The following is a 144,179-nucleotide window of genomic DNA, read 5'->3' as shown; positions in this document are numbered from 1 at the left end:
GCACGGCCAGCCGTGTGGGCAGGGCTGAGAGCCAGAATTCAAGGGCCTCTTTGCAAGTGGGGGTCAGTGGCAAATAATCTAGACCATGGATAATAGAAAGCCCAAGTGCATAGTCCAGGAGGAATTAGGTAAGCAGTTTCTGACTGTCCACCTGGAGTCCCTTGTTATGGTGCTGACCCCAGGGTCAGGCGTCTCCTCATGTGGCTTCTAGTGGCCCTTTGCTCGGAGTGTGCCCTTCATAAATGTGGGTGAGCTACATATAGGGTGTGCAGCAGGGGCAGCCCCTGTCCTTGCTGCTCTTCCTGCGGCCTCCTGACCACCAGGCAGCAGGGCAGCTCACCTGGAAGGCTCTTCCCATTGGAGAGCTCTTGGGCTGTGGAGGTGAATTTTGACCTGTGCCTCCCAGGAAAACTTTGAGAGCCAACGCCGGACCTTTGTCTCGAGTGATCCCCCTAAAGAGTGAGGGAGGTAGATTATTTATAGACGAACTCCTCAGTCATTTGTTGCTGGGCTGGAAGGACAAAGTAGACTCCAGTGTGGTGAGAGAAAGCCCACAGAGGAGGAATGCAGCCCTCGAGGTTGGACATCAGGCCTGCTTGCTCGGAGGTGGGAAGGACCGGGGGCCGTGGGGGTGAAGCTACATCGTCTGGGTCAATGGTAAAGTGGAAGGAGAGGTCTTACAGGATTTGCAAATGACCATCTCAGAGGAACAGGATCTCACCATTGGGGGGCATGTCTCTTGAAACTTTCTAGAACCTGGATCTTTGTAATTTCTCTGTTTTGGTCCAAGTAGATCCTTAATCTTTTCTTACATACCTTTGTGTGCTAATAGGATGTTCTCCATCTCAGTTTCGGTCGAGGAACCAAATTTTGGCAGACACAACAGATGCTGTATTTCAATGCTTCCGTAGATAAATTCCAAAGTACACGGTCAAGATTTGTTTAAGCCGGTCTGTAAGTGGTATGTTCCTCGCCCACAATAATAAGGAACTTGGACCCGGAAGTAAATCAACTATAGCCCTACGCCACTGTTAGTTCAGCTGATGTTTAAAATTATTACTCATAGCAAGGCTTTCCTGATGAAGGAAGCAGAGCACTGACTCACTGTCCAGTATAAGATCCTTCTCCAGATTTCCAGGACCCCTGTAAGTAGTGCTGAGTTAGGGCACTTAAACTTTGCTTCACACTGAGGATATAAAAGGATTGGAAAGGAGAAGGAATTTTTTGGAAAGGCGTTGGGATGCCTGTCCCTCACTTCAAGCACAGTTACACGTGCTCCTGTGGGACTACTGTGCAGCTAACTGAGGCAGCTGCTGAGAAATGAGGCTGTGAGGTAGGCTCGCTGCAGATGGACCAGCCCAAGGTGGTCCACAGGTGACTAACCCTCACCTTTGTTTCCAGAATTGATGAAGGCAGGGCTGAGCATCTTCCAAGGAGCAGCGAAGGCTCTGCAAGTGAGGGAGCTGGTCTGGGTCCACTTCATTCCTGCACAGGGGTGGCCTCCAAGGCTGATAAAACCTCAGCAGGAAACCCCTAGAGATGGCCCGCCACATTCCTGGGGCGCTGAGGGACGATCCAGCCACTCACCAAAACAAGAGACGTTGTCTGTTCACATCGAGGGAACAGCAGAGGAGAGAAGCTTCCAGAAGGATTCTCCAGAGAGTCCATCAAATCTCCCCATCTAAGAAAAGGTCTGCTTCAAACACTGGCCGGGCCAAAGTAGGAAAGAGCTTGCAACAGCGTTACTCAGGTAAGGCTTCCTGTTCCCTTCCCTTCTCCTTGGGCCAATGTTGGAGGACTCAGACATGCAGCCAGCCACTGCTGGTGTTGGAGGACTCAGACACGCAGCCAGCCGCTGCTGGTGGTGGTGGTGGGGGTGAGGGACAGTTGGAACAAGATTTGCCCGTAGCTGGTGAGGTGATAATTGTTGCAGGACAGTCATGGATTTATTGTATTATTCTTCTTTACTTGTGTATGCTTGGAAGTTTCCATATGCAAAATATTAAGAAATGAAAAGAAACAGCAGGTAGCAAGTGGGAAAAGAGGTGAGCGAGAAGAGAGAAGCTTTGTAACCACAGGAAACTCTAGCAGAGAAGGAGGATTAAGTGTTATTTTCGAATTAAGATTCAAGTGTTAATTATTATACGGAGCCAGACCTTCTAATTTCACAATCAGGACTGAGCTTTGTGACTTCAAATGGCTACAGGACTTTATAATAACCAGAAATGACCAGGAAAGTCCTGAGAATTAATCCTAGGGGCAGATGAAAAAACTAATCCCACTGAGCAAATTTAAAGGGCATTAGACAATTTTAGCTAAGGGAAAGCAGTCGCCCTTTTATGTAGGTTTTGATCTGGATTCAGACAAGAGTGTGGGTTCAAAACTCCGGAAACTGTGCAACCTTGGGTCTGGGTTTTGTCATCTGTACAATGTCTGCGATGATGTCTGCGATGATGTCTGCAGAAGGTCATTGTGCGGGAGACCACGCATGGGTGGTCTTTGTGTAACAAATTGTAGATGCTATTGTGAATCGAATCATGGTATCATGTGAATGTAATGATGACATGGGATGGAATCAGCTGTCAACAAATATTGATTGGGTACATGTTACATGTCAAGTCCTAGAAGGAGTTCAGAAGATACGGAGCACGGTCGACAGGATCCAGAGGGAGGAGGAGAGGGAGAGGAGGAGATTGAATGTTTGTGATTGTACCTCGTGAGATGTGCCTGTTTTATAAGCAGGTCACTTGCAGGGGACTTGAACGTATTCGGAGCCTGGGGCGTGTCTTCAGAGTGGTGTCCCACGTAGCAGCACAGGCTATGTGTGTGTTGGGGGGCAAGGGTCCTCAGCTTCTGGGAGCGTGAGGACGGCTGAGTCCTCGGGGGCTGTGAGGAGACACATCCCCTCTGGACCTAAGTAGAGAAGAGTCTGCATTTACCAGCCCCACTGGGTGGCCACAGCTCCACTCGGTCCAGCTGTGCGGGCCCTGGGACTTCCATCTGTTCTCAATTCCATCTGTAGAGTGGGAGAAAGGGAAGGGAGGAAAGCAGAGGGATCTCAGAGGTGGTCTTCACAGCCCATCACAGAGCGACAAAACTGAACTTAACTTTCTGATGTCTATGTCCTGGAAAGGTCTGCAGAACGCACTAGAGAGAAATCCCTATCCAGCCAACATCACTGTTAAGAAATGCTGATTATAGGCTCCAAGGAAATTCACATGAGGGCTAGGGAGTCCACGGTGTGGCAAAGGGTTTGCCATGAGGGAAGGGAGGGGTCCTGTGGCAAGTTTCACTCCGCGAACTCAGGTGTGCAAGGAAGCATGACTTTATTTCCTAAAGTAAGTTTCATTTAGAGCCTTTGCCCTGTTGGGCAACTGGAACCTTGATATCGCTCCTTCCTGGGGTTTCCTGACATCCACAATGGTGTCGAAATCCCAAGGGCTTCCCTGGGACCAATGCGTGGGAGTGGGTGCCCACCTGGTCCTTGCGTGGTTTGGCCTTAGAGGTCAGGTACTCCTGGTCACTGACCTTTTACCTGGTCTTGGCTTTCAGGGTCCTGCGCTCTGCTTTGCACCTGTGTGCCCCTTGCTGCATGGGGTCCTCTCGGGGGGCTGCCCACTCTGGGCCATAGTCAGTTCTTTCTGGGGTCTTTCCAGGTGCTGCCCCTGTTTCCCAGACGCTTCCTGCCTCAGGACCCACAGATCATGCACTTTTTCTCACTGTTCATCCTCTGCAGACTCGGTTTTCAGTCTGGATGTGGTCGCAAGAGGTTTGGGGAAAACCCTGCACCACTATCTTCCCTCCCTGCTTTAGAAATTAAGCTTTTGGAAATAAACTTCTGGAAGGCTCACAGGCTAGTTTGACTTTCTCTCCTGCTACAAAGAAGACTAGCTCTCCTAATAGAAATTTTGGTAAGTCCTTGGAGGCAGCCTTCTCAGAAGCCTTTCTCCTATTTGGAAAGGCCACAAATTAGGCCATTCTAGGCTGATTTGCAGCCTCTCCCCACCCTGACACACCTGTGCCAGCAGAAGGAAGGATGATTCTCAGATTGCGCTGACCTAAGGGAAGATCTTATGTCGGATTCCGCTGGAGTCTCTTTCCTTTGCATTCCATTAAAAGTGTGATTAGCAATGAAATAGTTCCATTAGACATTTTTATGTAATTTTTTTTATTACAAAAGTAATAGAAACACATTGTAGAGAATTTAAAAAGTGGGAAGGGAGAAGAATGAGGAAAGGAGGTAGGTAGAGGGAACAATGAAGACAACTAGATACAAATCATTCAAGAACACTTCGTGTGCTAGACTCCTAGGTGTTTGATGTGCCTACTTCTTTAATCATCACCACATCCCTATGGGGAGGGCTGCTATCAGCATTTTGCCATGGTAAGAACACTGGGGCACAGAGAAGTTAAGTAACTTTTTCAGGATCACACAGCTCCAGGCAGTCTGACTCACCATCAAGCAATACGGACTTCCAGAGTTCATATTCCCACATCAATCGGATTTAATTCTATTCTTCGTATCTATTTTTTAAATAATTTGCAGTTTTGATTTTGATTTCCTTTTTAACCTAGCCCAAGAGATTTTCGTAACTTTCAAGAACTCTGTTTTTTTTTTTTTAATTTTAATAATGATTTTTTATTATATTATGTTAGTCACCATACAGTACATCCCCGGTTTTCGATGCAAGGCTCGATGATTCATTAGTTGCGTATAACACCCAGTGCACCATGCAATATGTGCCCTCCTTACTACCCATCACCGGTCTATCCCATTCCCCCACCCCCCTCCCCTCTGTAGCCCTCAGTTTGTTTCTCATAGTCCATAGTCTCTCATGTTTCATTCTCCCTTCTGATTACCCCCCCTTTCTTTATCCCTTTCTTCCCCTACTGATCATTCTAGTTCTTATGTTCCATAGATGAGAGAAATCATATGATAGTTGTCTTTCTCTGCTTGACTTATTTCACTAAGCATTATCTCCTCCAGTGCCGTCCATGTTGTAGCAAATGTTGAGAACTCATTCTTTCTGATTGCTGAGTAATATTCCATTGTATATATGGACCACAACTTCTTAATCCAGTCATCTGTTGCAGGGCATCTCGGCTCCTTCCACGATTTAGCTATTGTGGACATTGCTGCTATGAACATTGGGGTGCATATGGCCCTTCTCTTCACTACGTCTGTATCTTTGGGGTAAACACCCAGTAGTGCAATGGCTGGATCATAGGGTAGCTCAATTTTTAACTTTTTAAGGGACCTCCACACGGTTTTCCAGAGTGGCTGTACCAACTTGCATTCCCACCAACAATGTAGGAGGGATCCCCTTTCTCCACATCCTCTCCAACAATTGTTGTTTCTTGCCTTGTCTATTTTTGCCATTCTAACTGGCGTAAGGTGGTATCTCAGTGTGGTTTTGATTTGAATTTCCTTGATGGCTAATGATTTTGAACATTTTTTCATGTGTCTGTTAGCCATTTGTATGTCTTCATTGGAAAAGTGTCTGTTCATATCTTCTGCCCATTTTTTGATTTGTTTATTTGTTTCTCGTGTATTGAGTTTGAGAAGTTCTTTGTAGATCTTGGATACCAGTCCTTTATCTGTAGTGTCATTTGCAAATATATTCTCCCATTCCGTGGGCTGCCTCTTAGTTTTTCTGACTGTTTCCTTGGATGTGCAGAAACTTTTAATCTTGATGAAGTCCCATAAATTCATTTTATCTTTTGTTTCTCTTGCCTTTGGGGATGTGTCATGAAAAAGGTTGCTTTGGCCGATGTCGTAGAGGTTGCTGCCTATGTTCTCCTCTAGAATTTTGATGGATTCCTGTCTCACATCGAGGTCTTTCATCCATTTGGAGTTTATTTTTGTGTATGGTGTGAGATAGTGGTCAAGTTTCATTCTTTTGCATGTAGCTGTCCAATTTTCCCAGCACCATTTATTGAAGAGACTGTCTTTTTCCCACCGGATGTTTTTTCCTGCTTTATCAAATATTAGTTGCCCAAAGAGCTGAGGGTCCATTTCTGGGCTCTCTATTCTGTTCCATTGGTCTATGTGTCTGTTTTTGTGCCAGTACCATGCTGTCTTTGTGATCACAGCTTTGTAGTACAGCTCGAAATCCGGCATTGTGATGCCCCCAGCTTTGTTTTTCCTTTTCAACAGTTCCTTGGAGATTCGGGGTCTTTTCTGGTTCCATACAAATTTAAGGACTATTTGTTCCAGTTCTTTGAAAAACGTTCTCGGTATTTTGATCGGGATAGCATTGAAAGTGTAGATTGCTCTGGGTAGCATGGACATTTTAACTATGTTAATTCTTCCGATCCATGAGCATGGAATATCTTTCCATCTTTTTATGTCTTCCTCAATGTCTTTTAAGAGTGATTTATAGTTTCTAGAATAAAGGTCCTTTACGTCTCTGGTTAAGTTAATTCCAAGGTAACGTATGGTTTTTGGTGCTATTGTAAATGGGATGGATTCCCTGATTTCTCTTTCTTCGTTCTCGTTATTCGTGTACAGAAATGCAACTGATTTCTGAGCATTGATTTTGTATCCCGCCACGTTACTGAATTGCTCTATAACTTCTAATAGTTTGGGAGTGGCTTCTTTTGGGTTTTCCATATAGAGTATCATGTCGTCTGCGAAGAGAGACATTTTGACTTCTTCTTTGCCGATTTGAATACCTTTGATCCCTTTTTGTTGTCTGATTGCTGTTGCAAGGACTTCTAGTACTATGTTGAATAATAGTGGCGAGAGTGGGCATCCTTGTCGTGTTCCTGATCTTAAGGGAAAGGCTTCCAGCTTTTCCCCATTGAGAATAATATTTGCAGTAGGCTTTTCATAGATGGCTTTTATGAGATTGAGAAATGTACCTTCTATTCCTACACTCTGAAGGGTTTTAATCAGGAAAGGATGCTGTATTTTGTCAAATGCTTTTTCGGCATCGATTGAGAGGATCATATGGTTCTTGAGTCTTTTCTTGTTGATATGATGTATCACGCTGATTGATTTGCGAATATTGAACCACGCTTGCATCCCAGGTATGAATCCCACTTGATCGTGGTGGATAATCCTTTTAATGAACTGTTGGATTCTATTAGCAAGTATCTTGTTGAGGATTTTGGCGTCCATATTCATTAGGGAAATCGGTCTGTAATTCTCCTTTTTGAGGGGGTCTTTGCCTGGTTTGGGGATCAAGGTAATATTGGCCTCATAGAATGAGTTTGGTAGCTTTCCTTCTGTTTCTATTTTTTGAAATAGCTTTAGGAGAATAGGTATTATTTCTTCTTTGAATGTTTGGTAGAATTCCCCAGGAAAACCGTCCGGGCCTGGAGTTTTGTTATTTGGAAAGTTGTTTATCACTGACTCAATTTCTTCATAATTAATTGGCCTGTTTAAGAAATCAATTTCTTCCTGTTTCAATCTTGGTAGTTTATAGGTTTCCAGGAAGGATTCCATCTCTTCCAGATTGCTTAGTTTATTGGCATATAGCTGTTGATAAAAATTTCTAATAATCCTTCCAATTTCAATGGTGTTCGTCGTGACCTCTCCTTTTTCATTCATAATTTTAATAATCTGGGTCTTTTCTCTTTTCTTTTGGATAAGTCTTGCCAGTGGTCTGTCAATTTTATTGATTCTCTCCAAGAACCAGCTTCTAGTCCTGTTGATCTGCTCTACTGTACTTCTGGTTTCTGCTTGATTGATTTCAGCTTTAATTTTGGTCAACTGCTTCCTTGTGCGTGGATTAGGCCTGTCCCTCTGTTGCTGTTCCAGCTTCTTGAGGTGAGAATATAAAAACTGCATTTTAGATGTTTCTATTCTTTTGAGTGAGGCTTGGATGGCTATGTATTTCCCCCTTAGGACTGCCTTTGCAGTATCCCATAGGTTTTGGACTGTTGTATTTTCATTCTCATTGGTCTCCATAAATTGTTTAATTTGATTTTTGATTTCCTGGTTTATCGAGTCATTCCTGAGCAGGATGGTTCTTAGTCTCCAAGTGTTTGAGTTTCTTCCAAATTTTTCCTTGTGGTTGAGTTCCAATTTCAGAGCGTTGTGGTCTGAGAATATGCAGGGGATAATTTCAATCTTTTGGTATCGGCTGAGACCTGTTTTGTGTCCCAGAACATGGTCTATTCTTGAAAATGTTCCATGGGCATTAGAATAGAATGAGTATTCTTTGGTTCTGGGGTGTAGTGTTCTATATATATCTAAGAGGTCCAACTTGTCGAGTATGGCATTCAAAGCCTTTGATTCTTTGCTTAGTTTTTGCCAGGGTGTTCTGTCTATTTCTGAGAGTGGAGTGTTGAGGTCCCCTACTATTAATGTATTTTTATCTATATGTCTCTTTATTCTGGTTAAGAGTTGGCTTGTGTATCTTGCTGCTCCCCTGTTGGGGGCATATATATTTATAATTGTCATATCCACTTGTTGAATACTTCCTTTAAGAATAATATAGTGCCCTTCTGCATCTCTAACTATAGTCTGTAGTTTAAAATCCAATTTATCTGATATGAGAATTGCTACCCCAGCTTTCTTTTGAGGTCCATTTGCGTGAAAGATGGTACTCCATCCCCTTACTCTCAGTCTGAATGCATCTTTGGGTTCGAAATGAGTCTCTTGTAGACAGCAAATGGATGGGTCATTTCTTTTTATCCAATCTGCAACCCTGTGGCGTTTGAAGCCAGAATTTAAACCATTAATGTTCAGGCTGAGTACTGAGAGATATGCTTTTAATTCTGCCATGTTGTCAGTAAAGTCTTTGTTTGTATTGGCTGTGACTTTCTGTTTTGTATCACTCTTGGGGCCTTTTTACTCTTATAGAACCCCCCGTAATACCTCCTGTAGGGCTGGTTTCGTGGTTACGAAATTGGCTAGTGACTGTCGATTCTGAAATGTCTTTATTTCTCCATCAATTCTGAATGACAGGCTTGCTGGATAAAGGATCCTTGGCTGCATGTTTTTCTCTGAAAGAGCTTTAAAAATGCTCCCCCAACCCTTTCTCTCATTCCAGGTCTGTGTAGACAGGTCTGACGTAATTCTGATGCTTTTGCCTTGGTACGTGAGAAATTTCTTTGCCCTGGCCGCTTTCAATACTGTATCCTTGGATCTCATATTTGCGAATTGTACTATGACGTGACGTGGTGTAGGTCTGTCATGGTTGAGCTTGGGAGGGGTCCTCTCTGCCTCTTGGACACGAATTTTTGTTTCCCTTGCTAGATTAGGGAAGTTTTCAGCTACAATTTGTTCAAATATCTCTTCTAGGCCTCTGTTTTTCTCCACCCCCTCGGGGATGCCGATGATTCTAACATTGGATCGTTTCGTTGAGTCAGTAATTTCCCGTAGCCAACATTCGTGGGCGTGGATTTTTTTAAGACCTTCTTCTATTTTTATTTTTTCCTCTATTAACTCATCCTCCAATTCACTAACCCTTCCTCCGCTTCCGTGACCCTGGCTGTCAGAGCCTCTAGTTTTGCCTGCATTTGGCTCATAGAATTTTTAATTTCTGTCAAATTCGCTCTCATTTCCGCCCTTAGGGATTCTATATTCTCAGTAATATTTTCCTGAATACTTTTCTCAAGTCTACTCATTATCTTGACCATTGTTACTCTGAATTCCATTTCTGATAATTTGGTTACATCCATATCCGTTACTTCTGTGGCAGAGGCCACTGACTCACTGTCTTTTCTTTGCTGGGGGGGGGCTTCTCCTTCTTGTCATTCTGATGAAGAGAGGTTGCGGGGTTTCCAGAGCCCAAAATTATTGACTGGGTCCCAGGCCGTGCCCCTTGTTTTATAGGGATCTTAGAGATGTGGGCTTCTTCTTTAAAGATTTTATTTATTTACTTATCTGAGAGAGGGAGACAGACAGTCAGCAAGAACGGAACAGAAGCAGGGGAGTGAGAGAGGAAGAAGCAGGCTCCCAGCGGAGGAGCCCGATGAGGGACTCCTTTCCGGAACGCCGGGATCACGCCCTAAGCCGGAGACAGGCGCTCAATGACTGCGCCACCCAGGTGCCTCCGGTTGTGGGCTTCTTGATTTTTCAGCCTGCCTTCTGTGTTCTGGGGGAGGGGCCTGCCGCGCCGATACTCAGGCAACCCTGTTTGGGTAGAGTCTCCGTGTCCCCTGCGAGGGAGGATGGGGATGGGCACTCTCTGGGCCGGTATTTCCAGGCTTTTGTTCTCTGGCGGCTTTCCCTGGCGGCCGGCTATGCCTCTTCTGAGGGTCAGAGCAGCAGAGGCTGCATTGTCGCAGAACAGAGGGATTGCGGCCCGTTCTCCACTGATGTTCTGGCCACTTTAACTCTGTTTCTGTTGGTGCTGCTCAACCCTGCAGCGTCCCGGGATGTGCGCCCCACACCCGGCGTCCCTGCCCTCACTTCCAGGGCCGGCGCGTCTCTGTCCTTTGTGTTTCTAATGCCGCCAGCCACCGGCCGCCCCGCGCGCTCCCGGGTCTCCCGGTCTCAGTCTATGCCCGGTGAGCACACCTCGATTCCGGAGTTTCGGGAGAAGCCTGGTGGCGCGCGCACCCGGTTCAGGGTCTCAGTCTGCTGTTTCGCGGGTGCCGACCGCGAGTCCGCCCGCTCCCCCGTGCAGGTGGCCTGCCAGCCGCCAGCCGCCCCGCGCGCGCTCCGGGAGTTCCCGGTCTCAGTCTGGATCCCCTGAGCACACCAGGATTCCGGTGTTCCGGGAGATGCCTGGTGGCGCGCGCGTTCACGGCTCACCGGTCTCAGTCCGCTCTCTCGCGGGTGCCCTCTGTGTGTCCGCCCGCTCCCCCGTGCAGGTGGCTGCCGCTTCCCGGCGCCCAAACGCGGTGGCTCCCTCCCCCTTCCGTTTATCTTCCGATATCCATGCACGGTTTACAGCTCCCCTCTTCGTACCTCAATACTCAGCGCTGGAGATGTTCATTTGTAGAGATCCAGATGCATCATCCTGCGTCTCAGGCTGATTCCGTGGTTATTTAGGCTGGTCTGGTACCTATCCAGCTCGACTCAGGGGACCGGCTGAAAAAGGGGTCCCCTACTCCTCCGCCATCTTAACTCCTCCTCCAAGAACTCTGTTTTTTTATGATGATATTTGAATTGTTTTTTTCTAATACAGTTGAGTCTAATACAGACTATAGTTTGTAGATTTTTTAATTTCACCAAGCTTTTCCTTTGGCTAAAGATGGAATCAGTATTTTAAAAGGTTCCTTGTATGTAAGACAGGAGTCTACCAAACAATCAATGTGGATATCTTTAACCAAATCTTCATCCTTTGTCACATTTTGCCAACCTGTCACATTTTAAAGGCATATTTATATTTTATTTTATTATTTATTTATTTATTTATTTATTTATTTATTTTTAAAGATTTTATTTATTTATTTATTCGACAGAGATAGAGACAGCCAGAGAGAGAGGGAACACAGCAGGGGGAGTGGGAGAGGAAGAAGCAGGCTCATAGCGGAAGAGCCTGATGTGGGGCTCGATCCCAGAACGCCGGGATCACGCCCTGAGCCGAAGGCAGACGCTTAACCGCTGTGCCACCCAGGTGCCCGGGCATATTTATATTTTAAATTCAAATTGTATTTGACTCAAGTTTTAGCATATTTATAGGAGATTTTGATTCAGATGCTATGTTATTTGCTATAGGCATATATGACTATTATAATTCCATCATGGATTACATCTTTTACCCTTACACCATCTACCCTGTGGGATGCTTTTGACTTGAAATTGAGATTTGTTTGACGCTGAGATTATTGCTGTTGCTTTTTGTTTGCTTGCATATTTTCATTTGTCAGTGTTCTTTCTGTCTCCCTGATGTTCAACATTCGCCACTCTCCTCTAGGTGTTTGTCATGAATAACACAAGATATGGTGTTGTTTTTAACACAACCTAATCGTCTGTGTGTTGATCTGGATTCTAGGTGATAGGTGGGTGATAGCTTTGATTTTATCCTTGGCATTTTTTTAGAAAAAGATTTTATTTATTTATTTATTTGAGAGAGAAAGAGAGAGCACACATGAGGTGAGGGAGGAGTGGGGGGAGGGGGAGGGAAGAGGAAAAATCTCAAGCAGAGTCTGAGCTGAGCGTGGAGGCTCGAGGTGGGGGGTCGATCTCATGACCCAAGATCATGACCTGAGCTGAAACGAACCAAGAGTTGGGTGCTCAACCAATTGAGCCACCCAGGTGGCCCCCCCGTCATTTTATTTAAAGCTTACCATTTATTTTATTTTACTCCTTCCTTTTTCTCTCTGTCTTTATTTCTGCGGACTCAACAGAATATATTTCTTATTCTCCTGTTCCCTTGTTTTAATCGGGAAGGTCTGATAGGCCCCTGTGCTCTCTACTCCTTTCTCTCTCTATTGTAAGGGAGACAGTAACCCTCTCTTCCCTCAGATGCTTTAATTTGCGACAACTCTCTTTCACCTTCTACTGTTTTGCTCCAACAACTGGGGTGATTTTAGCCATTTCAATAACTTAAAATTTTAGGTTGATGTAAAATTTCCCCCGAGCTGCATGTCTGCTTGTTTCAAGACCCCTCTTGGGAAAGCGGCTGCCCTGCAAGAGGACCCCAGCCCGCCTGGCTGTCCCGTGACTCTGAGGAGTAGGGAGAAACACAGGCCAGTTCTTACACTGCTGTCTTTAAATTTAAAGTATTAAAATTAATTTTCCTAAAATTAATATGACAGCGGAAGGAAACTGAAGGAAGAGCTGAATTTCAGATGAATGTTTCTTTATTACACGCTATTGCTCCCTTCCCAAAAGATCCTTTCAGAGTTCAGGAACAGTTTATAAAATATTAACAGGTGGGAGTTAGCTTTTAAAATTACATCTTTTAAATCGTAGACACTTTATCCTTGCTATACGGCACACTTTTTTCTGTCTCCATTTCCTTCATGTCTCAACTTTTGTTGGTTATAGTATTACTTGTCCTTGGTTTATGACATTTGCATTCTGGTTCTTAAATTATATAATAATTGAGTCTTAGTTCTATATTTAAATAGATTCCATAATTACTACTCATCTCTTAGCACAGCTTTTCATATCTGACTTTTTAAAAAATGTTTCATTATTTTTTTTTTGGAGACAGAGAGACAGACACAGAGAGCACCAGCAAGCACATGAGTGGGGGGAGGGGCAGATGGAGAGGGAGAGAGAGATTCTCAAGTAGATGTCCCCCCCGAGTGTGGAGCCCTCCACCGGGCTCAATGCCACGACCCTGAGCCAAAGTCAAGAGTTGGATGCTTCACTGACTGAGCCACCCAGGCGCCCTTTCATATCTGATTTTTAATTTTGATCATTTCTTGGGAATCAAATCCATTATCAAATAGTTTTTACAAAAAAGGGCTCAGAGTCATATATATTCAACACTTAACCATAATTCAAAGCAGTGATCATTGTTAAATACTATTTAATAATCATAAATAGAATAATAGAATAATGATAATAATACCTTTTATTCTATTGAGAATATTTTACTTATTCATCTACTATTTAATTGTTTTCTTTTTAAATTGATGTTTCTTTGTTCCTCACAGAATAAAATTATTACCTCTTTGTTTTTTCTAAAGATATATTTACAGAAGCAGTTCTTTTCTCATCTGCCTTTTTATTTTGGTTTCTTTCACTATGCAGAAATTTTAATTGTATGCAATTAAATCTGATGATCTATTCTTTGTGATTTCTTCTATTACTTCTAAATTTACATACTTGTTACTCAAGTTTATAGTCTATTTCTCCTATAATTGGAATTTAATATCTTAACAGGTAGCTCTGTAATTCATTTAAAAGTTCATTTAGTATATAGTTTAAGGAGAAACTCTAAATTAATTTTTTTCCAAATTCATAACCAACACAAATTTTGGCAAGTTCTTCCCTTCCTATATTTGTTGAATATTAAATTCTAATAACCACCCCCCACACATTTTCTCTCTCCCGACTTCTTTTCAGATGCCTATTTTCATATTTTTTTATTATTATTTTTTTATTTTCATATTTTGATCTCTTGTGATACAGGACTTACCCCAGCTGTGCCATTCACATGGATTGTCTCATTGAGATAATTCTCTCGATCAGCCTTTTCCAGATTGTGTTTCCGGTGTTTCAAAGAGGTCTCTGACATACAGTGCAAAAATCTGACCACATCACTTATTTCTCCAACTTAAATCTAATAGCAGATCAAAGGCTGCTTTCCATAATTAACCAAGAACACTGGAAGTAGTTCTGTCTAAAAGGTCTCTGTGTGGGGCCCCCAGTCTTATCTTCACAGCAAGGATGGGAGACCAATTAACCGCTCAATTATGCAAACTGATTTTCTCCCCTCCTCTCTGAACAAACTTCTCACCCCAGAGATCTTAAGCATCTGCAGGACAGGGTCACAAAAAGGTTTCTTACGCCAGTACCCTGGGACACTGAGTGTAAATTCTACACGTGTCATACCAATCTGGACAGTGTCTGTAGGACTAACACGTTGTTCTTACCTCTATTATGGTGTCTAATCATTTGTTCTGTTAATTTATCTTTTTATCAGTGTGAGTCTATCTTCCCTAACATAATGAGTTGCTGGAGGGCAGGAAGTATACCTTTAATTCTGTGTCTCTAGCGCAAAGCTCAGAAGCTCCCTTGTGGTTGAGCTTCATTGCTATTCATCAGTGAGTGATCACTAAGCCCTAAGCCCCACCCTTCTCCCCAGACGGACCTATAGACCAACCAGCCCACTGACCATCAATCAAATCGAGACAGTGACACTATTGGCAAAGGCAGTTCCCCCAATTTACTCAAATCGGTTGTGTTTGTACGCAGTTTGTTTTAGTTCTTGGATCCATATTCTGTGACAAATCCAGAGATGAATCAGACACGATTCCCTTCCTCAAGGAACTGAGAATTTCTGAGGCGAGATGACACATGAGCTTAAACGGAATTCAGAGGGAAACGGATTGGTGCCACACGAGCTGTGTATCAGGAGAGAGAGGACAGGGAGCGGAGAATAATTTTTTTCCCCATTAGCCTTTGGGGATAAGAAAGACCATAATTTTGGTCTTATTAAAGGCTGCCCCATGATTAATATATCCATCTAAGAAGCAATTAAGGAATTATTATCCAGGGAGATTGTGACAAAGGAATTAAGCCAAGCCAGCTCTGTTCAGGCTCTGGTTTGAGTATTGAAAATTAAGTCTGTTTAGAGTAAAGGCTCACATGTTGTCCTCAGCTTTTGCTCAGGTGCTGCGTGAGAACCACTGAGTGGATAAGTAATAAATTATCTGGAACTGCCTAGCAAATACAATCCACAGTGCTAAATGGAACGCATTATAATCATGGTGTGAAAATCAAAATAATAATAATTTAACATGTGGACTCCAAGGGGCAACAATCTGTTTTAGTCTGTTAAAGTACATGCATTTTGAGATATAAAACTATACTTTTCAGTGTTAGAGGAAGTGCTTAATTATTTCCAACTATTATTGAAATAGTGGAGAAATCATCTTGTCTCAGTGCTGGAATCATACTGTGTTCACAAGTGCATCTCATTCTAAACATTTTTAAAGGATTTTTTGCAAACCCAGTTTTTTTTTTTGAGGTGCTAAATGGAAAGGCTTACTACAATGCCTATAAAACAACTTTTAAAAATATATACAAGACATCAACTCTAAACCAGGCACTTCCATATCTATAATTCACAGAAGAGTAGAGTAGTAAGGAGCCCTCCTTTTACTTAGGAGAGATCAGTAGCCCAGAGAGGCCGATTTTCTTGCCAAGTAGGAATAGGGCCAGGAGCAAATTCTATGCTTTGTTACCTTCTGCCCTGGGCTTGTCTTTGGAAGATTTTTCCCCTTCTTCTTCCTCCTCCTCCTCCTCCTCCTCCTCCTCCTCCTCCTCCTCCTCCTCCTTCTTCTTCTAATGGAAGGAGTGGGATTTCTATGTCCTCATTTGAGAGGTGGGGACACTGAGGTGGCACAAAGCTGGGCTCCTCTCATGACACTGTCCTCTGCTCTAGGAGCAGAATGTCTGTACACCTTCAAAGAGGTTGCCTCCCCTCTTGGAACCACAGAGGGCTATCAGGAAGAGGCTGGATGTTTCTGTGGATCTAGTTAGGGAAGGTTCATCTCCAGAATCTATTTCAATCTAATAAATGTTGATTAAGCACTTACTGTATGCTAGGCACTGCTTGAGAAGCTGGAAACAGTGAATAAAACAAGAACTTTCTCCCAAAGAGCTTACAGTCTAGAATAGAGACAGGCCAGAAGGAATCCAGAGGAGAAGGTGATGGCAAGTCCCCGGCCTGGGGAGGTGTCCTCAGGAACGACAGTCTGGTTCCACATTCTGGATGGAAAGTTCCTTTGTTCTGCATTTCTGAATTTCCCCAGATCTCAGTGTACTGACGTTCTGCTCATTCCTTTAGCGCACTGGCTTCGAAATACTTGCTTGTCTACACTAGCCTTTTCTTACAGCCCTTTCCAGACATTTTCCACATGATTAATGGTACATTTAAAAACCTCCACTTTGGATAGGCTTGCGGTAGATGCCACACAACTGTAGCTGTCAACGGGTCATGCTGTGTGATAAATTAGCCAAACGGAGCTCGGGAAATGCTGTCACTTTCCTCCATTAATGCAAGAGCCGTGGGTGCGTCCCTGCGTTATCACCGCTCCGAATTACACCCGGGATCCACAACAGAGCTCTGTGTGCGGAGGAGTCTCCCGATGTGAGTCCCAGACACTTGAGGGCTGGCAGGTACCAGTGGAGCTCCTCACAGAAGACGGATTCTTCTCCACAGGGGTCGGCCGACAGTGGGACCCTAAATCACTTCTCGGTTACAGGTTTCTTTTTCCTTTCTGCCACTTGTTCACGCCACATGTGTCCAATTTTCTGGGGGGGGGGGTGCATGTGAATATGGTGGGGGAGACTGCCTTCATCATTTTGAGGGCAAGTCTGGAATCATCCCAAGGTGAGACATGGTGTCTGGAGGTCATCCAGAGGTCGCCATCTCTGTGTTGACATGGATATGACCCGTCCTGAGGAGGCTGTGGTTGTGGGTCAGGACAACCCCTCCCTGGGGCTTGCCTGGGCACTCTCTCTTTCTGCCTTTTTAACACGAATGCTCTGGGCTTTTATCCCATGCTGCTCATAGCCCTTTTCCAAAGAGGGGACAAGGCAAGTTTCTGCTTACTAAACTATAATCGCAGCCATTTTTCCTTGAGGTGCCTGGGACACCTCGGGCCGAGTCTGGTGGTTCATGTATTCTTTGGTCAAAGTCTCTTGGTTTGGTCCTGCGGATGGCCTCTCATGGTGTTTGGATGGTTTAATCTCCAGAAGGCCATCTTATTCTTGTATCTCCTGGTTCCAGGGCTTTTCATACCCTGAGAGGAAAAGCAGATTCCATTTTCTTTCCATTCGTGTGTGCTATGGTTAAGGAGGGCCATGGAGGGCATCCAAAGCCGGCCTTCAGTTCCTGCTCCCTCAGGCAGGGGGAAACCATGACACAGGTGCGGCCCACTGAGCAGTGTCCGTTCAGTGGGACTTCATTTAAGTCAGGCCCTTCCTATTTACACCCTCAGGGAGACCTCAGAACGGCTTCCTTTCTCCTTGGCCTGGCCCTGAATGCACACTCTCTCTGTCCACCAACTCATCCTGGCCACTGCTCCCTAGATTCTGGGGGTGCTCCCTTGTCTGCCTCATAGGGTGATGGGGAGATTCTCTCTGCCCCTTGTGGACAGGAAGATCAGTGGCCTGATTGACATGGAACTGAAAGCAGAACCTTCAGAGCAGAAACCAGGCTGACGTGACCGTCCCATCACTAGTACTCTATGAAATAGCAAAGAACTATCACATCTGCTCCTCGGCTAAAGCAGTCTGGCTTATGCTGGTTATTATTCCTTGGCCTCTCTTGAGTGGATTGCACATAAATGAGGTATGCGTGTAAAATGTGGAGAATTGCCGGTGTTTGGATGTGGCTGAGTGGAAAGACCGGTGCTTGTCACTAGAGGGACAGCCTCCGTGGGAGTGGGCCTCCTTCATGCGGTTCTGGATGGCCCCATTGGAGACACTGGAAGCAGAGCTCTTACTTCCTTCCCGCTGGAGGCCGCGTAGACAGGCTTCGACATACCCCGGGGGAATGGCGCTGGTGGGCACTTTCTAGGAGAACACATCTGCCATGGTTACAACTCTGGTCCAAGCCACCTCTGTTTCTAGGACTCCTGCATGGTCTCCCAAACTGATTTCTCTGCAGCTACTAGCTTTGCTTCTTTCTGTCCATTTCCACTCTGTAGTGGGTGTTCTGTCAATGAGACATGCCACTTAAAATCCCCCAGCTGTGGGGCGCCTGGGTGGTGCAGTCGTTAAACATCTGCCTTCGGCTCAGGGCGTGATCCCGGCGTTATAGGATCGAGCCCCACATCAGGCTCCTCCGCTGAAAGCCTGCTTCTTCCTCTCCCACTCCCCCTGCTTGTGCTCCCTCTCTCGCTGGCTGTCTCTATCTCTGTCAAATAAATAAATAAGATCTTAAAAAAAAAAAAAAATTCCCCAGCTGCACCCTTGCTTCAAATGACCCTCCACTAGTTCCTGAGTTCTTCCCTACCTCAGGCCCTTGGTACTTGCAGTTCCCTCTGGCTGGAGAGTTTGTCACATGTTTGGATCTGTTTCATTCTTCAGATTTACTTCAGTGTCCCCTCTTGAAATCAACCTGGCTTGACCCCTACCTGTAGCATCCCTTACCCCACCTGCCCTAGGTATTCTCTACAACATCATCTTCTCTGCGGTCATTAGAGAACTGATTATCTGAAATTATCTATGCTGTGATTGTGACTGTTGCTTTTTAGGAGACCATCACATCCACAAAAGAAGATCTCATCTTCCTGGCTCATAACTGTTCCTGCTTGTAATCTAATAGCCCCTCAAAATATACAGTGGAATGGATCTTTCTACAAATCTCTAGGTTTGTGGCTGTTTAGGTGAGGCTTCCAGAATCATCCCAAAGCCCCACACGGTCAGGAGTATGACAGTGGAAAGAGGCTCCTCAAAAATGTTATCTTTCAGCTAGGGTCATGATCGTAGGGTCCTGGGATTGAGCCCCAGTTGGGCTCCACACTCAGTGGGGAGTCTGCTTAAGATTTTCTCTCTCCCTCTCCCTTTGCCCCTCCCCATGCCACGCATGGGTGCTTTCTCTCTCTCTAAAATGAAAATAAATAAATCTTAAAAAAAAAAAATCTTCTCTCTGTATACTTGGGGGTTTAGTGATCTCGTACAGGCCAGGGTCTGTTTTCCCATCTCTAATAAGAACAGTTTGAAATGGACTGGGCCACCTCCTGTGATCTTTCCTGCTCTGAATTTTGATGTTTTCAGTGTGTGATCCTCTGTCTCTCAGAGATCTCATCTCCTTAGCTTCTAGAATGAGAATAATGGCACACAGATATTTATGGCATTCCTGCAGATGATGTGTATTATGAGACGGCTGTATTGACTAATCTTGCTTTTTTTTTTTGGTCTCGGAGGAAAAGTTTCTCTGATTTAGTTATGTCTGATTTAGAGAAGTTCAAATTTTTTTTGACGAGTAAGAGACTTGTGTGTGGAGTGTGTCAGCACTGCATTAAAGAATTGTGAGCTGTTTTCTCTTAGAATGTGTGGCAGGGTCCATCTGGTCACACAGGGAGTGGGAGCGGCCCTTCCCCTCCTCTGCTCTCACAGGCCCAAGCCTGTGGGGGCAGGAAGCTAATTATCACCTCTTAGGATGCTTGGAACCTTGTCTCAGTCTTGAAAGAACTGTCCTCATGCTGGTCCTCAGAAGGGAAGAGACCCACACAGACAATTATTTCCTTAGCTTCATGCCACTCTGTGAGCATATGTGCCAGACATACTTGAACTTTGATCACGAGAGTCATGCAGAATTCAATGTGAAGAGAAGTATTGGCTGAGGAGGCCCCAGAGGCCCCCCCCTTGGTGATTATAATGAATGTGGGTGTCCACCCTGTGCTGAGTCACTGTGGGCTCCAGGTGGGCTTCGGCAAAGGCCACCACATGGAGCCTCTCCCTACTGTTGTCAAGATCACAGTCTCCAGAGAAAAGGGGGTGTCGTGCAGGAACAACCCCCACTCTGCTATGGCTTCTCCCATCCCATGAGGCAATCAGCTGCAGCAAGGCTGAGAGGAGGTGGTTTGAAAGGTCTAACCTGCGCAATCTAAGTCCTGGGAAGACGTGAGGGGGGATGTTTGACAAGATGGAAGACGCAGAGCGCTTGTCAGGACAGCTCAAGTCCCTTTCTCACCTCACGTGGAAACTCACACCCTTACTGGGCTCTGTGCCAAGTGGTCCACATTCTCTGCCTCATTTTGTCCTCACAACATCATGTGAAGCAGGATTTTATTTTTAAATAGCTATGTTGTAGAAAAGGCTCTTTATAAAGGATAACTGTCTTGCCCAAAGTCACACAATCAGTCCCTAGAAGTGAGATGTATGTGTGTCAGAGAATTTATGGCTCTGTTTTAAGGCGTCCATACAGGATTTGAACCCTGGCTCCACAACCATTGCCCTTCCCTTCAGACATGTTGCCTGGGTGTAAGAGGCAGTGTGTCCTCAGGGGAAGCTTCAGTAGGGACATGGAGGATATGTCTTTAACATGGCTGCACCACTCAGTCCCTACAGCCCTTGGAAAGAAAATGCAGCGAGTAACAGCATGGCTTGGGGGGCAGCATTTCAGAATACAGGCCAGGGGCCCCACCTGTGCAGCTGTGGATGACCTGCTCCAGCTCTCCTGCCTCAGGCCTTCCTCTGTGAGAAGAGAGTAATCACAGCATCTCCTGGTCTATCTGTAGGGTTTAGTGCCCAGGAGATGTGCAAGCCTCACGGATTTTCCAACCTGCTCTTTGGATAGGAGGAAGGTCTCTGGGGTCACAGGGAGGCCCTGCTACTCAGTCCTTCCACCCACTGCTCTCAGACACACTCAGGGGACAGGCTAAACTTCTATACCCAACCCGAATCCCAGAAGCTGAACCAGACCCCCTCAGACTACATGGTCTTTTCCTTCCCTGACCATCTCCATAAATTGATTCTCTTATACTTTGTTCATTTGCCAAGTCCTCACATCCTGGAAAGGATAATAAACGCAGAATCATGATTTCCTTTTGAAGTCTTGGCTCCACTGTGTCCTAGGTGAGTAACCACGGGCATATCACGTAGCTTCTTGACCTCAGTTTTCTGCAAATCAGTGATCAGTCTACCTGTTTGAGGAATGTTATGGGGATTGAATGAGCTGACGTGAGAATGTGTTTTCTGATCTGATAAGCATAATACATGCTTGGTGTTTTAATATGATCATTTCTTCTGGAACTTAGCAAGCAGGTGCTTTGCCCACAGCAGGTGCTCCATAGATGTACACACTTTCGTCTTGATTTACACCAGACCCCAAATGAAGTGTGTGTCACAAGGAGATTGGAACTTTCATCTCCTGTCCTACTCAGAGACATATGTCACAGAAGCCCTTCCGAATGAATTGGCCACACTGTACTTTCTCTTTCCCTGCCAGGCTTGAAGACGGATCACAGGCTTTTGTAACTGACATAATCACAGCATTGATTAAGGAGAAATAACTGACTCCATCAATTTAATTAAAGAGCTAAGACTATGCACCCCATTCTCAGGCTCTCTGCATCAGGGCAAAGTCAGCATGGGAAGGATCCAGGCAGTCCTCTCACAGGAGATTCTGGAAGCTGAATAAATTTTTGTAGCAACTCACTTCATCCATCAGAGATTCAATTACATTAGTCTAAGAAATGCATGGAAACCGTTCTCCCCATGTCAGGCTTCTGCAAAAAGAGTGACCAGAGCAAACTCACAAGAGACAAATCTCGGTGTGTGGCATAGTTCTTGTAATTTTTAGTCTGCTCTATTTTTATTGTGATAAATGGATCTGTGTTTTAAACATCAGGCATTTATTAGGTTCCCACTGTGTGCTCTGTGCTATTTTAGAAGCTATGGGGACTATAGATCAGAAGAAGCTGTCCCTGCATTTATGACAGTATTTGGTGTGTGTTCTGAGAAGAGCATTCAGAGCACGACACTGGGTATATGTGAAGACCAGAAAGTGAGGCTGGAGGGAAGCCGTGGGCTGGGCTGGGCTGGGCTGGGCTCTGGAAGGGCCAACAGTACAGGCAGTCAGCGTGTGAGTTGTATTAATTTCACTTTTTCTAACTAGCTATGCAATGTCGGGCAAGTTGCTTCACCAATTTGAGGCTCAGGTTCTTACCTGTTAAATAGGCCTCATACAGAAGGAGAGAAGCCAGTGAGATCTAGAGAGGAAAGCTTTGAACTCGCTTGATCCAGTCAATGATGACAAGGCTCATTTGAAAGGGAGGTCAAGGGGAACTGCCTTGGAAGGTTTACTGATGAGCTATTTCCGTCTAAAAACTACCCCCAAACTTAGTGGTTTAAACAACCACCATTGAATGATAGCTCACAATTCCATGGGTTAACTGGGGCTCAGCTGGCTGATTCCTTTACTGTCTCTTTTGAGATTTCTCAAGCACTGGCAGTCAGATGGGGCTGGACCGTTCATGTTACTCCATGCAGCCTCTCTCTCTCTGTGCCATCTTGTCGTCTCTCCATAGGGCCATTCTCTCTATCCTGGATTTTCCCATGATCAGCTTTGGCGATCCACGAGGAGGAGTTGGAAGTGGTCAGGCTTTCTCAATGCCCGGCTTGCAAGTCTTAGGACGTGGTTTCCTTCTCAGTCTGGTGGTCAAAGCAGCTGTAGGCCCACCCCAGACTCCAGGTGAGGGGCCGAAGTTGCGTCTCTTGAAGGGACGGCAGAGATGTTTGCGGCCATCTTCTGCCTCCCAATCCGCCAGCTCCAGAGCCCTCCCCCAGCAGCCTCCTGGTGATGGCAGGTGCTGGTCACAGTTTCAGAAGCTCCACTGCTGACAGGGAGGCAGGTGGACCAGCCACAGAGCAGGGGCCTCTTCTCTGTGCACTTCTTTGGCGTGCAGACCTTCAAATTTGACTTTGTCAGGCAGCACGCGTTTTTCTGGGCTCTCAGGACTTTGTTCATACAAACAAGCTTCATGGGAGACTGATGTGTAGCTTAGACTATTGATGTGTTTATTTACAATGGCACATTTACTTTTCCCTCAACAAAGCATCTGGGAGGCTGAATTCTTCGTCAGAGAGTTTCAGCCCTGGGCTCAGGTGGAGGGATTCTTGAGGGCTGTCTTTTCCAACATAGGAAAACATTGGAGAACCATCTCAACCTAGGTTCTCCTGGACGCGGCTGACTTTTGGCTTTTGCACTCTTTTTTCCAAAGACCACATGGATTCTGCTTCTGATAGTACATCCCCCCTGCCCAGCTACATGCATACTATGGATAAAGGTAGAGACGATCATATTGAGGCAGATCTTGATCAGATTTGAACATCTTATCCTTTCTGCTTTGACTTGAGAGGATTCAGACATCTGATGGTGACCTACAGACTACTTCTCTCCTCCGCCCACTGTCAGCTTCATTAATTAACTCATTGCCAAGTTCAGGGAGTGAGTGTGAGCTGGGAGGGCTTCTTACACTTGACCTTGAAGGAGACAGCAATGCCAAGAAAATGCCATGGCCGAGGGTGCATGTGACAAGTGCTGCCATTTGACAAATCCACTGCCGGCATAGCAGGTGAGAAGGGCATGTTCATTTCAAGTGGTCAGACCTGGGAGAACGTTACTGAGGACCCTTATGGAGGAGATCGTTGGACAAAATAAAGAAGCCTGGCTTTTTGAGCATTATGGAAAAGTGCAAAGAAAGCAGGGAAATAGAATGATATGTGACATTTAGGGAATATGGTAGATTGGTATGAACTGTAAAGGGCCACATATATGCAGCTTGTGATGATTGGTGTGATTATTGATTATATTTTGAATTTCCCAACTAAGGTAGATGTTCTTTGAAGGTCAGGACCATATCTTATGCTAACGGCTTTTGGCACTGACTTATGAGATTAGATGGTGTAGTAAGCAGACTCATGACCCCTAGAGGATTCCACCTGATTCCTGGGACTGCAAATGTGATGGGTTACCATGCCTACAAATATGTTACGTTACAAGGAAAAAGAAAAATTGCCAATAGAATTAAGGTTACTAAATAGAGACTTTAAGATAGGAAGATTATCCTGGATCATCTGGGTGGATGAAGCAGAGGATGGTGAAGAAGTCAGAGATTTAAAGCACAAGAAGTCATGGTGGCCTCCCATATCAAGGAAACAGGGACCTCAGTTCTACAACCACAAGGAAACTGCCAATAACCTGAATGAGCCTAAAAGTGGGCTCTCCCTCAGAGCCTCCAGATCAGAGCCCAGGCTGGCTGACTGACCCTTGACTTCGGTTGTATGAGACCTTAGGCAGAGAGCGCAGTCATGCTGTGCTGGATGGATGTCTGACCTGCAGAAACCATGAGCTAGCAGACTCATGTTGTTTCAGCCACTAAGTTAGTTGTAAACTATTCTCTGCAGCTTTTAGGGAGGGGCAGATACCAGAGAGTGGCCACTCTCTTGATCTAGGAGGCAGTGGAGGCCAGAACATTCGAGGAGCTGGGCTAAATGCTGAGTCTCAGGTTGCTAAGCTGGTTGATCGAAGATCGTCAGGGAACGGCTTCTGTAGGAAGACTCCTGGCTACTTTCACAGCTCCCTTACCGCCTCGGGGTGTCTGAGCAGGAATTAGCACTCTGCAAGCTCATCTTGGCTTCCTTAGTCATCCTTCCTCCTCGCCCCTACCTCTTGGTCACTCTGCTGGCCTTTCTTCCCATGGAGTGCTTGAGGATGAAGTGGGGTTTGTCACTCATGCCTCCTTCAAGCCTTTCCCTGGAGACTGTTTTAACTCAGTTCTGGTCAGATTTGGGGGCTTAACACTGATACCTAAATGTAGTTTATTCAGTTCTGATAGGGAGGATTTGCAGACCCCAAGAGGAAGTTTGTTAACTCCACATTTTTCGTTTCTTACACAGGTATAGGATTTTATTTATTCCTTTCTTCCTTTTGTTAACATTGGGGAGTTTCTGTTGTTCTTTGCCTTTTACAAAATAATCACTCCTCCACGTGGTCAATGCGTTCCTTACGGCACGAAGCCAGCTCCTCCGGCAAATCTTTCTTGATTCCCTGCACTTTGCTTGTCACTTTCTCCTATTTTGCACCTCCCACATGTATAGTCCTTGTCAGACTGTATGGAGTTCTCTGCTGCGATGTCCTCTTCAGGACTGTAACTCCTTCTGTGTCAGTCACCCCAGCACCTGGGATAATGTTGTGGGTACCCAGGGGTTGCTCAGGAAGAGGAGGGGAAAGGGGCAGTGAAAGCTGGAGCAGTCTGCCGAATCACAGACAGATGGGACCTGCCAGATTGCAAAAAGCAGCTGGGTGTGAGGCATAAACACCAAGGCAATTAATTAAAAACATTTTTATTTGTCCTGATTAAAAAGAAGTTAAAGCTGTGAGAAGTTTCTGCTGAGGAATTAAGGAGGGAGATGAGTCTGGTGGAGGAATCATACGTGCTCAGGAAGGAGGAGAGCCCAAGGGAGCTGGGAGTTCTTGGCTAGAGTCTTAGAATGGCTACTAACTCGTGGTGACCTTGGACCTTGGGCTTTTCACCCAAAGCAACGAGGATTTGCATTTTTTTGAGTCCTTGGAGCCCTTCCAGCAAGTACCAAATGGGCTGGCTGAGCAGGTCTTGACAGTGGGCACAGTTAGTTTTTGCATCTATGCTGGATGGAGTCTCATTCAGGATCAAAGGAGGGGAGATGGGAATTGAAGGCCCCACTAATATTTTCAAGTTGCACAGTGAGTCACTCTTTTTATTTAAAAACATGCCCATTATGGGCTCCAAGTTTCTGTAAAGAGAACAAATGCACCTTCCATCAGTTATCTTCTCTCCCTGGAATCCCTGTCGCTGTGTTTGTTGACATGCCCAGTACCTGTACGGAAAGAATGGGCCATCTCGCTTGGTTTTGCTGTAGTCCCTAATGATGAGAAAACCAGCTAGCTGGAGCCAAGCAGAGCTCGCCTTTCACGGAGCTGGCAGCGAAGCAACCCAGGTTTATTTCTGCCTTCTTCCTGAAATTGCCCACTTCCATTCCTCCAGGCATAGAATTCGATCATGGGAGGGACTTCACCTGCCAGAGAACAAGTAGGATGTGTCCTTCGTTTTGCAGGTGGGGGAAAACTGAGGTCCTATGAGGGAAACGAAGCAGCCTGAGTCCAGAATAGCCAAGGTTTATTGCATGTGTCTTTCTGTATCAAAAGGGGATGCTTTCTCACAGTGACACCTCACTGGGCAAAGAAGCAGCTGAGGTTTCTGGACCATGCTGGGTGTGGTGGGTCTTAGACTGATGAAGGATATGGGAAGGTTTTTGCTTTGATATTGGGAAGAGAAACAGTGAGACCAGAGGTACATAATACCTGGTGCTGAAGGGCCCAAGCAGGTGGAGAAATATAGGAGACATTAAGGACATCACTCCAACAGGAGCTAGGAGGTCTTTGTGAGTTAAAGTGCTTTGTTTCAGAGCAGGCTGCCGATTAAGGAGATAAGTAACACCATGTAAGACCTGTACCCGGGAGCTCAGAACTGCTTTCCTCCTGGACATCAGGACTCCAAATTCCTTGGAAAGCTTTCCTCCTAGGCACAGGGCTGCTTCTTGTTAGGGTGGAGTAGTGGCAAGGTTTTAGGAATACAGCTTCTACCACTTAATAGCCATGTGACCTTGGCCAAATTTTCTCTAAGCCAAAGTTCCTTACTAGACTACTTGGAAAATTAACCTTTGCCTCATTGGTTTGTCATGATGATTAAATTATTTAACATGTAGAGGACTTCTACTTTATTTTTAAAAATTAATTAATTATTTTAAGATTATTTATTCATTTATTTGAGAGAGAGAGAGAGAGAGAGATAGTGTGAGTAAGGTGGGGAGGAGCAGAAGGGGAGGGGAGGAAGGAGGCAGAAAGAATTTCAGGCAGACTCTGCATTCAGTTTGGAGCCCAATGTGGGTCTTGATCTCATGACCCTGAGGTCATGACCTGAGCCGAAACCAAGAGTCAGACCCTCAACTGACTAGGTCACCCAGGTGCCCAGAGGACTTCTACTTTAAATGGCCCTAGGTAATCATCTCCCAGCTGCCATAAGAATGTTAATGGAATTATAGAAAAAAAGTTCCGAAAATAGAAACAATCAATCATCACAACAATTTGGGAGAAATTTCCCTAACTACAGTTCTGATGAAAGGTTGACCAGGTACCTATTTTCTCATGACCTCAATGCAAGTGACATATAACACTCTTTGATAATTTAGTATCTATTGGGCACTCCAAAATGGCCCCAGAATTCTCAGCTACTTTGGTGGCACAGGTTCTGCCCACTGTCCTCTCTGAAAGGGATGGTGCCAGTTGCTGGGGAATAAGTAGGAAGAACTGTGAATCTATAATTTTCATATACAACCTAGGGAAGGACTGGTATTGTGCATTGAATCCTGGAGGCTGTTCCAGAAAAACATGGACAAAAGGTGAGCTCTGGGAACAGGGAAAGCTGGAAGTAGGTAGCAGTTTACAGATTTTTATGAACTGCATTTGGTCAGAAAAGAATCCCCAACTTACTCTTACCTTTACTAGGAATTACATTCTTTGCCATAAGTCATACCTAAAATCAGAGCAATAGGAAATATATTAGATGCTAGAATTTGAAGCCAGGGAGGTGAATATCAGTCTTTTCTATAGCTTTAACTCTGAGAAGTAATTTTACTTGGCTCTGGCCCTTGCTGCCTGTGTTATTTTGGATAAAATATTCCACATCTTGGATTTCTCGTTTCTAAAATAGAGATTGGAATAACTATGCCATAGGGTTGTAAGGGAGATTAAATTAGTTTTCAATACATGGTGCTTGGTTCTTAGTTCATACTTCTTAGTATATACTAAGACCTCAATAAATATATTACTATCAATTATTATGCCTAATCTAGTGTCTGCATTGGAGAAGAGGCAGCCAAGCCAAGCCATCCATTTTATTAACAAATACTAGTCCTATACATCAAAGTAAAAAGCTTCTGCACCACAAAGGAAACAATCAACAAAAATAAAAGGCAACCTACTGAATGGAAGAAGATGTTTGAAAATGATATATCCAATAGGGGGTTAGTATTCAAAATAAATAAAGAAATTATACAAATCAATAACCCCAAAACAAATAATCCAATTAAAAATGGGCAGAAGACGTGAATAGACGTTTCTCCAAATGAGACATCCAAATGGCCAACAGACACATGAAAAGATGCTCAACATCACTCATCATCAGGGAAACGCAGATCAAAATTACAATGAGATATCACCTCACAGCTGTCAGAATGGCCAAAATCAACAACACAAGAAACAACAAGTGTTGGCGAGGTTGTGGAAAAAAAGGAACCCTCTTGCACTGTTGGTGGAAATGCAAACTGGTGTAACCACTCTGGAAAACAGTACAGAGGTTCCTCAAAAGTTAAAAATAGAATTATTCTATGGTCCAGTAATTGCACTACTAGGTATTTATCAGAGAATACAAAAACACGAATTCAAAGGGATACATGCACCCACCCCTATGTTTATAACAGCATTATTTACAATAGACAAGATGTGGAAGCTACCCAAAAGCCTATGGATAGATGAATGAATAAAGAAGGGGTGGTATATATACACAACAGAATATTATTCGGCTATAAAAAAAATGAAATCTTGTCATTTGCAATGACACGGATGGAGCTAGAGAGCATAACGCTAAGGGAAATAAGTCAGTCAGAGAAAGACAAATGACATATGATTTCACTCATATGTGGAATTTAAGAAACAACAAATGAACAAAGGAAAAGGGGAGAGAGAGAGAGAGAGAGAGAGAAAGAGAGAGAGAAGCCAAGAAACAGACTCTTAACTATAGTGAACAAACTGACAGTTACCAGAAGGGAGGTGGGTGGGGGGATGGGTGAAATAGGTGAAGGGGATTAAAAAGTGCACTTCTCATGATGAACACGGGGTGATGTGTGGAATTGTTGAGTCACTGTATTGTACCCACCTGAAATTAATATACGACTATGTTCAGGGGCACCTGGGTGGCTCAGTCGTTAAGCGTCTGGCTTCAGCTCAGGGCATGATCCTGGCATTCTGGGATCGAACCCCACATCAGGTTCCCCCGCTGGGAGCCTGCTTCTTCCTCTCCCACTCCCCTGCTTGTGTTCCCTCTCTCGCTGGCTCTCTCTCTCTCTCTGTCAAATAAATAAATAAATAAATCTTAAAAAAAAAAAAGACTGTATGTTCACTATACTGGAATTAAAATAAAAAAAAACCCCAAATACTAGCTTCTAGATAAAAAGAACCATGTTTAAGGATGAAATAGCAGAAAAACAAAACAAACAATAAACAGACTGAAGCCTTTTAAATATTCCTGAAGCACAAATTATTTATAACTAAGATATAGAAGAACGTCTACCTAACATCTGAATTTTAGAAAGCATAGCCTTCATGATATAAGAATAGGCAGAGAATAGGAGATAAGGGAATGAGATACAAAGTCAGCAGAGGAAATGGTAAGAAACCTAACTGAACTTGAAAAGATTCTCAGAAAAGTGAAACAAATTAGTGTGTGAATCCAATTGTTGGTATAACCACACAGAAAGGAACTATTCCAAGTGACATCAAAACAGAGGACTTTGACATCTCTAGAAAAATATTTTCTAAGGATGAAAAGAGTTGCAAAATATCTTCAATTGTATTCAGAAATCATACTGGTGGTGGTAGGGTTGATATAATTAAGCTGGGACTAGGTGTGTAACATGGAACAAATCAAATGAGCGATTATGTTGCTGACATTGAAAGCGGAGGTTTTTGGCATGGTTGAAGGGAGAGAAGGGTGTGAGATGGACGAGGTTAAGCGAAAATGCTGCAGCTCTGAATTTGAATCATCAACGTGAACTGTATTTTACCTTAAAACATTTTCCTATCTGTTGACTGAAAGGACCAGGAAGTGATGACTAACCCAGTAAACAGTGAGCATCTGTGGTGTTTGGATTATAATCTCTAGTACATTTATATGGAGAGGAACCAGAGTTTCTTGGAGAACTGGCTGATTCCAGCTCTGGGGAAGAAAAGGTTCAAAATGAGCCAAAAATAACTTGTTTTCGGCTAGATAGCAAAGAAGCTGTTAAATACTACTAGAGATGTGTCAGCGGGCTTAGGAGGCCACCTAAGTTTCTGCCAGCTAAAGATGGGACAAATTGGTCACCTGTAAGGGTAACATAATGGTGACAGACTAAAACACATCGACTAGATTTCAGTGCATGTGTTCATAATGATAATAAGAAAATAAAACTTACAAATAACTTTTGGGGGATGCTCAGGAATCATCTTATTGTTTTTAAATCTAGAAAATAAAGGGAAATGTCAAACATTTATCCTGTGTTACTTTCAGATTTCTCCTTCTGGATAATAAGGAGGAGTAGCTTCTCTGTATAGAAGAATTTCAGCTGATATGCAAAGAATGATAAAGTTAGATCATTTTGCAGTGTCTAAAGCATTAACGAATCCAGGCAATAATGCATATAAATGGTTGATAACATCACAACAAGAGAGACAATCAGACATTTATGTATGTCCTGATGGAAATAAACACCACCAGTTTTCAAATAGTCTTGCTTGTGTGTGTATGTGTGTGTGTACACAAAAGAATATGGAAAAATAAATATAGACTTCATGTTTTCCTGACACCACGGTCTTCTAGTACAAGCTTTCATTGTGCTTGTAGGCCCACTGGAAAGTGACCTATCTTCCTAGAACTTCATTCTAACTCTGATTCTAGATCTAAATACCATTTTCAGGAAGCACAGAGACCAAAGGAACATGTTAATGATAGCACAGGAATGCAATCAACAAAGTCCAAAGTTTAGGAAGCTCTACAGGACAAATCCTGGTTTCTACAGAAAAACAAAATGATGACAGCAAAAGTACATAAAAAGTTGAAGGAAAATTTAAAAAATAATGGAGGATAGCTACAGATTACAAGAGGTTTAAGGGCATTTAGGGAAATCTGAACACTGTAGATGTATTTATGCTAAGGAATTATGATTGTTTTAGATATGATGTGGCATTGTTGATAATTCTTCAAGAGAAGAGTCACTTTTTAGAGATACATAGTGAACCATTAATACTTACAGATGAAATAGTACCTCTACTTTTGTATAAATTTTAAACATTTCATAATAAAAAGATAATGAGAATGGAAGTGACGTCAAGGCAAATAAAAATGCAAAGCCAAATGAAAATCTGGTTGTAGACTATGGAGGACAGAAACGACTGAAACAATAGTGATCAATGTAAAGAAGACAATCTTGGATTGTTCTCCCATTGTATCTAAGTAAAGAGCTATCATGGTTTCTTGAAGACAGAAGGAGCTTAAGCTATGTTGTTCTCTCCTCCACAAGGTTTATTTTTCTGCTTCATCCTACACCAACCAGAGCTAGAGCACAGAGGAATTGTATGGGAAATACCCATGGTAATGATTTCCGAGGGATGGGAATCTGGTTCACACTCTTCACCCTTTTAGTACAACAAGACTAGAACTCTAGCTCCCAGCTGTCCTGGTGAAAAGTGAAGTTCTAGGAAAATAGGTCACTTTCCAGGGGATCTGCAAGCAAGATGATCTTGAGAGCTTGTACCAGAAGACTGTGACATCAGGAATATCATGAAGTCTGTATTTATTCATTCTTTCACAGTTTTCCTTCCATCCATTCATTGACACCTGAAATCTTTGGGATTTGAGAATATAATGGTATTTCCTGATGCATAAAATTTCATGGCTCCCTTTGCCTAAAAATAATGTGTCAAGTCACATATACAGCAGTCAAACCCTCCACCTTACAAATGCTATGATCTTGATTCCTCACCATGGATGCTCTTCATCTCTACTGCCCAGTCCTATCCATTTCTCAAGACTCAACTCAAATGTCTCCTCTTCCATGAAGACTTCCTTGCCTAATTTCATACTTCATGAATTCTCTTTCTTCTTCCTCTCTTTTGAACTTTTGCAAACGTGATTGGTATTTAAAAGATGATTCACATCTTTAGCCTTGTGTTTAAGTTGATGGCTCACCTTTCCTACTAGGTGTGGGCTTTTACATTATATTATTTTAGCATACCTCTAATAACCAGCATATAGATATATTAGATACAGATATAGATAGATTAAAAAAACCCCAAATATATAATTGTCTTTTTTTCTAGATGAATTTAATGCATTTATATTTAGTGTAATTATTGAACTGTTCACTCTTCTTTCTTTTCTTTTTTTTTTTTTAAGATTTTATTTATTTATTTGACAGAGAGAGAGACAGCCAGCGAGAGAGGGAACACAAGCAGGGGGAGTGGGAGAGGAAGAAGCAGCCTCCCAGTGGAGGAGCCTGATGTGGGGCTCGATCCCAGAACGCTGGGATCATGCCCTGAGCAAAGGCAGATGCTTAACGACTGAGCCACCCAGGCGCCCCAGTTCACTCTTATTTCTACATGTAATTTTTTCTTGGCTTATCATACTCTTTTTGGATTTCTTTTTATCTCCTTTTCTTCTGAATTGATACAATTTTCTTAATTCCCTTTTAGTTTCCCTTTTGTTTGGCAAGCCAATTAGATTTCCTATAATGGTTATTCTTAAATTTGAACATATATATTGCTTGTGTATTTATGTAACTTAGTATCTCTATTCTCTTTCAAACATATAAAAAGTAGAACAATGCATCAGCACACTTTATTACAAACTGTTCTTTGATTCTGCCTCTTTTGTTGCCATTATCTAATGCGTTGGTTCTATATTTTTGATACAAAAATCTTAGCTTTATTATGATATTTATGGACAATTTTTGGCCACTTTTTCTCTACTCTCTTGCTTTTTGCATCACAAACTTCCCTCTGCATTTATGTTTTCTTCTCTTGTTGAAATATATTTAGCAATTCTTTCAGTGACGGCCTGCAAGTGGCAAGTTTTCTGTCTTGTAAATCTGAAATGTACTTGTTTTGCTATAACTCACCAGCAAGAATTCGTAAGTATCTACTTCCAGGTGACAGTCATACCCTGTCAGCACTGAGCATTGCCGTCCTGTTGTCTTTTGGCATCTCTGTTGCTTAGGAGAATTTGAGGGTAATGGAGTCACTTGAGTTTTACATCATCACCGTAGCTTATTTACTTGTGGGTTTATTTCTATTCCTCCTGTTTGGCTTTTGGTCTAAAAGATTTCTGTCCTTTTTAATGCTAGAAAATTCTTGGCTATTATTTTTGTGTATATTGCTTCTCCTTTGTTCCCTCTGCTTTTTACTTGGAAACTCTTATTAGATGTATGTTGGAGCCTTTCAATTTTCTCCGGATCTCTTACTTTCTTCCTCATACTTTTTAATCTTCTACTTTCTCTCTGGGTAAAATCCTCAGAGAGCTTCCAGTGCACCAATGTCCAGTTTAATTTTCCGGTCCAACAGAACTCTGTCCAGTCTGGAGGGTATTGAACCTGTCCCTATCCATTTAAAAAATTTTGATAACTGTGTTTTTATTTCCCAGGACTTATAATTGGTTCTTTTTAAAATAGTAATCTCTTCTGCTTGGTTTTTTTTTTTTTTTTTTGAATGAAAAATGTTTACTTTTCAGTTGATTGCAAAAAACCCTCAAATGAAAACCTTGACCCAAAGCCTTCATCACGGACCCTGTGTCCTCTCTATAGCCTGACTTGGGAACATCCATACTACATTGTTACTGCCCTTCTGGTAGCCACAGGCAGGGTATGGGCACCGAAGTATAAGTCTATTAATCGTGCTAATGCTTTGGCAAAGGGGTACAAGGAGTTGCCCATGGCCACCAAAGCAATTCACACATTTTGATAACATGGTTTTTCTTTTACTCACCTTTATTTTAAGAAGTACGCTTGGACCACATAGATTAAAACTATGAAAACTCTAATCCATAAATCTAATTTTTCTGTTATTAAGTCTCATACTGCTGTGCATTAATTTTATCTATAGGTATCAAGTTTACTAGAAGCCAAATTATTTTGTTTAAATTCCTACTTTATCTGTCAATTAACTGAAAGATCATAAATACTTTTTAGCAAATAAAACACATCTCGTGATGTCAGATTTCTTAATGGCAAGAATGTTATTGAAAGTACAGCTACAAGATTAATAAAGGACTTTATCTATTTATGACTTTTAAAACTACCAGTTGTCTCCACACTTATTTTGTATTATTTTCAAATAATTTAGAAATAATTGAGATTGTTTGTGAAAGCCAAAGTTTTGGCGATAGTTTGAATCAGGTTTAAGTTCTGTAGCTCATCTGGACCTAAGCAGGTTGTTGTTGCCTGAAGTCCTTCTGTGAATTTATATTGAGGGCTGTATGGTCCCGGCATATTCTTCACTCATGGCACACCTGAATAAAGCCTGTATCTTCTACATTGCATGTTCTTTCTTTGCTTGGTACAGTTCGCTCTCTGGAAGTACAAAATCATCACAAACCTTCCTAGTTGCTGACTATGAGGAAAGGTAACTGCAGCAGACGCTATTGGAGCTCTGCCTAAATCCTTTGCGATGCCTTTTACCTTTTCTGTGACTCTCTCCCCATAGGCTCGGAGAGAGGCCAGTGCTTGGGAGTTTCTGCTAATGACCAAGGGATAGGCGACTGTGACATCTCAGCTCCCCTGCCTCAGGGCAGGAAAGCCTCTTAGCTGCAATTATATGGGAATATGCTGAGACAGGCACTCTGCCAGAAACTTCACCCTTGCCTTGTGGCTTCTTGTTTCCTATCTGGTTCCCCCACCTCCCTTATGGGGTCTCCTTGGAGGGAGTCCCGACCAAATCACTTTTGTATGATCCCCATCTCAGTGTGGGCTTTGGGGAGCCATGTCTAGATCCGTAACCCTCCCGAGTGCGAATCCGGTGATGTACATTTATCTTCGTATTTAGAACATCCATGTTGTAAGGAGAGGGGTGAATGCTTCCAGATTTTCTTGTCATGAAAAAAAAAGTCAATCAGATGAAATTTGGCTCCACTGGGCCGGCTGTGATTTTTTGAGATTGTCCTTTTGATTGCTAGGGAGCCATTCTGCGCAGGGCTGGGCACTGCATGGGGTGAGGGCTGCAGCATCCCTGGGGGGAGCTCAGCTTTATCCACGTGGTGGGCTGGGCAGGTGGTGTGTTTTCTATGGGGACTCTGAGCCACACAGAGAGCATCCTTTGCTTGGGTACTTTCTCTGGGTCCTTGTCTGGGGGGACCGATCTGTTGTGTTTCATAATTTTTTGGTTCTTTAAAAAGTGTTCTTGCATTACTTCCTCGAGGGTCTTAAACATACCAATTGTAAAGCCAATATGTGATTGTTCTCAGTTTTTGCATTTTGTTGGGAGTGAAGTCATCCTCTGACTGTTGATTTTGTTGGCCAGCCTTCTTAGCATTAGCTTTCCCCGGGGTGGTTGGGTTTCCTTTCCTTTGGGCGCATGCTGAGTGGGGGTTTTGTTTTCTCCCACTCTGCGCTCACTTCTTCCTGCCCGGCAGCTTTGTGCTTGTCCCCATCTGGCCAAATGGGACCGCAGATGCAGGCCTCGCATCCCATGTTGCTATCAGAGCTGTTGCACACCCAGGAGCTGGTCCTACGTGATTAGCTTTCTCCTGGCTCTCCTGGAACTGCTGATGCTGGTGCAAGCTGCCGTCCAAGGCAGCGCTCACAGTCTGTTCCTAACATTCTTTCATACAAGGATGTCGAACCGTGTTTTGTGTGGCAGGCTGGCTCTTTCCCTCTAGCACTCTTGGGATTGGGGTCTTCATTATTCCCTGTAGTTGAATTCCCAGGCTCTTGTAGTTTGGATCTGGAGTCACCAAGGTCATGGCCTCAGGGCCTTGCTGGCATTTAGGTTGTCTTTTGTTTTTGATTCACTGACAAACTTCTTTTCTCTTTGTCAGTGACTTTGTCTTCATTAAAAAAAAAAAAGCCAATGAAAAATATTAAATTCCCCTTTTTTTAGAGCAGAGAGGGTAGTTTAAAGAATGAACCCTTGACTGGAAATCCAGTTTTGAGTTTTTAAGAAGAGGATCTGCATTCTCTCCCTGTGGCTAAATGTACAGAGCTAGCATCGCGTCTTGTCGTAGCTCACGATAAGATACTTACGGAATAAATAATTCATCTTTGAATTATTGAGTGGTTGGGTGAGTGATTTTCAAACTTAATCTTCAGCACTGGAACTTTCTTCCCAAGTAAAGTCTTACATACAAGTCCCCAGTATACAAATATATAGAAGTGACATTTTTAACAATATGTGTTATTTTATGAAGTTCACATTTATGACATTTACTTATTCTAAAGTCAGTTATTGATATCAGAGCGGTTGCACACCCAGGAGCTGGTCCTGCATGGTCAGCTTTCTCTTGGTTCTCCTGTTCTTAGAAAAATGAACATTTAAAAATTCCCTACGGAGAACACCTGTTAGCTCACTTTCCAACTTCTTTTTCTTTGTTTTTTTCTTTCTCATTCTTTTTTACTTTCTTCTTTCCTTCCTCTTTTCTTTTCTGTTCCCTCTCTCCCCCTCCCTCCCTCTTCCTCTCTGTCTCTTTCTTTCCACTTTAGTTCCATTTGTTTTCCCATCATCCCCAAAACATGTCTACAAGTGGTAGGGTCTTTTAACCAGCCACTGTCTGAAAACCTCTAGGGTAGTGTGGTCACTTGTAACAGCAGTTGGTGCCTTGTTTTCTAGGTCACACAGTGTCAGAGGTAGAGCCAGACCTGGTTTTCTGTTCTCCTTCCCACATGGGAATCTTTTCTCTTACTATGGTGTCATTCCCAAAAGAGATTAAGCAGTACTGGGGAGGAGGAAGTTTCACCACCTCTCTCTGTCTCACACAGCCAGCCAAGCCACAGGCAGGTAAAACCTCAGGCCTATCTTTTCCATGCCTTTCTGTTCTCACTCTCCTCCAAGACTGTCTTGCTCTGTGTAAACACCAAGAAGGAGCTGGGACAAGATCCAACGGTTGATGTCCTCAGATGGTGGCCTGGCTGTGAGTGTCAGTGGAGGACCATTGCCGGGCATCCTTCAAGTGTAAAACAGACCTTGAACAGACTTTGTGGTTAATGACCATGACGGGTCATGATGACCATACTTTCTTAACGTTCCTTGCTGCTTTCTGACCAGAATTTGGATGCAAATGTCAGGGGGAAGGAGATGTGAAGCTCTCATTTCCACAGGCCTTTAGCTTGGGGGCAGCAGCCAAAGCCCCAGGGGTGTGCCCTTAAAGGTTTAATGACTGGCTCTCTGAAAACAAAAGGCCTGAGTAGTAGCATTTGTCGGTCTCTATGGTGTAAATTCTCCCACACAGCCAATTTCAGGCTACCAACAATTTAACACCTGGTTTGCCAAATTCCTGAAATTTGAACCATCAGTTTTCTCAAACTGGTGCAAACTGGCTCTGGCACACCACTGGCCTGGAGACACGTAGGCAAGGGGTGCCCGGACCATGTTCTCAGGGCTCTCATTGTATGCGGTGCTTCGGATCCATGTGTGAGCCTCCTGCTTCCCCAGACGCTGTTCCAGGATGCCCAGCTGGTCCCAGTATCTTCAACCTTTGTCCCCTGCTGCTCCTCTTCTTTTTAGTTAAGCTGATGTGACCTTCCTCTTTGGGTCAGTTGTGTTTACTTGAAGGTTCATGGTGGCAGGTGTCTAGATAAGAAGTCATCACGGTGGAAGCTTGAATCTGGTTCTGTTTGCAATTTGGAAAGAGGGAAATGACTCATTATGAAGGGAAGCCTTGTCTTTATTCAAGAACTATTTAGGAATGGTGTGAATAAATGAACTGACGCCTGCCTGCTTGGATTACCCATGATTATATCCTCTGGCTGAGTAACATGGTGGAAGGAAGAGGGAGGGGAAGCATTAATAATGTCTTGTCACTCTGTAAAGATGGCGTCCAAGCTCAGCAATGGAGAGAAAGTTTGACTAAATAGGTGAGTAACGCTGCCTTGGGAAAATGCTGCACGTCAGCAGTTTCTTTTCTGGTTTTTTAAATTTTATTTTTACAGAGAAAAACAGCCACAGAAATCCAGCTGTTTTGGTCATTGCACGATGGAGCCTCAAGTAGAGGCGATGACTCAAAAGGAGACAATTCAGGAAGGAAAGCAAATGATGGCTCAGATGTAATCAGGCAATAAGTCTTGAAATTCATTTAGCTTTTGCCAGCGCAGGTCGGATCAGGTAAGGTCTTTAAGCGAGGAAAGTGTATTTGGCTGTTGGCAATAATGACCAGAGAAAGCCCTGATGACACCTGCATTCCTAAATTTTTGTACTGACTTTAGAGCAGACGCACAGCATATATTTATTAAAATTTTGAAAGGATACAGGAGAGAGCTATAGTGTAAATTCTGAAAGATAACCATGGGCAAATCAGGTCATAACATTTCCTACATGGTCTCCACTTTGGAAATTAAGAAACACTCTGATGATTATTTTTATTATCTTTTGTCATTTCATTGTTCTCATTCACTGGCGGCAGATACTATCAGCGACATCATAAAGTACCGAGATCTCAGCGTTGTGAAGGAAAAGGGAGTGGGAGGGAAATGAAAAGAGAAATAAACGATTATTTATTGAGTAACTCCTACGTACCAGGAACTGCAGGAGGCCCTTTTACAAATTAAATTCGCGCATTTGTGAAGGAGATGTGGAACACTGTACTACCTATTCAAAATATTTATTGCTGCCCCCCAACACCCCCTCCCCCCGCCCGTCACTGCAAGGACCCTCCAGGACCTTTCCAAGGCAAGGGTCTTATTGATTGGTTCTCTCCTTGAAGTTAGGCTTGATCATATGACTTGCTTTGGCCAATGGAACTTGAGCGTAAATGATGTGTGCCTTCTCCTAGCTAAAGCTCTGCAAGTCATTGGTGTTTCTGCCCTCACTCTTTTCCATCTGCTCTGAGGATAGCAGGTCACGGATACAAGGGCTGTCCTTCAGCCTAGATCCCAGAATGAAGAAGAGCTGGGGAGCAGAGCCACAACTGGTCTGCAGCCAACATTAGCATGAGTGAGAAGCAAACCCTTGCTGCTGTAAGTCCCTGGGATTTGCAGGTTTGTTATGGTGACGAAACTTAGCAAAATGTTGACCGGTATAAAAAATTGGTACCAGAAAAGTGGTGCTGCATAACAGCAAAAGCAACAATAGAATCTAAAATATATGGCAATGCTAAACCCTTGGTAAACTGTTGCCTACAAAGGCTTGTGTTGGAGGAGGTCATCGAGAGGATGTGACCATTTGTTGACCCAGAAGCTGGATTCTAGCAGTCAGAGGCTCCTCACCCCCTCTCTGTCCTTGGAATGTCTGTTCTGCTCACAGTTCCCATGATGGGAGCCCTTTCAAGGACATGGTTGGAAAGAGTAAGGTCTTGTTGAGACCAACTGGATGATACATGTGAATGAACCCAGGTGAAGCCTCTATATAAACTTTAAGATTGTGACAGGCAGTGTAGACTTCTGTTCCTCTTCCAGTGGCCCAGGACGAGCCTTATAAGTAAGTTCCCTTGCTTCTTTAAACCTGCCATCTACCCATCTGGGGTGGCCTGCTTCTTTCTTCACTCTCTCTGTGTATGGGGGCCAGTTTGTGAACCAATAGCTTAGAAAGTAGATAATGAATCAAATGGACTCATGGCTTTAGGCAAAACTGGGAAAATAGAATGTGAGTTGGCTGCTTTGGAAATGTGCTGAAGCGATGAGGTTAGCTCAGAAAAAAATTGGCCAATCTGTGAGCAGAATTGAAAGGGAATATAGAGTGTAGAAATTCCAGCATGTTCGTGGTTGAAAAATGCGCTTAGTTTTCATTTATAAAGTTGAGACATTCTTCGGCATGTTTCAAAAAAGAGTTATGGGTGCCATTTACATGTGTTGCCCATCAGAGAAATAAATAGCTCTGTTTTTGAGAGAGTCTTATTGCCAAAAAAGATACCAGCATGGATTAAAGAGACTGAGACTGTTGAAGACTTAAAATGGCCTTAGGACACCTAATCTTCTATAGGAAGAAATAGTTCTTTAGTCCAGGAGAGGGGCATATTCTCCAAGGCCATCTTCCGAGGTGCAATTGGAAAGGGAAGATTTTCAAGATGGCATAGCTATGAAGAGCAATGGATTCCCAATCTTAGGTTAAAGGGCTTTTTAAACATCTGTCCCGTAGGACTTCAGAATTTTGTGGACCGGTAACTGATGTATGTCTACACTTTCCCTTTCCATATGGAAGTATTTGTTTTGGTTATCCTGTCCCTCTTGACCCATCGTATGCTGCGTGTATTTGAGTGTGTGTGTGTGTGTGGTAATGGTGGTGCAGGTGTCTCTAGTTCATAACCCTCCATATCAAGAGGAGCACATATAGACCAGGTGCAGAAACACCTCAAAAGACATTTTGGACTTTGGGTCTGAAGCCATTATTAGATAGACCTTTGGCAGAGATTTATCTGTAGGGTGTGGAAGAGTGTATTTTTCATGCAAAAGGGAGAAAAGTGAATATTTTTGATTAAGAGAGCAGATCATGAAAGATTATATACTTTGTTCATACTATTTGCTGTTCTCCTTTCAGACCATTGTATCGGAGCCCTCTCCTTGTACTCTTTTATTCATTTATGTTAGGCTTGGACACATGACTTGCATTGGCCAATGGAGCATGACTAGAGGTGGGGTGTGCTGCTTTGTAGCAGAAACTTTGAGAACCGTTGCTGTTTCCAGTACTGGGCTTTTCTCTATGTCAGATAGCAACACGTCCCTATTAGGAATCTGGAACCCAGAGGGAGGAAATGTGGAGCAACGCCATGGCCAGCCCACAGCTGAAATATACCAGGAGTAGTAAACCTTAATTGATGTAAGCCATGGAGATTTAGGGGTTGTTTATGACCACAATACGACCTAATGAAAACTGACAGACAAAGAAAATGAGACTCATATATGTGACAGTTTTAACTGCAAAGAGCAATGTGAGAAAGCACTGCCATAACTATACTCTTGCCAACCTTGGCATTCATTCCATTTGTTTTCGTATTTAACACCTTGATAGCCACACAGAGGATTTTATCCCAATAGTCTCCATTTCTATGACTATTAGAAAAGTCAAACAGTTTTTCACATATTTGCACTTCAATTTGGGGAACTTATTTTCTTCGTGGACCATCCATGTTGACTTCCCATTTTCTATTACTTTTCTTTTCCTTTGAATCATAAGATTTTTTTAGCTTATTAAAAACATCTTTTCTTTACCATAGACATTGTGAATAGCTTTTCCCAGTATGCGTCTAGATATTGCATATGATGACTTTCAGTATACAGAAGTTTCAACATTCATGTAGCCCCAATGCATGTGCCTGGTAGTGCCAGTAAATATTGTATGATGAATCAATGAATCAATAAATAGCTTATTTCTTTGCTTTTATGTATTAAAATGCCCCCTCAAGTTGACATGAGAAACTATTCACCTAAATTTTTCTCTCATGTTATTTCATATGTTTTGTTTCAATCTCTGGATTGAGTTCCAGCTCCACTTGCATGTTGGCATCAATAATAGTTGGGGAACTTTTAAAAAAAAAACTTTTTTTTTTTAAGATTTTATTTATGTGACAGAGAGACAGCCAGCGAGAGAGGGAACACAGCAGGGTTGTGGGAGAGGAAGAAGCAGGCTCCCAGCGGAGCAGCCCGATGTGGGACTCGATCCCCGAACGCCAGGATCACGCCCTGAGCCAAAGGCAGACGCTTAACGACTGCGCTACCCAGGCGCCCCCGTTGGGGAACTTTTTAAAAGCACAACGTTCATACTCTCTGAGGGTATGGCATGGGATTCTGTACTTTCACACAGCCTCCCTTTCCTTACCCAGGGTGTTTGGATGCAGTTAGTCTGCATTTTGGAGAAGGCTGTTACACACATTTTAGCTTTGATACAGTCCAGTTTACCTACTTTTTCTTTTGTTGCTTGTGCTTTTGGTGTATTAATCAAAGAAACTTCAGCCTAAACCAAGATTAGGAAGATTTACTTTTATTTTTTCTTCCAAAAGGTTCATAGTTTTATCTCTTACATTTAGGTCTATGGTCCCTTTTCAGTTGACTGGTGTGAGTTAAGGGTCCATTGTCATTCTGTGCATATTCAGTGATCCCAGTATCGTTTTTGGAAGATACCATCCACCCCCCCCCCAACCTTGAATTGTCTTGGCATGCTTGCCAAAAATCAGTTGCCTGTAAGTGTGAGGGTTTATTTCTAGATTCTCAGTTTTATTCCATTGATCTATACATCTACACATCTGCTAGTATCACACAGCTCGATTACTGTAGCTTGGGAGTAAACTGTATAATTGGAAAGTGTGGATTCTCTACCTTTGTTCTTTTCAAAGATTATTTTGGCTCTCCTGGGTCTGTATGAATTTCCTTATGAATTTTAGGATCAACCTTTCAGTTGCGGCAAAAATCACCTGGTAAACATCTTCTACCGCCCCCATCACAGTGTTCTCCTTTTCCCCTGGCCACAGGTGCGACCTGACATGTTTTTATTAACACGAATTGTTTCCAAAGTAGATGGTGAAGTTAGAATAGCTTTGAATTCCACAGTGTTATGGAAAACCTAAAGACTTAATCTCTCAGGATTCATTTCTCCCTCTACAACGAAGAGGTGGGAACAGATCAGTAAGGCCAAGTGCCTGTGTGTGAATTGACAGACTACTCAGAGCTTTACCATTTGTTCCTTTTTCCTCAATTCAGCAGTGACTGTTGGCTATGCTGCTTCCTTCTTTTTTATTTTTTTTTTCACTTTTCTTCTCCCTGCATGTATGCTGATGTCCCCCGGACTAGATCTTTTCTCAGGTTCCTTAGGCTTTTTGAGGACTGTGATTCGATGAAGAGGTCAGCATTCCGAGAAAACCCCCTTTCTCAAGAATTGAAAGTCGTTTCCAACGATAGGGTCTACTCAGTTCATTCTAGTGTTACATTGCTTGGAGGCCTGATGTGTTTGCGTCTATGGACATGGTCATTAACTAAGTCTGTGTCTTTGCCTCATGGACCTTAGTTACATCGTGCATCATGAGTAGAGCAAGTGTCAAGGGATAATATTTTATTTCCCTAGCAGTGCATGCTAGTTCGCATTATTGATACTAGGTTGTCTTTGAATCACCATAGCAGAGTCAAATGTCAATGGGATTTGCCAACTCTGAGAAGGGAAGGAAAACAGGCTTTAAGCGTATCTTTTTCGTCAGTTGGTGGGTGAAAGGGCTCTGTACCACGGAATCTGGCCTCTAACCACCCTGAAGAATTCCTCTACCTATGGACCTCTTGTCTAATTTTTACTTCTCCATCTGTGAGAGCACAGTAGTATTAGTGCCTGGTATCTAATAGAAGCTTAATAAATATTCATTAGATGAATAATGGATGATTCATTCTGTGATTGAATCTTGCACTATGCCAAGTATCATGCCATGCACATTTCACTTAATCCGCATTATAACCCCATAAATTCATAATCCATTGACTGATATTAATATTTGTCATCTGGACAACACTGCCACATTCCTTATATTCTTTGAATCTCATAATATCCTGAGACGGACACAGTTGGTGTTTTCCCTATTTTATAGATACAGGATGTAGAGACATGGAAGATGTTTAATGCTTTAAATCAGTCTTTCTCCAGTTTAAAAGTTGCACAAACCAGCTGAGATTCTTATTAAAATAGAGACTGGGGTTCAGCAGAAGATCCGGGTGGGCCTGAGAGTAGTAGTTCTAAGGAGCTGACAGGTGATGCTGTTGTTGCCGTTCTACAAATTATACTTTGAATGCCAAGGTTTAAATAGAATTTTTTCTTTGCTTTTGTGAAGATGGGGGATTAAAAAAATAAACAAGACAAAAAACATTATCTCCTCCCCTCCCAAAATAGAGCTAGGAACTAAGAGATCTAAAAGCAATGTATATTCATAAACAACGCTCAAACGAAACCCTAAAGATGAAGCTTGAAAAATGAGCCATTCTTTGAGACTACAGTATACTCGAGCATAGAGGATACTTCAGACTAACAAAGTTGGAGGATTCATTCTTTCGATTTCAACACTCACTACAAAGCTACTTTATTTATTTATTTATTTTTATTAACATATAATGTATTATTTCTTTCAGGGGTACAGGTCTGTGATTCATCAGTCTTACACAATTCACAGCACTCACCATAGCACATACCCTCCCCAATGTCCACCACCCAGCCACCCCATCCCCCCACCCCCCTCCACTCCAGCAACCCTTAGTTTGTTTCCTAAGATTAAGTCTCTTATGGTTTGCCTCCTTCTCTGATTTTGTCTTGTTTCATTTTTTCCTCTCTTCCCCTATGATCCTTTGCCTTGTTTCTCAAATTCCACATATCAATGAGATCGTGTGATAATTGTCCTTCTCTGATTGACTTATTTCACTTAGCATAATACCCTCTAGTTCCATCCATGTCATTGCAAATGGCAAGATTTCATTTTTTTTGATGGCTCCATACTATTCCATTGTATATATACCACATCTTCTTTATCCATTCATCTGTCGATGGACACCTAGGCTCTTTCTATAGTTTGGCTATTGTGGACATTGCTGCTATAAACATTGAGGTGCACATGCCCCTTCGGATAGCTCCATTTGTATCTTTGGGGTAAATACCCAGTAGTGCAATTGGTGTGTCCTAAGGTAGCTCTATTTTCAGCTGTTTGAGGAACCTCCATACTGTTTTCCAGAGTGGCTGCACCAGCTTGCATTCCCACCAACAGTGTGAGAGGGATCCCCTTTCTCCACATCCTCACCAACATCTGTCATTTCCTGACTTGTTAATTTTAACCATTCTGACCGGTGTGAGGTGATATCTCATTGTGGTTTTGATTTGTATTTCCCTGATGCCGAGTGATGTTGAGCCCTTCTTCATGTGTCTGTTGGCCATTTGGATGTCTTCTTTGGAGAAATGTCTGTTCATGTCTTCTGCCCATTTCTTGAGTGGATTATTTGTTCTTTGGGTGTTGAGTTTAATAAGTTCTTTATAGATTTTGGATACCAGCCCTTTATCTGATGTGCCATTTGCAAAAATCTTCTCCCATTCTGTTGGTTGTCTTTTGGTTTTATTGACTATTTCCTTTGCTGTGCAAAAGCTTTTTATCTTGATGAAGTCCCAATAGTTCATTTTTGCCTTTGTTTCCCTTGCCTTTGGAGACATGTCCAGGAAGAAGTTGCTGCGGCTTAGGTCGAAGAGGTTGCTGCCTGTGTTCTCCTCTAGGATTTTGATGGATTCCTGTCTCACATTTAGGTCTTTCATCCATTTTGAGTCTATTTTTGTGTGTGGTGTAAGAAAATGGTCCAGTTTCATTCTTCTACATGTGGCTGTCCAATTTTCCCAATGCCGTTTGTTGAAGAGACTGTCCTTTTTCCATTGGACATTTTTTCCTGCTTTGTTGGAGATTAGTTGACCATAGAGTTGAGGGTCCATTTCTGGGCTCTCTATTCTGTTCCATTGATCTATGAGTTTATTTTTGTGCCAGTACCATGCTGTTAATGATTACAGGCAAAGATAATTTTAAAATAAAAAACCAGGGGTGCCTGTGTGGCTCAGTCATTTAAACGTCTGCCTTTGTCTCAGGTCTTGATCCCGGGGTCCTGGGGTGGAGCTCGGGCTCCCTGCTCAGTGGGGAGCCTGCTTCTCCCTCTCCCTCTGCCTGCCCCTCTCCCCATTTGCTCTCTCTCTTTCTCTTGAATAAATAAAATCTTTAAAATAAATAAATAAATAAATAAATAAATAAATAAATAAATAAAATCTAAACCCAAAGCTACAAATAGGAGTGAGAAGACTCTTGTGATTGTCTCTAAAAAAGACTGGTTTTGACCTATATGATGCAGATTAACTCCATAACATGCCTAGATATTTCCTTATAAAAAAGGGACTTGAAAGTTGTATATAGTAAAGAGTAAAAATTGTTTGCTTATTACACGCGGAAACAGAAAACTAACATCACTCTTAGGAAATCTTGATCATCTTCATGGGTTGCTTAAGAAAGCAAGGTTGTCCCAAAGCATGAAGATAAAGGCTTGCTATTTATGGCTGTGCGATTGATCAGTTACTGGACCTTTCTATGTGGGACTCAACAGACATTCATCACTACTGCTACCTCTTAAAATCAGGATTCCTCATCTGCCTAGACCAGATAATTTCATATCTCTTCGTATACTAAAGAGCTCACTATTTTCCATGGCCTTCGTTCCTTGAAACATGTAGATGCTTTGGAAAGTTAAGAGCAGAAGGCAATGAGGAGATGTGGGCAGCCAATATCCCAGTCCTGGCCTAGTGGACTGCAGCAGAAAGCAGAACATTAAATGACAGCTATTGGACTACTGGATTTTGCCTATTGTGCAAAGATTTTTTATTTTTATTTTTATCTTATTTTTTTAGAGAAAGAGAGAGAGAGAGAAAGAGAGAGTGCAGGGGAGGCAGAGAGAGAATCCCAAGTAGGCACCACGCTTAACATGGAGACTGACGCAGGGCTTGATCCCACAACCCCGAGTTCACTACCTCAGCCAAAATCAAGGGTCAGACGCTTAACCAACTGAGCCACCCAGGAGCCCCTACTGTACAAAGATTTTTAAGTTAAAGGTCATTGTCTCCTTTTGTTCTCATAATAATTGCTGGAGATGTTTTGCAGCTAGTAGACCCCCTTGTTCCAGATCATGGGAATGTCTGTCCCTGAGTTAAGTCAAATGGGGCAAATCTTAAAGGTACCTGGGACTGAAAGATTTGGAAGAATTATTGGCTCAGAGAATTCAGAGTAAAGGGCATAATTAGATATCAAATTTGAATTTTTAGTTCAAGATGGCATATGAATCCCATGATTTTTCTCCTTGAACCCTGAATTCTATCGAATGACTAATAGAACACAGGAAACCATCAAAAGGTACTGCTTATTTGCCAGAATGTTGGCGGATTTTTACATGGTAAAGTGTAGCCAAGACCACACTGAGTAGAGTCTGATTAATTTGTGAGATGCTGCATCAAAAATAAAGTCTGCCTGAGAATTAATGGACGGGATTTCTGGTAGAAGCTTTCTAATGTTAATGAGAGGTGAGAGCAGAAGGGCTAGAGGTCCATGTTGTGTGTGGGGCGCTTGGAGGTAATTTTCAACCCTACTCGAAAATCCTAAGGCAAACTTGCACTGGCAGAGACCCCGAGGGCCTGGATTGGGTGCTCACTCTCTGTGATCTCAGCTGAGTTCTCTCGAATACTTGGCTCAGCTGGGGTTCTCTGTGAACCGGAGGCCACAGGAAGGGCTAAATTGTCAGGGAGGTCATTGTCCAAGTTAGAGAAGGACCACACTAATCTTTGAATTGCGGTGATATACAAGGAGAAGTAACCTGTCTGTACAAAGGGGAAGCCAAATGTCCTCTGCCTGCCTCTTTTGCATGCTAGCTCCCTTCCTCCCAGAGAAAAGCAGGCTTCCTATCTGACAAAGTACAATTACAACATTTGAGTATTCGGCTGGAGATGTCAGGGGGGCAGTTGACTGCGTGAATCTGGGCTGTAGAGAGATCTGGGCTGGAGTCAGCAGTGCATGGGTGGTAACTGAGAACATGCTGTGGACGAAGTCACTTGGGGAGGGATTGGATTCTGCAAAGAGAGGGCCTAGAATGGACCCCGGGGGAATTCTAGCATTGAGAGGGATCTCTCAGGCTGCACTGAAGGCAGAACTACAAAGCACTGTGAGGACAGGTTCCAGAGAGGAAGGAGGAGCATCAGGATTATGGAGTGTTTTGAATGTCCAAACCTGAGTTTGGAAAACTCAAGAAAAAGAGTGGTCATTTGTGTTAAATGCCACTGGAAAGTCAAATAAGAAGAATCTGAAAAATCTTAGTATTTCACAGCATCTAGGTCTAGGTGAAATAAAGAACTGGGTCATCTGAAGAGAGTGTGTGTGAAGAATGGTAGCAAGGAGTGGGGTGGATGGTTGTAGTATGTTCTCCAGAGAAACATAGCCAACAGTGTGTGTAGGCAGAGAGACAAAGAGAAACAGAGACACAGGGGGAAACAGAGAGAAATCCAAAATCTGTAGGGCATGCTGGCTGATCGGAGACCTAGGGAAGGGTGGATGTTGTACCTTGAATCTGAAGGCAGGCAGCTGGCAGAATTTCCTGTTCCTCTGAGGACTTCAGTCTTTTCCTTTAAGGCCTTCAACTGATTGGATGAGTCCCACCCACATTACAGAGGGTAATCTGTGTTACTCAAAGTCTACTGATTTAAATGCTACTCTCGGGGCACCTGGGTGGCACAGTTGGTTAAGTGTCTGACTCTTGGTTTTGGCTCAGGTCATGATCTCAGGCTTGTGAGATCAAGCCCCAGGTCAGGCTCTGCACTCAGTGTGGAGTCTGCCTGTGACTTTCCTTCTCCCCCTGTCCCGCCCCCTTACCCCCAATGGTCTCTCTCAAATAAATAAATAAATCCTTTAAATAAATAAGCAAATAAATGTTACTTTCATCTAAAGAATACCTTCCCAGTAGCATCCAAATGTGTCTGATGAAATATCTGGGTACTATGGCCCAGTCACGTTGACACCTAAAATCGGCCATAACAGTGGTGCAGTGTGGGGGAGGGTGGAGGTGTTCTGAAGTGTTCCTGAAAGAGACACTGCACCAGAGTGGTGTAGAGAGCCTGGAGTGCCACAGGCCCACCTAAAGGAGGCAATCATGAGTTTATAACAATTCCTCTTCGTCCAGGTGTCTGAGTTCTCTGGCAGCAATTAGCTGTGTGAGTGTAGGGCCAGAGAAAAAGGGCTGCCACCAAAATAAAAATCAAATTTTATGCTTCATGTGTGGGGAGGAATTCACCTTTTATTTTTATTTATCTATCTATCTATCTATCTATCTATCTATCTATCTATCTATCTATTTATTTAAGATTTATTTATTTATTTGACAGAGAGAGAGACACAGTGAGAGAAGGAACACAAGCAGGGGGAGCAGGAGAGGGAGGAGCAGGCTCCTCCCTGAGCAGGGAGCCCGATGCGGGGCTCGATCCCAGGACCCTGGGATCAGGCCCTGAGCTGAAGGCAGACGCTTAAGGACTGAGCTACCCAGGCGCCCCAGGAATTTACCTTTTAAAGAGTATCTTTTACAAGTCATTTTGTGTGTGTGTATATACTCACCTGAAAGTCTTTCTTTCTGCACTGATTACAATGTTCTTGCAACTTGTGTGTGCCTTGTTATGTTTGGTACTTTCCCCCTTTCTTAATTTTGTCTTCAGTGGCTTATCTAACTACTCCTTGCACATCTTAAAGCACATCAAACAGCTATTGCTATAAAGTCATAAGATAAAACTGAAAAGTCTAGAGTAAAACCCATATTTACCTAGTCCCAACTATTCTTCCCACCATCCCCAAATCTCTGCTTCTTTTTCCATGTTTACTTGTCACACTTTGGGGAGGCAGGCAAGGCAGGTTTTAAGGGTCACAATAGTTCCCAAGGTTAGCTTGTCCATAACTCATACAATTCAAATCTAGGGATCCTGGCCCTAAATCTTTCTATACCCCCCCAATGTCTTTAAGGTTTATTAACAAAATTAAACACTGCAGATTCGTTGATCTTGGGATTGAAAGGGACAGGAATAAAGGAGAAAGAAAGTGGATGCATTTTCCATTCTCTGATGAAATATTTGGAGCAGTTGAGTCCACAGGTCTCCTAAATCCCGTGGAGACACCAGGGCATAGGGGTTGTGAGGGCTCTCTCGGTGGTAGGGTTTGGACATAGCTCTAACTCTAGGTTCTGCAACCACCAAGTTACAAGGGAATTCGTAGGGAGGAAAGTTTTACGATTGTCTTTTTTCAGATAGAAAACAATAAAGGTTTTTAAAGGACAGTAAAGGTTGATACGGGCCAATTTTCTTTTCCTATTGAGTCTTGTGATATTTTGACAGAAGTAGGAAGGGGAAAAAAAAATATCGAAGGAAGACTATTGACATTCCCTTCTCTGTTTCTGTAAAATTCACCACTGGTCTGAATGCTGCAGTGTCTCAGTGACTGCTCACGCTTTGCTGGAACATTCCTTGAAGGAATCACAATCCAGGATGTCCACTTCATCTTGAAACAGAGTTTCCTACTCAAAGAAGAGAAGACATCATGAATGGCATAGAAACATCATGCTAAAGTTGCATATTTTTTTCATTTTGCAAATATCTTAAACCTCAGAAGAAATATGCATGATACACATACAGGCATACCGTTTTCTTTAGTATTTCTAAGTAAACCTCAATGTATTAGTGCCTACATTGTTTTCTAATTGATGAATTTATTATGCTTTTGACGGTGAAAATCTTAGTTGTGGCCTACTGGATACAGACCAAAATGTGAAAGCAACTGTTTTTCTATCTGAGTCTCCGCTTGCCCATTTGTCAAATGAAGATGACTCCATGTAAGGTCTTCGAGGACCAGGCCACACAGTAAAGCTGTAAAGTGTGGACTTGTTTTCAGGGAGGGCACCAGGCTCTTAGACTCGTCTTACGGTCTGAATGTGTGTTTGCCTCTGAAATTCACATGCTGAAAACTAACCCCTAAATGATGGTATTAGGCGGTGAGGCCTTTGGGGGTGGGGGTGGGGAGGTGATTAGGTCAGGTCACGAGAGTGGAACCCTCCTGAATGGCATTAGTGAACTCATAAAAAGCGCCTTCCACCCTACGAGGGATAGCCAGAAGAGGTCTCTCTAGGGGGTCGGTTCCCACCAGACATGATCTCGGACTTCCCAGCCTCCGGAACTGTGAGGCACAAATTCCTGTTGTTTCTAAGCCACCAGTCTGTGCTATTTTGGCAGAGAGTGCTGTCACCTGCTCCACAAAGGGGTTCTGGAGGAGTGCAGGATGATGAATGAGGTGGACACCGCACGCTGGTCGCGGAACCTAGCCTCTGTCCGGGGCAGCCATCCGCGGAGCCCAGTAAAGGAGGAAAAGGAGGAGGCTGGGCCTGCCCTCTGGATCCTCCCCCCCGCCCCACTTTGCACTTGGAAAATAGAAAGCTCATTTTCTGAATCTCTCAACGTCTTTTCTGAAACCTTTGGCTGCAATACGTTGTTGTTTGCATCCGAACGCTGTGCACTGCTGTTCTGTTGCATTCATTCCTCTACGAAAATAAGTTGTCTTTCACAATATTTACTTAAGTAAACATTCATCCGATTTAGCATTACAGCGTGGATACAACAAACTAAGCCTCGGGATAATTTCCAGGCGGGGGGCTGAGCTCCTTGTTGACGGAATGACGTCAGAAGCAGCATGCGCTGACCTTGCCCGTGGTCTTCTTAGATGTGAGGTCCCGTCCAGAGAGAGACACACCTGCCCGCCATCCCTGCGCCCCCTTCCTTCGCCCTCCGAGGTGCACCCTGCCGCACTGCACCGGAGAAGTGGACCCGTCAGCCCACACTGCACCCGAGTCTGTGCACGATGACCTCTACAAACATGCCTTCTCTTGGGAGCTCATTTTCAACCGCTCCAACCCTTAACATATCCAGCAGTGAGGCTTCAAGGTGTGTGACACGGAGCTAGAACTTTCTCCTAGTTTTGAATTCTGGAGCAGGTTCTCCAGGTTCTCGGAGGGTTTGGTCCTAGCATTTACCTTGAGGTGCAGAGGGAGCTGGAACATTATTTCTTTAAGAGTCTCACGGGCCTCTCGTGGGCTCATCTCTCCTTAGGGTTTTGTGATTATTTCCTTCCTTGCTCATCTCCCCCTGTGCACCGTGAGATCTCGCTCGGAGGCCCAGGCGTGTGCATATCTGACACTTGAGTATACGTTTATTAAAACACATACGGCACTTGTTTGCTGAAAATGACAAAAGCCACTTTTCATTTCATTCATTTTTCTCTTTTTTTTCCAGTTTCATTGATTTCTGCTGTTTATTATTTTCTTTCTTTTGCTTGCTGTGGGTTTATTTTTGCTTTTTTTTTTTTAGGTTCTTAAGGCGGGACTTTAGATTATTATTCTTTTTGTTTAAAGATTTATGTATTTATTTTAGAGAGAGAGAAAGCAAGAGCACGTGTGAGCGAGGAGAGAGGGGCAGAGGGAGGGAGAGAACCTCAACCAGACTCCCGGCAGAGCAGAGTGCAGAGCCTGAATCGGGGCTGGATCTCACGACCTGAGCTGAAATCAAGAGTCAGATGTCTAACCCACTGACCCACCCAGGTGCCCCAGGACTTTAGATTATTGATTTGAGACTTTCCTCTTTAAAAAAAAAATACATGCATTTCGAGCTGTGATTTTCCTTCCTAGTCCTGCTATGGCCATGTCACACAAATTTTTTTATGTCGTATTTTCACCTTCATTCCGTTCAACATATATATTTTCAAATTTGCCTTTGACCCATGGATTATTTAGAAGTGCATTGTTTAGTTTCCAAAGTATACAGCGATTTTCCTGTGTTCATTCAGGTACTGACTTGTGGCTTGATTCCACTGTGGTTGGAGAACACACTCGGTATGATTTCCATTCTTTTACATTGGCTTTTGGGTTGTCTTGGGGCCCAGGATATGGTCTATCTTGCTGTGCATTTTGTGGGCGCTTGAAAGTAGTGTGTATCCGTCTGTTGTGTGGTGGTGTGTAGTGTAAATGTTAATTGCATCTTGTGGGTTGATAGTGTTGTTGGGCTCTGGGTCCTTGCGATTTTCTGGCTGCATGTTCTACCAATTGATGTGAAAGGAGTGTTGATGTTTCCAAGCACAATTCTGGATTCGTCTGTTCTTTTTTTCCATCAGCTTTTCCTTCACATATTGCGTTGATGTTTGGTGACTGTGCATTAAAGATTGCTACATCTTCTTCATGTACTGACCCTGTCATCATTCTATAATGTTCCTCTTTTTCTCCGTTAATTTTCTTTGTTCTGAAGTTTCCCTTATCCAACATTAGTATAGCCATACCTGTTCTCCTTCGGTTAGTGTTTGCATAATATATCCCATCCTTTTACTTCCAACATGCCTGTATCATTAGATCTCAAGTGATTTTTTTTATATAGACAGCATAGAGTTGGTCATATTTTTAAATCCACTCTACCAATCACTAAATGGGATGTAGAAGGATAAATAATGACATGAAAATATTCAAAGTACACTGTTAAATTTAAAACAGTAAGCGAGAAACCATGTTTAGAATGATTCCATTGAAAATATTTGAAATGGTGCTCATAGGGGCACCTGGGTGGCTCAGTCAGTTAAGTGTCTAACTCTCGATTTTGGCTGAGGTCATGATCTCAGGGCCATGAGACCGAGCCCTGTGTGGGGCTGCATGCTGGGCATGGAGCCTGCTTAAGATTCTCTGTCTCCTTCTCCCTCTGCCCTTCCCAGCTGGTGCTCTCTCTCTCTCTCTCTCAATCTCAAAATAGAAAAAAATAGTGCATACAGATCTTACTTGACCCACAATGGGGTTATGTATGTCCTGATAAACCCAGTGTAACTTGAAAATATCATTAAGTCAGAATGCATTTATTTATTTTTTTTTAAAAGATTTTATTTATTTATTCGACAGAGATAGAGACAGCCAGAGAGAGAGGGAACACAGCAGGGGAGTGGGAGAGGAAGAAGCAGGCTCACAGCGGAGGAGCCTGATGTGGGACTCGATCCCACAACGCCAGGATCACGCCCTGAGCCGAAGGCAGACACCCAACCGCTGTGCCACCCAGGCGCCCCCAGAATGCATTTAATACATTTAACCTAGCAAACAGCACAGCTCAGCCTAGCCTACCTTCAATGTGCTCAGAAACATACGTTAGTCTACAGTTGGGCAAAATCATCTAATTAAAAGGCTATTGTATAACAAAGGGTTGAATATCTAGTAATTTATTGAATGCTGTATTGAAAGTGAGAAACAGAATGGCTGTGTGGGTACAGAACAGTTGTAAGGTTATTGGTTGTTTCCCCTTGAGCTCTCATGGCTATCAGGGAGCTGGGGCTCCCCTGTTCGCTCCTGCCCAGCAAAACAATAGAATCGTGCCATGTATTGCTAGCCCAGGAAAAGAGCATAACTGAAAATTCAAAGTATAATTTCTACTGAATGCATATTGCTTTCACACCAATCATACAATCAAAAAATTTTAAGTTCAGAGACTGCCTTTATTGGAATCTTAGCACCATTTGAATCTAGCTGTGTAACCTTTAGCCAATTATTGATGTATTTTACCTCAGTTTTCTTTTCTATGAGATGAGGATGGTGATAACATTTCCTTCATAAGGTTTTTGTAAGAAATTAGTGATTAATATTCATCAAGATTTTAGAATAGTTCTTGGCACAGATACAAAGTGATACAAAGAAGTTAATCATCACTACCATTACAACTATGATTGAAAGGTATACTGTAGGTCAAGATGTTGACAATAGTTACAATGACCTAGGTGTAAGATTTCAAGGTGTTAATTTCTTTTTGCACTTATTTTTATTTCTAATTTTTTTTAGAAATTTCTAAATATTTTTACAAAGGGTATAAGGAAAAGTTCTTAAAATAAAACGAACATGCATACATATGCCAATATTTGAGGAAAATACGGATAAACGTTATACAATTGTGCTTGTAGGCGTGTGTGCATACGTGTTGGAAAAATAAGGGAAAATCCAAGTCACTCATAAATCTTAAAGTTTGATTCACCAACCCTTACCCTCCCTCTCTAGCTCTTATTTTTTCAGATGAATGTCTGTGCATAATTATATGAATGAAAATGCAGAGTGGATGCATATTAATCTCGCTTTCTCACAACGTATTATTCATATATTTTAATGTTGTTAGAAAGTATACACACAATATTTTACATAATAAAATAGTAATTTATGAAGAAGATATCACATACACTACTCTTATAGACAGACTTCTATTATTATGCTAATCTTTGGATATTTCCAATTCAAACCACTATACTTACACCTTTTAACTCTTTCTGTATTCTGAATACACAGAAGGCAGATTATTGGCCTAACTCTAAGACTTAAAAAAAAGCTGTGACATGTGTTGCCGAATTTCTTCCCAGAAGTCTCTATCAATTTATACTCCTCCAGAAAAAGTTGGAGTGTCCCGAATGTTCCACGTCCTCTGAGAACCTTGGACATCTTTTTAGTTTTGTTAATTATTAGGTGACAACTGGTAACTTGTTATTCTTTACATTTCTATGGTTCTTATGGCGTTCCCAACCTGTTAGTTCACAGGTTGTATTTTCTCTTTTGTAAATCTCCTGCTGATGGCCATTTATCTTGATGTTTTTCTTATTGATCTGGATATTCGATAGAAACTATCTAATAAGGGCACTTACCCTTGTCACATTTCCTGGGAGCATTTTTTTCAGTCTGTTATTTGTCTTTATATTTTAGTTCCTTTTTATGTGCAGAAGTTAAAAATTTTTTTGGTAGTCAGATCCTTCAATATTTTCCTTTGTTTTTTCTTGTGTTACTGCTAGGTTTAGAAAATGATCTTTTTTAAAAAGCTTTGAAAAATATGTCACTCTGTTTTCTTCCACTTTTCTCATTGATTTTTTTTTCAAAGAAAATATTTAACTCTTTAATCTGCCTGAAATCTATCTTGATGAATTGAGAAGGGTGGAGAGCAAGCCTTTTGAATGAACAAAGAAGAATAAAAACTTAATGAGAATGTGATGTTAAATGAATGAGAAATGTCTTCCTTGGATACTGCCCAGATCTTCCTTGGAGTGCTATTTTTATTTCGTTCTAGATTCACGGGCCCGAGTTCAGAGGAAAATGCCTAGGACGACATAGGGAACGCAGTCTATGTATTATGAGAAGTGGTTTGAAGACACTAAAATCAAATGATGGTTGTTTAAAAATGAATGCTTGCCAACACGTTGTATAGTGTTTGAGAGCTGATGCTCTCAGGACACAGGGACCTGGATGCATGTCCCAGCTTTGTCCCTTATGGGATATATGCTTTAGAGATAGATGCAGATTCATGCTAAGCCTCAATTTCTTCATCTCTGAAATGGGAACAATAATAGACCTTCCTCACAGTGATGGGCATTATAAAAATTAAATGAGAAAATGCAGGTAGGCATTTCGTAAGATGCTTGGCTCAGAGAAGGCACTCAAGAGATGCTGGTTGTTGGTATCATGAATTTTGGTTTTTATTCTGTTTTGTACAAACCCAAAGAAAAGAATGAGGATGAAGAATGACAGATTTTAGCCTATGTGAGGCAGGATTTTATGAGATCCTGGGTGGTTTCAGGGGACAATGGCTCCTTTATCACGGCGCATTTTCAGGCAATGGCTGGGATAGGGCCGAGTTTTTTGGTGAGTAGCTAGATCATGTGATTTTTCTGTCTTCCAGGCTGCCATTCTCTGAGGCTGTCCTCACCCGGGGCCCAGCAGAGAAGTATAAGACTTGCTTCTTCCTGCCCCTGCATTTCCGTGGCATGTTAGCTCAGGGATATAAATGACATTGAGGCTTAGACCAGTCAGGGCAGAGTACTGAACACTAATTAGCTTGTCAACACTGCAGGTGTTTTTGAAGAGAGGAAAGTATGGTGCAACCTATATTTTGGGAGGGAGATGCAGAGTGGATTGCTTGGGAGACAGATTTGAGGCAGAGACACATAAAGGAGGTGGCTCTCCCATTGATGCCTGTGGGCAGTGGAGAAGACTGAGGGGAGAGGGCAGAGGTGGGGCCTCAGGTGAGGAACAAGACAGAATGAAGAGGAGAACTGACAGGATTTGATGACATTTGCCTGGGGGCGGGCGTGTGTGTGTGTGTGTGTGTGTGTGTGTGTAAGAAAGATAAACAAAGCCAGACAATAAAGTGGTGAAAACAGATTTGATTCCTTAACTGCTGACAGTAGAGAAAAGAACTGAGCACCATTCTGGTTTATAAGGACGTGACAGTGTTTTAGAAAAAAAATGAGGGAACAGTGAGGGGGAGTGAGCCGGGTTCAAGTAGAACCAGGGAAGTAAACAATCCCAAAACGCAGGTCAGGTCGCAGAGTGGGTCAGTGTAAGTGTGATTAGACCAGCTCGGTCTGCTAGGGAACTTACCTAAGTTAGGATTCTATCCTCCCACAGAGATGGGGACACAGAGGCCCCATCCTTCCTGATGATTGCATTTCAAAGGAATGACTTTCTAGTCCTTGAGAAAGACAGTCTTAGGTTGTAGGAGACACATACATATATATCTGAAAGGGGTTGAGGACAGATTTATAATTGTAAGCTTTTTTTTTTTTTTTAAGATAGGACAGTATCAGGGGTCAGGTGCTGGCTAGAACAAAATATGCATTTTTCTGGCAGCCTTGAACTGTTTCAGAGGGGGACTCAAAGGAAGTCTCAGCCACTACCAAGGGGATGTGGCCTTGGGCTGGAGGAAGGCCTGCTAGGCCTGTCAAGCCTCTTAGTGTGGCGGTTTGGAGGGGGTCGCTGTGTGGCAAGGGTTCTTGTGTGGTTCTCCACGTCAGGGTGTCAAGGAGCCCTCTGCCTCTGCACAGGGCATGGGGCAGTACAGATGGGTGCAGGGGTAGAATGCTGGGTGCTACTCCTGTTTTTGTGATTCCCGAGTGAGAAAAACATCTCTTCCCTCATGTTGTGATGATCAAAAAGGATAATATATGTGAGTGGACTTGGAAAACTGAAGTCATTAGTTTTGATACTGGAAATCATAATTGGAGAACTTGGACCCCTCTCGGGTTGTGAATTTCTGTAGCAGCGGAAATGGCCAGGGCCTGCGAGGGAGGGAATCCTAGGGGGAGACTGCTAGGCCCTCCTTAATAATTCTCTTTGTAAAGTGATTACTTTTTTGCATGACACTTGTTTCCTTCTTTTCTTTTCTTTTTTTCTTCTTTAAGACAGGCTTTCTCAGCTAAAGGCTCAAATCCACTGCCCACAGGGAAAATGCTTTAAACAGAATGCTCCCTGCGCTCAAAGTGTGACCAGCATTATTAGTTTTTTTTTTTTTTTTCCGTAGTTTTAAAGGCTTTCTCAGTATGGGTGTACTAAAACAGAAAGAGTTTGATATTTCTCACTACTTTTCTGTCCTGTATCCAGGAGGTATGTCACATGGAAAACATTCGGTCCTCGGGCAAAGGCTGTGACTCGATTTCTCCCTTTTTAGGACTGATGGAAACAGTCGAATGATGTACTAAGTTATGAACTTCAGATCTTAATTAATGTAAAACACTTTTGAATTTAGTTGAAAACACTAGTCGGAGTTCTGTTTTTGCTTTGTACTTAATCTGCTTTCCTCAGAAGGCCAGTGGCTGAAAGCTTTTTGAAAGGAATGCTGAGGAGTAATATCTTGAGCTTTGATAATGCCTTCATCTTTTCAAAGAGCTTTTCATGGTCTCATTTGATGTCCACGACAAACTGCAGAGCCTGGAGCAAGGGTGAGTGTGCCAAGTGCACAGATCACCACGCAGAGGCCCGGGAATGTGTGTGCCTATTAACTTGAATGCTGCAAAGTACCGCCACCCCAGTCAAAGGGAGCACTGCCTGTACGGACCACAGCATGGATGGGGCCTTGTCAATCTGGCGCAACTTCCTAGTTTGGCTGTACAGGTCCGGGGGAAGACTGGGGGAATCCTTGTTTGGGGTTAAAGTAAGGTTACTGTTCAACATGTTGTCTAATATCCCATATGGGGAAAAAAAACCCATTTTTTTCAAAGGGTTTAGAACTAGGCAGGAACGGTCTCTTCTGATGTTGGGATTTGTTTCCTTTACTCTTTGGAATAACTTTGTTGGGATGTATTCACCATATAATTGTGGTTTTCCGTATATTCACAGGTGTGGGAAACTATCACCACAGTTTAGTTTAGAATAAAGGAAACTCTGTAGTCCCTTATAACCCCATTTCCCCCTAAACCTAAACCACAGCTGATCTTTCTTTCTCTGTAGGCTTCCCTGTAGTGGATTTTCATGTGAGTGGGATCATGTGATATGCGGACTTTCGTGACTGGCTTCTTCGGCATCATGTTTTCGAGGTTTGTCGAAGTTGTTGCTTGCATAAGTATTTCCTTCCTACTTATGGCTGCGTAGTACGCCATCGTAGGCGTGTATCACGCCTTGTTTCTCCATTCATCAGTTGGTCATAGATATTTGGGTTGTTTCCACCTTTGGGCTATTATGAATAATATTGCTATACACTTTTAGGTTTAAGTTTTTGTGGGTACAGTCGTCCCCCCTTTGCTGCAATTTTGCTTTCTGTCGTTTTAGTCACCTGCGGTCAACCACGGTCAGGTAGCAGATTATCTTCCTCCTGCCATATTGTTAGAGGGTCAGTAATAGCCTAATACTTTGTCCCAATACTTAACACATTCACCTCCCTTCCTCTCGTCACACAGACATTTTATCGTCTCACGTTCATCAAGAGAAGAAGAGTGAGTGCAGTACAATAAGATATTTGGAGAGAGAGACCACATTCACATAACCGTTATTACAGTATGTTTAGAAATGGTTAAAATTGTTCTATTTCATCATTAGTTATTGTTACTCTCCTGCTGTGCCTAAGTTATACATTAAACTTTATCATAAGTATGTATGTGAATGAAAAATGTAGTATATATATTGTTTGGTACTTTCGCAGTGTCAGGTGTCCCCTGGCGGTCTTGGAATGTAGCTCCAGTGGGTAAGAGGGAACTACTGTACATCTATTCTCATTTCTATTAACTAAATTCCTACAGACGAAATTTCCGGGTCATATGATAACTCTATGTCTGAAGAACTGCTGGACTGTTTTCCAAAGTGGTTTCATTATTTTATGTTCCTGTTGGCAATATATGAGGGCTGCATTTCTCTATATCCTCAAATACTCATTATATGACATTTTGATTCTAGACATCCCAGAGGATGTAAAGTGGTATTTCATTGTGGTTTTGATTAATATTTTCTTGATGATTGATGATCGGGTGATGTGAACATCTTTTCATGTGCTTGTAGGCCATTTGTATATCTTCCTTGGAAAAATGTCTATTCTGATCCTTTGCTCATTCTTTAACTGGGTTATATGTCTTTACTATTGAGTTGTTAGACTTCTTTAAGTGTTCTAGATACAAGCACCTTACCAGATATGTGATTTACAACTATTTTCTCTTTTTCTGTGGGTTTTCATCTTCTTGATGGTGTCCTTGAAGCCTAACGCTTTTTAATTTTGATCAAGTATAGTTTATCTGCTTTCTTTCTTGCTTATGCTTTGGATGTTGTATGTGAGAACCCAATACCAAATCCAAGATCATGAAGATTTCCCGTGTTCTCTTCTAAGAGTTGTAACAGTTTTATCTCTTACATGTAGGTCTTCAATTCATTTTGAGTTAATTTTTGTATATTGTATGAACTTAGAGCTCCACCTCATTTTTTGTATGTGGATACCTTTTTTCCTACTATTATTTGTTGAAAAGATTATTCTTTCCCCATGCTTTTGGCATTCTTGTTGAAAATCAGTTGATTATAGATGTATGGGTTAATTTATTGCTTTCATTTATATGTCTGTCTTTATACCAATACCACAATATCTTGACTACCATTCTTTTTTTTTTTTAAGATTTTTATTTATTGGGGCGCCTGGGTGGCACAGCGGTTAAGCGTCTGCCTTCGGCTCAGGGCGTGATCCTGGCGTTCTGGGATCGAGCCCCACATCAGGCTCCTCCGCTAGGAGCCTGCTTCTTCCTCTCCCACTCCCCCTGCTTGTGTTCCCTCTCTCGCTGGCTGTCTCTATCTCTGTCGAATGAATAAATAAAATCTTAAAAAAAAAAAAAAGATTTTTATTTATTTATTTGACAGAGAGAGAGGCAGCAAGAGAGGGAACACAAGCAGAGGGAGTGGGAGAGGGAGAAGCAGGCTTCCTGCTGAGCAGGGAGCCTGATGCGGGGTTCGATCCCAGAACACTGGGATCATGACCTGAGCCGAAGGCAGACGCTTAACAACTGAGCCACCCAGGCACCTGACTACCATTCTTTTATACTAAGTTTTGAAATTAGGAAGTATGAATCTACCTATTCTTTTTTTTTTTTCCCCCAAGATTGTTTGGCTCTTCTGGGTTACTTCAATTCCATACATATTTTAGAATCAACCTGTCAATTTCTACAAAGAAGTGAGTTAGGATTCTAATACGGAGTGCATGGAATTTGTAGATCAATTTGGGGCTATTGCCACCTTAACAGTGTTAAATCTTCTGATGCATGAACATGTGATGTTTTTCCGTTTACTTAGATTTCTTTAATATCAACAATATTTTGTAGTCTTCAGAGTATAAATTTTGAACTTCTTTTGCTAAATTTATTCCCAAGTATTTTATTCTTTTTGATGCTATTGTGAATGGAATTGTTTCCTTCGTTTCATTTTCAGATTGTTAATTTGCAAATATTCAAAAACACAATTGATATTTCCATATTGATCTTGTATCCTGCAACCTTGCTAAACTTATTAGTTGTAATAGTTTTTTAGTGTGTTCCTTAGGATTTTCTTTCTTTCTCTCTCTCTCCTTTTTTAAGATTTTATTTATTTATTATTTTAGAGGGAGTTAGAGAGCACAAGCAGGGGAGGGGCAGAGGGAAAGGGAGAGAGAATCTCAAGCAGACTCTGCACTGAGTGCAAAGCCTGATGTGGGGCTTGATCTCATGACCTTGTGATCATGACCTGAGACAAAACCAAGAGTCAGAGTCCCAAATGACTAAGCCACCTAGCTGTCCCTTGTTAGGATTTTCTATTTAACCCATCCATTGATATCTTGTGAATAGAGGTTTACTTCTTCCTTTCCTTTTTTTTTTTTTTCGAGATTTTATTTGTCAGATATATATAGAAAGAGCACAAGCAGGGGAACGGCAGGCAGAGGGAGAAGCAGGCTCCCGCTGAACAGGGAGTCCGATGGGACTTGATCCCAGGACCCTGGGATCATGACATGAGCTGAAGGCAGGTGCTTAATTGACTAAGCCATCCAGGTGTCCCTATTTCTTTTTCTTGCCTACTTGACCTAGCCAGAACCTCCAGTATACTGTTGCATAGAAGTGATGAAAGCAGATATTCTTGTCTTATTTTCATTGTGTATAAGTGTTTCACTTATATTTGAAATCATTTAGCCATTTTCATCAGTTCCGGGATGGGGCAGGGGTGGAGTTTGAAGACTTTCATTGAAATGATCACCTTTATCTCTCTCCAGTTATGTTCTATAATTACTGTGTGTGTGTGTGTGTGTGAGAGAGAGAGAGAGAGAGAGATTGAGAGAGAGAGAGAAAGAGAGAGAGACAGAGGGAGAGAGGGGAGAGGAGAGACGGAAACTGGCTTTAATGTGTCCTTCATGTCCTTCGGTGCGTCATCATCTTACCAGGTCTGGCTTGCTTTTTGTTCTCTCTCGCTTTTATCACTTTATTTACAGCACTCTTTTAAAGAGATACTCTGTAAAAGAGGACAACGTTTCATCTTAGTTTCCCAGCAAGCTGTGAGCTGGTTATCATATACTTAGGCTTGATACTTAGAGGAAACGGAGTCTTTAGACACATTGTATGCTTCAGATTATTAAACAGAACGATCACATCATAATGACTTGTAATAGTTGGTTCTAATATATGTATTTAGCTTGTAGTTGAGTGTACTTAAAGGTGGTATTTGCCTTTTCAACCTTTTAAATACGTAAGTACAGCAAACATAATTTCCAGATGGGCCAGGAGAAGGTAGAAAAAGATTTTTCTGCATGAAATAGTCTTAAAATAAATTTTAGTCCATAGCTAAATGATAGATAGCTACTTTATTGATTACTCCAATTTACAGTCTGTCTTTACATTTAAAATCGTCTGACACGCTCATTATCCAAAAATGTAAGTCATATTCACTTTTAAGATGGTAACAGAAATTGACCTGGAATGTCTGTTTCTGACTGCCTTCTAGTCTCATCACTTTCTGTCTGGCTTCTGAATCTTGCCTCATGATCCCATTTGTGATTTCGAGGCTGCCTTTTGGACTTGGCATTTTTATATGATCCCACCAGATTTTGATTCTGGGCTTCTTTTCATGGTCCTTAGCTCAGACATATTTTTTTTCTGTTTTTGGATTATGATAAAGGTTCATTCCTCCAATAAATGTCTCAGTGTATCTACCTCGTTTTTATCTGGGAGGAAAGAGAGAACTGGATTCAGAGCATGCCTACAGAGCCAGACTAGGTAAGAAAATACCTATAGATATTGTACAGGATATCGCAGAAAAAATAAAGGGTTTTGGAATGGAAACAGTAGGAAGATAATAGGTGGACTAGGGTGTAACAGATAAATAAAATAAAACAGTTGGAAGTTGGGCAACAGGTAGAGAAGTCTCTTGCTATCAGGCAAGACATCAATATGTAGATAGTTCTACATTGTCAAGAAAGAGTTTTCCCATAGGTGTGGTTAATTATGACAAATAATCAGTTCTTAAGATAATTATGCTTTTTTTAAAAAAATGAGAAAGTCTTACAATTTTTTTATACATACATTAAGGGGTACAGTGGGATCTGATATCCTTCTTCAATTTCTTTTGCCTAAGAGACTGGTAACAATCCCTCAACTGCCAGTATGAGCAAGAGAACATTCACAAAATTGATTACATCATTAAGGGAAAAGGAAAATCAAATGATTATCTCAATTAGAGATCAAAATGTTATTTGAGCAAGTTTCATATCCATTTCTAAGAAAAATAACTTAAAAATTGGGAATAAAATTAGGTTTTAAATTATATTTTATCTATCTTAAAGGTGTGACAAATTGGCAGTAGGTATCAAAGCCTGAAAAATGTGCTTATCTTTTGCCTCAATAATTCTATTTCTAAGAATTGATCTAAGGAATAATTTAGAAATGTATGCAATATTTTTTCAAAGTTGTTATCTGTGATGCTAAAAATTGAGCACGACTTCCATATTCATCATTTATACCTTAGATCTTGACAGTATAGCCACAAAAAAATAATCACTGCTCAGCATTTGGAAGTCATGCTATAGAACAGGAATTGTCAAACTTTTTCTGTAAAGAGCCAGGTGCAGTAAATATTTTAGGCTTTGGGGGCTGTATGGTCTCTATTGCAATAATTTGGTTTTGCTTTTGTAGTGGGAAAGCAGCCATACATAATACATAAGTGAATGAGTATGGCTGTATTCCAATAAAACTTTAATTCTGGACCCTGATGTCTGAACTTCGTACAATGTACTTGTGTCGCAAAATAATACTCTTCTTTTCATATCCCCTCCCTCCCAACCATCTAAAAATGTAAAAACCATTCTTAGCTTGCAGGCTATACAAAAACATACAGCAGGCAGGATTTTATCCCTGCTGTAGAGGAATATTTTGTAATAGCAAGCAGATTTATCATTGATAAATGATAACAACAAGTTATGAAAAAGTATGTGAACTCTTTTTTTTTTTTATAATGATTTTTTATTATATTATGTTAGTCACCATACAGTACATCCCGGTTTTCGATGTAAGGCTCGATGATTCATTAGTTGTGTATAACACCCAGTGCACCATGCAATATGTGCCCTCCTTACTACCCATCACCGGCCTATCCCATTCCCCCACCCCCCTCCCCTCTGTAGCCCTCAGTTTGTTTCTCATAGTCCATAGTCTCTCATGTTTCATTCCCCCTTCTGATTACCCCCCCTTTCTTTATCCCTTTCTTCCCCTACCGATCATCCTAGTTCTTGTGTTCCATAGATGAGAGAAATCATATGATAGTTGTCTTTCTCTGCTTGACGTATTTCACTTAGCATTATCTCCTCCAGTGCCGTCCATGTTGTAGCAAATGTTGAGAACTCGTTCTTTCTGATTGCTGAGTAATATTCCATTGTATATATGGACCACAACTTCTTAATCCAGTCATCTGTTGAAGGGCATCTCGGCTCCTTCCACGATTTAGCTATTGTGGACATTGCTGCTATGAACATTGGGGTGCATATGGCCCTTCTCTTCACTACATCTGTATCTTTGGGGTAAACACCCAGTAGTGCAATGGCTGGATCATAGGGTAGCTCAATTAGTATGTGAACTCTTGTCCTCATTTTCTAAATAAAAATGAAGTGCTATGGTAAGGCCTGGGCTGGACAGGAGAGGAAGTCAGGACTTACCTCCGAGAGCAGTGCATATAAGCGAGCACCAGACATCGGCAAACTTGGCACAACCTGAGGCTTGAAAAAATACATACTTTTCTTCTTTCTTTTCTGGATTCCGTCACTGTCATAAGGAAATTCCCGGGCTAGCCTGCTAGAGGGATGTGAGACATGTAGGAGGGCCACGATGGCCTCGTCAAGCCTATCCTAGACCAGCTAGGCCCCAGCAACCCAGCAGCTAAATCCCAAGGCACCAGCGACCCTAAAGGAGATCATCAAGCCCAGCCCAGATTAGCAGAACTGCCCCCTGATGGATAGACTTGCGAGAACTAATAAGCCCATGTTGTTTTCAGCCATTAAGTTTTGGGACAGTTTGTTGCACATTAGTGCTAACTGAATTGGATAGTCTTTTTTTTTTTTTTTTAAAGATTTTATTTATTTATTCGACAGAGATAGAGACAGCCAGCGAGAGAGGGAACACAAGCAGGGGGAGTGGGAGAGGAAGAAGCAGGCTCATAGCGGAGGAGCCTGATGTGGGGCTCGATCCCATAACGCCGGGATCACGCCCTGAGCCGAAGGCAGACGCTTAACCGCTGTGCCACCCAGGCGCCCCTGAATTGGATAGTCCTGAGAGATGGTGCTGACATCTGAATGTGTAGATGATCCAACAGGACAGAGAGGGGCAGGGGGACCGAGGTGAGAGTTTGTGGTGTGGGTCCTGTGGAAACCAGCTCTGAGCAGAGGGTAGGACTCTGCGCCTCGGGTAAGGACAGTCCTGATCCAAGGCCACTATTTATTTGCTCCCTATGGCAATACCCACCTTGGTACTACTCTTTCAATTACCAGAAAATGACCTTGCTAGCCAAGAACAGGCTTTTCAGGAGATAAACTGTGCTTGTGTACAACTCTCCTTGCTGAGACAGAACCATGGAAGCTTCCCAAGCACTGTGGCTGCAGTGTTGGCTTCTGGGTGCTAATGTGGAATGGCCCCAAATCCCCCACATGCTCTTTTTACAGTTTCTTCTAGAGGAATTAGGAGCCCTTATGTATGGGCGTGTCCTTGGGTTTATCGCAAATACTTTAGAATTCCTAAAATGGATATGCACACATTAGGGCCACCTGTGATCCTTGGCTATTTTGATTTGGTCAGAAATAGTACCTTTTATTATTTTGTGACTAAAGGAAGGCCCCTGACAATGCTTTTCATACCTACACAATGAACTTGAAATTACTTTGGTGCGTATAAGCCTTGTTTCCTGCTTTTGGTGAAGTCTTGTCTTTCCAGGATCTACGGTGAAGTATGGGATTCTCACTGTTCGGTAGAAAGAACTTTCCACCCTTCACTTCTGCATAGCTCTTTACAAAACCTCTTCATGCGAATGACCCCATTTATTCTGATTACAATCCTAGGAGGTACGTATTATTATTCACACTTTAAATAAGAAGACAGTGAAGATAAGAGAGGAGAATAACTTATTTCAGGTTCAAGTTCATTAAGTGGCAGAAATGGCACACAAAACCCATGTCCTTTGATTTAAAGTCCAAATCCCTCTCCCTGACAGCACAGCTGTCTCCCTGAACACATCTTCTTAGGTGAGCTGTATATGGTTGATTTCACCAATTTTCTCCCTCCAAGGCAGAGTTGCTGGTTACTCTAGAGCATTACTTGCTGTTTCCAGGGATCCTAGCTACAGAGCAAGAGAGGAGATTGGTTGTCTATTAGGCAGTCATTCAAAACATCTGCAAAACTCATCTGCGTACTGTGGGAATGTGATTTAGATGAACCAATTTAGAATTATCCTCTAGAGGTCCTTTGCGGGATGAGCGCTAACTGAATTGTGGAGCTCTCCTAGACCCTTCTTACTTTTATTTCCTTCCAAGTTCCCTACTTCCTTTAATAGCATCATTATTCTTCTAGTCCCCTAGGACTTTTGGCCACATTTTACTTTTCCTCTCATTCTCATCGACAAATGTCGTCTAACAAAGGATGGCATCTAACTACATGCCAAGCCATGTGGGTGCCATCACTGTGACATCACTGATTTCTCTTCCCTTCCTTCCATTCCCCGAGGCTATGGCCTTGTCAAAGCCCTTGTGATCTTCTCCATAGACCACCGGGGAGCGATCACAGGGGATTCTGCGTCCTTCCCCTCCCCCCCCTCCCTCCTCTCCCATGCTTATTGTGCATTACCCCAGATTAACCTTTGGAGGCAGAGTTATGTCATTCCTTTGTTTATTGAAATCTGTGGATTACTGCTGTTTAGGTGCTTAGGAATAAAATACTGACTATAAGTAAGCTGTCTATATTTTTTTCCCTTTTAAATAGGTTGCTTTTAAAGCACTTTTAAGTTCTCAGCCAAATTGAGCAGAAGGTACAAAGAATTTTTTTTTTTAAAGATTTTGTTTATTTATTCGACAGAGATAGAAACAGCCAGCGGAGAAAGGGAACACAAGCGGGGGGAGTGGGAGAGGAAGAAGCAGGCTCATAGCGGAGGAGCCTGATGTGGGGCTCGATCCCATAATGCTGAGATCACGCCCTGAGCCGAAGGCAGAGGCTTAACCGCTGTGCCACCCAGGCGCCCCACAAAGAATTTCTATATACCCCTACCTGTTCACGCGCACAGCCACCCCGCTGTAACCACTGTACACCAGAAAGATGTATTTATTACAATCGCTCAACCTACGTTGATGCATCATTAGCACCCAAAGTCCATAGTTGACATTAACATTCACTCTTGATGTTTTTGATGGTTAATTTTATGTGTCAACTTGACTGGACTAAGAGATTCCCAGACAGCTGGTAAAACATTTCTGGGTCTGTCTGTGAGGCTGTCTCCAGAAAAGATTAGCATTCATATCAAGAGGCTGAGTAAAGAAAGATCTACCCTCATCAATGTGGGTGGGCATCTTCCAGTTCTCTGAGGGCCTGAATAGAAGAAAAAGCAAAGGAGGCTCAAATGCTCTTTTTCTCTCTTTTTTTTTTTTCTTAAAGATTTTATTTATTTATTCGACAGAGATAGAGACAGCCAGTGAGAGAGGGAACACAAGCAGGGGGAGTGGGAGAGGAAGAAGCAGGCTCCTAGCGGAGGAGCCTGATGTGGGGCTCGATCCCACAACGCCAGGATCACGCCCTGAGCCGAAGGCAGACGCTTAACCGCTGCACCACCCAGGCGCCCCTCCTTTTCTCTTCTTGAGCCGGATGCCTGTTCTCTCCTGCCTTTGCACATCGGAATTCCTGGTTCTCAGGTTTTTGGACTTGGATTTGGGCTAAGTTACATCACCAGCCTTTCTGCTTCTGCAGCTTGCAGACGGCCCATTGCGTCTAAATGAATCTACTGCAAAGGTTAGGTGTTCATACCATCCTTTATAATAGTCCCTGGGGAGATACACTCATACCAAAGACCCAGATACTCATCTCCCGGCCCAACTTCACTGTCTTCTCCTTCACGCGTCGCTTGATCCCTTACCTGGAATTGCGTCTCCCCATTGAACAAAAATTTGTGACTCTGAATCTTCATGTGTTGTTTCTACTAGTGTGTGTGTGTGGGGGGTGGGGGTGGGGGGCTCCTGAGTGTGGAATTTACATCTGGTGCAGCATTTATTCCCAGTGCCATTTAACCTGTCCTAACGTTTAATAGTAACACAGAATGGAGAAACTTATGGGAGCAAGCAGGAAACCTTGGAAATCGCTCCCTATCTTCTTTGCTGCTGGGAGTTTGACATTGTCTCTTTAAGATGCCAGAGCTTGAGTCTCAGACATAAGTGTTCCTTTGGCTCATCCCTTCGTCGAGTTAGTTGTTAGAGGGCATCTCTATTAGTCTCTTATATCATTCCTGGGCATAGTGACTGAGCTTACGTCTTGGTATTTAGATGACGAGCAATTTTGAATCTTCGAAAGGTTGATGGAAGCCTTCATTTTAGAAATCGGGGAGCGTTTACAACATACGGAGGTTGCCTTTGCTCCACAACCAACATAGAAGAGGGGAAGGGGGTTATATGATTGATATAAATCTGAAGGAAAAATTATCCTTGACACCTTGGGGTGTCTCCTTATGCTCTTCTGTGCAGTTAACTTGTTGAATTAACTTAGTGCTACCCCATATCAACTCTGTCCTATCCAGGTAACCTTAGGACATCCTGGCCACTGGATGTGAAGGTCCCAGGTCTGTAATAGTGACCGTATGAGGCCTTGCAAAACAGAATGTGTGGTACTTCCCTGGTCAAGGGATAGGAAGCTGCTTCGGTTCTGAGTAATGCACAGGGTTCTTCATTTTCAAATACTTTTTATTCTTCTTTAGGAATTTAGCTATTAAGTCCCCACTGGTTTAAATAGCTATGAAACATTGAACATTCATTTGCTTTTGAGCCCTAAGTGAATAGCCAAGAGGATCTATTCCTTTAGAAAATATATATTTATTCTGCCCATTGCGTCTAAATGAATCTACTGCAAAGCTGTGTTTACCCGCATCCATATGCAAATATTGACTTATGCATTACAACGATGTAAGCTTGGTAGGTTTTGGAAGAAAAACATAACAGAGATAAACATTTATAAGCAATTCAAATATTAAAAAGCTTAAACATTTCAAAAGGCATTCACATAGGAGTTTTTCTGGAATGTTGTTATGGTGCTGCAGTCATTTGCAAAATATAGTTACTGAACTACATAGCTTTTACGTATGAAAGTACGTGTTTATTTCTGACAGCAATAAAATCAATAGGTTAGGTGTTCATACCATCCTCTATAATAGTCCCTGGGGAGATACACTCAGCTCTGTATTCTCTTTTTAGGTGATACTATAGTGAAATGGGACAGTAAATTTCATAAACTCTCATAAGTGTTACTAAATATTCCTGGTAATTGTGGATAAGGATTGTTTTAAATGTTTATTCTGATACTTCGAGGTTTATAACTTTGCAGCAGAATATGTCATTTTAGGCTTCTCACATATGTTATTTGTTCATCTAACATGACTTTTATTAAAATGTCATCACACTTGGTTAGTATACATGTCACTCTTTTGAATTCTGATGGCTATTTTCTTCCTTCTTTTTCCCTCTTATAAGCAATTATATTAAAAAGCAGTTTTAACTTCCTCTGAGTTCTGAGGAATGCCAAAAAACTGGTAAACTCACACCTCAAGACAAATTTCAGAAATGCCAGAGAAATTCCTAAAGATCTGCTACTACCCCTGTCTCTACCCTCAGCCATTCTTGGGGCAAATTCTTCATAATGATGCTTCATGGTAAAATGTGCATTTCTATTATTAATTACTAACGACATAAGTCAAGAGTGAAAACCTAAACTTCATTCCAAACTCTTCTCATGTGACTTAAATGAAGAAACTACTGTTATGGAAAGAGATAAGAATGATATCCACAGAAGATTCTTTCAGCTTTCAATAGTAAAAACTCAGAGAGACTAGGATCCAGTGACCAAGAAATATGCTAATTCACAAAAACTTTATGGTTAATTAATTTATTTAATAATGTTTTTTGTGCACTTAGTTTTAAAAGTCACTGGCTACTTCCTGCTTAGGATATACTATTTTATGAGACTGAGAGGCAGCTCTCGAGGAAATTATGGTTTTCAAGTTGAGTTATGACATGTGCATGCATTTCAACAGAACACAACAATAAAATGTTACTGCTACAGAGAACTACAAACAAGAGCTGAAAGAATGCCAAGAAGGGAGGGATCATTTTTGATGAAGTGATCCAGACAGACATCATGGAGGAAGCAGGCTATAAAATGGTCTTCAAAGAATGACAGAAATCCAGTCTATGTGGGAATGGTGGCTTAGGAAGAGGAAGTGGTGGGGAACCTGGGTGGCTCAGTCAAATCAGCATCTGGCCTTTGGCTCAGGTCGTGATCCCAGGGGTGTGGGATCGAGCCCCTGGTAGCCCTCCCTGCTCAGGGGGGAGTCTGCTTCTCCCTCTGCCCTTCCCCTGACTTGTGCGCGTTCGCTCACTCTCTCATATAAACAAATAAAATCTTTTTTTAAAAAAAGGAAGTGGAAATGGCACAAGCGGAAGTGTGGAGAGGGTAAAGGAAAAGCATGCTTGGGGACTAGTCTGTGGTCCATACTGGCCTCCAGTGAAGAGTTCATGAAGGCAAATAATGGAAAATGAGACTTGAAATGGTCAATTGTGAAAGGTCTCTACTTTTTTTTTTTTCCTATGAGTTGTTTTATTAATTAATTTTATTCCATCAATATTTTATAAAGTTCTCAGTATATGCTTGATGCCATGCCAGGACAGATGGGGCAGTTGTGTTCAGGGCGTGTAAAGCAGAGCGAGGGAACCGGGGAGTTACCGGAACTGGATGTTGTGCTGGATGTGACCCGTCTCCTTACTGTTCCACTCTCACCACCTTGTTCCACTTTGTTTTAGGCTCTGACTTCTGGGGAATGAAGGAAAAGGTGCCCTTGCACCAGGCTCCTGGGTTCACCCAAAGGGAGAATGAGGGTGAGGTTGGGATATTTATTCTCCTGACTGTCTCCCTGCTGGGTCACTTTGACTTGGCCATGTCCCCCTAGTGAAGGCCATGGTTCCTCGTGGGGAGCTCTCTTTATTCAGCTATTTTTTGAGGCCTGGGAGCTCTTTCCTTCTCTTGTCCTCTCAGAAGTGGTGGAGGCAAATTATTATCATTAGTCCTGGGCTACTATACCCTCCCTTTATTTAGCTCTTCTCATTAGCCAGCTTGACTGTGCCGTGCTCTATCTGACGGGCCTCTGACTCAGAGACTTCCTGAGGCTGCTGGGACAAATTACCACAAATGTGGTGGCTTAAAACAACAGAAATTTGTTCTCTTACAGTCCTGGAGGCCAAAAGTTTGAAATCAGTGTCACTGGGCTGAAATCATGGTCTGGTAGGCTGTATTCCCTCTGGACACTCTAGTGGAGAATTTGTTTTTCCCTTTTCTGGGTTCCGTTTTCACACCCCCTTTCCTCTTCTGTCTGAAATTCCCTTCTGCTTTCCTCTCATAAGGACCCTTGTGATGGCATTTAGGACCCACTTAGATAATCCAGGACAATCTCCCCATCTCGAGATCCTTAATTTCATCACATCTGCAAAGACCCTCTTTGCTATAAGGTAAGATTTACAGGTTCTAGAGATTAGGGTCTGATATCTTTGAGGGGTCGTCATTCAGCCAACTTCAGAGAGCGAGGTGCAAGGTGCTAGGAAGCACAAAGCAGAGAAACCCCAAACAATCTAGGAGGTTCAGGGATGCTTTCCCAAGGAATAAGGAATATTACAACTGAAATTTGTAGGTAGAAGAAATTATCTAGGCAAAGGGGACCGTGGGTGGAGTTGGGTGGGGGACTGTATAAAGCAATGAGTAGTTGGAAAAGGGACAGAGTATGCATTACCCACTTGGCACATTTGAAGGCTTGACTGGTTAGTGTGTAGAGTCAGGTGGGTAGGAGAGGTTGACAGGAAGGTGGCTGGCAGGAGATAGGACCAGAAGATGAGAGATTTTATCAATGATGTTGGGGAGTTTGGATGTAGTCCAGTTGGCAAAGAGCATACATTGCATATTTTTTAATGAGGGAATGAAATGATAAAAGTGGGGCTTCAGAAAGATTAATTCAGTGTTAGAACACAGGGCAGATTGCAGCAGGGAGAGCCCAGGGGCAGGGAACCCAGTTGAGCAATGAGATGAAAATTTCACTGATGTTGGCCTCTTGGTAAATATCTGAGGGTATTAGACTCTGAGTAGAGTGTGCTCAGTGTCATCAATCGTCGATGAATATTTATTAACTTTGAACAGCATGTGAGATTGTGACTAGTTGAAGATGGAAGAAAGGCCTAGTATGTGGTCTGGGACCATTTGCAATTCAATTGCACTGAGCTCTCTTTTTCTCAAAATATTACTTCCTGTTTACTGTTTGGGAAATAATTGATCTACTTGTTATCTTGAGTGTTTTGCCAGATACCACATTACTGATTCTACAAAGAAAGGTTAGTTTCTGAAATTTAATCCTGGAGGTCGAAGTCCAGGATGAAAACATCTGTGGGTTCTAAGACACCATTTCCAAAGAAACCTTCAATGACATTAACTAGAAAACTGTTAACCAGAGCCTGTGATTTTGAGTCACACTGAAAAATACTGGAAGAAAACAAATGTAGTACAAGCACTCTGTGTAATTTTAGAAATGTAGTTTGGAATATGTGACAATTTCTTATGCACTATAGTAATGGATAAACACAAAAGAATGTTCAAGATAGGTTGATCTGGTGAATGTGAACAATTCACTCGTTTCTAAGTTACTTTTTACCTATTGAAATATACTCTTCTGCAATCAAACAAGTAGACCAGAAAATCTTGGTAATTTTAAGTTTGAAAAACCATGAGGGAAGATGTAATAATACTAAGATGTCCCAATTCTAACCCTTCCCCCAGTCAAGTCATACTGTCCAAACAGCTTTTTTCTTAAGGGGAACATTTTTCTATATTCAATAGTCTATTATTCATTCTTAATAATTTCTTAATTAGACAAGATGGATGTCTACCACAATGTAGTTAGCATGCAAGTTCAGCTCTTCCAAAGAGATAAGTTGATGAGTTTGCTGTATATGGATGGTATGAAACTGTATCCAATTTTTTGAAAATTAAAACATTATAAAATGATAATGGGAAAATAGCAAAAATCATGCCCAGAAATGTGCCCAAAGCCAGAGTTTAGAAGAAGAGTTGAACTGCGATATGAATATTCTCAGCCAAAACCCAAGGGAAGAGCAATGTGCATTACAGAGATGTCCACACTTGACAGGGAAAAGCCATGAAGACTGGGTTACTTCATAATCTCACTGTCCCACAAGACGGCAAAGACAGACATACTGATGGAAAGTACTTCATTAAATAAATTTTAAAAAGAATTAGAGTGTATTCAGTACAGCTAACAGTCAGTTAATAAAGCCAATTTATGTTTTGAACAAAGCATACAATGATGGGGTGAAAATTAGGAATGAACGGGTATAATTGTCCAGTGTTACTGGGAAATTGTGAAGATTTGAGCGGGATCAATTAGTGAAGGTGGAACTACATTTCCCAGAGTCTCCTTCTCTCTATGGTTCCAGGTTAGGGTGGGCTGGCCACAATAGCAATTTGCGTGAGATTTCCAAGTGGGAAGGAGGGTAATCCTTATGCTCAGTAGGTAAGGCACCTGGTACCACTGCAGCTTGCAGAAGTCATTTGCTGGCTGGCTCCCACTGTTAGCCTTGGGCCGCGCCTCCAGGTTTAATCAGAGCTTCTCTTTCAGCTTCTCTGAGTTCCGGACAAGACTTCTGCACGGCTGTGTGGCCAAGACTGTTCCCTCCTACAGGTTCCTCACACCATTGAGGATGGGGGAAGAGAAAGACAGATGCAAGTTCCAGTCTGTCCTCACAGGTTCCAGAATGTCCTTACGCATTTCATTGTCTTTTCTATTTGCTGTTTCACTTTTATTTTTTCTTCCCAACTGCTGGCCCTGCTGACCTATAGTGACATTGTGCTCACCACCCGATCCAGGGGCAACAGCCTTCCGTAGACTTCTCCACAAACTTCTCTTCATGGTCCTTGGTTATTGACTTCTCCATGGTCTACAGCCATCAAGAGCGTGGACCCCCCACCCTCAGCCTCACCCATAGTTGTATAAAGTAGGGTGTTCCTATACTAAATCTCTTATTTGCCATCACTTAGAGAGGTTCTGCTTCCCCAGTCAAACCCTAGTGGATATAGAAACATCGATCCCTCTCTTTTGCAACCATCATCTTCCACTAGAAAGGAAATACGTTGCCTGATTAAAGACATCATATCATACCATAGGATTTCAAAGGAGAATATACATACACACAGTCACATGTGATATGCTCTGCATTAAGGGGTGAGGTGCTGTATTCCTCTGCAGCTTCCTACCCCGGTGAACCTGACCCCTTTGCCTCTCCCTCTATCCTGCCATGGCTCTCTTCTAATGAGGTCCCTCCTTTCTAACACGATAAGACCCCAAACCCTCCATGAATTTTCAAGAGCAGAAGTAAAGGGGATATGTTCTTCCTTGGCCCGTATTACCAGCTCCCCTCTGCGTGGAACAGATTAAGCAGTGCAGGTGGAGAAAGAGTCAGAATTTTTGGTGGATGTTGGATTGTGTAACTACATTCTGTAGACATTCAACCCTTGTTGACCAAGTAGATTCAACAATGAAAGCTGATGTACAACAGTGGTGATGTAATTGCTCTTAAAGAAAGGGACTGGAAGAGTGTCAGAAGTTTCCAGTGTGGACTTTCATTACAGTACTTTGCAAACCTTGCTGCTTTTTCTATATCCATTTGAGACCAATGCTGTGGGCGATACAGGCTTTCAAGGCCTTTACTTGGAGGTTGCTATCAAGGGCTTCTGAACTATGACCAAATATGCTTAAATTAATTTTATTTCAATGCCACTTTGTATACCAAGCCAAGAAACTATGCCTTATTCTATTTCCCAGTTTTAAAGAGCTCTCTGCTATGTCATCCAAAACAATTCAGCCAGCTGACTTATATAATGTCCCAGGGACAGCGTAACACAGTGTTCACCTTGCTAGAGCCGTAAAACGCTCAACATATGATCATACAATATAAAATTAAATAGTACAAACTCTTTCCCATGGGGTTCCTTAGGGGAACCAATAGAGTTCCCTGATGTGTACCAACATATTTCACTCTTGACTTCTTTCCTTCCTCAGTCTCAGCCAGATTTCAATGGGGATTTGGTAGGTGGATGGGTCTCTTCAGGAATTTATTCTGGGACATCTTTCACTCTATGTTCCCTCAGCATCTCCAAGGCTGGATTATTTAAATCCTAAATCTTCATAGTCTCCTCCTTCTACACTTCTGAAGAGGCATAGGAATAAACAAATACGGTGCCAACCGTCACTGTAGCATTTTGTGCTTAAAATGTATCAGTAACCATAAAATCATAAAAAAATAAATAAGTGACAAAAATCCTCAAACAAAACCCGAGTGCTGTAGGGCAACATTGGCCGAGGTCTACTGTCATGAGAGACAGAAGGAGTGCAGAGAAAATGGGAGTAGAGAGAAGGAAAGACTAGAGATTTTCAGTTGTGTCAGTGTTGGTCAATTTGTTGACCAACATTTTTCTAGAATCTACCATCTGTGAATTTAAAACTCAATTACAAGAAGTTTCCCACTGAGATAATCGAGAAGTGAAAATTCCCATATTGAGAAAGAAAAATCCTCAGTCTAAACACATGCCTTCTCTTTAAGAATTTATGTATCGTCATAGTCTGGAAATTCATAATGATTTCATGATCATTCCCTAGAATTTTCTTGAGTAATCCATCTTATCCCATTGCTGTTTGTTTCTACTTCTCTCTTCCTTTGGATACCTTTCCATTATTATTCATTGCTCTTTGTTTCTGGAATCCCAATTTTATCTTGCTTGGGATTTTCCCACAGACTCAGCCTCAGCTGTCATGAGTAATTGCTTATTAATAGCAGATAATCTATAGCAAATTCATGGCCTTGTATTCCTCACAATGTCATCTATGGCTGAGAAATCTTGAAGGAAAAGTTCAGTTAGCAAAAATGTTTCCATCAACAGTGCATGGCACCGATAAAGTCTTATCTTTCTCCCCCAAGTCCATTCACTGAACTTACTGGTGAATCTTTTAACTTTGCTTGGGTGTTGATGACCAGATACAATGTCGGTCTTGCATTGAAATATACTGGCCTTGGAAATGAGTGCATCATGGTTACCTAAATTAGTTTCTCGCATTTTAATCTCTTATGAATTCACTTCACATTGCCAGATTATCCCAGATATTAGCTGTAGTTATATGGCGAAACAGCAGGACTATAACTCACAGATCTCACTGCCATCTGCTTTGCAGACTTTCTTGCTCAAGTTCTTGACAGAGTCCTGCAGAGGACCCTCACGACAGAAACATACAGTATTGTTCCCTCACGCATGTAGCTCTCCAACCTCCCAAACTCTATTGGGTCATTTTGCTCCTGGCTTAAGGCCTAGCTCACCGCGTGCATTCCGTGGTTTTCATTGCCCATTTGACTTTCCAATGCAGAGAAGAGTAACCTCTCCCTAGTCAGAAGAAGGTCTAGATCCTGCTGACTGCCTCAATTCTTGCCGTCTCTATGGGAAACTGAGGAGACTCTGCTCCCCCATCCCCCCCCCAAAGGAACTCTTCCTGAAGGCATTTAAAGCTTTTTGTTGTGCAAAGTACACATGTCCATTAGATCGCTCCATTGTCCAGGATTTGTAGTTCACGCCTAAACCCAGGGACTATTTACCAATATTCTAAGTTCAGAGATCTACCAGCTGATGGGTTCAGCCACCTCACCATAAGGTCTATTGAAAGGGTTCAGTCTTAACATAAGCCCTACCACCAACCCCAGCAATATACTAATAGAAAAGAAATGGGAGCTTCTTGGCCTTTGGGGTCCCAGCATTGCTCATGGAGAGAAGGGAAGGGAACTCTAGATAATTATTTCTAAGTAGGAGGGATAGAAGGAGGGTAGAGAGATGGAGGGCTGCCTGATGTTATCCCTAATTTTTCATGGAAAAATGTCAACCTCTCAAAGTTGCAAGAATTATACAATGAACATCTGAATAACTTTCATTTGGATTTATCAGTTGTCAACATTTTGTTTCTTTTGCTTGATTTCCCTCTCTTTCTATAAATTGTGTGTGTGTGTGTGTGTGTGTGTACATGCGTGTGTGTGTGAAAATTTATTTGTAAATGATTAGAGAGCTAGTTGAGAGTTAGTAATGACACTTCACTGCTAAATTTTTCAGTACGTATCTCTTAAGACTAAGGGCATTTGCCTCGATCACCATAATACGAATATCACCTTCAGGAAATTTAATATCAGTATAATACTTTTCTTTCAACATAGAGAAAGACCCAGAAGGCTGACACTTGGATTACCACTGGAAAAAAAAGAACTGAATAGATTATAGATGACCTTTGGTTTTTGCCTTGTGCTTTGTTATCCAGAATTTCTCAGTATTTGTTTTACTTATTTAAAATAAATACAAGTTACATAAGTATGTAGAAATATAACATCCAATATTAGGAATGCAATGAAACTGTTGATTTGATATGAAAGGTTGATATGAAAAGTCTAAAACATATCAAAAAGGCAGGCAATAAACTCCTTAAAACCATGCACATGTTTGACCCAGAAAGGTCAATTCTAGCAATTCATACAAACACACACCAAAACTAGGCTCAGACATTTTCTCAACGGTGTTATATTTAGGCAACATTTTGGGAATAACCTAAGAGCTAACCAATAACAGTTTGGTCAAATAAATTATGATACATGCACACTATATAATACTACGTAATTCATTAAAAATGTATGTTTTGTAAGAATTTTTAATGCCATGGTAAATAAAACTTATGTTAAGAGAAGACAGGGCCTTGGAAAAATTTTCAATGTAGGTATAATTCTGTATATATGTGCATACACACATATACTCTCATATAAAGAAAAAAATTTGGAAAGAATGAACCAAAATGTCCAAGGTGGTTATTTCTGGTTGGTGGAATCTGAACCATTTTAATGTTCTTACTTATGCTTTCCTGAATTCTCCAAATTTTCCTCAGTGAATAGACATTGCTTTTGTTTCTGAGTGAATTTCTATTATAAAGTAAAAACATTTCATTGTCGAAAATGAAGTCAAAAGAAAAAAGGAAATTAAAATTTCCTGTTGGGTTGCCTGGGTGGCTCAGTGGGTTAAGCATCTGACTCTTGCTTTCAGCTCAGGTCATGATCTCAGGTCATGAGGTCAAGCCCTGAATCGGGCTCCGAGCTCAGTGGGGAGTCTGCTTGAGAATCTCTCTCTCCCTCTCCCTCTGCTCCCACCTCCTTGTGCTCCCACTGTCTCTCTTTCTCTCTCAAATAAATAAATAAATTTTTGAAAATAAATAAATTAAAATCTCCTCTAATCTTGAGCATTTAAGTTGTAAATATAATCTGTATATGTTATCATTATAAGTTTATGCATATTGTATGTTTGAATAGGTGACCTATGTACATGTGCATATATGGACAATGTGCACATGTCATACTCATCAGTGACAGGGTTAAATTTGCATCAACAAAGATTCAGAATCATCTTCCCATAAGGATCAGACATGAGCCATTAATTGGAAGTAACAGGAACTATATGGAGAAGAAAATGATAGGTAAATTGATCTGGGTATTAATTAGACATGTATACACACAAAAATACATAGATAAAACTTCTTTTAATTAAGGTAATACTCTGCACAGTTTTATTTCTCATTAGTGACACCTTGTGAGTCATTCCACATCATTCCATATTTATTTCTGATCCTGCTATATTCCATTGCAGGGTTTATACTGTTAAAGCAGTATTTCTTACACAAATTGATCTGAGCTCATCAAAGTGTATTACTTATTAATGAGGAAACTACAAAGTACCCATGACTGGCAATGGCGGTTGGATATTTGAATCACCTGGAGAGTTTTCAAAAACACAGAAGCCTGGAGCTCACCTCCAGTGATTCTGTTCTAGTTAGTCTGGGATGGGGTCCAGGAATAAGCATTTTTAAAAAACACCCTGAAGTGTTTCTAATGCGCATTCAGGATTATGCACCACTGAGGATGATCTGCAAGTTTGATGTGATGTGGGAGAAAAGGGGCTTACACACATAAGACTTCTCACTCAGCCCGGACTGCTGTTTTGCACTTTTACTTCCCATGGCCATGATGTCACATGGTTACAGTGACAAGAATAAATGTGCAGCATGGACCATTCTGAGCCACTTTCCCAAGATGATCAGACATGAACCATTAGCTGGAAATAACAAGGAGTAAATGGAGACGTAAATGATAAGTAAATTGATCTGCGGCTATTAATTAGGCATACCAAACACCATGGAGTTATTCGACAGGCGCCAATTAGTAAATAGGTGGCGAAATGTGTCAAGAGAAGGTCAGCTAACAGAGCTCGGTCTTGCTTTTCCTGCAGCAGCTGTTGGAGGATTTCTCTAGCAAGCCCTCTGAGATGCTGACCGCTCTGTTTGCTTAATTCTCAATTTTGGGGGAAAAGAGTGCCTTTCTCAGTAGAGTAGTATATTCAACCAACATAGTATATTACATCAATTCTCAGATGCACATTGTAATACTATAACATCTGTGAAATTTGACTCCATCTTACGATTCAAATGGTAAAAACATTGTTACTGTTTAATTGGTAGCATTGTTTCCTGTCTTACTGGTACAAAGCATAGTGGGCATCTTGAAACTAATGGTGCGGTGAAATTTGCTCTATTTTAAAGTCCTCACAATCAGACAATTTCTTACCATTTTTTAAAAGATTTTATTTATTTACTTTAGAGAGAGAGGGAGCAGGGGAAGGAGCCGAGGGAGAGGGACAGACTCCGTGCTGAGTGCAGAGCCCAATGCGGAGCTAGATCCCACGACCTTGAGATCGTGACCTGAGCTGAAATCAAGAGTCGACTGAGCCACCCAGCCCTCCCAATTTCTTACCATCTTTAACACTATCTTCCTGGGATGAACATCCATCATCTTTTGCCTACATTTTTGCAATAACCTCCCAGTTTATCATTCTACTTCCACCCTATGTCCCTCTTCAATCCATTCCTAACAGTGACCGAACTGTTTCTGTTAAAACTGTAGCCTCGCCTCCACTTCAGGACCCGGCTTTCCCTGCAGCCCTCCCGAGGGGGGTTCTTCCCTGTCCCCATCATCACACCCTTAGAGGCGGACTTCTCATTGAACCCTTCCTCTCTCCCTGCTTCTTCCATGAAAACCCGAATTTTGAGTTTCATGTCCTTAGACTGTGAGATTAGCGCATCAGTACCCATTCTCACTGCAGCCCTCTGCGGCTGACCAGTCCCCTTCAGTGATCGTGCTGGCTGCTCGTTCACTGTCATTCTCACCAACGGTTTGCTATTGTAATTCTTAGTGATTTACATGTACACATGGACGATCCTTCCAATTCCCCAGCTTGTGGTTTCTTAATCTCACCTTTAGTAATCTTGTCCCTTTCCCTACTTCAGCTGTCTCCTGCATGGTAACCCTTGATCCTGTCCTGAAACTGTATCTCCTCCGAACTGTCAATTTTAAGTACTCTGTAACTCTCCCCTCAACAACTTCCTGCTCATCCGAACTTCCATAACTTGAGTCTCCACGTGGAGACGGATGTTACCATCTGTCCGTACTCCATCAGCTCCTTCATGTCTTCTCTCCCTTTTCTTGCACACACCCTCAACTCTCTTAGCCCCTTTCAGTTTGTCATGCTGTTTGATGCAGCCACGGAGGAAACTCCTCCCGGGCCTGGATCTGTGACGGAAAGTGGCTACAGTAAAACATACAAGGCTGCTGACTGCTCTCTCTACGCTGATGGTCAGTAACCTCAAGTGGTCAGGTGATCCCAACCTATTTTCCGCATTTATGTCTTTTCTGCTATCTTAGATGGATATTTCTTACTTTTCTATTCTGACAGCTCTCACATTTTCTTCCCGTCCCCACTTAGCTATGATACTAAGAAGAGTGACTACCTCTGCCATCATGGCTGACAGCGTCCCTGCATTGGGCTCTATCTAGCCTGTTTTGCATCCCTCTGGGTGAACTATGATCCCAGCTACTGCCAAGCTTTCTCCCCATGCACAGATCCCATCCTCTCCCACTTATATCCCTCCAGTAAGTTTCCCCATCTCTCTCCTGCATCATCAGCTTTCCCCTTTCTTCCAGGTCATTCCCATAAGTGGAGCGCCATGCTGTTATTTCTTTCAACTTACAAACAAGCAAGCAAACTTTTTTGACCTCATCACCCAATTTCTTTTTCTTCCTGTTTGTGGCTTCAAAGCTCCAGAAAGAGGTGTCTATTCCTGTTGTTTAATTTCTCTTCCATTCCCTCTTGAACCCACTCCAAGCAGGTGGTCACTCCTATCTTTCCCTCTAAATACTTTTATCATGATCACCAACGACCTTCCATGTCATTTGCACAATCCAATGTCACTTCTCCATTTCCACCCTGCCAGTCAACATAGATAGATCTCCTCTTAAAACAATTCTTCTTTTGGTCTTCAGGATTCTACTTTTCCTGTTTTCCTCCCACTTCACCAGCTGCTCATTCTCCGTCTCCTTTGCTGATGATTTCTCATTTCCCCAATCTTTAAATGTTGTCCCTGGGGGTTCAGTTTAAAGATCTGTTTTTCTTCTTCTTCTATAAACATGAAATTCCTAGATGATCTTATTCAGTACCATGCCTCTAAATATACCAAATGCTGATGACCCCCCCCAATTATATCTCTAGCTCAGACCTTTTCCCTGAACTCCAGACTTGTATATATGCCTTGTTACTTAGCATCTCCATTGGGATGTCTAGTGGGCATCTCAAAGTCAATGGATCCCAAATAGAACTCTAGATCTTTCTCCCCATTCTATCCTACTCTGGAAAAAAAATACATATTTAAAAGAGTGCGGCACATTATCTGGCAGAATAGGGCAGAAAAACAATGCCTTACTCAGGTAAAAACACTATGCTATTTACATTAGAGAGAGAGGAAAAAATTCAACTTTAATTAATGCCATGGGTGGATTTATATATTTGGAATTGTAGCAGTTCCATCAGACAAGGAAGTATATTTTTACCTCCTCTAAACATCTGTGGGTTTAAAAATTCCATTTTAACGGGGGACTTAGGGGAAAAAAAGGATTTTTCTGTACTTGCTTTATCAGCTTTCTGTCTTACATTTTTTTTTGGCAAGACGATTTATGCTATTTAATGAGTTATTTCTTTTAATTTAGGTGTTTGGGCAATTTTCCAATCCTTCAGATAATCTCAAGCAGTACAAACTCCCTCTCTACTTCTCTTCCCAATTCAAAATGAGAAACAATGTGGGGAGGGATAGGGTTAGGGCTGTGACAGGTTCAGTTCTTATTTATACAACATTAAAAATAAGAATAAAAAACATTTTTAACATATGGAATTGTCTGGAAAAGTCTCAGGGAAAATTCATAGAATTTAGTTTAGCTCATCTAATGGGTATGAATTGCTCTGTGATTAAGTCAAAACAGATGCACCACTGTCAGTGTCAAGGTCAGCACTGGATCCCTTCTCCTCTTCCTTTTTCAAGAATAGTGCCTTAATAATTTTCCTTCTTTTGCATCAGTAACTTTTTCCTTTTTAGATTTTGTCATCATCACATAGCATGCTATATTACTTTCCAACTTAAAATGAAAAAACTCCCTTTACTCCTTTGCCTGTTCTGTTACTAATCCATATCTCTGCTCTGTATAGAAAACTTCCTGGAAAGTATTGTCCATACACCTCCCATTCTTACTGACACCCACTTGTGTCCATTAGTATTAGGTTTGGTTGCATATAATAGAAGATATAACACAAAAGAAAATTGAAAAGATGGTGGTTATTTTTTTTCCACACAAAATAAGGTCAGATTTAGTATGGTCAGGTAGGTATGGTGACTCCATGGACAGATGGAATACATCCTTCTACTCTACCACCTATGTTTGGTGCTTCCAAGGCCAGATGACCCACAGAGGCTGCAGGTGCTCCAGCCATCACTTTGGGTTTTAGTGCCTAGAAGGTATGAACAAAAGAAGGTGTAGTAGATGTTATTATTTGTGCGAAGTTTTTCTTATCTCCACTCCCCTGCCATGGTTCCCAGTTGGTGGAGAATAATAACCTTCATTGACTTTGGATCCAATCATGTAAATTTTTGGGCCAATAGGTGGAAGTGACTTTGTGGGTTCTGAGCATTAGGAAGCATTAGGAGGTGTGACAAATTTCCAAGCTTTTAGAGCTTCCATCCCTGCCACAGGGACAGCATATTTGTCTGTCAGCCTGGAATTGAAGCAGCCCTGAACTTGATCTAGAGCCTGGAGCAGCCTCTCTCAGCCAAGTCCAGTGAGCTCAGCTCAGATCAGCCACAGTACTGATCTGGAAGCATGAAATAGAATGTAATTGTAGGTCATTGAAATATTTTTGGTTTTGTTTCATAGAACTATCACAGTGAAAATCTGACAAGTACAGAAGGGCAAAGGGTGCCTCCTGGCTCAAACAACTCCCCTTTCAGCCAGTTTTCCAGAAATCCCACACACACTTCTACTTACTTGTCATATATGGCCACACCAGGATGAAAGGAAGATTTGAAAACACAGTTGGGTGCATGTCACCCCAAATAAAACCAGAGTTCTTGTTCCTAAAGAACAGCGAGTGCATGGTTGTTGGGTGGAAACCAGCAGATGTTTCCACAGGAACCCAATCAGGCTTTTTCTCCAGCCCTTCAAAGAAGCAGCCCTCCACAAGTCAGTCCCACTCTCCTCGGCCCTCAGTAGCCTTTGCAACAGTTCACTTCCTGAAATGCTGGAATGCTTTCCTACTTTCCTTCTAGGACAGCTCTTGGTTCTTTTCCTCCCTCGTTGTCCATGCCTTTTCTGTTTCCTTTACGTGTTCATCCTTTTCCCTGAGCTCTCAACATTGCTTGGAGCTCAGCCCTCAGCTTACTTTATTGGATAGCCATCTTCGTTCTCTCATTGACCTTACCAGTCCCAAGGTCTTCAATAACATCTATATACACTCATGACTCCCAAAGTCATTTCTTCAGCTCTGACTTCTCTCATAAATTCAGACTTACATATCCAACTGTGCCCTTAGTCTCGCCACTAGATATCTAACAGGTGTGTCTTATATGATCCAAACAGAACTGTTTCCCATCCCCACTGAACTAAAATTGCTCCTTCTACAGCTTCCCCATGATAATTCCAAGACTTCTAGAAGCTCAGGCTAAAAAAATGATTCCTATCTTTCTTTCAAACTCCATTTCCAAACCATCAGCAAATAACTATCAGCTATCTTTATAAATAAATCATGCTGTATTCAGTGAAAAGGAATGAACTCACTGTGTATGTGAACAAGGATTAGTCTTACTGATATAATACTAAGTGAAATATGCCAGGCTTAAAAGGATACATTTTATATTATTCCATTTGTATGAAGTGCATAAACAGACAAATTTATAGTGAGAGAGGATGGAATAGTGGTTATCTCTGGGGAGAATATTGACAGAGAAGGGAGAGGAGGGATTCAAGGAGGTTACAACGGTGTACACAAATGTGAAAATTAATCAGATGATTCAATGAAGACTTGCCCACTTTAATGTATGTAAGTTATACTTCAATAAAAAAGAAATATTGGTTATTAGTACCAATAGTTCATAAACTATGGATTTGTTATGATATATATGATGAAAAAATGAATTCATTGAGAATATGTTTTGTGATTTATGTTTATAATAAGAAATATATATTTATTCTTTATCTCTGCTTTGGGCACAGAAGTAAAACCCTTGGAATTTTTTAAGTGATGAGAATAACAAAGGTGTTATTTGTTATGTTAATGAGGTGACTTTCAGAGCTCACCTAAGGATGGGGGCTGGTTGCCTGGAGAGCCAATCTTGGTTATTAGAGGAGTAGAACTTTCAGTCCCACCCTCTGACTTCTGGGATGGGAGCTAGCCTGGAGATTTGTTCAATCACTAATGGCCCGTGATTTAATCAGTCATGCCTATGTAAAACTCATGCCTCCGTAATAAACCCAAAAGGACGGGGTTTGGAGAACTTCCAGGTTGGTGAACTAGAACACATCCATGTGTCACCATGCGGGGCCCCAAGCTCCATGAAGACAGAAGCTCCTTTGTTGAGGAACTTCCCCTATCGATCTGTTCATCTGGCTTTAATATCCTTTGTCATAAATCAGTAATATAGTGAATAAATGGGTTTCCTGACTCCTGTGATCTGTCCTAGCAAATTAATCAAACCCAAGGAATGGGTCTGGGAACCTCTGATTTACAGCCAGTCAGTCAGAAGCCCAGGCGACAAACAAGGTTTGTGATTGGCATCTGAAGTGGAGGGCGGTCTTGTGGGACTGAGCCTTTTGTATCAGAATTGCTTGTTGGTATGTGGAAGCCTCTAAACACACACACACACACACACACACACACACACACACACACACACACTGGAATTGGTTCCAGGAGCCCAAAAAGATATTTTGTAAGTATGTCTGTATCCATTGAGTATCTTTACAGAATTGGCCACTCCATACATCCATTGCTCTATGATCTTGGTCTGAACCACCACAATATCTTGAGTAGGTTATCCCTACTTTAGTATCCCTTCTTTCCCCTTCAGCTCCCCTTTGATTATTCATACAGCACTAAGATTATCTCTTCAAAATCTAAGTCTGATCATATTTGTCCTCTGCTAAAAATCCTCTCAAAATTTCCTGTTGTACTCAGAGTAAAAGCCAAAATCCACCTGGCTGTCCCCTTACTTCCTTGATGTCTCCCCTCAAAAGTCATGTAAGCAGTGGAGACTTCCATGACCATCTTATATAAATAGTATTCTCCCACCTTCCTAACACTTTCCACTCCCTTTAACTGCTTTTTCTTTATAACTCAAATCACCTTCTTGTAGAGTATCAGTTTAGAGGTTTATTTTGCTTATTTTTGTCTCCCTCTTTCCCACTGGGCTGTGAGGTGAGGTGTATGGTCCTTTCCCCTTGAATCTGGAGGAGCTCGCTGACTACTTGCTTAATAGAATTTGATGATTAGATTAGATTCAGACACTGGAGCCTTCCTCTTTCTGTCTGTTGGAACACACTCTCCGGGATCTGTGAGTAACCATATAAGACGTCCAACTACTTTGAGACCTCCATATTGGAAAGGTTATGTGTAGGCACACCAGAGGACGTATCCCAGTGGAGCCTAGACTTCTAGCTATGCCAGACACGAGCGAAGCCCCCTTCAGCCCTCTGGACCAGCCATCCTCCATGTGGATACCAACAAGTGACCTCAACTTATGTCACAATATCTGTCACATCAGAAAAATTGTCCAGTTGAGTCCCATCTGAATTAGGGAGCCAGTTATTGTGAGACATAATAAAATGGTTGATATGTTAAATCTCCACATTTTGGGTTAAGCAGCAATAGCTAATCAGACAGAAGGTCTCTGTACATGTGTTAGGGGATACCAACCAGTGGGTTTTATTTCAGGATGTATGTACAGGGAGCAGGTAGGCAGGCTTCCTCCTACCCCCAGGGACAAAACCAACAGGGCTTCACCCTGTGGCGCCAACACCACACCCCCACCACTGGCTATCTCTAGGCAGATCATGTGATTTCACTAAAGAAAAGATTTTAGACTTCAGTGTGGGCACAGATATTAACTAGTGCCAGTCTGTCTATGTGTGGGGGTACAGGAGATACTTCTAGGTGTCCCATACACCCTCCTCTATTTATCTTGATCACAGGTTGGACGCTTCGAGGTGTTGCCAGTGAAATAGCCCCTGAGTCCCTATGGCTTTTTCTGTGTGTCCTGCCTGTAGCTTCCTGCAGTCTGTTGACATCCTCCTCTCCCCTTCTTGCCTGTAGAAATTCATCAAAATGTCTGGGCCAACTCATGGGTTCCAATTTTTTCCCATTTTTTTTTTTAATCAGAGGGGGAACAGGTTTATTCCCTTCTGTACATTTTTGCCCATTTCAGTGGTATTTGGAAACAGTGGGAGGGAAACACTTATGCTTTGTTTTCTTTCCAAAACCCAAACCTGTATTTCTATATTAGAATAGACATGGCAGGAATTCTTCAAAGAAAAGGGACCTTTAAATAAGTGTGTATTTTTGAGGAAACAATTCTGATTGTTCAAGCGTCACCTCATTTGTCACTTGTCCAGACGTGCCCTCCGAGCTGGCTGGGTCTAGCAAATCAGGAAATGCAAACTCATTTTCTCTGCTCACTGGGACCCACTCAGTTCAAAGCTGCCTGGTCTCAGAGAGGGGGTAAGGAGGGCACTGTCCTCAAACCAAGTTCCCCTAAGAAGCATTTGAGTCTGGGCCGTGAACCTGCCCCATAGTGTTGAACTTCATGGCCTGGAAGTCTAGATGTAGCATACATATGTTTTATTTATTCTCAGATCCTATTCTTTAATTAACTGAATTGCACACATTAGTACTGTATAATTTAGAGGGGCACATATACTTTTATTACATAGCCAACTAAAATGTTCATCAAGCATTTTTAATGATGTGAGAAAATGCTTACGATAAAACGGTGAGAGCGAAAGCAAAAAAGAAAGCATAATTCAAAATGTTAGCTAGCCTATGACTTCAAAAGTGTGAAAAAAGCATAGAATTAGGAGTGTGTGAGGACATTCATTTGATTTATTTGCTTAAAATAATTGTAGGTGTTTTTTATTAAAAATTTATGTGAGATCTAAATAAACATTATTATTATTATTATTTAAACAGAAGTATGTCTGACAATATAGGACTTTTCTTTTTTTTTTTTTTAAGATTTTATTTATTTAACAGAGAGAGAGAGACAGCCAGTGAGAGAGGGAACACAAGCAGGGGGAGTGGGAGAGGAAGAAGCAGGCTCCCAGCAGAGGAGCCAGATGTGGGGCTCGATCCCAGACCGCTGGGATCACGCCCTGAGCCGAAGGCAGACGCTTAATGACTGAGCCACCCAGGCGCCCCAATATAGGACTTTTCTAAATCTGTCATAAAATGGGTAAATAAGGTTCTGTGTTTAGGGCTATGGCTTGCTAATAATTCAGACCGACCACCCACTGAAAACAATTAGAAATCCAAGATAAAAAATGTAAAAAAAAAAACCCCAAAACATTTTAAAGGCATCTGAGAGGGACAAGATAGTAAAGGATTGCTAAGTCCAAGTCTCGTTCATGGTGGCAACCTTGGGAGGTCAGCAGAGCACCAAAGCTCCTAGCTCTTGGTCTGCTGCTTTTGCTGAATTTGGCAAAGTGATAGTTTTTGGAACTTGCTGAGTGGGAGAGAGAGAAGCCCAGTGACCACATGTTGGACAGTCTAAGAGGAGACCATCTACCAGAAAGCTAGGACTCTAAAATGCTATACCCTCAGAATGAGTGAACCAGAAATATGCCACCCTTCCTCCCAGGGGACTATAGGGCCTGTGTCTTGGTTTCCAGCTGCAAAGAGGTTAAAAAAAACCCTAAGGAATTGTCACCACACACCTGCTGCTACTGGGATTCGAAGTTCCAACTTTTACTTCACCTGGGGGTGGGTGGGTGGGTCTAGGTTTTGTGGGACTAACGCTTTTACAGTTTGGGGCGGGTTGTTCATTGAGAGAAAAAAACCACAATTAAAATACATAATTAGGTACAAACATTGAGTACTCGTTTGGAAAAGAAAATGAGTTGCAATAAATTCCAAATTTAAAAAGCTGACCGATATCACAAACGTCATAAAGTTTAGAAAAATAAGATTTTTTTATTTATTAAAGACCTGACCTCAATAGAACCCTTTTATCTCCCTACATTTTTGGGCTGCTTTGATAGCCTCTTTTTATGACAATGATTTTATATAGAGAACATAAATATGATTTAGCCTGTACTCTAGCATGGGTGATAGAAATTTATTTTATTACTGATGGCTTGGAAAAACTTCTTTAGGTTTCACGCCTAGTTACAGGTAACGTCATGTACGTTTTTAGGATTGTTATCAAATTTGGGACATTTTGGGACATCTCCCAAGATTTTTTGTTTTACATATATAAGTTATAAAATCTCAGAGCAATTCAAATTTTCTTGTGAAGGGACTAATCTCAAATACTCTTTAAATTAATGGTCCATTAGTCAGTTATTGCTGATGTTAGATTGTAGAGGCGTATTATTAGTTTATATTACCTTAGTTGATTTCAGTATTCTGCATCAAATTGTAAGACATTTAAATCATTTAATATGGGTTCAGATATTTCACTTCTTTATTAATTTCATTTTCAAGCTATCCAAGAATCCATTCCTTACTTTTTTTTTTTTTAAGATTTTATTTATAGAGACAGCCAGCAAGAGAGGGAACACAAGCAGGGGGAGGGGGAGAGGAAGAAGCAGGCTCATAGCGGAGGAGCCTGACGTGGGGCTCGATTCCATAACGCCAGGATCACGCCCTGAGCCGAAGGCAGATGCTTAACTGCTGTGCCACCCAGGTGCCCCCCATTCCTTACTTTTACCTGACATTTATGTCTTTCCCTTAGTCATTTACTGCTCTTGGTATAATCTAAAACATTTTTTGCTACTCCTTGTTTCTTCATGTGTAATTTAAGAATCATTTTTGTTGATTCCTTCATTCATCTTTATCACCTTTGTTGTATATTTCATTAATACTTTATCAAAATTTCCTTTCAGTTCTTTTTAAGTAAATCTAAAGATGACAAGAAGTAGTCATTTTGGGCTCTAACACAGGATTCTTTATCACGTTTTTTTTTTAAATTTTTTAAAAAGATTTTATTTATTTGAGAGAGCTATTTATTTATTTGAGAGAGAGAGAGAGAGCATGACTGGGGCAGAGGGAGGAGCAGAGGGAGAAGCAGGCTCCCCGCTGAGCAGGGCTCTATCCCAGGACCAGCTCAAGGCAGACATTTAACCAACTGAGCCACCCAGGCACCTCTCTTTATCACTTGTTTTGCTGAAACATTCCCAAATGCTTTCCCAAATTGTGGTTAAAATAGCACATTTGGACTTCACCAACATCTAACAAACTCTGGCATCTCCTTTGCATTTGGGTTTCTCTGTTACATCAAATCTTTAAAATGACACTCCACTCCTGTTGCAAGATTCAACAGGTTTATAATGGGCAAGGAATCTCATTACATTTCTTAGATTATTTAAAGGAAACACCACCTTGGCATCCATATTTAAAATACTCCACATAAAAGACCATCTGAAAAGAAAAAGAAACTGTTGGCGAAATACCAGTGTGGTCAACCATACCCGGGAGTGTGGAGGCAGCAGGGAATGAGCTGCCCACAGACATATGAAGGGGTGTCAGCCCTGTCGCCTGTGTTACGATGTATTTGCCTGTGACTATTAGTCCACAGCAGGTTACACTTGTATAGAACTCGTTTCATGTTGTTGAATACACTTACGATGGAAGCTTTTCAACTGATGGAAAAGTTAGTAACCACGCTCAGAGTTTGTTTGTTGCTATACAATTTGTACTTAAATAATTAGGATTTAAACAATCCCCAGCTGATTAATATTTGTGCCATATGGTAACAAATATACAATAATGTAGATGTCTTTGCTGCCTGTCTTGTTTGGCTTATCACTTTATTTTATACAAATTCTCCATTATTTGCTAATTGTTCACAAACTGTGTTAGGTAAATAGCTTGTGTTTGTTTTTTTCACTTGAAATTTTGGAGATGCTTTTGCAAAAACTGTATCAAATCTAGCCAGTAGATGATTCCCATGACATTCCTATTATTTGAAGAATATTATTTTCATTTTCACCTCTGAAACCTCTTTTTCTTAAACATTGCATACCCACAATTACCCTATAGATCACTTAAAATTAATAAATGTTCTTCATTTTCTGTTTGTAGTTCTCTCCTTGGGCTTATAAAATCTTGTTAAAATTTTTCCCTAGGTGTTTTATAGTTTTGATTCTAATGTAAATGGTGCCTTTAAAAATATTTATAATATTTTTTTCATTGCGATATGGAAATGGAACTGTTTCTGTCTGCTGATTTCATGTCTAGAACCACTGCTAACATCTAATGTCAATAATGCATCTGTAGGTTAGATTAGTTTCTAGATTAGTGTACATACAATATCATCTTAGATAATCACAGATTTGTTTATTTTTAAAAAATCTTTATGGTTTAATTTTTATCCTTTTTTATTTTTATTTTTTTTATTTTTTATTTTTTTAAAAGATTTTATTTATTTATTTGACAGAGAGAGACAGCCAGCGAGAGAGGGAACACAAGCAGGGGGAGTGGGAGAGGAAGAAGCAGGCTCCCAGCGGAAGAGCCTGACGTGGGGCTCGATCCCAGAATGCTGGGATCACTCCCTGAGCCGAAGGCAGATGCCTAACGACTGTGCCACCCAGGCGCCCCTTATCCTTTTTTTTAACTTAAGTATAATTAACATACAGTGTTACATTAGTTTCAGGTATACAATATAGTGATGCAACAATTTGATACATTACTCGGTGCTCATCACGATAAGCGTCCTCTTAAACCCCTTTAGCTATTTCACCCACCCCCACCCACCTCCCCTCTGACAACCACCAGTTTGTTTTCTGTATTTAAGAGTCTGTTTTTCTGTTTGTCTTCTTAATCTATTCACCTATGAATGGACATGTGGGTTGCTTCCATATCTTAGTTATTGTAAATAATGCTGCAGTAAATATAGGGGTGCATATATCTTTTTGAATTAGTGCTTTTGTTTTCTTTGGACAAATACTCAGTAGTGGAATTACTGGATCATATGGTAATTCTATTTTTAATTTTTTTAAAAGATTTTATTTATTTATTTGACACAGAGAGGCAGCGAGAGAGGGAACACAAACAGGGGGAGTGGGAGAGGGAGAAGCAGGCTTCCCGTTGAGCAGTGAGCCTGATGCGGGGCTCGATCCCAGAATGCTAGGATCATGACCTGAGCCGAAGGCAGGTGCTTAACGACTCAGCCACCCAGGCGCCCCTATTTTTAATTTTTTGAGGAACCTCTGTACTGCCTTCCACAGTGGCTACACCAGTCTACATTCCCCCCAACAGAGCACACGGGTTCCTTTCTCTCCACCTCCTCCCCAACACCTGTTGCTTGTGTTTTTGATCTGAGCCATTCTGACAGGTGTGAAGTGGTATTTCTTTCTTTTTTTTTTTTAAAGATTTTATTTATTTATTTGACAGAGATAGAGACAGCCAGCGAGAGAGGGAACACAAGCAGGGGGAGTGGGAGAGGAAGAAGCAGACTCATAGCGAAGGAGCCTGATGTGGGGCTTGATCCCATAACGCTGGGATCACGCCCTGAGCCGAAGGCAGACGCTTAACCGCTGTGCCACCCAGGCGCCCCGTGAAGTGGTATTTCACTGTGGTTTTGATTTGCATTGAGGATTAGTAATGTTGAGCATCTTTTCACATGTCTCTGGCCATTTGTATGTCTTTGGAAAAATGTCTATTCAGGTCCTCTGCACATCTTTAAATTGGATTATTTTGGGGTTGTGTGTGTGTGTTTTAATTTTATTCTTGCTTTACTTCCCTGGCTATGACCGCAGCATGATACTGAATAGAACTGATAATAATGGACAATTTAGTCTTCTTACTAAACTCAAGAAGAATATGTTCAATATTTCCCCATTAGCTGTGATGAGCACTGTAGAATTGCGATATACTTGTTTACCATATTGGCACTCTGAGCTGAAAGGGTCTACCGAGTTGCAAAACTGGGAGACGTGGCCGAGGGAATGGCCACTACCCCATATTGAGTGGCGCTGTGGACTTCATGGAGTTAGGAAGGGTTAAAAAGACTAGCATTGGGGTATGAGGGTCAGAGAGAGTGTTCAACGTGATGGAAGGGAACACAGGCATGTGCAGGAAATCCAGATGCCCAGGCAAGAGGTCCTCCACCTGGACACAGGATCAAGGACAGGGTGGTGAGAATAAGGCACTCCATGACTTCTGCCCAAATCATTTCTGAATCTGTCTTGTTTATGTTTTATTATACTGGGTGTGAAGTAGGATTGTCATTGGACTTTCTTTAAAGTTGCCATTCTGACTTTCCTGGCAGAGGGTGGGAGGAAGGTGACCCCATGCCCCAAATGACAGACAGCGGAGCAAACTTCTCCGTGGGCATCAGTGCTGCAGAAATCAAAGAACCATCCTAACTATGGTGAGGAAAGGAGACTAGCACATGCTTTTCATTTTCTTTAAACTTAATTATTTCATTTTAGGGTTACATTTTTTTTTTCATTTTTGGTAAAAAGTGAAGACATTGGAGACCGTGCTAATATCCCATTCTTTCCTGTCCCTTCTACCCATGCCCCAGCTACTTACTTCATTCACTCCTTCGAAGGAACTACAGTGATCCGTTTGTTGTGTCTCCTTCCAGATATATTTCAATGAATTTTTATTTATAAATATGGCTATAGTATTGTTGTGCATTTGTGCGTGTGTGTGTGTGTGTGTGCATTTAATGCAAATTTTATCACATTCAAGGTATAGTTTCCCTTTCCTCCTTTTGGAGCGTCAGTTTCTTCAACGGTATCTCCAGAGGAAACACTGTAAGGACGGCAGTGAAACGATCTTCTCTGGAAATTTCGTCAAAGACGATCATACACATAGAGATAAAGGATATGCTAATGCCATAGAAACTCAGGACTAAAAATATTGAAAATGGCTCAATTTACCGTGGGATGGCAGGTAAAAGAAAAACAGCTGCCCCGAATTTCCTCCTTCGCAATGAACGGCCCACAGGGCACCTGTGGACCTTAGCGAAGAGGATCTCAAGTGAGGGCTCGGGCTGGCACCAAAACAGCTATTAATTGTGTCCTCTCCTTCAGGTCAGGTCTGAACGAAGAGGCTAAATGCGTTTCCTTTAAGCATGAGAAGCTCCCGTTCAATTGCAGTAGGACCGTCGCAAAGACGAAGGATGAATGTGTGGTGTGTGTTTTAAGGGCTCTGCTTCCGATTGTTCTCGTCCCTTTATTGTTGAGAAGCAGTGCCTGTAGTACTAGGATCAGGTACTGAATACTCTTCAGAAATTCATTATATGCAGCAGCTACTTTTTAACCTTTGCCTGTGAGTGATTTTTGAAATGCACTCGTGGTGGACGGGTTTTAAATTCTAAAGGTGAATGAAATGGCATTGTCAGAGCAGTAATGTCTATGGTGATGACAACACTGGTGCCTGGAAATTGAGTTTTCCAAGGGAGGGACATTATGGGAAGCGTTAGAAAGAATTGCGTCTTGATTTCCAATATATTAATTTATTCAAATAGTCTCATCTACTTATATAAAGGAATCATAGGATGGTAGAGTCAAAAAGACATTAGAGACAATCCAGTTATTGAAATGAGTTTTTTTAGGTGTAATGAGAGAGATAGACAAACCACAGGAACAGTTCAAGGTCACACTGTGGACCGAACAAGAGGCTTCCCAGATTAGGGTGGGGACCATGGGCTTTCTCTGCCGTGTGCTGTCCTTCTTGATCTGGTCATGCGATGACCATGTATTGACTGAAGCATTACGAGAGGATGAAGCCTTTGTGAGATGGTGTGAGGTAGAGGAAGGGACATGAGTTACGGAGCTAGACACCTGAATTTGAATTCTGAATCTGCCACTTATGTGATTTTAGGCAAATCCATTCACTGGACTCATCTTAATTTAACCATCTTGCCTGTCTTGCAAGGAAGATGAATTTGCGGGGGAAGCTAAATGAAATCATTTCGGGAAAGTGCCAATACAAGGTCCACTGCATTGTGGGATCTTGAGAAGTGATCGTTTCGTTCTTCTCTGTTAAACAAGATGTCAAAAAGGAGAAATAAACAGAATAGAACCAAACAGAAACCCAGAAATAACTCTCAATGGAAATAACTCTTATCTTGGGTTTTCTATATTTTTCTTCTTTTTCCTCCCTTCCCTAATGTACTAAATTAGGTAAGCAATCATAGCTCCAGTGTCGCCTCATTGGCAAAGTGATCTTGGGAACATTGACTTACCAGGAAAAGCTACTAGGTGTCTAATTTTACATCATGACCCAAGAAATGGTGACGAGAACTCTGGAAACTTATGGTTGGGCCCCAGGTCATTTGGATTCAAGAATTCAACGGGAACGAAGGCAGGGGTTGCTCCGGATTTTTCAGAACTTCCCTCAGTGTGTAGTCAGCTCATTCTGAGAATGTGGAAGAACGTTCTTAGGTTTTGCCTGAGGGTAACTCTTGGTTGTGGGCTGGGAAGAATGGTTCTTGGTGTGGAAACGTGGGGGAGATCATCAAAATGCCCTCTGATGAATACCAGCTCATGTAAGTTTGATAAGCATTTTTAAAGGTTGCCCTGTACTAGCTGTTGGGGCTTCAAGGATAAACAAGCCATAATAACTCACTTCTGAAGAAGATGATCACAAATCCTTGAGAGACAGGCTATAAGAAACCAACACAGAAGATCAATATGAAACAAAGACCTGTGCCTGCATCCCTACTCCAGGGACCCTGACTGAAGTGACCAAGGAAATGCCCATTTCCTTGATTGCCCATTCCTTGCATTTAAGTCAGACAAGGGTGCCCTCAGCTGCCAGAATTAGCCACACTGCAGGTGGAACCAGATGCTACCAAGGACCTGGAGCCCTCACTTTGAACTCTATCCGAAGAAAGTAGCATGTATGCAAGGGAATTAAGTAGAGGGGGAACTCAGATGTTCTAGAAAGAAAAAAAAAAGAAAGCTGGAGATAAAGTCAGGCTGAGATACGGGGGAGCATGCCGTTCAGATTGGAGGCTGCAAGCAATGTGTCAGACGAAGTTAGTAGCAGGAGATGCTTTTTGTTTTTTTATATTTTTAATTTTTATTTTTCACAGATTAAAAGGTCTTCCCACTGACTAAATATGGTAGGACCTGGAAGGAAGCTTGAGAAAGTCAAAGGGCTGGATGAGGAGGCTGGGAAGGGAGGGGTTGCTGCCCTGATCCCCTGGGGGATGAATAGCAGGGTGGCAGCTGCAATGAGCGGGGCTCTCCCTTGGCATTGAACAGATGTTGCAGGATCTGGGTGTTTTTCTCAGCATTAAACAGAGGCACGGGCAGGAATGGGGTTTACAGAAATCCCAGGAACGAGGTTAGGTAGCATTGGGATCCTGCTCAGGGAGGCCCAGCCCCGGGGTGGGGTGGCGAGGGGCCGCAGGTAGGGCAAGCTGCCGTGGGAAGGGCCCTGCCCTCCCGGTTCCAGCACCTTCGCATCAGCGCCACTGCGTACTCAGAAGAGGCACAAGGGTTGCTGGGGTCTGACAACCAGCAGGGGTACCCACTTCCCACCTCTGGACCCCACAGTTCCCTTTGCCTCTCCCCGCCACCCCTGCTCCAAGTGTGTGACTGAACTTCTAGTAGGATCCTTCTGGTTTCAAGCACATTTCCAAACATGCTCTCTAGTTTTCCAGCAATAACTGTGGGGTTTGAATTGCTTCTTTGTACACTTGAGTCAAGTGCTCCACATCTTCCCTCACTTGAGGTGCAGATAATGTCCTGGTGATTTGAGTCTGGCTGTTGGGATGAGAATACGTAGGGGGAGGCAATGAATGTGGGATAGAGAAGAAGCCGACACCAACAATGACGTGGAAGGCAATGAAATAGAAAAGAAACTAGGTCAGACACTGGGAGAGCTGTAGCGAAGAGACCCAGCATCTGTTTATCACATGGGGCTTTTGAAGCTGAGACTCTGCTAGTGGTTTGATTCAGCAGAAATAGTAACTGGTAACAAACTGATCACAATACTCCTGGAGAGTCTTTATGCCACTGTGGGGCAGGAAAGCTCTGTTTGTACAGTCCCCGCAGAAGGAAAGTTGTTTCACTCATGAGCCAGGTGGAACAGGAGGAAAGCCCTGGCCACCTTCTGCAAAAAAGCCTGAATCTCCCATGCCTGGGACAGTATCACATCGCCCTGGAACCTCCTTCTTGACAGCCAGCAGGTGTAGTCAACTCCTGAATTTCCACCCCCTGCCCTCACGGAAAGTGAACTGGAGTGGGTGCCACTTAGCAACTTCCTGGAGATGGGGGTTCAAGTCCTGATGACCATCTAGGGGTCGGGGTCAAATGTGTGCTCCTGACTCCCCTCCCCCACTCCTGCAGTTTTTCTTTTCTGGCCCTGGCTCCTTCAAGCAAGTGGGTGCACGTGGATACTTCTTGGGCTTTTCCCATTACCCATTTTCCTAGCAGGTGTTTCCTTCACACACTGCTGGCTGGCGGACCTTCCCTTGACCTGATCCTGCCTGCTCTCTCTCTTAGAGTCTGAATTGACATTTCTGGCTTGAGGTTCAAGGATGTAGGAGGATGTGTTTGCCTTTAAACATCTAGACAAATTTTGCTGTTCCAGATAGGAAGACATTGTCAAATGTATAGGCACATGGTAGCAGAGAAAGCCCAGTGCACACTTCTATTTGGAAAGCATCAATTATAAAAAACAAACTGTCTTTACCGAGAAGGATGTATTGAGACAGACAATAATGATGTTCAGCTAATTCCAGCTTTTCCTCATTGTCTCTGCCACTCTGTACTTCTCTCTTATTATGTGGTTTTGCTATTACTTCTCATTCACTTTTGACTTTCCACCACGTTAGTTGCCATTTTGATTGTTTTCCAGTTCCTTGCTTCATTTGAACTGTTGTTCTTTTTTATGTATGATTACACTGAAGCCTGAAGTCCAGATAATATTAAGCTCAAAAGGCCCTGTTAATATGCATTTGCACCACAAAAAGGAAATGAGTTCATTTGTATGATAAATTAAATGTGTTATCTTGCAGAAATAGCGACCATGAAGGTCATGCAATGTGAAGATGCCATGACGTTTCCCCAAGTTCAGGGATTGCATTTGGGAACTATATTTCCCCTGGGTTAGAGACTGGTGTTAAGTAGGCAGAGAATTATAAGCTGATAAAGGAATTACTAATACTGCCATTTGTTTTACAAATTTCAATTAAAGGATTTAATATGGTGGTTAAACTATAAATTACATTTAGTAAAGCTACGAGACTGGCATTTTCCTTAATTTAATATTCCTGCTTAATGCTAGGAGGCATTAATCCAGGAGGTACTGGGTGGTCTCAAGTTCAAATGAAATCCCTGGTATTCATGAATTCTGGTTAAACAAGAAATACTGTGCATGAGACTGGAGAGTGGAATGAAGTATTATGCTGTTTCTTTGGAATCCAGATTAATATGATTCCATTACATTTGAAAGACTTAGCAGATCTCTGAATGACTGAATCAAATGTTTGGATAAATCACTGCCAATTTCTCTTTCATTAGCCTGACAGTTGCCGATAAAGTAGATTTTACTTTGGTAGGTTTCCAAGCCAATAAGAATAAACATTTAAAGAAAGTGAACACCAGGGACAAATGTGTATACGTTGTGTCACCAAATTACAAAAGCTTTAAAAAAATCAGTTTTGAGGAATTCATAGAGAAAATTCCATGATATTTCCAATCGGATGAAGAGAGCTTATCTTGTTCAACCATGAGGTTTAACATAATTTCTCCAGTTTTTCATACTTTGCATTCACAATCTGTCAAAGGAAGGGCTAACCCCAAGTTAGTGTGTGTATGTGTACGAACTTATTTCCAAGTTCAGTTAGCTTGGTTTTTCATTTGAGTTGCCGTCAGTGAAGTCAGTCACGTGGGAAGGTAAAGGCCTTTGAGTCAAGGTTCCATGCTTTCTCATACTTGAGGTCCAGAACGTATCCTGGTGATTCTAACCTGGCTGATATGAATGAGAAGACCAGAAAGAAAAAATGAAGGGAGGGTGGGCGGAATGAGCCAACACCAATGACGATGAAGATAACAATGAAATAGGAAACAACATCAGGTCAGAATCTGGAAGAGCTTGTCAGACACCCTTATGTATCCTGCTTATACATGGGGTTAGGAAGCTATGAAAATTTGTTAGTGGTTTGATTCGGCCGAAATAGTAATTGATACCAACCTGATAACAATAATTTACCAAAAATCTTGCATGGATGCCATTGCTCCTGGGACCAAGTTCTTCATATAGCCATTTTGTGGCCTTGAAGTTTGGTTACTTTCTGCGTCCTGGTCTTGTTTCTCTATTCCAGCTGCACTGACCCGCTTTCAGGAACTTTACATGACTTATTTCCTAAATTGCTGCCTAACCCACCCAACACCATTTGCCTTGCTTGCTTCTGCTCATTTTCCAGTTCCCCTTCTCAGGAAGCCTTCACTTTCCCAAGGACTAGGTTAGGGATCCTTGTTACATGCTCTCATAACTCTGTTGACACTTATTACAGTTGTAGTTAGTTACTAACTTAATTAGTTGGTTCTTTAATATCTGTTTCCCTTCTGGAACTGGTATATCCATGAGAGTAGGGACCATTATCTATCTCTTTTACATGTGTGTTGCATAGAAGGTATAAGAGAAAGAAACACACCTACATGAGTACTGAGCAAGGCAGAAGCCTGGTTTATAGGTTGGATTGTGACCTCCTCAAAAGATATGCTGACATCCAACCCTCAGTACTTGTCAAAGTGATCTTATTTGGAAGTAGGTTCTTTGCAGATTTAATGAAGTTAAAATGAAGTCATTAGGGTGGGTCCTAATTCAATATAACTGAAATTTTTATTAAAAAAAGGAAACTGCAATGTGAAGTCAAAGACACAAAAAGAGAAGGTCATGTGACCACAGATACAGAGATTGGAGTGATGTGTCTATGAGCCAATGAACACCATGAATCAATGGCCACCACCAGAAGCCGGGAGAACGAAGGATTCTACCCAGAGTCTCAAAGGGAGCATGCTCTGTGGACACCTGGATTTCAGACTTCTAGCCTATTAAATTGTGAAAGAATAAACTTCTGTTATTTTAAGCCCCCTCTCCCCCAGATTATGGTACCTTGCATGACAGGTGTTAGGAATGAATACTTCCAGCCATTGGAACTGGTACTAAAGGTTCCAGCTGAACTAGCAGCAGGTGGCACTGACTTATATGGTGATGGGCAATGGTACTCAAGGCCAAGTTCGCTCTTAGAATTTGGGATTAGATTGATCTGGCAGGTGAGGCATGTAATAGGTGAAACTGAAGAGAGAGAGAGAGAGGAGAATTTCAGGGGCGGGGCATCCATGAGAATAGCTGATAGTAATAGCTAACATTTAATGGGTAATTATATATGCCAACATCATCGAAGCCTTATACGAACGTGTTTTTATTTATTCCTGTAAATGACTTATGAGGTAGGTCCTCTTATCTTTATTTGTGGCTGAAGAGAATTTGTGGATAAAGTAAGATTGAGAAATGGCAGGGCCTTGATTTAAACGCAGGCACGTATGAAGCACAGACAGCAGGGAAAGACATCTAGAAAACGCCACTTGGTGTAGAGCTATTTAGTTCCCAAAAATATTTACTAAGGATTCATCTGGGTCAAACTGTTTCACAGGCTGTGGCTGTGCACTGAGATTAAGCTGATTTCAAAGCTGTTATCGACATATAGGTATATGCTTTCTATTTTTAAGCTTATTTTGACAACAGTGTCAATCCGTCTACATGTTTCATAACCCCTCTGGCAATGTGGTGTGATATTGTCATGATATTCAGAATCTTGGCTTTATATTTGCCTCATTAAAACCCAGAAGTACTTATGACATTCTAGTGCTGACCCCTTCCTTTCTTACAGGTGCCTCTTCTGCTTCCAAAGTAGGTCAACCAGTAGCCCAGGCTCAGAGAAGGAGAATATGCAGAGGAATCAAATGCTGGAAGGAATCCTGATGGAAGAAGAGATCATTAATTCTCCCTCTAGAGAGAATGGCATCTCCCAGGGCTGAAATCTGTTCTTGAAATTCCCATGAGAAAGAGAATCCATTGAGTCTCTGAGTGTAGCATAGGAGATTGTGGAAACAGGGCAGGGTAGTCAGAAAGTCTGAGCTTCACACCTTGCTCTTCCACTTTATCCCCCAGCTTACTGAGGCTCCATTTACGTCCTCATCTGCAAAATGGAGGTAACACTAGCCTACCTGGTGTCATAGTTTTTTTGAGGGACAAAAATGAGAACATGGTGGACAGTGTTTCTTCATTCAGGGCAACTGAAATACTTCTGTCAGGAGGGAGCATCTTTTCTTTCCTTTTAGGGAGGTAAACATTTCTATTATTGTGTCCCAGGGATTTTTACTTTTGCTTTTCCAGATTCTTTTCTTTTCTTTTTTCTTTTCATTTCTTTCATTTCTTTCCTCTTTCTTTCTTTCTTTCTTTCTTTCTTTCTTTCTTTCTTTCTTTCTTTCTTTCTCTTTTTCTCTTTTATTTTTTTTTCACCAATCACAGCCTCTTGAATCTTTTCCAGTTTTCCACTTGCTATAAACCAGAGACAGGTGCAAATTGCACAGGGAATCCATACTTTGCTGCACAGACCAAGTAAGTCATACATGTACACATCAAGAGAAATGCTTTTTACAGAAACTCTATGTGCTTTTTATTCTAAGTGGTTCACTAGATCCATAGGTCAATTTTGATAGTTTTGGGCATGACAGTAATTTGCACAGCTCATTTTTTCTTCTCTACATATATTTCTTGGACTTTCTTTTTCTTTTAACTTGATTTTGGTAATTTTTTCTTATAAAGATCATCTCAAGTACAAATGCTATTATTCTAAAACATAGGCAGTCCTCTCAAAATACTGTAATGATTGTCCTTAAAAAAGTGTTCATTCTTAAAAACACAAGTTTAAGTGATATGATCATTGATCTCAAGCATGTTACAGAAATGTCAACATGGGGGTACTAAGAACTGATGGTAATAATAATAAAAAAAATTAGTGCCGATTCAACTGAGGTCACCTCATGTACCAGGCACTGGGTTAAATTCTTTTTTACATTTATTGTAGGCATCCTCAAAATAATCCTGCTACGTGGGCATGACTCTTATTCTGCACAGGTGAAAGTTGAAGTGTTCATAAATTAAATTGCAGAAAGACAATTCAAGCAGTATAGGTCTAAAGACCCAACAGCCAGGGCTTTATCCTGTGCCTTCAACCGAGTGCTAGGGAGGCTGTGGCCCATTAAGGACTGAGCAGACCTGGTTTTGGAAATTGTATGGAATCAGGGCATCAGAACACTGTAGAATCTTTCTATTAATATCTCTAAAAATCTGCTTCCTTGCCCTTTACAGTAGCTGTTACATCCATCTTCTCACAATGAATTTCTTTTTTTTTTTTTTTAAAGATTTTATTTATTTGACATAGATAGAGACAGCCAGTGAGAGAGGGAACACAAGCAGGGGCAGTGGGAGAGGAAGAAGCAGGCTCATAGCAGAGGAGCCTGATGTGGGGCTTGATCCCATAACGCCGGGATCACGCCCTGAGCCGAAGGCAGGCGCTTAACCGCTGTGCCACCCAGGCGCCCCTCACAATGAATTTCTTAATCACCTCTGGTGATGTGATTCTGACTCCTTAAGCATTTTGTCCCGGCCACCACCGGGAATGCTTATTGTGATAACATCTGCTCACCTGCTTCCTCCTGGTAAACTCTGAGGCAGAGGAGTCACTGGAGGGCTTTTAGCAATGTCTACCTTTTCTGGGCAAGAGGACAGTTCGCCATCTGTCAGTGGCCATGGAGTATCCTTCACCGACCTCTTGCATTTAATTTCCTGGACCGAGTGCTTGCTCTTACCCACTCTATTCACTATGGTGATTTTGGGTCTCTCCTTACATACATGATTAAGAAATTATAACTCCTCCTGGAAGGACTAAGGCTGTGCTTTCCAGTAAGGCAAAGAATATATCCCACTGTAATAGGACTTCGGCTTTCAAAAGGACAGTTTTATTATTCGTGCTTATTGTAGTATCAAGTTTCGTTGAACTTACTCATCATAATAGGGCATGGCCATCTGAATTACAGTCTATGAAAGTGTAGGTAAGAAATCTCTCTGCGGTCACTCCCTCCACCTTCCTGGAAGCTCAGTGTTTTGAGCTGAATACATTAGAAAGCTGGAATTGTATCTTGAGCCAAGGGGTTGGCTTTTTATGATGGTTGACTTTTAGTCAGTCTGGCATCTGCTGCTCTCTTCATTTTCGATTCTTTGAATTTCCTCCTCCATATTATTTTAAGATGTAAGTGTCCAGATGGGTACTAAACTCCTTTCTCACACCTGGCTTCCTGAGCAAGCAATGAGTTTTTGCTTTTTCAATGGGCATGAACCATGTCTCTTGGCCTGCCTTTTGTAACACCCAACGCTTTTTCCTCCCCCTGGCTTTCATGGTCTCATGAAGGGTCTCAGAAGTGGTGGCTCTCAAATATCATTTATCCAAGTACCATCAAGGTTTCAGTGGAAAAGGGGCTGAGAGAAATAGAAAAACAGTCTCGGATTTCTATTCATCTTCAGCCAGCTTGTCAAGCTGCCCTTTGAAAGATGGCTTCGTAATTAATATGGGCAATGGACAAGGCTAGCAGTACCACTGGCTGCCCGGGGAAGCCACTTCATGCTTTTCTACTGCTAATAAGACATAAATATGGCTAATAGTAGCATTTTCAGAGTGTATTAATGAAACACAATTTCCGAGTGTGATACGATTTTATCTAATTAGTAGCTTTTAAAATGCCTTCAGACCCATTTTCTTTCTTTCTTTTTTTTTTTTTTAAAGATTTTATTTATTTATTTGACAGAGATAGAGACAGCCAGCGAGGGAGGGAACACAAGTAGGGGGAGTGGGAGAGGAAGAAGCAGGCTCATAGCGGAGGAGCCTGATGTGGGGCTCGATCCCATAACACCGGGATCACGCCCTGAGCCGAAGGCAGACGCTTAACCGCTGTGCCACCCAGGCGCCCCCAGACCCATTTTCAAAGGGAATTTGATGCACTGAAAAGGGATTCAGGAGCCAGAGACCCCAACTGGCTCAATACTCCGCAGACAGTGTGAGGTCAATTTCCTGGGAGGCCCAAGACACCCCTCTTCCAGGAAACTTGATTGAACATGTCAGTTCTCTAATATTTTTCCTTCTGTGGAACAATACCTTGGACTCCTTATGGTACTACTTCTTTCCATTAATGAGCCAAAAAAACAACAAACAAAACTAAGTTAGACCTTTTCTTCAGCTTGAGGTACTCATAATTCTTGACACTTTCTCATTGTACGGCAGATTGCACAGAACCTGAAATAGAGCTAGTTAGCCTGCAGTGCTGAAGATGGAACGGACTGGCAACTCTAGCTAGAGCCTGGAGTTGCTAACGTCTCTCAGTGATCTCCAGTAGAAATACTACACACCTTTTAGCTAATTTGCCTTTCTTCCCTTCTTTTTCTTCCTCTCTCCCTCTCTGTACCCCTCTTGTCTCTTGGTTAGTTTGCTTCTTTCTTTCTCCATATCTGTGTGTGTGTGAGTGTGTGTGAACCTCAGGCATGAACAATTGAGTTAGTCAGATTTTTCAGTTCATGATTCATTAGCATACAACTTCTATTTTATTTTATTTTATTTTATTTTATTTTATTTTAATTTTCCCCTTCATTGTCCATCTTTATATTCTTCTCTATGCTATCCATAGGCACCCACTCAAGAACATTTAATATCTGTACTTACAGGGGTTATCAGTGAAAACCTTACAGTTTTGCTTGGCAGGTGTGTCTTTCTAATTTATACAAATGGCACCGTGTTACAGAACTCATTTTGCTTCGTTTATTTAATCAATCTTATTGTTGAAACGATTTAATATCGTTGCTTTTGTAACCTTCTAGTTTGTTCTACTCCATCATCTTCTATCAAATATCTGCCCCACATTGTCGTTACTCATTCCTCTATGGATGGCATCTAGACTGTTTCAGACTTTGTTAGCATAAGCAATATTTTAAGGAACATCCTTGTATAGTCTTCCTTAAGTGAGTTTCCCTACTGAAGAATAAGATAGCTAAGGTTGTAGGTATGAACATTTTAATTTCACCAAGTTTCACCATTTTCCCCTCAAAAATGTCTTCTTTACTAGCGATGCGTAAAGGTATTTACTTAGCTACGTTTTTGCTGTTGCTTGATGTTATCTGAGCACCAGCTCGACGTTCAGGATCTTACCATCTAAGTCAGGCCCAAGGGAGTGTGAGGCTCCTTGGATATAATCCATTAAGTATGATTCTTTGAGTAGAATCTCTCTTGATCTCTGAAATTAAAGAAACAAGCTCTTTGTCCCCCACATACCCAACATTCAGGGTGGGACAGGCATAGGGTGACCTCTGTAGACATTACTATTTAAAAAGGGGGACAGGGCGCTTGGGTGGTACAGTCAGTTAAGTGTTCGACTCTTGGTTTTGGCTCAGGTCATGGTCTCAGGGTCGTGAGATCGAGCCCCACGAGGGGCTCTGTGCTCAGTGCAGAGTCTACTTCAGGTTCTCTCCTTCTCTCTCTGCCCTTCCTCCCCATTATCTCTTTCTCCCTCTTAAGTAAGTAAACAAATCTTTAAGAATGGGGGAAATGGGAGACACAGAGTCCCTGGATCCAGCAATTATGAAATATAGCTGGGTGAATGCAGGAAGTTCCTCTTTTAGAACTCAGTTATACTTCTCCTAGGGAGTTATTCATTATTCTTCATGGTTTTGGCTACACTCTCTGGCCTCTCAATTCCGCTCTCTGAGTTGTGCGTTGATTTTTACAAAGGTAGCTTGTGTTTGCAGCTGAGTGGTGTCCCGAGTCTGTCTCCTGGTTGGAGATTTTGGGGGCCCTGAGGCGTCTTTTCCTTTCCTGCTAGCTTTTTTCCTTTCAGTCCAAGTGATAGATGTTTCTGCATATAACATTCTCTTAAAAACCTCGTGGGTTTCCTGTGCCTATTTTTGGAGTTCAGGCCATTAGACAAAAGATGCTGACAAATCTCTTCAAGGTAAGCCCTGTTCCATTTCCCGCTTCCGTTGAGGAACCGGCTCTTAAGCTTCTTAGAAGCTCTGCTATTTGAATTAAAGGACTTGTGAGTCACACCCTTGACACCTGAAGAGCTCTTGTCCTGCAGAATGAGCCTCTGAGGCACCACCTTTGATATTTCTGTCGATATTTCTTTGACATTGCTCAATCCCTCTGCTTCAGCTTCCCTGAGAGTGTTCTGGATTTGATCTTTGTTCGGAGCTATTTCCTAGGTTTAGGGTTGTTTGCCATGTGATGGGGCTGGGAACCTTTGAAACTAGCAAGTTCTGGTTCTTTCTGTGTCATGGTCCTTTCTTCAGCTAATCTCTGGCCTCTCAGATGTTACTCTAAGCAGTGCTTCTGTGGCATTTCCACCAGTCTGGCTGGAAATCTCCTTAGCTAGATCACCTAGTGCATGAAGTGTATTTCTAACTCCTACGTTACTTCTGGTTACTGTTGTCCAACTTTCTGTCAGGACATAATGAGGATCTCCTTTACTCCAGTATCCAGTAAGATGGTCCTCATTTTCTTTTAAGCCCTCACTGGCAACCTGCTTCAAGTCCAAAATTTCACCAACAGTCCAATTAGGCAATTTAGACTTTTACTAACGCTCACTTCAAAGTCCTTTATCTGTCCAGTTTCTGCCCACCGTCCCTCCCATATAGGCTTTTGTTATGGCACATCTTACTTTTGGTACCAAAATCTGTATTTGTTATTTGTCACTACACAATAAATCACCCTAAAATTTAGTGGGATAAGACAACAAACATGATCTTACATCCTCAGAGTTGGGAACCTGGCAGCGGCTTAGCTGGGTGGTTCTGATCAGGTTTCAGGTAACCCGTTGGCCAGGGTTGCAGTAACTTCACAGCCTGGGAAATCTGATTCTAAGCACATTCACATGATTGTTGGTAGGCCTCAGTTCCTCTCTGACGATTGGCTGGAGGCTTTGAAACCTTCTCATGCAAATCTCTCTGGAGGACTGTGCACAATATGGCTGCCTGCTTTCTCCAGAGCCAGAAATGAAAGAGAGAGGGGAAAAAAGAGGGTGAGAACTCAGGATGGAAGTTACAGTAAATTCACAACCTAACCTTGGAAATATTTTGTCTGCTATGCCATATGCTATTAGTTACACAGACCAGCTGTGCCCCAGTGTGGGAGAGGACAACACAAGAGTGTGAATACCAGGAGGTAGGTATCATTGGGAACCATTCTGAAGTATGACTACCACAATGACTCCATCTTCTCAACACTTTTATTGAACAATCCATTGTTTCCCCCATTGATTTTGAGTTATTATCCCCAGCATATATAAAATTCTTACATAGATATGGGTTCATTTCTGGCTTTTTAATTTTGTTTCATTTGTCTCTTTTATGACTTGTGATCTTTCAGTATGTTACCACTTGTGACCTTTCAATAATTTGTTTTATTACCTGGAAGGGCGTGAAGGAAGTAAATGGTTAAGCAGTAGGTTTAAAGTCTTCTCTATCTCTTGGGGATGCCCCTGGGAAAGAAAGAAGATATGGATTCAGTAGAATCTCTTGGTAAATTTGCTCATGGCAAATGTGATAAACAATTAATGGTTTTTTGCTAGTAGGAGAGTTTAGCAGGATGTCCGGTTGTCTAGGATTATTAAGGGAAGTAAGCCTGAGATCTATGGATTTATGGGACACGGCTTCCTGGAAAATGTCACATAAACTGTGTAAGTCTCCGACTCTACCAGATGAGCTGATATTTCCAACCAACTTGGCAAATAGGTGATGAAATTTTGAGGCTTCCTTTGATTCTGTTTAGTTGTTTTTTCCAACAAGAATACTTTATTGCTGGTGTTGTCCACGGGAGACACATAGTATCTGTTTGTCTTTTTGTCATGTTGACGTCATTGACAATCAATGAAACAGTGCCTAGAGCGATCAATTTCTTAGGGATTGCAAATGGTGGAATTCTATCATTCCTCCTTCATTTATTAGTTGAAATACTTCTATAAAAAGAAAATTCCCTTCCTTTCCTATTTGGTCGTCCATTGGTGTAATTCTTATAGGAAAGGCAAGATAAATGAGTTAGTCTTTCACTTTATTAGTTTTAAAAATGACGTGGTTTGCTATCATCTTTCAAAGTTCACCTGTGACTATTATTTTGTAGTATTATTATGAAGTCATGGATTTAAACGTATTTTATGTATTGTAATCCATTGTGGGTGTTATCCTTATTGATGCTGAAGTCATACCATATTTGATACAACTCATCATCTTGGCTCTTGCGCCCTTTAGACATGATTCTAATATTCTTTGACAGTTCCCTTTTCATTAGGTATGAAAAAATATTCTAAACTCATCTTGTATATTTCTGCTCCGGACCAGAAATCAGCTATTTCTTGAAGGTATTTAACTTCCTTTCTAGAGATATGGTGTTTTGAAATCATAACCTGAGTGCTAAGTTTCTTATTGCTACTGGGCTTCTCCACAGTCTTGCCAACAAAATATGTTGGTAAACTTCTCTGATGGATCATTGAACACTGCATCAAAAACGAATGATGTACTATATGTTGGCTAATTGAACATAATCTAAAAAAAGAAAGAAAACACTTTTTTCTTTTGATAAATGGGGTCTTGGCCTAGTTTTAGTTGGTGTTTCTTTTCATATGAGTAAGCTTGAACATTTCTTATGTCCAAGGGCCATTTCCTTTTTCCTTGAATAGTCTGTTCATTTCACTAGCTCATTTTAAAATACCATTGTTGGACTTCCTCTTCTCTAGTTTTAGAAGTGTTTTATACCAGCAGTTCTCAGAGCATAACCTGGAGAGGTTCCCCAAGACTACTTCAGGCAGTATATGAAGTAAAAGGTATTTTCAGAATACCAAGATATTATTTGCTTTTCCACTGTTATGATGAGTACACAATGGAATTTTCCACAGGTCGCATGACATGTGAAATTGCAACAGAAAGAATGCAGAAACAGCCATCTACTAAGCTAGGCATTTTAAAAAATTACAGAAATGTAAAGCAATGACAATCTTCCTGCAAGTTCTTTTGTGCCAGTTTTTGTGTAATCAAGATGATCAATCTTTTTTTACGTCTTTTAGGACATCAGACATCACATTTTTTGCCAGTAACACTAGATACAAAGAGATAACTAAGAACTATTTTTACCTCCTGAGGAAAAGAACTTTGAATTAGCGTTGTACATCCTATTAAACTATCATGGTGTGTGAAAAAATCTTCGGACCCTCAAGACCTCAGGAAGTTTAGCATGAAAAGATCTTCCTAAAAGCCACTTGGATGAGGGTGGTGGGGAGAGCTATGACATGAATGCCCTTGCTACCCTGAAGGGAGCAGAACAATGCATGGGGTACAGATGAGGGGTGGTGGTCTAGGGCATGAACACCTCTCTTCATGGGCAGGAGGCTCTGCCAAGTGTTTTTGGCATGAATTTTGGTAGTTACATCATGCCATTGACCCACACTCACATTTATTCTTTCTCTGTATCTTAGAAACGATCTATTGCTTATTCTCTACTTAAGCAGATTATTATTATTATTATTATTATTATTATTTGGCAGGGGAGGGGTATTAAGTACAGGATTTTATTTTTATACTTTTCGTATTTAACCTCTTGGATATCTGAGAAACCCAGTTTGCCCACTACTGGGCTCGGACATGTCCTGATGACCAATGTTCTTCACTCCATGAGGATATGATCACACGGGAACAAGTGGAGACCTTGACTGCTTTTGTGCCTGTCCTAGTGACACAGTGTAGTTCCTACTCTAATTCCATACTCCTAACTCCAGAGCTACCTCCCTAAACTTTAAAAAAGAGCCCTGCAGAGAGACCACTGCTGTGAAAATATTAAATTGCTTCTGAAAACCTGCTTTTCCAGGACCTGATCCCTGCAAGGTTAGCTTCATTGTTATGGAAAACAGCAGTTACACATTAAAGATTTTCAGCGGGGCCAAGCTGAGGATGCCTACTGTAGCAGCACCGTGGGAAACGAAAATAAAAACAGTCATCAGTTACTGTAGTAATCAAACATTATTGTGCGAAAGCTTGGGAACAGCCTTGGGAACCCAAGTGTATGGGCTTCAGGATGCATTCCACAGCTGTGCCCTCAATTCTCATCATGGCTTTCCCCCGGCTTAGGAGAGAACACACTCATCCGGGCACCAGGGCTGGCATCTTCATTACCTAGGAGATAAACCAGTACTGGGGGGATTTCTTCCCCTCCAGCCACAGGTCCTCCCCTGCAGTTTAATTTGCATTTGTATTACTCATTGGGTTGTTATTTATAATAAGTGGCAGAGATTAGGTTTCTGAGTAAAGTTGAATTTGGTGCTGAAGTCCATAACTACTTTTCAAAAATGAAATTTCTGAAGCCCAACTAAGGGAGAATTGTTCCTAGAAAGGTGCTGATGTGCTTTTAGGATGAAATATTCTTCCAGTGCAATGCTGAATGTGGTCATGACTCTCCAGTTCTTGGATACTGGTACTCCATGGAACTTGAACATCATTTTGGAGGTATGATGACAAAATGATTAAAAGTGAGCAAGTAATTCTAGAGCTCTCTGTTTTTATTAAAGTAGAAGAGGGAGTTTTGAAATCTGGCTAGTTGGCAGCTTCAGAGAAGGACCTTGGCTAAGTCAACCAGTGAGATCTCATCCTTGGGTTTGTGCCCTACCCCCAACATTGCCCAAACCGAGAGATAGATTTGCAAATATCAGATCTTGATGTATTAATTTACAGTGGGAGATTCTCCTTTATTGGTTCTCGGACACTTGAGCCCATTATCCTGAACATCGTGTTCTGGAATGCAGCTTTATTTAGATGAACTGGAATCCATGTAGGGATTGGGCTATTTTTTTTTTTTTTTAAGATTTTATTTATTTGACAGAGAGAGAGACAGCCAGCGAGAGAGGGAACACAAGCAGGGGGAGTGGGAGAGGAAGAAGCAGGCTCCCAGCAGAGCAGGGAGCCCAATGTGGGGCTCGATCCCAGGACCCTAGGATCACGCCCTGAGCCAAGGCTGACACTTAATGACTGAGTCACCAGGCGCCCCAGGGATTGGGCTATTCTTGCAGGATATGGGCAAGGAACAGAAGGGTCCTCTTTCACTTATGAGGAGCCTTGGTCCTCTCTCAGAGAAATGTGGAAGCAGCACTTAGCTGCACTTGCATTCTGGCTTTCCTCTGTTTGACCTTTACTTCCACACAGATTCCACAATTATTTTGCAATAGTTTTCATCTTTTCATCAGCAGGGCTACACTCATGTCCTTCTAGGTCTGTATCTTTAAAGGTTTAATTTATTTATTTTATTTGAGAGAGAGAGGGAGAGAGAGAGTGAGGGGAGGGGTAGAAGGAGAGGGAGAGAATCTCAAGCAGACTCCATGCTGAGTGTGGAGCCTGAAGTAGGGCTCCATCTCATGACCCTAAGATCATGACCTGAGTGGAAATCAAGAGTCAGCTGCTTAACTGACTGAACCACCCAGGTGCCCCTAGGTTTGTATCTTGAGGTAGAAAGTCCATGGTTAAGTACTCACACAAGGAAACCTGGCTGGCCTAATTCTGACACATGCTACCCAGAGGCTTTGAGCTCATTATCATACCTTTCTGGTTGTAGTTTTCACGTCTATAAATGGACATCCCCTTAGTAACAATCTTATCTCACGGGGCTGTACTGGGATCACAAGAAGTAGTTCTTGCGCTGTGCTAAGTATGTGTGGGATGCAGACTTCATGGTGGTGCCAGTTATCCTCACTTGCTGGTATTCGTGTTTTTACGTAGCCCCTCCGATGCTCAGTAGGGCTGATATGTATAAAACTCTAGGATATTGTGGACATGGTGGGGTATGATTTCTGAGACTAGATCATAAAAGACATTGCATCTTCCATCTTGCCTTCTTGGGTCACTTGCTCAGGAGGAAGTCAGAGGACACTCAAGTAACCCTCATGAAGAGGTCCAAGTATGGGAACCCCTAGTTCCTGCCAATAGCTATGTCAGTGAGCCATACTGGAAGGGGATGCCTGCAACCTCATAAGAGATCCTCAGCAGAATCACCTAAATAAGCCCTTCCTGAGTTTCTGATCCACAGAAATGATGAGATAATATCGGATAGTTGTCTTTTTCTTAAAATTTTTAAAAAGATTTTATTTATTTATTTGAGCCAGAGAGAGAAAGCATGAGTAGGGCAAGCGACCGAAGGAGAGGGAGAAGCAGGCTCCCTGCTGAGTAGGGAGCCCGACGTGGGGCTCAATCCCAGGACCCCTTGATCACAACCTGAGCTGAAGGCAGATGCTTAACAACTGAGCCACCCAGGTGCCCCTGTTTCTTGTCTTCGGTTGAAGAGCTTTGGGGTAATTTGTTATGTAGTGATAGATAAGCAATACCGTATAAAGGTACTCAATAAGTCATAGAAGTTATTATCACTGTCTAGTCAATGAGATTATAGTTTCTTTCTGCTCTTGTTTTGATGTGGGAAAAGTGCCAAAGTAATCAGAGACACCTGTTCAACCATTCTGGTGTGGGCCATTTCTCTACATGGCTGATTTGTCTTTCAGGATGCAGGAGTGTTAGCTTCACTTATCTCGTGATACCTTCATATAGTTATTTGAACACTGGCTACACCATTTAATTATACAGACACATCAGATTAGCATACAGTTTCAGGATAAAAAAATGTTTTAGGATGAATGTCCAAGAAACTAGAAATAGAACATTTAATGCAAAGCCCTTTTTTTTTCTCGTTGAATGTTCTGAGGTTAGATTCTCCAAATGGGTCATGATTATGAGACTGGTATTATTGGAAACTGAAAGAAATTAAGGTAAAGAATAGCTTTATTGATTTATATTTCAATTAATACTTAAACTTTTATGGTCATTTGGAAAATTGGTTTATCTCTGAAGTGTAACTAAGTTCCATATTGAGTGAATAGGCAAAAAATTTTGCCCACAAATTAATAAAAGGAAATATTCCTGACCTTGGGAGACTGGATTATAGAGGAAACTAGCCCTTGGGATGTCTTCCAGCTATAACTTTATTTTCCCTCCAGCCTAACCAGCAGGGACATTCATATGGAAGACTCAGACAAAAGCTCCAGCAGCCGGAGCGCGCACAGTCATGGTGCCACAGGATAATCAGCGGTCTCGAGGCAGGAAAAATAGGCTCATGTTCCTTTTTTTTTTTTTTTAAGATTTTATTTATTTATTTGAAAGAGAGAGACAGAGATAGCAAGAGAGAGCACAAGTGGGGGGCAGGGAGAGGGAGAAGCAACCTCCCTGATGAGCAGGGAGCCCAAAGTGGGGCTTGACCCCAGGACCCCAGGACCCCAGTGATCACGACCTGAGCTGAAAGCAGACGCTTAACCGACTGAGCCACCCAGGGGCCCCAGGTTCATATTCTAATCCAACTTTTTCCCAACTGTGTGGCTTTGAGGAAACTAACCTCTGTATGAGCGTTCTTGTATGAAAATAGAGCAGCAATTGCCTCACAAATCCTTAGGTTTGAAATGATGGGATATATGTGATGGTGTGTATTCAGTGCCCGGCCTGGCATGGAAACAGAACTTGAAGGTGAGTGAAGGGAGGTTTGAAGTCACCAAGGGAATGACCTTGTGCACATACTTGCCTTTTGAGTGAAAGATTTTTCTGTTGGGTTTCTTACCATGGAATGTGCAGTTCATGTCAAGAAAATTTCTCAGGTTTCTTTGTGTCCTGATTGGTCCATAGAATTTGGTTTTACTTCCATTTATAAGCACCATTGTCCTGCATTACAATAATATCTTACTGGCCTCTGGTCTCTGCTAGGTTATAAAGCTCTTTTGGAGGAAGAGACTACATCTTATTTATTTATTATTACTTAAAGAAAAATTCTCAAGACTTGGCACAGAGTAGGTTCTTAATAATTATTTGATGAGGAAGTAAATGCCACAGATTTTTAAACTAAACTCTCACTCTTGGAACCATGGACACTGCTATGAAGTTTCTCTAGTCCAGAGGGCATGCAGCAATTGTTAATTTAAAAAAGAAAGAAGGAAAGGAAATGGGTGACAGGTGAAAAGAATGTGAATGTTTCTGTAGAAACATATCCCTGTTCTTAGTGACCTTGAACTGAGTCTAATTATGTGGGATTTAATCAATGCAGATGAATAAGCCCTTTATAAAAGCTTCAAAAGCCTTGTGCTTGCACGAACTGCCATAAGGATTTTTTTTAATAAATGTGCAGATTGCCCAGGGAAAGGGACTTCCCCCAATAATTAACCCTCGCTCTGGATTTTGTTGGCAGAAACACTTTGCAGCAGTTTATGTATATGAAATTTTTTAAGCTGAGCGGGGATCTACGAGAGCAGAAGAGAAGGCACTGGCTTGCAGTGATATCCATCAATACCAGACATGGAGAGTCAGATGGCGGTGGGGGGTGGAGATAGGTCCATCTGCAACCTACATAACTTGGTAATGAAATGTAGACTTATCTGCTTCAATAGGATGTTGCAAAATGTCAGATAATAATTTAATTCATTAAAAAAGTAAATTACATCAACGACAAAACCTTTTCCCTTGCACAAGTCACTGAAAAGGGCCAAGGTTAAAGTATTAATGAAAACATACATTATATCCTTCATAAATAGTAAAGTGGCATTGCTTTCAGCATTATTTACTGAGGTAGTGGTCCTGGGAACACAGCCGTCAGCAAAGTGAAGAGACCTGGGAGAAAGAATCTACTGTTTGAGTTCCTTCTCCCAAAGGTATTATTTAAAAAAAAACACTAGTTCTTCAAAATGCTCTCCAAAACTATCTTCCAGGTTAAAGAAGTTTGGAGAATATTTAGTACTAAAACTATCCTTTTCGAGAGACACAATGGATCTTTCTCTAATGTCAGGTGGTTTGTTTTTTTTTAAATTAATCATTATAAAAGCAATACAGACTCATTCTAGGAAAAACAAACAGAGAAGCAGACAAACAAAAACAAACAAGCTCAGAAGAGATTTCTTCCCAGTTGCCAAAGTCTACTCAAGAATAGAAAACAGCTGGAAGGAGCCACACCAGTTTCTTCATATTCCAGGTATAGACCCAGATAGTCGGGCTTAGGAGTCAGTCAACTTGGAGCAAATTCTGGCTCTCCACCAATGATGAGACTTTGGGTAGGTTAGAAGGTGCTGAACATCTCTGGAACTCAGTCCTTATTAGTGAAATTGGGAAAATAACAATACCAACTTTATAGAGTGTTGTAAGGCTTAAATGAAATAATACAGGTAAAGATTTTTTTTTTAAACTGAATACATCACAGACCTATTTTTGTGGTAGTACCTGTAGATTTGTCTTATTGATTTTAAAGTTGCGTAGAATTTAATTTTATGACATATAAAAGTTTCACTAGTGATTTTTAAAATATAATTTAGAGTGGAATACGTTTTTTAAAGCATGACACGAAACCCTGAAAGCATGAAAGAAATGATTTAAATACATACAAATGAACACTTACGAACAGGAACGAACCTCATGAACAGTGTTAAAAGACAAATGGCAAAACAGGAAGAAAACTGTAATTCATAGAAAAAGACCTAACTTCTTTAAAATGTAAAGAACTTTTCCAAATAAATAGATTAACCCAATAAAATGAACAAAGACAAAGTACCTCTGAAATAAACACACACCACTGCCAGTTTGCAAATCGAGAGCCATGAAACTATAGTCCCTTTCCTATAAAGTTAGCAAATATTAGAAGGATCTTAATATACAGGGTTACCAAGTATGGATAAGAAAATGGGAATATTAATGCACTCTTTGTGGATGCAAGTTGGTCTAGTTTTTTTGCTGGAGTGCAAAATGTGAGTTTGAATTAAAATGCAAAAAAGTGAGCATGCCGTTTGAACCAGGAATTCTACGTCTGAGATGTTACTCACCTGCTGATACGCTTGTGCACATGCAGAGAGATTTATGGGTAAGCATGTTACAGCATTTTTTGTACTCCTGAAGAACTGAACATAGAACATGGAAGGTTCTTCTTCTTCTTTTTTTTTTAAGGTTTTATTTACTTATTTGACAGAGAGAGACAGCCAGTGAGAGAGGGAACACAAGCAGGGGGAGTGGGAGATGAAGAAGAAGCAGGCTCCCAGCGGAGGAGCCTGACGTGGGGCTCTATCCCAGAACGCTGGGATCACGCCCTGAGCCAAAGGCAGACGCTTAACGACTGCGCCACCCAGGTGCCCCAGAACATGGAAGATTCTGAAAAGTCTGGTCACTCACCAGCTCTTTTCCACTGATTCCCCAAAACATGGAGCACGGTGAACGCCCTCTTGGAGGTGCAGGGGCATGGAACTCTGAGCACTCCCAGATCCTGCTCTCCTGAGAAGCAGAAGCCTGAAGTGGCTTGTAGACGGGCGGAGGCCTTCCTGCTCCCAGGACCCAGGGTAAGATCCCCTGCTTCTAGAGGAGGGAGGGAAACCACAGGGGGCTGGCTTGAGGAGGAACAGGGGACTCTCCTGTCTTGGGGCAGCGAGAGGGGGGCAGGACTGGTGAGAAAGTCCTACCTGCAAAGCCCTGTGACCCTTGGTTTGACTGAGGCTGGACTATGGGGCCTCCCAGCCCCCATCACGTCCCCGGCACCAGTAAGCTCCTGCTGGACAGGGGCAGGGAGAGGAGAGAGCAGGGACTCCTGAAGGGGGTGGGAAGGCCTGGACCGAAACCTGGAGCACACTAAGACCTGCACCAAGGCTAGGTAGCAGCGGCCAGAGGAATTCGGATGTAGGGAGCCCTGAAGATCACCTAGCATCAAAAAACCCACACTCTGCTCAACTTCTCACCAGACTGACTCCATCCCTGACCCCACAGATTGGACACAGGTGAGGAAAGAAACAAGGAACTTTGCAGATAGGCCAACAGAAATGATCCAAACTGGAACCAAGAAACAAGAGTAACAAAAAGAAACAAGAGAAAACAAAAAAGGAACAAGGGCTCTCCCTGAATGTTGGCTTGGAATCTCAGAATTTAAGATGATTTTATTAAATAATATGCTTGATAAATAATTCTACCCTGGCATCGGTCCCTGATGTTGTTTTGGAGCCGTTTTCACATTGAATGTTGGCATCGGATGGATGTCCAGTGGATGAGTTCCTAACGCACTATGGGAGGAATCACAAATTCCTTGGAGACATTAAAAGTTCTTTTAAAACAAGATGGAGGGGCGCCTGGGTGGCACAGCGGTTAAGCGTCTGCCTTCGGCTCAGGGCGTGATCCCGGCGTTATGGGATCCAGCCCCACAACAGGCTCCTCCGCTATGAGCCTGCTTCTTCCTCTCCCACTCCCCCTGCTTGTGTTCCCTCTCTCGCTGGCTGTCTCTATCTCTGTCAAATAAATAAATAAAATCTTTAAAAAAAAAAAAAAAAAAAGATGGAAACCAGCACAATGACTGTGACTGATGCCCACAGCAAAGAAACAATGGTTTTTCACCAACTGGGACTCTGTATCATCCCTTTGGAATTTTATTGTTCAAACAAATCTATCCTACACGGAGAATATGCATACAATCTTCTGTGTAGCCATTTTCCTTGATTAGATCATTTGTTCTAGAACCTACAACCATTTTTGCCTTCGTTTCCCCTAAATACTTGGCAGGAAGCAATAAATCACTCCTACTCTGAGTGAAGAAACTAAGGTTGAAAGAGGTTGTAAATATTTTATGTTAAAGAGAGACGGGAGAAAATCCCTCAATTTGTTGTCTTTGACTCAACTGTGAGGGCTGCTCAATTTTTCATCTTAGCAACTTATTTTTCCCTAGGTCAATGACTACTTGCAGGAAAGAGTAAGTCTATATCCGCCCAAGGAAAAGATCTGATCTGAATACCGGAATTCCCCTGATACATGTAGAGATATTGGTCTCCTGTTTATAGTTGATACTTTCCACATTAAAGATGAAACAGCTGCCAATTCAAAATTGCAGCCCTTCAGCAAAGCCCCACAGCATTAGAAAAACGCCTATACTCCTGGCACTCTCCAGTTGTCAGCATCGGCACTTACCTTTCTTCTTGCATTTTATTGTAAATGTTTTGACCAGGATTTATAACGTGGAAGCAAGAATTCACCTGTTCCCTGTCACCACACACTACACTGATTGAGAAGACCGAGGGAAATCAGAGCTGAAGCTTGGTCTCAGAAGAGTGATTTTGCCTGGAAAGGAGCCAAACCCGCCATTTCTACAGCCGTGGGGTATCGCGGTAAGGCTTCCATATCCATACAGGCCAGAGTTGAGACTTCTGGGTTCCCGGTTTCCTGGCAATAAGACCTAGGGCCAGTTATTTGGCATCGGTGAGCCTCAGTTTCTCATATTTGAATCTGGGGTAAGATATACATCTTAATGAGCTGAGGTGAGGGTTATATGACATATCGCATGCGTATCTTTCGACGTAATCCTTGGGTCAAGTATTTCTCTGGTATTGAAGTAAAGAACTGAGTTGATGTTCTGGCCTAAAGATTAGGCATGCCTGCCAGGTTATAAAAGGTCCTTGGCAGGGGGGTGGGATAGACCCAAATGCAGTGGGGAGGTTGAGAGCCAGCAAGGCTGAAGAGCCTGGTGGCCGCAAGTAAGGGATTGCGTGGTTGTCCAACAACCGCAGAGACGTCTGGTAGGAGAAGGCCGGGCCCAGACAAAGACAGTGTTCAGAAACATCAGAGTGATGTCTGGAAATCCTGGTAAGAATAAAGTCGTGAACTCCAGTCTTGCTGAAGAAAAGCACAGAGGAAGCTACCCTAGCAGCGACCGTGCTGGCTCCTAGTCAGGGGCCTTATTCATTGCAGTATAACAACAAGGGACTAATCAGTTCCTGCCACTGGGGTCAAGGTAAAATCCAGGCTGAACTAGCATTCTTTAAGTTTCTCATAGGTGGAGAGTATGGGGCCTGAGGCAGCGTGAGTCGGCCTGGGGGATTTAAGTGGCACCCGCTGGGTGGGAGGAATAAGACGAAGCTGTAAAGAGAACCAAGCAGGGGTTGCATGCGTGGCCTTGCACACCCAATCTGAATAATACTGTGTTGTTCTGCCAGAAGCTGCTAGCTTTCACACTTCCCATTTTCTTTGCATTGCTGAAAATACATTCTCCGCTAGATATGGATACCTATCAATAATGGCCGATGGGTGGGTTATAATTGGGTGGGTTCAGCATAATTCTCCAACAGAACCTTCCATCTATATGTTGTCTCTTTTTCAGTTCTGTTATTCTGCCTTTGGAAAGCTTTCTCTGTAGGCAGGGCTTTCCCCAGTTCTGCACATGGGGATGAACTTGCAAATAACAATCGACCTTTCTGGCAGAGAAAGAAACAAGGTTCGCCTGCCTGTTTCTGCTCAGGTGCTGTTGGCTTAGGAAGCTGGCTGGGAGGTGCCTCACTGGAGAACCACCTTCTGTGGGTACGGGAACCCACCCTGCACTCTCACTTCTTGGAGAGTAATATGGCTAGAGGACTGTTCGAACAGACTGCCTGCCAGAATTTAGACCCTTGTTGCTGACTCCAAAGCTGGTGATCTGATTTCTGCATCATAGATTTTAAATATGGCTGTTCTCCAGACACATATGATTAAAATTCGAAACGCATACAAATATCATGTTAGTCAGGAGAATGAAGCTTTTTCTTTGAAAAATAAAAAACAGATAAATCATGTATGTATCTTATGGTTGCAATAATAGCGATACTAATGTTTATGTCAAATTTCAAAGAAGAACAAATAACTTAGCTAATGGCGTGTAACAAAGAGTCTCCCAGTGTGAAATACAATAGGACTTGTTAGTTCATAATGTAGGATACCTGGGGAAAAAATGGATTTTGAGTTATCTGGGATGAGCTGATCTGCTATTTTTTAAATAGCAGGAGAACAACAGTTGCTTTGAATTTAGCATGCTTTAAAACCAATAAGCTATAAAGTTTTACTTTGTGGGTGTAAAGTCTTAGCAATAAGACATTTTGGTGTATTTTTGGCGTTCAACTGCAACAGACCAATTGTGTGTGTGTGTGTCCGTGTGTGTGTGTGTGTACACTGTACCTGTGTGTTATGTGAATATGCTTGAGAAGAGGATCGCTCTTCACCTAATTGGATAATTAAATTGAATAAAATCATGGAGACTCTAGGCATTCCAAAGTGACCATTTGAAATTTGAAAATAATAACTTTAGAGATATTGAGATAAAACTTGTTTTATCGATTCATTTGATCTCGAATAATGGCATCTGAGTGATTTATTTGCTTTGGGTCACATATTTAAGAAGGCCAAGCTTGTGAAATATTAAGAGAAAAATATCACCCTCACTTCCTTGCTGGGCAGGATCTTGGTGATGTAAGGCTGGGGCCTCAATATCTCCAACACTATTGTTCATACATTCAGGAATGGATGCTGTGTGGCATCTACTTTTTTATTTTTTGTATTCACTCATCAGCACGTAAAGGAGAGGTTCTAGTTCATTCTCACTTGAAACGATACTTCATATGTATATCCTTCAGATTTATTCGTGATAACTGAATTTAGCTTATTAATGGAATCCAAAGTTCTGCTACTGGATAAACTTTGACAAGACAATGCAATGGTTTTTTTTTTTTTTTTTTTCTTCCCAGAGTTCCCTTGGCTGCTTTGGGTCCTACAGACTGGTTGATTATTTTATGTAAAAGGATTTTTGGGTTAGAAAGCCAACGAAGGTGCACTCATTAGCCTAGTAATGTTCTCAGGTGCCCGTTCACAGATACAGCCCATCTCTTAGTCGGGAGGTAGCTGGGCCTGTGCCCACCTGAGAAAGAGTTCTGGCACTGTGCTTGCAACTTCTAATCAAGTTGGTGAAAAGCTAGGCATTTTGTAAGATAGTCTTTGGCATATGCCTATACTATCCTCTGTATTTTAAAAGTTTAAAATAATTTTACTGAGCGATGTCCTGGAGTTCACCAACCTAGGTCACTTTTCCCAGTGACCACATGCTCTTTCAAACTTGAGAGTTTCCTTCTTTCCTTCCTTCCCCTTTGATTTTCAGCCCCTGGAAGGGGACTGGGGCTTCGGTTATGCCTTGAAGCACCTTGTTCCATTGGTATTCACGTGTATCTCCCCATCCTCCTCACCCATCCACTCTTTTTGTTTTCTTTCTTTAAAGATTTTATTTATTTATATGACAGAGAGAGAGCGTGAGAGAGCAAGCACAAGCAGAGGGAGTGGCAGGCAGGGGAGAAGCAGGCTCTTCATTGAGCAGGGAGCCGTATGTGGGGCTCGATCCCAGGACCCTGGGATCATGACCTAAGCTGAAGGCAGATGCTTAACCAACTGAGCCACCCAGGCATCCATTCTTTAAATCCAATTCTGAATACTATTGATTCCCTTCATAAACTACCAGGGCAGCCTACATTCTAGAGATAGTGTATTGATCCACTTTAGTATAATTATTCTGCCTACAATGATCTACACCAGTTCTAATATTGCCTTATATTTGAGAAACCTCCATGACAGGGGGTTCATAGGGCCTCTGAGACTCAGATATAATACTATTGATTACAATTATTTAATATGACCTCTAAAATCATTAATCTGTGACAGAGCCATTCTTCTAGAAGAGCTCGTCCTCAAAGGTCTAGGATCTTGCAAGAGTGGACAGTGCTGCTCCTCTTTCCAGGGCTTTCATCATGTCTCGGGGCATGTAACACCTCACTGCGAGCCAATGGGGTGCTGGTAAATGCTTAACAATGGGTTCTAAGAGAGGAAAAACAGAACCAAAGCAACCCCCTCCAACCCGAATTTCTAGCATTTGCCAACTTCTGTGGTATAGATCCTCTCACCATGACTGGTTTCAAGTTACCAAGGTGGCCTTACTGAACATGGAGTTGGGAAGAGATGCCGACAGTTGGCTCCGCAAGCCGGTGCACGAGCAGGTGTGAGCGGGCTCCAGCGCACCACTGGTCCTAGCCGAAAAGCTTCACTTTTAACCTCTGCTTTCCAGCTTCACGTGCTGAAGAACTATTGAGGTTGAAGTGATTCAAACTCAGTTTCCCTAGTTCCAACCCTGGGAAACCTGTCAGCTAGAGTGGAGGAAGCTATATTCTGTTGTGTCTGTGTGGTAACATAGATCCATGAAATGTTATCTAGCAGAAAGGTAGCTATATACATTTCCCCAGTTATTTTCAGCAACACGAGGCTGGGGTTAGTCCCAATGATTGTTGTCAGTCAAATCCACCAGTTCTCAGCCAAGGATGATTTTGCTGCCTGGAAAACATTTGGCAATGTCTGGAGACATTTTGGTTGTCATAACCAGGGAGAAGCTGCTATGGCATCTAGTGGTAAAGGTCAGAGATTTTTCTAACATTCTGTAGTGCCATGATAATCCCCACAACAAAGAATTATCTGGCCCCCAAGTGTCAATCATACTGAGGTCACATGTACGTCTGGTCAGATCCAAGTATGCCGAAGAATTAGCGTATCCTGCGGCCTTCACTCCACTTCTTTTCCGAATTTGCCACTTTGCACCCCATATAAGGGACATTTAATCCAGAGATACTCAGTTCTATTACATCTTGCCGTGGAATGTGGACAAAATTTTATTTATGGAAATATTTGGGTACCAATATTCAGTACAGCTTGGCTTGATTCTTTTACTGTTGTTGACTGACGTTCTGCCTGTAGTTGAACTGCTCAGTTCTGGTGGAGGTGCCCAGAGATCCTTCCAGATGGGCAATAACCTAATTGCGTGGGAGATCCCAGCTGGCTCCAGCCTGTGTGAACTTCGAGCAATTTTATTGCCCGACCTCAGTGTCCCTGCATCTTCTCTAACCCCAGGATGGTTCCCTAGGTTTTTGTAGCTGGCCCTTACATGCTTGCTAAGCCCGCATGGGAAAGAAATTTGGAGAAGGGGTTGCCAAAGTGTCTTGCTATCTTTAGAGCAACAGCCAGCTGGTCAACAGCGTGTATCATGGCCAGGGTTGTGGCCTTAGCCACTTTCTCTGTATTTTTTAAATTGGCATAACGTACTTTGTATACGCTTTCACTTGGCAAGGCTGCATTGGAAGAGAGAATTCCGGAGGACCCTTAGGCTGTTCAGGAGACCTAAAGCTGTAAAGACCTCTTGATTTCATTTAGTAGTTGTCCTGATCTTAGCATTTAAGTATTTAGTCCTGCTGTTAGGGAATGGCAGTTAGGGTTACTAGTCCAGGGGGAGGAATGAGTAAGGGACAGGCGGGGCTAGGTAGGGAGAGATAGGGGGCTAACTGATCAGGCTCACAGAAATCCCAAACACGTGGAGGCCTGGGGAAACCAGAGATAAGGGACAAATCAGAGCACCCTATCGTAGGTGTGTGGGGTGGAGGACCACCCTGCCCTAGGTGTGTGGGGTGGGCTGTGTGGGGTGGGTGTCTTTACGATAATCACCTGTGACCAACAAAGAATAACCCGATGCTAAAAAGGAAGTAAGCCATTGAAGGTGTTATCAATAGAGATGTTAAAAGGATTTAAGCTCCCTTGTTAGCTGTCTATAAAAGACCAACCCTAAAGGAGCTTGTTGGCAACCCTGTGGGACCCTTCTCACTCTTGAGAACTTTTTCTGTATCTTCACTTAATAAACTTCTATTGCTTTACATAAATAAATCAGTAAATAAATATCTAGTCCTGATTTTCTGTTCTGCAGAGGCACCAGAACCTGGAAGGCAAACCCCACCCTCTCCTGTAGCCTTTCTCACACCCAAGACTCACAGCAAGTCTACACCATTTTGAAAGATATTTAAGGCCCACAGTGAGCACCAGACCCAATGATGAAAGGTTGAAATCTTCCCCTCTGAGATTAGGAACAAAGCAAGGGTGCCCACTCATACCACTCTTACTCAACATGCTGAAAGTCCTGGCTAGAACAATCAGGCAAGCAAAGGAGGTAAAGGAATCCAAATTGGAATGGGAGAATTCAAATGAGCTCCGTTTGCAGATGAAATGATATTATATAGAGAAAATCTTAAACACTCCACCAAAAAATTGTTGGAACTAATCAATTTGGTAAAGTTGCAGGATATGAAATCAATATGCAAAAATCAGTTTCATTTTTGTACAGTAGCCCCAAATTATCTGAAAAAGAAATACTGAAAGTAATTCAAGTTACAATAACATCAAAAATAATAAAATCCTTAGGAGTAAATTTCAAGGAGGAGAAGAATCTGTATCCTGAAAACTTGAAGACATTGATAAAAGAAATTAAAGAAGACAAAAATTAATGGAAAAGGACCTGTGTTCATGGATTGAAAGAATTAATATTGATCACATATTCGCACTGCCCAAAGTAATCTACAGATTCAGTGTAATTTCTACCAGGATTCCAATGATATTTTTGACAGAAATAGAAAAACGGTCCTAAAATTTGTTTGGAACTACAGAAGACCCTGAATAGCCAAAGCAGTCTTGAGGAAGTAGAGTGAAGCTGGAAGCATCATACGCCCTGATTTCAAACTATGTTGCAAAGCTGCAGTAATCAAAATAGTATTAGATTGGAGTAAAAAGAGATGTATTAACCACTGGAATAGAATAGAGAGCCCAGAAATGAGCCCAGGCATAGGTAGTCAACTAATATTTGACAGGGAAGCCAAGAATACTCCATGGAGAAAAGATAGTCTCTCCAATAACTGGTTCTGGGAAAATTGGATATTCACAAAAGAATGAAGCTGGACTCTTAGCTTACATCACACACAAAAATCAATTTGAAATGGATTAAAGACTTAGATATAATACCTGAAACTGTAAAACTCCTATAAAGAAACACAGGGGAAAAAAGCTCCTTGACATTGGTCTTTGCAATGGTTTTATGGACATGACACTCAAAACACAAGCAACAAAACCCAAAGTTAACAAGTTGGGACTACCTCAAACTAAAAAGTTTCTGCACAACAAAAGCAACGATCAACAAAAGGAAAAGGCAGCCGATTAAATGATTAAATGGGGGAACGTATTTGCAAGCCACACATCCGACAAGGCTCTCATACCCAAAATACGTAAGAACTCCTACCGCTCACTAGTAAAAAAGCCAAATAATCCAAATAAAAAAACAGGCAAGGGACCTAAATAGACATTTTTCCAAAGCTGATATTCAAATGGCCAACAGGTACATGAAGAGATGTTCAACATCACTCATCACTGGGGAAATGCAAATCAAAACTGTGCAATATCCCCCTCACACCTGTTGGGATGGCTAGTATCAAAAAGACAAAGGGTAGCAAGTACCTGGGAGACTGCAGAGAAAAGTGAACCCTGATGCCCTGTTGGTATCGTTTCTATGGAAAACAGTACGGTGGTTTCTCAAAAATTTAAAAATAGATCTACCAGATGATCCAGCAATTTCGCTTCTGGTCATGTATCTGAAGGAAATGAAATCACTATTTGAGGAGCTGTCTCCACCTCCATGTTTATCGCAGCATTATTTACCAAGACAAGGGAACAACCCAACGGTGCATCCAGTGGATGGATGGATAAAGAAGATGTGATATATAGGGATGGTGTTCAGCCGTAGAAAGGAAGGGAGCTTATATTTTTATCTTAAGTTCATCTTTCTAGAGAGGTAAAACCTGGGCCAGTGAGGTGTAGGGAAAGTTTTGTGGAAGCTTGTGGGGGAGGAAGCTTATTTATACCTAGGAAGAACCATGGGAATGAATCTCTCTCTCTTGCCAGACGTAAACCAGTAGTACACAGCTTCAGATACTCTGCCATCTATCTTGTGGCCTAGGGTGAAATCAGCTTTAAACTGACTATAATTGTGCTCGTGGGAGAAGAGAGTTGAAGACACGTTAGTCCTTGATGATGCTATTTCACTTCTGGATGGACCCGTATGTTAGCCCTCTTTATCCTGAATTTGTACAAATTTGGGACAGTGACTTAAATAAACAGAGTGGCTTTGAGTTTGGATTTTCTTTTACAAGTTGCCAAATGCATGGACAATGGCATATACAGGTGTTCGAAAAACTTGTATTTTTTGTGGATTTCCAGTAGATGACAATGTGAGCTCCCACATCCTCTCTGTCTCTTGTGTAAACATCTAACAATTAAGGTAAGAGATGAAAAATGGCTAACAAGCTTATAAACATCTCCATAGACCAGAAATGGAAGAGAAACACAGAGTGGGGAATAGGTTCTGAAGCCAGCAAAATTTTTTTGGGCCTCATGCTTTTTCACGGATAGGGGAGAGTTTTATCATTAATTCCATTTTTAAATAATTACTGGATGAATAAAGATTTTATGTTTCTTCTTGAAATATGAAATTTGTATAAAAATTTCCCACTTTAAGTTTTGAAGCTTATTATCACAGAGTTGCTCATAATATTCTGTTATTCTTTTATGTCTCAAGTATACAACACATGACGTTAGGTGCTTTTTCATTCCCAATATAGTTTATTTTTTATAGCTCTCTCTTTTTTTTATTTGTCAGACTCACAAGATACCTATTTTATTAACATTTTCAAGGAATGTTTTTGGCATAATTGGGGAAATTTTAATATGGACTTCATATTAGGTGATTTACATAATTATTCTTAATTAGTTTAGCCATAAAGATGGTATTCTGGTTATATGGGAGAATATCTTTATATCCAGGAGATGTAGGCTGAAGTACTGAGGGGTGAAATATCACAATTGTGGGGGAGGGAGGGAAAGAGAGAAAGGGAGAGAAAGAGAGAAGACAGGTAAATGAGGCCACAAGGTTCAATGAAGAATCTAAACTCCTATGTCTTTTATTTGCAAATAATTAATTACCCCTATCTTGAAAATGCTACTGGTGCAATATTATAAGTCACCCATAAAAGGATAACCTTTTAATATTCATTCAATGATTCTTTAGAGTGCATTTTAGTTGTTTGCAACAACCCCAAATAGCAGTGATTTAAATGAGATAGGGGTTCCTTTGTCTCTCATGTCAATGACCTCCAGGAGTCTGTAGCTTAGAGCCATTCTGGTTGCTTCACTAGCATTTCTATCCTCTTGCTTCATCATTCCAAACACAAACCATATATTGGACCTTTGCTGCATGGGCTTCGGGAATCACATGGATGTCCTAGACAATAGGAAGGAGGAAGAGACAAACTGGGATGTGTCCTCCTCTTATCATCACTTCTTGAAGACAATCGTGCTTAGATCCCAATGTCCAGCACTTAGTCATAAGGCCAAGACACTTACTTGCAAGGAAACGTAACAAGTGTGATTTATTGTCGGCTAAAATGTACCCGGCCAGGACTCAGGTCTCTTACTGAGGAAGATGATGAGAACGGATGCTGGAGCACACATGAGCAGTTTTTTCTCCCAGATTGTTATGCGTGTTGGGGAGACATGGGGAATGTGTTCTACCATGTGCCATGTGCTGTCATGTTTCTGCCATTGTCCTCTTGTTTTAAGAACTGAAGAGGAGGGAAGTTCTCCCAATTTGACGACCCAATTTCCTTGAGAGGCCTTTCTGGTGCACCTGTTGTGATCTCTTTCAGACCCTTCTATTTTACAAACCTAGAGGCCACATAAATCCTTGCAGCCTTGCAGATTGTCAAAAAACTGATGGTTACAAATAGAAATGTTTCTGACTTCATAAGAGGGGCTTAGTTTCCTTTCCTTCATTTTCTCTGTCTAACTTAGTATTTATTTTATTTAATTTCTTTCATTTCTTTTGTTTTCCTCCCTAGAGAGTCCTTCCCAGTTTCCCTTATAACCGTGGCTTCCACTGGCTCCTGTCAAGCCTTCCCACACTGGAAAACTCCACTATTACAGCACATTGTAACGTAGAATCCATTTGTGCAATACTTTATCTTGATTTTGTAGATTATGTCAATGTCAGTATCCTGGTTTTTTCCTTTCCTCATAAAGAAGTAAATGTTTTATGTCTACTTTAAGTCATTAGGTTTTTTGCATGTCCTAGGAGAAAACCGAATGATGCATGGTGAAGAAAAGTATTGACTGTTATCTGGATAGCTACTGCACGGTTCCTGCAGATAAAATACATTCTAGGTCAGACTTCTAGCCACAGATTGAAAAATTCCCCCAAAGATGAATAAGGATTTAGCAGCCCAGAACTGCAATGTGGTATGCCTGTTTGTCGTGGGTGTTTGTTTCAGCTTACCCTGCATTGGGCTGCAGGTTTCTAGCACCATCCGTGGGGCTACTTTCCCTGATTTCACTTGTTCTCACGGATAAAGGACTGGTTAGAAAGGAGGAGTGAGGAGTGCTACTAATTGATTAGGTAAAGAAAGATATTAGAGGTCCCGATAACTTTGTCGCGGTGTTTCTTGGTGCTTCACTCTAACTCCCGGGTGTTAGTGTATCTCTCTCTATTTTTTAATTCCTCAGCGTCAACTCACAGAGCACGTTGAAAATTAATTAGTTAAGCTTTTTTTTTTTAATTAACAGGAAAACCACAATTTGGGTATCACTATGTGCTTTTCAAAGAGTTTTTGTGCATATTCTATTTCATATTTTCATAAACGAATATGCCATTGTCACCATTTGGCAGGGAAAAGAACGGCCAAAGAGGTTAAGTGGTTTATCCGTGGGTGACTGTGTGTCTTAGTTTATGCCTGTTTTCCTGGCGTTAGTGTCCTCCTTTACTCTCATATGTGCCCAGACTTGAACAATAAACAAGTCACGCTATTTCTCTGGGACTGGATCCCAAGGCGCCTCACTGCCAGTGTATCTACCCAGGGAATGAGATACAGGTACTTTTGGTAGTTACTCTCCTGGCCTCGGAGTCATGATCTTTAATACTTGCCGGGCAGGAGAAGTCCTATGGTCATACTTTTAAAAATTTTTTTATGGGAGATTTGGAACTGTTTTCATCCTGTTGCTCTTGTAATACATGTCTTGAGGAGGCATTTTCATAAGTGCACGATAAATAAAAAAGACTGGTAATCTAGAGACGTAATATACATAATTCAAAGTTGAATTCATTAAGCTCAAAATAGCAAAAACATACACTGACTTAATTTTATATGTTTTGCAAACTTTGTTTTTATTTATGCTATTACAGATTGGATTTGAGGCATTGAGATGAGGAATAAGCAACATGTAACTTGTTATAAAGAATGGGAACTAAGCTTATTAATTTTGTTCATTGCTTTGTCTCCAGCAACTAGCTCAGTGCCTGATCTGGCATAGAGTAGGCACTCAATAAATATTTGTTAAATGATTGAATGAGTAAATGAATGCATAAACAATGCTTTTCTAGAGACTTAACAATACAAACTTATTTCGGGCATAGATTATTCACAATGAGATGCAAAAGAATTACTATGTAAATTAGATAACAACAAATGTGAATACTTTGAATTTAGTGAAATATTAGGTCTTGTAAAATTGAAGGGTATCTGATATCAGAACCCCCTTGCTGGTAGAACTATGTCAATCTTTCCACCATAGTAATTTCCGATGCTTTGAAAAATAGAAATGTGGAATCGTTATTTTATGTTGGTGTAGCTGGGACATTTGAATAAATAAGATAACAATTCAAATTGCCTATAAATGTTTATAATGCTTGTAAAACACGATACGTTAGTTGAAATTTCGTATGGTCAGTGTTTTTTGTTTTGTTTTGTTTTGTTTTTTTTAGAGCTCAAATAGCATGAGGAATCTTTTAATTACAGTGTTCCTCATGGTATCACGGCCAAAGGCATATGGAAAGAATAAGCTTGAATAATCATAAAACACTCAACAGTAAAATTATTTTGTTATTTCGGGGAGAGTGCTAGAGGTAATACTTTAAAAATTTGACTCTAAAAGTAAAAGAGAAAGTAAAATGTCTGCTCTGACATCGTTGCATGTTTTATCAACCAGGGTTCATTATGTGTGTATGCTTATCTAAGTGTTTCTGCTTAAATAGTAAAAGGAATAAAGACATAAATGCAATAATAACCTTCTTACACATTTTATTCTTTTCTTTCCCAATTGCCTCATGTCTGATTAGAACCCAGGCATAATTTCATGAGCATGTGCTGTTGGAAATGAACCCAATGATGGGACTGACAGAGTTTGTAGGGTTTTATCTCTGTGCTAACAGTGTGCTTAGAGACTGTGCAATTGAACTTTTTCAAAAGCTTTCTAGAAGTAGTTCTACTGCTGGTATGTGTGCAAATGGATGCTTTCCTTTCCTTTATTAGAAATATTTGTTGGGACACCTGGGTGGCTCGGTTGGTTAAGCAACTGCCTTCAGCTCAGGTCATGATCCCAGGGTCTAGGGATCGAGCCCCGCATTGGGCTTCTTGCTTGGTGAGGAACCTGCTTCTCCCTCTCCCTCTGCCTGCTACTCTGCCTGCTTGTGCTCTCTCTCGCTGTCAAATAAATAAAAATTCTTAGAAAAAAAATTTGCAAATACTTTTGGGTGCTATCTCTTTCTCGAAGGAAATGGATGTATGGGTTCAGTAAATGGAGCCCCATATTTTAATTTGGGTAACTTTGATGGAGAAATATGTGTTTTCTGTAGAAATCCTTACTCGTAGTCCTGTTGGTCAACTCCAGAGTCGTTTTGGGCTAAGTTCATACTAGAAAGAGTGGCAGGACTGAATCTGTAAGCGATCACCATGGCAACTTGGTGTGGTAGGCTGAGTAAATGGCCCCGAAATATGTCCACATCCTAATCTCTGGAAGATGAGAATGTTACTTTATCTGGCAAAAGAGAATTTGCAGATTGATTAAGTTAAAGTTAAAGCGTGAGGTGGAGAGATTATCCTGGATTATTCACTTGGGCCGGATATAATCATAATGTCCTTATCAGAGGGGTGCAGGAGAAGCCAGAGTCCAAGAAGAAGGCTGCAATGATGGAAACCCAGACCAGGGCAGTGTACTTTGAAAGTGAATCGAGGTGGCCACGAGCCAAGGAATGTAGACCACCACCATGGACTGAAAAAAATTGAGAGAAAATATTTTCCTTAGAGCCCCCAGAAGCAACCAGTGCCACTGATACGTTGACTCGAGTCCTGTGAGACCATGTTGGACTTTTGACCTCCAGAAATGTAAGAGAATAAATGTGTGTTGTTTTCAGCCATCAGGTGAAGTTAATTTGTTAGTGACAACAGGGAACTAACACACTCGGTTAGGGCAGAGATGGTGTGTGAAACATAAGCAATGCCCTAGGCTAGAAAGGTGTTGGGAGAAGGCTCTTCTCCATTGAATGACAAAACCCTGACCACTTGGGGGTTGATGATTTTCTCTCTACTTACACTTAAAATTGAGAGCCATTGGTGACTTTGAGAAGATAATTGTCACAGCTGTCCTCAGAGTAGCCCCTTCTTGAATTCCTAAAGGACAGCCACAGGCTGGCTCATTCATGTGCATTATCTTCCATACCATCCTATTGGCCCCCTCCACTGGACATTGTTGCCCCTGTTTTAAAATGAGGAATTAAGGCTTATAAAAATAAAGTAACTTGCCAAAGTCTTTACAGCTAATAAGAGGCAACACATGGGTTTCTAACCCTTTTTACACTTAAAAACCTTTGAATGTCTTTTACAAAATAGCTGGTTTTCAAACTCTAAGACAATTTGTTTTATGTATTTTCTTCCATGTAGGTGGTGAGAGCCATAGGAGGTGAGAGGTGCTGTGATTACTTGTGCTTACGGGGTTGTGTCCCCACGGTCCCTGGCAGGCACCTGGGGCCAGTGGCTATGAGTGGTGTGAACAATTGATCCCCGGTGCTGGAAGGTGAAATTCTGCTACACACACCTCGGGATACTCTGCTTTTGGACTTTCTCTCCGAGAACTCTGGGCAGCAAGCAGCTCTGGCCCTGGGAGAAGAAAGAGTCTTTCTGCCCTGATATGGCCTGAGGGGCTAATGAATGAAAGGCCAGTTCTACAGGGAACATTTAGAGAGGACTATTTAAAGCCCTAGGTTCTGATTCTACACAGAATAGTAACAGGGAAAAGGACACTATTAGTGTGAGGAGAGTTGTTTCAGGAAGTCCAATGGAAGAGCTGAGGTAAATTATTAAGTGGCAGATGTTTAGAGCAGGAAAGGAGCTGGAGGGCCCTTTCACCCATATAGGCACCGAGCCTGGGCGAGTGGCACCGAGTCTCCTGAACTTCTCTTGTGGGTGCAGGCGGTGGTGGGTCCTCAGCTGGCATCTTAATCCCAGACCACTGCTGTTCCCAAAACCCCATGACTTGTACCATGAGAACATTTTGTCTAAGAGAAGAAGAGCCTTTCCAGATGGGTAAGGAGGGCACAAAGAAAGGAATGTGGTCCAGGACGACCCCTATGCTTCTGAAGGACACATGGAATACGTCTATTGGGAAGTCATGGGAAATGAGGTGGGGCAGACAGAGCAAAGCCCCCCTCACTAGAAGCATCGTGCTTCTGTTTGTCATTGTCTTTACACTTAAATGTCTCCAGGAAGGATACATTCATTGTTCTACGCCCTATTCTGGAAGGCTAGCATCATCTTATACCTAGGTAGTGCTATAAAACTGAAGTGGTTTTAAATATAGAAAACTAATAATAACTGCTATAATTTATAAGGACCTGGCTGTATTATATATATTATATTCTGTATTGTCCATATATTATCTAATGAAACCCTCAAAATAACTCTGTGAGGTTATGTTACCTTTTTTTTTTAGAGGAAGAAATTGAAATCCATTCAATATTCAGGATAGGCCTTGTTTTTCAAAGCATGTAACAGCTCATTTGCTTAGAACGATGCAATAAACACCTGGCGAAGGTAAGATATAGACACGGGTTTCCAGTCTCTAAGTGCACTGCTTCCATTGCTACGTAAACTCAAACATGTTCAAAGGGCAAAAGTGGAAAGGCAAGTATGGACTATGGTTTTTGGAGGACCTGGGTTGGAATGTCAGATCTGCCGTTCTCTAGGCACAAACCTGGGCAAGAGAATTCACCTCCCTGAGTCCTAGTTTCCTAAAATTATTAAAATACAAATAATATGAGCACCTCTTCAAAGGGTTGTTGAAAACTTAAGTCCTACAAGGCATTTAAAGTGCCTGCCCCACTGTAAGTGATGAATAAATGTGAGCTCTTCAACCTCACTATCATCTTATTTTTATTTTTGTTTATATCTGAGGACAATTTTAAGTCTAGTTCAAGATAAAATAAATCCACTTAGGAATGACTCAAAAAGGGCCTGGGAAAAAGTTGTCTTATATTTGTAAGTCCTTTGGCATAATCTATTAAGTTTTAGTTGTCTCTTTCAATGGCAACGAGTTGGCTTATATGTTCTTTTAAAAATGGAATTGGATCACGCCTAGATGTGAGGTAAAATGTTTATACTTCTCTTATCTTGTCCGTTTCATTTCTGAAACACAATTTTCACATGGAAAATATTGGGAAGATCTTCTTAGATAGGAATTATACGTAATGGCAGCCCAAGATGAAAGAATACTTGTGTTAGTTAAACTCAGATTTGCCAAGTATGTTGTGACTGTAAAAACGTAGGAGCAATGTTTAAAGTAAAATGATCCAACTGCTTTTGAAGTGTATTGAAATAGTTGCAGGGGGATTTTCAAGAAAACTGGTTAAGGTTTCAAAAATGAACGCTTCTTCTCTTCTAAGAAAATCTAACATGTTATCATTATAACAACTGGTAATACGAAAAGGAAGGGAAGTGTGTGTGTGCGATGTGTGTATTAGTCTAACAAATTCAATCTCATTAACCGGGATCTACAAAACAGTTTAGAGTTTGTTCCTTTATAACTGTCCTCATTTTCTGCACGAGCTCCTCCCATCCTCCACTCCATCGGGTGGGAGGGAGCCATACAGGGAGGGAATAACTGTATTTAGCCCGAATTTATAATCTGTGTTCTTTCCAATAATTTAAACTGCCTTTTAAAGAAAATTAGTCTCTGCTTGGATAACTCAGACAGATGATTATTCCCATGCTTGCCTTTTCCAAGATCACATCTAGTGGTATTTGGGGGGGTGATTTAGATGATATGACTTTGTGTAGACAGAAGTGGGTTCCTTGAGTCTATATACTATGTGACTGTCATGGAATGACCAACTAGGATTAATCCTTCCCTGGTGACTTCAGTGGCATAACTGGTTCCATCTGACTTTCTGAGATGTCATGGAGTTACTGGATATAGTCAACCGTCATGTTCTTTGCCTCTGGTTTCAAATTCTCCATATCTTGAGGAGTCTTCACCTGAAATCAGGTTTCTTTAGTTTACCGACCCTTTTAGAACCTCCATAGCCCTGCATGGATTCGGGGACACCGCGGGTCTCCTGCATGTGCATTCAGGCTGCAGAAAACCAGGAGCACTGCCTCAGTCCCACCATCTGCTCATCCATCGGCTTACCCGTGTCTGCATTGGCTACGGGAAGGTCTCTCTCATTGTAAACTGGGTTGCTGCTGTCCAACATTTTGGACTGCCCCATACTTACCTGGATGCATTTAAATGACTGACTTCCCCAGCCCCCACCATTTTCTTGCTTGTATGGTAGCAGAGGCAATGAGATGTGGCTTCTCACAATTTCCTTCTCCTGTCTGCCTCATCTTTATAGAATCCAACTGAGATCAAAAGCAATGGTATTCTCTTTTTCTCTTGGCTCCTCTTCTTACTAGTTTTGTCCTCCCCAAGTCACTTCCTCCTTCTTCCTTAATCTAGATTTAAAACTAAATTAATGATATATAGAATACAGGGAGTGAGAAACCCTTTAACTGAGAAGGGCAGAGGAAGCTTTTAAAAATATCTTACCTGATCTGTCTCTCTCATTTCCCTCCCAGGTACAAAACTAATAAGAAATGACATGGCCCTGTATGATGCAAAACAGAACACTAATTTGCTTCATATATAAATCTAGAGAGATTTCACATTTCCAAATACTGAAAATGCTGACATTTTTAGATAGAGCCATATTTCACATCATACAAAAAAAAAATTCCCTATTGACCAATGCATTCCATGTAAAACACAGACCTAACATATTTATTTGTGTAATTTCTTGGTGGTAGTGGAATTTCTAAGCCTAAAATTAGAGGAAGAAAATATATCCTATATCATACAGGAGTTATTAATACATTTGACCACATAAAAATCCATTAAAATTTGAGACAAACTATACACTGGAAAAGTACTGTTGTAAAATCTTTGACAGAGCATTACTGAAAAAATCTTATATAGAGCCTTTTTCAATGAATGAAAGACTAAATAAAGCCCAATGGAGAATTAGTAATAGTCACAATGAGGGAATTAACAAAAATATGATACACAAATACTCGATTTGTGAAATCTTGTTCACTGTCGCTGAGATTTAAACAAAATTCTACTCATTCCAAGATTTCTCGAAGCCAATATGTCAGTCAGGTAGCTTCTTCAGTCCCGTGTCATCATTCTGTGCTGCAGACTGTGAACTTTTCTGCCCAGCATCATGGTAATATGTTAACAATTGTCAAAACGTGCTTATAAACTTTTCAACAATAATCCCGCTTTTACACATTTTATCTAAGGAAATTATTTGAAATGTTACAATGTTTGAAATAGGAAAAGAATATTTTCACATTTCTATTCCTTACAGCATTTACAAATAACCCTAAACTGGAAATACCCAAATTATTGAAAAAAGATTGATGAAATAAACAAGTATATTTGTATAATGAAATACCACATAGTCATTAAAAATGCTGTAGAAATGCCAACATGCTAACAGTACATTGTTTAGGTAATTAAAATAGGTTATAAAAAAGATATGATATATTTGAAATATAAGGGGGATGTGTACATGTGCGCATGGTTGCGCCTCTCCTATATGATAAAATAGTGTCCTGTTAACTCCCCTCCTGACTTGTGTTGGGAGACTGGCTACTCCTGTGAGTACGTGAGAGTCACATGGGAGCAGGGTCACATCAGTCTTTTTTATTTGGTTTCACTGGCATCCCCCTGTACCACCACTTCCAGCCACCCCAGCGGCCCCAGCTCACAGCTCTGCCATCAGGAGGAGCATGTGTGAAGTGGGGACCACGGCTGTGCTGGGGTCCCTCCATACTTGCGGGAAGGATGGAGAGGCTGCACCCACCTTGATAAGCTTGCGTGCGCTGCCGCCCTCAGTCCAATTTCTTCAGCAGTCAGGGCGGGATCATCCTCCTCGGTCGTGACAGAGAAGAGAGAAGCTGCTCTATGGGACAACCACGTGGTTTGGAGGCAGGTAATTACGTTTTCTTTCATGCCCAGCAAAGATAAGGGCCAGGAAGAATTTCCTTGAAGCTGAGCGGTCCATATGTTCAAGCCTCATTAAATGAACGGTCTTTAAAACTATAATGGATTTGAGGATATTTAATGAGAAATGAAAGTATCTTGACCACAATATTTATTTAAAACATAAGAAATTTTAAAATATGAAGCTATGACATTAAAATACCAATATGGAAATTATTCTGCATTTACTATTAGGAATGTACTTTAAAACGTTAACTTAGTTGGTGATCATTGCCTCTTGTAGCCACTACTTGACTGACATCATGGTGTAGAGGTTTGTGGACTGAGCAAATCCTGAAAGTTGAAAAATTCTTAATAGGGGTTTTTGTTTTGTTTTGTTTTCTTGTCCACCTTCTATGTGAGTGGTTTTAAATCACTAATTAGGGTGTAATTTTAAGAAGGGTTATGGAATAGAAAAGTTTAATCGGGAGAGCAATAGTTGTCCCTCAATTGGTGACTCTTTTTTTTTTTTTAAAGATTTTATTTATTTATTCGACAGAGATAGAGACAGCCAGCGAGAGAGGGAACACAAGCAGGGGGAGTGGGAGAGGAAGAAGCAGGCTCATAGCAGAGGAGCCTGATGTGGGGCTCGATCCCATAACGCCGGGATCACGCCCTGAGCCGAAGGCAGACGCTTAACCGCTGTGCCACCCAGGCGCCCCTCAATTGGTCACTCTTGCCCATTCCATTTTTCAGGTGTAAGGGACATTTCAGATTAAGAACTTATGTGTTGTGAGTCCGTAGCTGTGCAATTTTGTAAGTTGTGAGATCAATGTGTGACTTCATTCTGCTGTTATCGAAGTTCGCCAGTACGCGAGGTTGTATGATGGACTAGTTTACATGGATTCTTCTATGCTCCTTCTGTCAATGCTACCCAGAGAAAGAGTAATGAAGTCCTGCTTCTTAAGCCAAAAAAAAAAAAAATAAAAAAAATAAACGGAAACCAGGTCATGGATTTGAATCTCTATTACAGAACTTCATAATTTTGGACAATTCAGTAAGACCTCAATTTCCTCAATATTTCCTTATTTGCTAAGTCACAGGCTGAAAGAAGAATTGATGAGAACTTTTAGCTGGCGTGGTCCATAATGTCTGCATTAAATTAGATGCCACTTAAATTTGGACTATGTTTTCCAGTTATTGTTTTTATTATTATTGACCGTGAAAATGATGAGACATAGCATCCTTGTATTATAGTTATGAATAGTTCAGTTCAGCTTTTTAATAAAAATGCTTGAGCACATGCTAGACATACAGCATTCTTTACATGCGCTAGCTAGAGCACGCTATATAGAGTGATAGCTGGGCATGGTTTCTGTTCTCGAGAGACTTACGATCTGGGGGCGGGACTTTAGAGACTTTCTATTCCATGTATAGATGAGGAAATGACTTGATTCCCTTAGTGAAATATACCTGACATATACCTGAGAGGATGTGTTCTCCATTCTTATCTGCCTGTGAAAGTAGAAGCATTAGGGAATGGTCTAGAGTGACTGCGTCATCAGCCCCGCCACAGAATAAATGACCCATTTAGGATTAGAGGACATCTCAATGGCCACTCATTTTTATCCATCATTCCAACATAACTTCTGGTGAGGAGGGACAACGTAGTAAAGTGAGATGGATGGAAGACCTAGCTTCAAATCTTTGTTCTGTGCTGTACAAGCACTTGATGTTTGGGGGCAAATGACTCATGTCTCTGAACCTCAGTGTTTTCATCTGCAAAAGGGACACAATGCAAAAGAGAATGGAATGAAATAATAAACAAGAACAACGTCTCAGTTCCTTAACCCTAGTAGGTGTTCAAGGATAGTAGCTTTAATTTAATTTGGTGAGAGCTGGGGGAGGCCTGATGTCTGGATAAGGGGACTTTAAGAGAGCCATGCTCCCAAGTGAAAGAAACAAAAGGCCCGTGCATTATCAGTATGTAAGCTCATGATGTCGAAGACTGTAGATCGGAGACGAGAACCTCAGAAATGGCCTGGATTTCCAGAACCTTCGTCGTTTCCCTGCATTGGTTTTTGTCACTTCCTCCTTACATTATCCTCCACCTCTTTTCTCAGAGAAAACAGCAGCGGATGTGCTGAATGATTGAATTCTTTTTTTTTTTAAGTTTTATTTATTTATTTGACAGAGAAAGCGAGCACAAGTAGGGGGAGCAGCAGGTAGAGGCAGAGGGAGAAGCAGGCTCCTCACTGAGTGGGGAGCCCGACTGAGGGCCCAATCACAGGACCCTGGGATTAGGACCCGAGCCAAAGGCAGACACTTAATGATTGAGCCACCCAGGTGCCCTTGAATGATTTAATTCTATGTGCGCGTTTATATTTCAGAACAAGAAAGGAGAGTGCGTTGGTGGAGAGGGAAGACAAAAGGTGGGGATAATTTAAGACTTAGAATAATGGTAAAGGGAGAGAAAGAGAGAGAGAGGACCTGGAGACCCAGAGGCATGGGGAAGAAACTGAGCTGAGTGACACTAAGATGTGACCCCAGTGGCTCTGGTCGGGAAGTCCCTGGTTTTCAAGCACTAGCCTGCTTGGGGGGGAGGGGGGGGATGTGGAGATGGCAGGATCAGAGGCAAAAGAGGCAAAAGCTGGAAACTTCTCTTAGAGGCCTGACCCCACTAGAGAGGCCTCCTGCAGTCCTGAGGAACCTGAAGGGAATTTGGTTCTCATTCCAGAAGTGGAATTTAGTAATTCTGGAAAACCACACAGAGCAGCCAGAGGAGAAGAAGGCACAGAAATGAAAGAAGCCTCTCAGCCTGAAGCTGCCAGAGGGGCTGTGGGCCCGCCTCAAGGTTTAAAAGTTTTCATCCCAGTGAGTGGAATTCTACTATGCGTTCTTATAAAGACTCAGCTAAGTTGAACCAACTGCCTTAGTTTCATCTTTTGCATAGTGTGTATATCACATTCATAATCCCTACTACTTGCCTTAATGTCCAGGAGGGGGTGCATGCCTCCAACAGAAGAACCTCTGCGTAGGCTAATTGGATTGTGACGATTGCCTTATTTGGATTAGTAATTGATGCAGATGAAAAGAGTAGCAGACCAGATTACAAATCATTAATTCATCCATTAGTGACCTGGCAGAGGAAAAACATCCTTACACTTTAAACCATTGCCTCTTTGGGGCGCCTGGGTGCCTCAGATCATGATCTGGGATGGAGCCCAGCTTGGGGCTCTGTGCTCAGTTGGGGGGGGGTCTGTTTCTTTGCCTCTGTCTTTCCCTCTCCCACTGCCCCTCCTCCTCCCCTGTTGGTGCACGCCCCCCCCCTCAAATAAATATATAAATCTTTAAACTATTGTCTCTTTGAGTGTAGGAGAAAATTTAATTTCTCTAAAATGGAAAAAAATACTATTCAAAGTAGTCGACTTTGAGCAGAAAAATTGAGAATGATGTCCCATGCTTTTTGTTTTTCTTTAGAGGTGGGTATGTTTCTTGTTTCAAGTTTCTAATCAGATCGGTACAGATGTATCGATTGTTATATTGAGTCATGCATCCATCCAGCCTTAGGTCCAGCCTGCTACTCTCTCTGTCCTTTGGATGTTCCTCACTCAAGCAGAAGAAACAAACCTGTCACACATCAGTGGAAGGAAGGAAACGAGTGTCCTGCAGTGGTTAAGGTTCTGGTAGTGGAGATTCAAAGACTGGTCTGCAATTCTGGACCCATTGCTTACTTTCTATGTGATTTTTTTTTTTTTAAAGATTTTATGTATTTGAGAGAGAGAGAGAGAGAGCACAAATGGGGAGAAGAGCAGAGGGAAAGGGAAAGGGATAAGCAGAGTTCCGCTGAGCACAGAGCCAGATGCAGGGCTCAGTCCCAGGACCCCAATATCATGACCTGAGCCAAAGGCAGACACTTAACCGACTGAGCCATCCAGGTGCCCCTACTTTTTATGTGATCTTATCTAAATCATTGAATCTCTCTTAGCCATCTATTCCTGGATGCAATTAGATAATTAGTGTTGTTATGAGGATTACGTGAGATAATGTTTGTAAAATACTTTGCACCTTATCTGGCATTTGGTAAGGGCTCAAAAATGTTTCATCTCGTTATTGGTAATTTTGGTGATGATCATTATAACAACAATAAAAGGTTATTAGTAAAATCCAATGATAAGAAATCAAATGACTGAATTAAAAAATGGGCAAAAGAGCTGAAGAGATACCTCATCAAATAAGTTATATACATGCTTATGTATAAACATAAGCAAAGAAGGTATACAAACGCTTATTCAAATAAGCATATGAAAAGATGCTTGATATCATATGTCATCAGGAAAATGCAAATTAAGACAACAATGAGATACCACTATACACCTCTTAGAATGGCCAAAATCTGGACCACTGACAACACCAAATGCTGGCGAGGATGTGGAGCAACAGGAACGCTCATTCATTGCCGCTACAAATGCAAAATAGTACAGCCAGATGACAGTTTGGCAGTTTCTTATAAAATTGAACATACTCTTACCAAAGCAATCACGTTCCTTGGTATTTTCTCAAAGTAGTGGAAAACTTATGTCCACGCAACAACCTGCCCAAGGTTTATAGCAGCTTTATTCCGCTTGAAAGCAACCGAGATGTCTTCAGTAGGTGAATGGATAAACCAACTGTGGTACATACATAAAGTGGAATACTAGTGGTAAAAAGAAATGAGTTATCATGCCATGGAGAGCCATGGTGGACTGGGTGTTACATGCAAACAATGGATCATGAAACACTACATCAAAAACTAATGATACACTGTATGGTGACTAACATAACATAACAAAATAAAATTAAAAAAAATAAAATTAAAAAAACTAAAAAAAAAGGGAAAGCCATGGTGGAAACTTAGATGCATACCACTAGGCGAAAGAAGGTAATGTGATGTCTATGTGCTGTATGATTCCAAGTCTACGGCATTCTGGAAAAGGCTAAACTGTGAAGGTAGTAAAAAGGTCAGACTGCCAGGGGCTTGTGGGGAGGGAGAGAAGGATGAATCAGTGGAGCACAGATGATTTTTAGGGCAATGAAACTGTTCTGTATGATACTGTAATGGTGGGTAAATGTCACTTATACATTTGTGAAAACCCACAGAATGTACAGCACAAGAAGTGAATCCTAGCGTCAACTGTAGGCTTTAGTAAATTATAATAATAAAATAAAGAAAAAATAATAAAGATTTGTTTCATCAATTCTAACAAACGTACCTCACTAATGCAAGATGATAACATCAGGAGAACATATGGGGGAGGGGGTATATAAGAACTCTCTACTTTGTACTCAATTCAATTTTTCTGTAAACCTAAAAATGCTCTAAAATATGAAGTTATTAATTTAAAAAAAACTAAGGATGAAAAAAGAACTTTAAAAGATTATCAAAGACTGTGGTATCCAAGGTATCAAGAAGCAGACTGGCCTCGGACTTCTCGAAAACAATGGCATAATGCTTTCAAAACTGAGGGAATATGAACTCAAATGTAGAAATGCCTACCTGGCCAAACTGTCACCTAAATATGGGTATACTAAAATCATTTTTAAACATGAGCTAAAAAGGATGATTGGTGCTATGACCAAGGTCTGTAAAGTATAGGGGAAGGAGAATACATTGCTCCTTTGAGAGAGATTTAGGAAATGCTTGACAGAAGAGCCCTTGAATCTTAGAAATGAGTAGGCGACTGACAAATGGATAAGTATGGGAAATATGTACCGGGCAGAAGGAGTGGAAGGAATCATGGCATCAAGAATAAAGCAACCTGGTACATTCTGGAAGCTACCAGTACTTTCACATGGCTGTGATTGAGAGTCTTTGTAAAGGGGGATACAGAGTAGGATAAACTGAAGATGTCCAATGCTCCCCTTATGAAAGGCATCTATTTCACACCCAGCTTCTGAACTTAACCTTGTAGACTAGAGGTTGATGAGCTTTCTCTGTAAATGACCAGAGAGTAAATATTTTTGCCTTTGTGAGCCATATGGCCTGGTGTGTAACTACTCAAATCAGCTATTGGAGCAGGAAAGCAGCCATTGACAATATGTAAATGGTTGCGAGTGGCTTCCCTCTTGTAAAATTGTATTTACAAAACCAGGCAGAGGGAAGGGTTTAACCTGCAGGTGATAGTTTGCCAACTGCCGGCCATGGAGAGTTAAAAAAAAAATGAGTTTTAATCAAGTGGATGGACGTGATCATATTTGAGTTTCAGAAAAATAATCTTGATGGTAGTGCAAAGGACATACGAGGCAATAGTAGGACTAGAAGAGGAAGACTAGTTAAGAGACTCTGATGATAATCTAGGCAAGATACAGAGAGGCCAAGATCTAAGGCACTGGTGATGGAAACTGTGTGATGAAGAGAGGATGTGAAAAATGTAGAGAGCAGCCGACTGTGCAGTCTATAAAACGGTCATGAATTAGAGTACAGGACAGACAGGTGGGTTGCTTTAGCTTTAATCACACTATTCCTTTCACTGAAATAGAATAGGGAAAAAACTACATTTAGTGGGAAAATATTGGGTTTAGTTTTGAGGTCCCTGGAGTTCATCCAGGAATCTGGGTTACTGTGATGTCTGTGAGCCAACGATGGCCCCTGGGTTGTTTATTGCTTCACAACAGGCCGAGACCCATTAGCTCAAAAGCCTGCCAATGCCAAGCTCAAATGTTTACACATCCAATTGTTTTAAACATAAACCAAACAAGCAGATTTCTAGCGATTTAGAGCCTGCCTGGGTTGCATACCTCACAAAAATGCACCCAACATCTGCTAGCTACGGATAGACAAAACCCCTGGTGCTATTAAAACCCCAAGCTGTTGCTGCTCTTTGGAGCCCTCTGGCCCCGAGATTCCCTTCTGTGCTGCTAAGATAAATCATCTAGACATATAAGACCTCTCTCTGATCCTTCTTTTCCTCAGAGGTCCCTTGACCTCCTCCCCAGTGGTCTCACACTCTGAGAGACGTCCCCCACATGCAAACCTACCAAGATATCACCCAAAAGCTTGTGGGTGCTATTGCTACCTCCTGGTCATATCTTTTTCCTTGATCAGCTCCCAAATCTCCTCAACCTTCTATAGTTGCAGTGATAGATGCAAGCTTTATTGGCATATGTGGGATGTTTGAGGTGAAAGGAGCGGGTGTTTTTTTCTCAGGGAGAACATACAGAGTAGAAGAGGTTAAGGACAAAACCTTAGAGAGTCCTCAGGAAACATCATTATGCATTGGCCAGGAAGAAGATCAAAACTTGAAAAAAAATTACATAGACCTAAATAAGACAATTAGTTGAGAAGAGGAAATAGGCAATTTTAAGAAAGGAATGTTCTATCATGCTTCTCCCTGAGAGACTATGGACTCTGAGAAACAAACTGAGGGCTTCAGAGAGGAGGGGGGTGGGGGAATGGGATAGGCTGTTGATGGGTAGTAAGGAGGGCACGTATTGCATGGTGCACTGGGTGTTACACGCAACTAATGAATCATCGAACTTTGCATCAAAAACCAGGGATGTACTGTTTGGTGACTAACATAATATAATAAAAACTTATAATAAAAAAAGAAATCAGGAAAAGAAACAACAAAAGAAATAAGAAAGAGGCAATTCATAAGGATAAGAACTGAAATTGATGAAATAGAAAACATTTTTAAATA

This window comes from Ursus arctos, unplaced genomic scaffold (genome assembly GCF_023065955.2).
Source record: "Ursus arctos isolate Adak ecotype North America unplaced genomic scaffold, UrsArc2.0 scaffold_7, whole genome shotgun sequence".
In the NCBI taxonomy this organism is placed as follows: Eukaryota; Metazoa; Chordata; class Mammalia; order Carnivora; family Ursidae; genus Ursus; species Ursus arctos.
This window is presented reverse-complemented; position numbering follows the sequence as displayed.